Source organism: Micropterus salmoides, unplaced genomic scaffold, assembly GCF_014851395.1.
Source record: "Micropterus salmoides isolate LMB-PRFRI ecotype aquatic unplaced genomic scaffold, ASM1485139v1 Ms_hic_scaffold_15, whole genome shotgun sequence".
NCBI lineage: Eukaryota > Metazoa > Chordata > Actinopteri > Centrarchiformes > Centrarchidae > Micropterus > Micropterus salmoides.
This window is the reverse complement of record NW_024040596.1, coordinates 17513483-17657661: the sequence shown is the minus strand read 5'-3', so window position 1 is coordinate 17657661 and position 144179 is coordinate 17513483. Positions and strand designations below refer to the sequence as shown.

At 40.5% G+C, this 144179-nt stretch overlaps 3 protein-coding genes across 6 annotated transcripts; 1 reads left to right on the top strand and 2 right to left on the bottom strand.

Moving 5' to 3' along the window:
* Positions 1–24612: 24612 nt before the first annotated feature.
* tnfsf13b (TNF superfamily member 13b) lies at positions 24613–27930 on the bottom strand. 2 transcript variants are annotated; one of them, XM_038720726.1, is made up of 6 exons: positions 27371–27930; positions 27144–27258; positions 26435–26491; positions 26040–26140; positions 25585–25735; positions 24613–25351 (listed from the first exon to the last, which is right to left on the bottom strand). In XM_038720726.1, the coding sequence occupies exons 1-6, from the start codon at positions 27602–27604 to the stop codon at positions 25239–25241; spliced, it is 771 nt and encodes a 256-aa protein (XP_038576654.1). In that variant the 5' UTR covers positions 27605–27930; the 3' UTR covers positions 24613–25238. The 2 variants fall into 2 exon arrangements, with proteins under 2 accessions (XP_038576654.1, XP_038576653.1); XM_038720725.1 differs by having other exon boundaries at positions 26040–26164; positions 27371–27925.
* Positions 27931–28336: 406 nt separating this feature from the next.
* abhd13 (abhydrolase domain containing 13) lies at positions 28337–37026 on the bottom strand. Of its 3 annotated transcripts, none has more exons than XM_038720724.1 (2): positions 37008–37026; positions 28337–32902 (listed from the first exon to the last, which is right to left on the bottom strand). In XM_038720724.1, exon 2 carries the CDS (start codon positions 32866–32868, stop codon positions 31813–31815), a length of 1056 nt encoding a protein of 351 aa, XP_038576652.1. In that variant the 5' UTR covers positions 32869–32902; positions 37008–37026; the 3' UTR covers positions 28337–31812. The 3 variants fall into 3 exon arrangements, with proteins under 3 accessions (XP_038576652.1, XP_038576650.1, XP_038576651.1); XM_038720722.1 differs by lacking the exon at positions 37008–37026 and adding an exon at positions 34459–34677; XM_038720723.1 differs by lacking the exon at positions 37008–37026 and adding an exon at positions 33889–33907.
* Positions 37027–50790: 13764 nt separating this feature from the next.
* On the top strand, positions 50791–135729 carry LOC119904225 (transmembrane protein FAM155A). The gene is made up of 3 exons (XM_038720721.1): positions 50791–52124; positions 131870–132041; positions 134554–135729. Exons 1-3 carry the CDS (start codon positions 51405–51407, stop codon positions 134853–134855), a joined length of 1194 nt encoding a protein of 397 aa, XP_038576649.1. The 5' UTR covers positions 50791–51404; the 3' UTR covers positions 134856–135729.
* The last annotated feature ends 8450 nt before the right edge of the window (positions 135730–144179 follow it).

Genomic DNA, 144179 nt, shown 5'->3' with positions numbered 1-144179 from the left:
TTCTTGATTTGCAATGCAGCAACTCACAAGGGTGACAGGGATTGTTTGATCACATTCATCAGAAAATTGATGAATTACTTAAAATATAACTTCAAATACAGTTTTCTGTATGAGCGCACAGACCGCTGTGTGCATCTGTGAAATCTATTTATAATCTGGCTATCACCCTTTAGGATGGATTATATTGTAATCCAACCATTTTCCTCCAAAACCGCAGCTCATTCCAGGTTTAAACGGAACAGCAGGGATTACTATGTCATATTACTAATACTAGTTAATAACCTAGCAGCAATACTGGTCAATTCCAAGGTGGATTGTTGCCTAAAAGGGGAGGATTTAAATGCTTCTCTGCAATATTAGTTAATTAAGTTCTTAGGGATAAGAAACAACTGTCTACTTAAATACCCAGAAAAAGAAATAAAGCAACATTCATGCCACTGCCTTTCTTCTCCAGCTTCTCCAGCTACAGCTAAGCATGTCACACTGTTGGATCAATGCCATTATAAGGAAACACATTAAAAGCATTTGTGGAAAAACATGATGGACCATAGAAGGCCAGACGAAGGTAAGAATGGCATCCATGTAAAAACTAGTCACTGTCCATCTGTACAAAGGAGATATAGTTTTTCCTGTGTGGCTTATTGAACAGACAGGGCTCCGGAGTGACACATTTACACCCCTGACACACAGCAGGTGATGTCACCTTTTCTCAAGCAATACTTGTAAGGACTTATGAAATCACTTCATATTTTTTTCCAGATTCCATTTTAAGTTGTCCCAAATACTGTTTTCCCATTTAAATGTCTAAGATTTAAGGCCATTTTATCAGCAGACATAAAAAATGTAATCAGATGATGCAAATATTCATATAGAAATATTCAAATGTATGTGCAATTATTTATGGCGACAATTAACAATAACTGTATTGCAACAGTAGGACATCAAAATACTACAATACTATTTAATAGGAGATCATTCACAATGAATGCATATTGCATTACATGTATTGTGAAATGTCCTCTATTAAATAGATTATTACTTGACTACTGACAATTTACTCGCACAAATCTTCTGTAGGACAGCCTCCATATGTTTAAGCTCTGCTGCAGAAATGCTTCTTAGATGCTTCCAGTGGACTTCGACGCCGGGCTATGGACGCATCAAAACCATGGCAGTAGCTGGAGTCAGTGGATTCCTGGCGTTATGGTGGAGTCAAGAACACTGACCTTAACTGAGGCAAGTGAAGTCTGCAGTTCTTTGGATGTTGAAGTGGGGTTTTTTGTGACCTCTTGGATGAGTCGTTGATGCGCTCTTCGAGTAATTTTGGTCGGCCAGCCACTCCATGGGAAGGTTCACCACTGTTCCATGTTTTCGCCATTAGTGGATGAAGGCTCTCATTGTGGTTTGCTGGAGTCCCAACGCATTAGAAATGGCTTTATAACCTTTTCCAGACTGATAAATCTCAATTACTCTGTTTCTCATTTGTTTCCTGAATTTCTTTGGATCAACTGAAGTTCTTAATCTTGTTGTTGTTCTTCTTCTTTGGATGGCAGAAGGCAGACTAGACACTACATTTTGCTGCCATACTGTTTGTTACCAATGTTCCTTTGACAGTAATTTATATTTTTACATAGTCCAATACTGTACAGATATTCAATCAATTTCTTAATTAATGTTTCCCCAGCTGCTCCCAGGTCATTCAAAAACTTCCTTCCTTGAAGAGAGTAATTGTACCGTAATGTCATTTTCTTTTGTTAAAATGGATTTATAAAATTGGTATCAAATATTTTTTTCAGGAACTGGTAAAATCTTTGAACGACACCCAGCCCTACTTGCGTGAAATTACCATTGTTAATAAGAGCTTTATAATATTCCTTCCTTCTGAACCAAGACTTGTTTGTTTTCAGGGACACCAGGTGTGAAAAGATGATCAACTTTGTAACTGCCTGCCAATTATGTGTGCCAAACTAGTTGGTCATTCAGCTACAGTCATGCCATACATGCTTATACGTGCTTAGAGCAACAACATACACTCGCTGTTAGGGAGATCTCAAAACACACTTAAATGTGTGTATCTAATCTTCACCCTCACCTTAGAAGATTGCCACACAAAAGGACAATCAAGACAAAAAGGGTGAACTACAATTGAATGGTTGGTCAAGATTCCGTATAGCAAACAAATAGAGTAGTTCATCATAAATCTATGGGGGTAAATCAAAGTTAATATCATTGTAAATCCACAGACTAAGAGTCACAAATATATATTACACACAACAGAATGTGCAAATAGATTCCAATGCTGATATTAAAGTGAAAAGGAGCCGATTTATGTGCAGATATTTCGATTTTGAGAGTAGACCCCTTTACTGTATAAACTGCATTTAGAACAGGCCAATATTGAAAGCTGGTATGTATGTGGGCTATAAAACCTTTTCCTAAATGATTCATTTTAATAAAATAGATTACTGTCTCAAAAAGTGAACATGTAAACAATTCATGCCGTCTATGATACAGTGACCTGCTGCTGAATGCATCTAATATTAAATGACTTGCAGCTTTGAGATTTCATATTATTTTTCATATTTTCATAACTATAACCAGCGCCGCTCTGACTACAGCGTTTCACATCTACAACCTCACAAAAAGAGGAGCTACAGAAAGCAGGGTTATATACTTGTTCTGCTCACGTTTATTTACATGTCCGCTCTGACAGGCGGCTCGCAGATATATTTAGAAGAAGTCAGAAACTAGTTTAGTGACTCATTACCGTTAGCGCTCCTCCACTGATAAACATGCATTAGCTTTGTGGCTGATTTAGCAATGAGCAGCGTTAGCTGCTGTAACGTTACGTGATTTTAGAATATTTAGAAGTGATGAACTAGGGACAAAGGTGGACCGTTCGCTAGAACTGATACACTGTTTCAAAAATAAATGTACAACCACGTCAGTCAGCAGCGTAGTTTTAAACTCTACCGTAACATTAAACTGCTGTGAGTTGGGAGGAAGCCGGGAGAGTGCAGTGAAAAACGGGAGGGTTAGCAGGTCATGAATGTTTTCATGAGAGAAGAAGTGATTGTGGCTGTTTTTATTATAATTATTTAAGTCATGTAATTAACGTGACAAAAGACTGACTCGCCGCTAACACATCCCTCTGCGTGTTTATACATGCTGCAGGCTGGCTGCAGACTACGGTCAGCTGATTGTTTTCTTCTGTGGTTTTTGTGGTGAGGCAGTATAGTTAACAGCTGCAGCGCGCCCTCTGGTGGGCAAACTATGCAACACCCATGACATGAGTGAAGTATCTGAATCTGTGTTTCTTTTTTAATAGTCATATATCTGCGGTTATAAATGGCCAATGCCGATTAAATGCAATTAGCTCATATCGGCCGAAATCGGTCGGGCTCTAATTTTCACGTATTCGTTCCAACATAGATTGGCTGGACTTGATTTCTCTCATTTCACAGCTCAAGAGTCAACAACTGGAAGGAGGAGGGTGAGGGAAGGATAGTCGGTAGACTTCCATAGAACACTGGCGGACTGATTCGGCTCATTGGCACCGCTGACTATGGGGAGAAAGAAAAGCACATGATGGAATCATGAGGGAGGGGGAGTAAATTGAAAAATTGGTCAGAATAAGGACAGACAAATGAAATAAGTTAGTCTATGACAAAGGCAACGAGAGACAGAGTGTTAACAATTAATAACTTATGAGCCAGTTTCCCTCCTCTAACAAGTTCCGAATGCCTCAATTTCTGCCTATAATGACGTTTCAGCTTCTCTCTCTAAATCACCTCCCCGACTGCAAAATCCCTCAAACTGGAAGCATGTGCACCTTTCTCTCTGCCTTTGTCTATCCTCTACTACATACTCCCCTAGCTCCCAGCTCCAGGCAGCTGGCACAACGGGCAGCATGGGAAAAGAAAAGGATGGCTGCAAGCTTCAGCGAGAGACAATCAATAACCAGGCAAACAAAAGAGCAGCACTGTCCTCCTGCATGTGAGAAGCTCAGCACAGAGGTGGCGTCCTCCTGTTACCCTGTTCTGTTCTCAGCTGACTAAGAGTGAAAACCATGACTACTGCCTGACACACACTGTATTATTGACACACAGTGAGCTAACAGACCTATGCACAGATGGATCTACCTCCTAACCCACATCACCATTCTGCTTATGTTATCATGCTACGCTCACAGCTGCACAAATTCCAGTGCCAATGTTCCCTAAGATACCTGCTGTGGCCAAGTGTGCACAAACTGACACATGCTGTACTGTGCACACACTCCTGAACATGCACAATTATACTTAACCAACTGTTTATTCTTTCCTTGGCAAAGCCGAGACACTTGCCAAAGCAATGGAATGACACAAAACAGTTGATGGAGATAAGAAAGTTTGGAGAGAGTAGGAAGAGAAAGACTACACACACTTACTTATGAGTGTAATAATAATTAGGTTTGAGTGTAATCATTTAAAGAAAACATTATAGTACTATCTGTATCATTTGCAAATTGGGACAATTTTGAAATACAGACAACATTCTACATGAAATGAAATGTTCAGATGTATGCAGATATTCAACAGTTATTGACTGTGGATCTAGAAGTGGGATTACACAAGATGCTTCTTCTGGCAAAATAAAAAATGCCAGAGAAAGAATGTGAGAAAATCCAACGCGTTAAATAAAGAGTTCTCTCTCTCAATTTAATCTCAATACTTTGCAAGTTCTCCCATCTGGTTTCAAGTGTCATTTAACAAACACATTTCAAGGCAAACACAGCAAGCCCACAGACATTTGTGACATCAAAAATTGTTCAATTTCATGCAAGTTCAGTTTTATTTAGCAATCCTGCAGCCTACTGGAAAACAGACAAAGTCTTGCACAAACCACTGCAAAAAGAAAAACAATAAAGTACACAGAGAGAGTGGTGATAGAGTTAAAACAGAAGAGTGTCAAATTTTTATGGCCCTTTTCAACCAAACAGTCCCAGGAACTAACTTTTGCAAACTAACTTTTGTATATGCCCGCATTTTTACATCTGAACGGCTGAAAAGAGCAAAATTAAAAAGTGACAGATTTGTTTGAGCCACATTTTTGATCCAAGACTAGCCAACAGCAAAGAGTCAGTCATCATTCTTTATAATGACTGCATGATGTCTAAACTGATTTCAGAAAACTGCTGTGCAGACAGAAAGGCTAAACATCTGTCTGTGAAGAACTGAAAATCTGCTGAGCGTTTTTCAGTTATTTATTAAGCTTGTGCTTGACCAGTCGGCAACATAATAATAATTTACTGAGTCCACCCCAACAGTTCCTGTCCTGTAAATAAAAATACGGGAAAAGAATAAACAGCTCAAGAAGAATAGCCCATTAATATAAATAGAGCAAACACTGAAAGGTAGTTGAAAAACACACTATGCAATTGCTACACTTGTGACACACAGGACAGTGTAGGTGCCACTTTCATTTAAGCTCTGTATCTCTATGTCTCTGATCACTCTTCCTTTTCCTTGCATGCTGCACTTCTCACCTGAAAACTGTTACTGCTGCCACTGCAGGAGTTCATATAGTCATTTCTCAAGGTCCACCTCAATCCCAGCATCCACCTGTCTAAGTTCTTCTAAGACCATCACCACTCCCAAGCCTGCCTTGCAAGTTGCCTTGTTGTTTCAGGACACAGTGTAGTCTCCACTACATGAACACACAGGCTAACACAGAGATACAAGCACACATATCCCAGGAGTAGATTTTGATGAAACTTCCCGTGAAATAAGGGACCTCTATTTGCGGTATTTAACCCTAATTCACACACAGGTTAGCTGATAGAAATTACCAAAATGCAGATAAACCTCTGAAAGATCTTGTAAAACTCCATGAAGTGAAAAGGGCCATAACAGAAACAGGAAAATGTGAGCACGATCCATCCATTATCTATAACTGTCCATGATATATAACCGCTTATCCGTGCATGGAGGTGTACAATAGAGATTACAAATCAAAAAAAGAAGGAGAGACAGTGAGGCACTTCTCAGTTACATTTTTAATTAAGGGAAGTGTCCTTGTCAGTAGCCATGTTTCCATCTAATTGTCAAGCGAATTTTAAGCAAACGTTTGAAATGTCGCAAAAAAATAAAAAAGAAGAAAATGGGAATTAGACACATTTCCATCAACTGGTTTGGAGCAAATAAACTAGGCTACACAAAGCGTAGTTACATAAGTTGGCCTTACGCATGGCTGTAATAAACAAGAAACAGAGGTTGAAAACTGGAAAGAAAACCAGTCGCATGGACCTAAAGACCATGGATCTGAGAAAAATGGAAACAGCTGATCAGGCAGGCATGTGAAGTAAATGTTTGCTATATCAGAACTTATTCAGCAAAGGCGCTTCCATCTCCCATTTAGTGTATTAACTCTTTTTCAAAAAGACAAAAACCACATCAAGCGAAACTAAAAAAAAATTGTGAAACTGAGGAATTTTTTCGCAAAATTTTGGTGTTTCCATCTACCTTATCTAATGCAATACTCCAAAATGATAATAAAAAAGGTTGATGGAAACACAACTAATGAGTTAATATGCCATATTATGGCCATATCATTCTACAGCAATCATGATGCTCCGCAAAAAGTTGTTGCTTGTCATCTGAACGGTTGCTGTCATGGAGCACATACAGTAAATGAAAGTGGTTTGAAATAAACCATTATAATAAGTCTCTGTGTAACTCACAGTCACAAAACCCTCCACACAGTCTGTGTATGTGGGCATGTTTAAATATGAGAGTGTTTGTGTGCAGGTCCAGTCACCATATCCGATCATAGTTTTGCCTACCAGCTGACGCCACAAGGATGAGGGAATGACTGCATCCACAGGGGACACAAACTCATAAAAATAAGTACACACGTGAACTGACTTTGGCATGGTGTAGACACAATTCATCTTGTCGCTAAGTGACCTCCTTGAAATGCCTCCTTCTTTCCAATAGTGACGAGACAGGCACAGAGTGAACTGACAGATAAATAAAACTCAACTCGCTGTTTAACTGAATCACATAGCAAACGATGCAGTATCAGAGGGCCAGAGTGAAATGGCTTGGATTGGACTTTAGACAATTTACTATAACACAGAAAAGAACATTATGTTGTGTGGTGTTTCGCTACAGGGCAGTTCTGTTCTCAGAGCAGAGAGAAGCTGGAGTGGCTCTACACTACTGACCCACTTGTGTCCCCAACCATGCCATCCAAAGAGCTGGCAGAATCAGAGCCATTCACTTGGCCGTCTGAGCTTTTAAACTGACTTAAAAGACACCGCCAGCACTGCTTTACTGTCTGTACTGGAGCACTTTAACATCCACCCTGATTTCTCCTCACAGCAAATACAACCAGCCGACTAGTTTGCCTTCTGTATATGTACATGAAAAATATGCACACAATGACCCACAGCTACAGTAGTTTCCTACACCTAGAAAGAACATTCTTCCTCAGTTTCAGATGAAACTGTCTGAAATAGCCTCATGTATATTCATCTCCTGCCTATTCATAATTGATGCCCTGGGTCTATCAACAGCGCTGAGGCCCGGCAGATTTACCACTGGCATCTCACTGCTTCTAAAAAAGACACCTTCACAGTATCAACTGCTCCACTAAACTCTGCATTGCAATAACACCTTAATGTAGACTTGGGAACTAAAGTTTGAAGCAAATCAAATTGTGTCTAATTTTCCCCATTCACATACAAATAACATTTCTCCTGTTGTTTTTACTCAATTATTCAACATTTCTCAGCCATAAGCATGCAGGGAAATGTCTTCTCATGGTCTCTTATACTCATACGCATTTTGCTGCTTTGATTTCTGAATAAAACAGGATAGTCTGGTTAGGAACGGCAGCTATTGTCCCTAGAACCAAACAAACAGAACTGTTCATATACTGTATGCCTGTCTCAGGAATACAAAATATTAGACTGATTAAATTGTCCTTGGAGCTTGAATGCTCTGCTGGCTTTGATGGTAGTCACAAGGTCAAAAGCCACCCTAAATTCAACTCCACACTGCGACACAGGGTGCATTACAAAATATGTGCAGACCAGTTGATAGTCCTCGTAAGGATTATGATGTCCAAATCTAGCCTAAATACCGATCCTTTGATCCCAAATGTAATCTGTTTCCCCATTCAGTGTGCTGGCCAAATGGAAAAGACAATGAGCTAAGGATTCTGATTAGCTTTGCTTTGACCTGGAGGCCCTCCACTTCAACTCTGGCTGTTTGTCCCTCAGGGATCAATACAGGTCAACTTCATCATTAATCACACAGCCAGATGAATGGCGCAGGCTTTGCCAGCGAACTCGTAGCAGGGTGGTGTACTGCGAAGGAAAACCCCCATTTAATCAGAATAGCCAGGTTCACACTCTCGTCCCTATTAACGTGTTCTTTAGAGACTTTACCAGCTCCAAGGGTGCTGCTCAGTGGCTGACCCTGTGCTGTGATCTCCGTGTAGAGAGAAAGACAAGGGACTGGAAAATTATCACATAACTGAAAGCATCAGCACACCAAGTTGCTTGACAACAACACCAAGTTGCTTGACAACAACACCACCTCAAGAAGTGTATCCCTCTCTGACATAAACATAATCTCAACACATTCATATTCAAGTACAGCTCAAAAGTGTGAAAACCTATACATTGATTAGCATTATTCTTAAAGTGATATTTCAAAGCATACTGAAATCAATCTTGCACAATCAGCTGTTCATTCCCAGCCAGAAACGCACACATGCTTCCACACTAAACATCTCACAGTATATTTATACTGCACGACAACTGCACGGCACATCTGCCTTCCCTTTCATTCCCAGTGGCATGCCGGGAGCGCCACATGACATCCATGCACAGTAACACATGCGTCAAAGTCCCCACTCAATGTCTGTCTCACATGCTGCCAAGACCTGAAAGAGGTTATAAGAGCGAAAAATCACACCCGCTGTCATCTTCAAAATCAGCCTTCCCTCTAATGAGAAGGGAGGAAGAGAGAAAAAGCAGTGCCTTACCAGTGAGAGCCCGACCACAGGAGACACCAGGGTACGAAGGAGAGAGAGAAATGTGCGTGCCCGACGAAAACCCAATGAGAGCCGCCTCCCCGTGCTCCGCCACCAAATCAATTTCACACTCTCTCACCTCCCCGCCACTGTGATGTCACTCATTCATCCGTTTCCCTCGTAGTCATGGCAACTCCACCGCTTGGAGCGATTCATTCTTTTACATCTGTCTCTCTCTTTCTACGTCCCTCCCCCTCTCCAGACCCCAGTGAACCCAGCCCACTTACTCCATCTGAAGGGGGGTACAGTTACACCCAGCCCAGTCTCATAAGCATACACCCCTCTCTTCTCTACTATCACAGCCATGGAGCTGGTGTTACAAAACGAGGAAGGGGGTACAAAACACAAAAAGGGGGAGGCGCCTGGATTCACCTCATGTAGCACACACACCCTGAAGAGTTTGTGGTCAAATGGGCATACTTTTGTCAAGGCGGCCCACAAAGACAAAATGGGCAGAAAAAGACAACTTGCAGATAAGTGAGACAGGACAGAGCCTAAATAGGTGCGCCTGGAAATCTCTTGCTTAGATGTGAGCCAGCTGTCTCACTTGCACACAGACAAACATAAAAACACATATCAGAGCCTAAATGCTGATGCACAGATGTCTGTCTGTAACTCCCTAATCCACTTATACACACATAAGGTCTGCGTTTAGTATGAGGTAATGAATAGTTAATGACCACCACCACCATCATTACTAAGGTGTCCCTCTGCTAATAATCCCCAAGTTGACCTTGGAAAAGGGGGGGGGGTGTCTGGTCACTGACAGACAAATAAAACAAAGACACACACTTGCACACACCACCATGCTGTCTGAAGTAGCTCACTTTATCAAATTACAAACCGCCTGTTCGCCCAGTCTGCATCTCTTTTCCCAGCAAGCCCTCTCTTCACAACCTCCACAAGCTTAAGATGTTCATCACTGTCTCACTTTAACCATTTCACCCTGCACTCCTACCACTCACCACCCTGCTGTTTTCATATTTTAAATCTCCCTTCTGCATCTCCCCTCCTACCTACTTTCATCTTCACCTGCAGGACTGAGAGAGCCACTCAAAGGTAGTCAACCACATGGACGAAGAGAAGCAGATCAAAAATGGGAAAAGGGAGACCTATAAGGGTAAAAAATGAAAACATTGATTTGTAAAACAGTCACCAAAGAGGCCAGGTCTGGAGTGGGAGAAAAAACACAGAGTCAGAGATTATTAGTTATTTAAAAATTACAAAGTAAATCAAGAAGACTAACAAGAGAGAGAGAGAGAGAGAGAAGAGAAAAGACAGGGATCCTCTTGGTAGAGTTTTGCAATATAAAAATGTACAAACTGAGGTGCAAACTCTGTTTGGCTGCATTTTATCAGCGGTGCTGAAGTTAACATTTGTGTGAATTTGTGCCTGATCAGAAGTGTTTTCAGTTAACTTTGGTTTCCCTTGTCTTGGTCTCATCCACTTCTGTGTTTGTCAGACGGTCTGAAGAGCAAAAACACAGGCTAATGATGAGTTATTTTCATAATATAACTTTTTTCCTCAAACTATTCTTGACACAGATATGTAGGATAGATTTTGTATGTGCAGAAAGTTTTGAACAGAAAACCTACTGAAACAGAGAAGCTATTAAAGTCCAGGTGTTTAGAAATAAATTAAAATTAATTTATTTCTCATGTGATGTGAAAAGATGCCACAAGCACATTTAAAGAGGTTACTTTAGCAAACGTGTATTGACTCAGGATATTGAGAAAAGGTGACCCACTTAATGTGTCCCCACTGTTAACGCAAAACCTACACTTTTGCATTTCAACAACACAATTAACTTACTCCATAAATTCACTCCATAAAAACACTCTGGAATGACACACATGTCCTGGGTGGGGAAGATTCCCAGATACCTGGTTAGGTTTGGTTCTGACACCATGAACTATGTACAGGGAGAGATTGTCAAATAAATGCATGTCTAAATCTCTATAATACCTGAAAAACACATGTTGGCTAGCCAAACAACTTAGTCATCTTAGTCAATATAGTGGACATTATGGATTACTTACATGCTGTTAACAGTCAAAGATGGTTTGAGTGAGTGACTTCACTGTTGGCAGGGAGAGGCAGAGGTTCAACTTGCAGCTGCTCCCACCACTGACGATGATGCTGTCTATAAGCTAGATAGCTCCTTTATATCTGTGACGTTACTAAACTTGAAAATCACTTCACCACTACACAAGCCAATAACTTTTAACACGTTCAATCGTTACATTTTTTTCTGACCCTGTTGTTGTCCTGCGGTTTGCTTCCACTTCTCATAGTGGAGAAGAAAATAAACAGCATCTTGATGATGTAACGTTAGCGTTAGAATAGTTGTTATCTAATTAGCCAAGTGGTTAAATTAGCTGTTAACGTTGCCATACCTTGGTGACAGTACGCATTTTCTTTGGTGCTCTGGGGCGCTTTCTTGCTAGCAGCCTTCCTCCCTCAAATGTTTGAGTGAACACTCCTGTGGAGCTTACTAACGATATGCCCAATTTCAGCTTTTCTTTAACGTTACTTCCCTACATTGCTGCTGCATGCTAGCTTGCTCTCTCGCGCATGTCAGACAAAAGTGAACTGTTACCGTAAGTATGCCGTTACTGCACGAGTGAAGCGGTTGTATGAGCTAGGAGCAGTGTTGGGCAAGTTACTCAGAACTCGTTATATATTTCAAGTTCCTTATTACTGCTTAAAAAAGTAATATTATTACTTTACTTATTACTGGCTGATAAAAGTAACTAGTTACGGTACTATCAGCGGACATGAACAACAAAGTCCGGTCCCGCTGAGCTGTCGCACAGTCGTGGACTTACGTCAAGGATGGTGCGTTCAGTAACGAGTAACGCAGCGTTACTTACCTTAGTAACTAATATTACCGTTTTAGAAAAGTAATAAGTTATACTACTTAGTTACTGGGAAAAGTAATAGTATTACAATTACTGCCCAACACTAGCCAGGAGGAGACAGAGTTGACACAACTATTTGGGAGAGAGCTGTTGACTATAACTTAGAAAATGTTTCTATTAACCTACAGCACTTATCCCAGTTGGTTTCTGATTAATGTTGTAGTTGAGCTCTGCAACCCTGCTGACCTGCAATAGCCTGCATTGAACGAAAATGCCACTAAAACCTAAAATGTGTCTCAATGTCTCTTTGCTGTGCCAACAGTTTGTTTGTTTGTGTGTGTGTGTGTGTTTAATGAATTTACAGTACAGTTTAAGAGTTCTTTGTGTTGCTTTGACCTTCTTTTTTAACTTTTCCATTTGATGGCATTTGATGTTTTCCTTGCTATAATTTGATTACACATTTTTCAGCACTGATGAACACACACAACCAGAACAGGCTAATTAAACTAAACTATTAATTAATTTACTTAATTTACTTAATTGTCTTTTTTTACGTGGTATTGTTGAAACAGTTTTAGCAGCGCCGGGCTGCAACAGTAGGTCCTATTCACAATGAATAGCAGCAGTCTATCATTCTCCCAGCCTTTTGAGTTTGTATGTGTGAGCAGCTAGACTTATCTCACTTAACCTTGATTTAAAAACATTTTCTTACAGTTATCTACTCATCAGCACTGTGTTACAGTGAGGTATGTGTGTGGACGTGGCTCTTGACGAGATCAAGTCTGGAACAGGGTCAACTAGCAAATGTAAGAAGATGAATGGAGGTGGAAGATGGTGACAGCCTTACACAGAAAGAGAGGTAGGAGAGGTTGAGGGGTGAGTGTGTTTTAAATCTCAGAATTGAGGTCTTTCAGGGGCATGAAATTACCAGACCAGTGGTTCATATCACACAGACACACACATGCATGGAATGCACGCATACACCCGATGAGGGGACCTGTAATACAAAACCGAAGCAATTCCCTCCACAGTATGGTCTGAGATGTTGCTTTACCTTGAAATTATCCCTCTCTTCTGAACTCTTATCTGCACTGACAGAGATTTCCTCTTCACCGCTCACATTACCTTTGTGCCACCATCAGTCCAGCTGTGCTGTACGCGAGTCTCTATTTGCCTCATCATCATCATCATCATCCAGAGATTAGCATGATAGTAGGTGGAAGTGTATAAAAGCGTTGTCAAAGCGGGGGCATCATGCCCCATTAAACATTGACCTAATTTGATTAGGGTTGATGTGAGAGATGACATGTTTGAAATCAAGCACACAAACATCACAGCCAGACGTTATCTTTCATCTCAGCGTAAACTCCCCCCATGGCTTCTCTGATAGATCAAAGCAGTGTTTTTAAAGGGAATGCTTAACCGATCTTGTTCAAATCATTAGCATGGCTCGGCAGCTCTGCTCATACTCCGCACTCTAATATACACCGTCTAGCTGCAGGCAAGAGAACCTGGTAGTTGGACAAGTGTTTGTGTGCAAGAGGGAGGGTCCTGATGTGTGTGTATGTGTGTATTAGAGGCTTGGTGGTGATGCAGTAAGGAGGTTAGATTTCATGCATCTGCCCTCGTATACATTCCAGAAAGGAGAGAGAACCAGCTGCTTCATGAGCTACTCTCTGTCCCTCCTTTCTTCCCTCCCACCTCTTTCTGAGAAAGAACTTTACCATCTTCCCCTGTAACTATCCTTCCCTTGTCACATAATCTAGTCATTTCAGCTTCCACACCTACACATTAATTTACCTTTATTATACTCAAGTACACTAAAGTACCTGTACCTATGGAGTGCTCTTTTTCTTTCCAAAAGCACAAATTCCAGCACTGTTCATGCTATCTCAATTTCCACATAAAATACAGCCCTCCTATTCCATTTCAGGGTACATACAGGTGAGAAACTGTCCATGTTCACATACACACAAATGTAGTAGAAGCAAGTCCTGGCAAGCCCAGGCATTGACCCTGACATTGATGTCCCTTACTAACATGATGTCCAATAATAGTCCTGGAAGGGGAACAAAGTCTGAAAGGCAGCCTGTCAAATGCCACTGGCAGCAAGTCTGCATTAATATGAGGAAGTCTTCTATAGAAAGCTGATGTCACATGGGGAACAGCCGCACACTCCTCTGAGAAAGACTCCTATCATATAGGGCAGTGGTCGGAAATAGGCGGCCCGCAGGACAAAGCTGGACCGCCAGCAATAATATCTGGCCTGTGGCCAGATTACATAGTGGCTGGTGGTGAAACAGATGTCAGTCATGACAGCAAAATTCACTCACAAAATCACTTCCTCTTAAGTTGTTGAGCCTACAAAATAAAAGCGCAAGAACGTCTTTGCAGCAGTACGTACTTTATGTCGTGTTTAATTGAGAGCTTTTACATTGAAAAGTTCTGAAGGAAATTCAAGAGTCTCTGGCTTGCTTAACACACCTCTGAAAAAGCTGTCAGAAAACCTGAGATCGGATTCCCCATAATGAGAAACGCAGGAATTTCCTCTGCCTGGAGATACTGGGGAAATGAAAAAAAGCGTCCAAAGGTTGATGTGGACCAATCGCCAGGAGACACACACTCGACGATCTCTTTATAATCAATTTGTTGAAAAGGGAGAAAAATAATACTAGCAGCAAGTGGGGATTGGACACACAACCCTTCAAACGAGAGTCCAGTGCTGTACTGACTGAGCTTAACAGGTTCACATTAAATGACGGATTATAAATGATAAATTGACTATGTTGTGGCCCGCCATTTAATGACTTGAAAAAAATGTGGCCCGATGCCAGACTTATTTGCAGACTCCTGATATAGGGCTTGGTCAAGTTTTGTGTCAGCCTTTGCACCTGTTTAGTATTGAACCTATGCAGAATGCTCTGCTTTGATGACATTGTTTCATCAGATGGGGGAAAATCTCAGACCAAAGGTTTGGATAATATCATAGCCTGCTGGAACTGTTCCACTCCCAAATAACATGTTGCTGCTGCTGCTGCCAGCAGTGCTTCCCCACCATCTGTCATTAGCTTTACTGCTGTTTGAGTCGGCCAACTGCACAGTCCCTTGGGCATCACTTATAAGAATAGTCTGGGATTTCATCTTTATCTCTGGATCACTTTTTAACTCATGCAGACACCTGAGATATATAGGAAGATGAAATATGCCAATAAGAAACCCCCTGTTTATTTTAATTCTATTTATTCTATTTTCAGACTTTAACTCCATCTTAATAAGCTGATGATTTCCAGCATTGGACACAATTGACTGTCAAAAGACTCTTTGAAATAAATAATATATGTCAATCAACAGAAGAGACTCAAGACAATTTTGCTGTAATTTAATTTAAAAGTTGTGTAAAGCCTTTTGTGGCTCCAGAGGGACCTGTGAAAAATCTGATAAATTGCCTTAAGTGATGTCACCGGTTGGGTCTGAAGACTACAAGTTTATAAATTAAAAATCTAGGGGTGTTGAGTTAGAAAGTAGTGAACTTACCAGACCTCTGTACCCTGCTCCTCTCCTCATCTCTGCTTGAGGATAGTGGCTTGAGGCTACATTAACCGCTACTAGCAAACACACCTAGTTTGAGAACCAGACAAATCTGCGAGCTCATGTTTCATTCTTCCGACTTTGGTGTGTTCAGGAGCTTTAAGTCGTAATGTGACTAATGAAAATGTTTTTGTGTAGCGTCTGGGTTAATGCTTATAAATACCTAATCTAGGTCACTCTATCTGGACAGCAACTAATGGTTTCAACCTAATGACATATACAAATTACATGTGAGCAAAACATTTATATGCAATACATGAATTAATAAAAAGCATTTAGTTACGTCCGTCATGTTTTTGGGTAATATGACGTCAACTCAGAAATTCATGTACCAAAATTTTCAGTGACTTTCCCAGTTGTTTTTGTGGCTGGAGGGGGCATTCATGTGAATATTCCTAACTATTTTTTCTGATACCACAATGCACCAATGCAGGGTAACACATCAGAATGTCCATCCAAACTGTCGGTGGTCAAGTTACGTTGCTGGTAATGTAGGGCAGCAGGGTTTGACAAATAACAACAATGTGTGGAATAAAAAAAAGACCATATGTTTTATTTCAGCTACATCAGTTTTGATCCTTTTTTTTTAACTGTCTGACAATGTTAAAAGAGTGCAAAATCGACAGAGTACTGTTTTATTTAAGAGGGTTTGCTTATTTTTGCTTGGCTGTTGGTTGGACAAAATAACCAGTTTTACATTAAGATATCACATTTTTGGGCATTTATGTTTGATGTTATCGACTAAACTGAATGAATAAAAAAAAACTATGGCATCAATCAACATTAAAAATAATACACTCTTAAACACAGTGGCCTTCACTTCTATTCAAATGTATGCCTGTTTTAGATATTTTGATGAAATATCAAAATATCTAAAACAGGCATACTGTGACAGCTGTCTCAAGTTCACCAACTATAAATACCACATATTGGTGTGGTTTACAATTTACAGTAATCAGATTTGAGGGTGAAACAAATGTATGGCTTCCCCAGATGAACGGTAACCCCCTTAATCCCATCCCACCCCCACTTCTGACTGCACAGTCAGCTGTCTGTCTTCTGACGTCAGGCACATGAAATGCGATCAGGCTACTCAGTGTCGGTGTGTATGTATGCATGTGGGGTTTTTTTTCTTTGTGGGTCTGTCCATCAGAGGAGCTGAGAAACAAATCATGGTAACTGGCCAATCCCATCTAAGAATAGATCAGCTGGTGGACAGACCAAGGGTTAGACGTAAAAAATGTAGACAAGGGCTTTTGACCCACAAGAGGCCCACAGTTGGAGGTGTTAGTAAACAGGAATTCCTCACCAGTTTGACTTGACTGATCAGAAAGCAGAGAGAAATATTCCAGGTAGCAGGTGGTGGCTGTCTTTTCTAGTTTTTTTTTTCACTGAATTTTATGCTGTGTTGACTTTCACGACCACACCACGCTCCCTCACAGACCTGTGTGAACAAGCATTCCCCTCCTTAATCATGCATACAAGGTGTCATTTAAATCTTGCCAAAGCCACAGGGCCTCAGCATTGCAAAACAGCCGGTGGTCCCGCTTTACATGAGTGAAACAGGGCACCTCTGGAGCTTTGACAGCAGCAGATCCATCACAAAGTTTTCTTGCCTGGAAAGGTCTTTGCACAGCCGTCTTATTTGCCCTGTCCTCCTCCTTGCACTCTTCGTCATCATCCTCTATAGCTCGTAAATCAACCCATAATTATCAGGGAGGGTGGTGACTAAAGTCTTGAGACCATGTGGCTCAGCAGCTGACCACAGCACAGGGGACTAGGCTGAGTTCTGACAAAGAACAAGAGACTACAGCTTTCAGACATTAGCCTCTTGCCGGCTACACCCAGAGACCAACACAGCATAATCTAGCTGAACAGGAGGACAGATGGGTGTAGCACACACACACACACACACACACACACACACATTTTATTGAAAGGGGAGCTGTGACTGAAATGGCTGGTCTTCCTTGTACATCAGTACACCATGATGGATTTTTTAAACAGTGTTTAACAGTTACAACCCTGCATCATATCGTCCCAAGGGTTTAACACCATCAGGTTCAACACACGTGCTCACACACACTCCAACAAACTAACACATAGCCGTCAGCCCCCTGATGAGCCCATCTGTGAGCTCCTGTGAAACAAAAGCAGAGTTTTGTGGGGTGACACAGGCAGAGTTATGTTCTTGTTTGTTACTCAGCTACGTTCTGTCACACCAAATAGAAAAGGCTTTTCAGATTGTAAAATCGGTTCTCACTGTACACATAACACAACCACACGGCATTTGGGTGAAAGCCGCTCCAGGTCCCCTGAAACTGGGACAATTCCCAACTGACATTCAGCACCCCAAAAGGATTTCTGGAGTGTGCGTTTGTGTGTGCAGTGAACAAGCCAACAAACCTGTTTTGCCTTTTCTGTGCTGCCAGCCGGCACACATGGAACATCTCAGGGCAAACAACAGCATGCAAGATGGGGAAAAAAAGAGAAAGAAACAAAGGCCAGTCCACAGACAGTGAACAAAGACAGTGGCCATTTAAAAAGAAAAAATGTTATTTTCCTTGGAAAAGATTGGATTTATGTCACTCCCTGTGAGATGGTTGTTCAGTTATGCAAACACATTTATGCAAAGAATCAAGCATTCAAAATCACACTGAGAAGAAACTGCCAATGGTCAAACAGTGTGCGACTGGTGAACATAGAGAAACTTACACACATTCACATACAGCTAAACAACACTCACAGACAAATAGGAGACGAGTGGCACCCTACCTCACTGTGACATTCCCCCTGTAGTTCTTGATGCTTTCTTTCCAGCTAGGAAACAACATGCAGAGACTATCTGATCTCAGCTGCAAAGATCTGAAACAACTCAGAGAGAGAGAGAGAGAGGGAGAGAGAAAGAAATCAACTCCCAGCTCTCTCTACATCTACACCCATAGGCTAAAATCCTCCACTGACGTCCCATCAGAGGGTTAGAGAGAAAAGGAGAGAGGGGAGTGTGCCAGTTTGGGTGTATGAAGGGGGAGAAGATGAAAGGGGGAGAGAGCATGAGTCAGTGATAGAGAGAAAGAGAGATTTAGGAGTTTGTCAGTGAGTGATCATGTGTGTTTGTGAGAGAGAAAAACAGAGAGTGAGGTGGGAGTTTAAATCTCTAATTACAACTGCTTATCACAAGCCCATAAGCAGCTGGCAGGAATGAGTGACACAGGACCGTTGCGCCTGAATTGTATGTGTGTGCATGCTGTGGGTTAGTGTTCGGGGGGAAGAAACAAACACTCAAACAATGGACTGAAAGTGAAACAATATAATAAAAACAGGAGGACAAAAAAGCAGCACAGAGCAAGAGAACAACTACCCCTTTCCTGTCATCCCCTTAACTCCTTCCTTCACGACTCCTCTCTCCGTTTATGCTCATCTCTTGGTGCTCTTCTCCTGTGTTCTTCATCAGCATGACAAAGACTGAATGGTGCATAGACATAGACAGAGATTTATAGTATTAAAGTTATATATTATAGTTCATATCTGTCAGTTATTTCTTGCCCATTTTTTATTTTTAGGTTTTTCCTGTGGCACCATTGTGAGGTTGACATGCTTGGTTTTTAAGGAAACCTATAAACAGCTATTAGATGGACTCACTGCCATGATATTTTGTACAGAATTTGTGGTCCCCAGAGGATGAATCCAAATGCTGGTTATCCCCCGTGTGCCATCAGAAGGTCAAGGTCAAACTTTCAATGTGTGAACAAACACCAGCAGATGTTAGCACGCTAACATACTTAACTAAGATGGTGAACTTGGTAAACATACCTATACCTGCTTAGCATCAGCATTGTCAGATTGACATGAGCATGTTAGCATGCTGACATTAGCATTTAGCTCAAAGCACCATAATGTCTATGTCAAGTAACGTAACATGTTTCCAAAACCATATTTTCCCCATTTCTGCTACATTTTTGTCACTAAATTACTGGACATTAACAACATACCAACATGCATCACATGTGGTTAAATTAACAAAACACTAAGAAAAAAACAGCGGAACAATAAGGCCATTTTAGCACAACACAAAAACAGCCCTAGACAAATGTTGCTGGCTCTGTGGGTGTGTGTGTGAGCCAAAGCTCCATCTTGGAGCCATAAAGCAGAGTAGAGAGTGGGAGTCAGGATATTGAGAGAGGAAGGGGGGCAGAGTTGTGGCAAACCAAAATCCGTCCCTCCTCTCATCCATTTGATGTTTTTCCTTTCCTCTGTCATAGGCTGATGTCCTTCAGAGAAATGCCAGAGAAAAAGAAGAACCAAGATCTATCAAGATGAGCTTAAACAGAGGCAACTTTTAAATCTGCTCTTACTTTTCTTGCACAGATGCATATTGCAAGCCTGCCGTTTCATCATGGTTTGATTCCAGTCAGATGCAGAACCATATGAATTATAGATCAGCTTATATTCCAGTAGATCCTATGCAGTCAGGGGAGGAAAAAAACAAAACCACATCTAATTTTAACGCTGTTAAGAGCAAATAAACCTCTCATTCTGCTGGGTCAGTCACGTTTTTCAGCTCAAAAACAATTAGTGTCTTCTCAAGCTGAATCTGCAGCATGGCAAGCACGGTATGTGGTGTTCAGACTTAATAATAACGGATGGCCCAATCCAGTTTGTTGATAAACCAAATCCTCACTTAAATGAGAAATCCATGCAGTGCTGCTGCCAGTTCAGCTGCATGGCTCTGGATCAGCCTGATTACTTTGGACTGACTGTAGCAGATCAAAGTAATCCCCAAACATTAGAGAAGTACATACATGGAACAACCATGTAGTACACTGAAGTACAGTGAGACAATTTGTGCGCTGTACATTTTGAATGTATTTTGGGGAGGCAATGAAGGTGCGTGTATGCATATGTGTGTGTGTGTCTATATCTACTTGCAAACGCTGCCGTGTGTTTTGCAGGAACAGAACATGCTGGGTTTTATAATCAGGATGCAGGGATCACCTTTTGCCCCTGTCATCAGTCAGACCTGTGCGAGAGCTCCCAAACAGGGGCAGATGGGGACACAGAGACGCTAAGGTCCACATTTAACACAAGGGATGCAGTCTGAAAAATGGGAGAATAAAGGAGACAGACAGGGACTGATGGTTCCCCTGAATTTATACCTCTCTCTTACAAGCAAGCAAAATATTCTGTGATTTTAGGAAAAGATATTGTGTTGTTTTTGTCTTGCCTAGTTTTTAAAGAAGAGGTCTGAAGTCTTTACACTCAGATATTAGTGTGACAACTATTATATGTTTTTTGTCAACTCCAGCTAAAAAGTACATTTAAATTATATGTTAAATATTCAAATGCAAATTCTGCTTAAACTAGTACCAGAATGAAAACAAACAAAACTGAATCGTTGTAAATATTATGTTTGCCCCTTCTTTTTTTTGTTACAGTGATGTATGTCCGTCAGCTTTTCTGTATGTTCAGTACTTTGACTTTGTGTATTCGCAACGTGTGAGTGTGTGAACTGTACACAGTGCCAGCATGTGTACACAGCAGGGCTCATTTCCTGATTCGCCGGTCAGATGCTGGTTTCTCTTTTGAGGGCCGAGGCCCACAATGACATCAGCTTCCGCCAACACACCAGCCATCACCATGGCACCACACAAAGACATTTCTGGCCCCAGAGGGAGGGGGAGCATCATGCTTGACACATTTATAGGAGAGGTCTCTTCTACCCTCCTCCCTCTCCTTCGTCTTCTTTTTCTCTGGTGTTTGTACAGCCGCCTGCTCTGTTTACCAGACCATCAAAGAGCTTCTCAGACTTCCATGGCTGTAGTACGCCGGGCCTGGCCTGCTCTCTCGATCTGTTTTAGCCTCATAGCCTCTCTCTTCCCTTCCGCTTGCTCTTCCACTCATGGCTATTGCTATCCATTAAGTCTATTTGAAATCTTTCTTTCTTAGCCTTCTATTTTAGACTTTCTTCTTCCCTCCCCCTCTTCTGGGCTCTCTTCTTGTCAAATGGAGCCATGACTCCAAGGGTAAAATGCCTAGTGAAGAAGTGACCACCCACTGGGCTTTGTCTAACTCTTTGCCCCAACAGAAAGAAGGCCTGTGTGAGAGAGAGAGAGAGAGCGAAAGAGAGAGACAGAGCAGAAGAAACAGACAGGACGAAGTGTGGCAAGTGGGGAAGAACTCAATACAAAAATATTTAAATATCAATCTCTTCAAAAATGACATGTTAGAAAATATCTGGCTGAAAAATATCCCAAGATGTCTCTCTATCTGGGGAAATATAGGGGGAGATCTTGTTGTATTGTGATATGATGGGTGGGGGCTACTCTTTTACGCTGAATGAAATAACATCTTTTTAAAAGACAATGTAAATTTAAATAGGCTACTTTGATGAGGTTTCAGCCCTGAAATTAAACAAAATAACAAACTGTTTTTCAATTCTGTCACCATTTGAACATTTTAAATTATTGTTTATTCTTCAGTCATTATTTACAGTATATACGAATAAGCCAGTAGCATTATCAGAGAATGAGTCATTCATGTCCTTGTATTGAAATATGATATAACGTCTTCATTCTTTCAGACATCGTGGTCTTTTATTACTTTTTACACATCAATAAAAATCACACTATAGAAACATATTGGGGTGGGGGAGGATGTCCCTTGGGTATTCTGACCCAAACCACTACTCACATCTAGTGACAGATGCCCTTGTGATATTTTCAAATTTGCATAATTATCAGAAAGATTATTTATATTTGGTTCCAAACTATTGGAAATTTCCTTGTTGGATCACCAAAATGTTTTTTGTTGTCTGCATTTGTCAAAAAACACACAAAAGCTTTAAAACCAACAAAGAACCACTTGATCCCTGACTTCAAAATACAGTGGGTACGGAAAGTATTCAGACCCCTTTAAATTTTTCACTCTTCGTTTCATTGCAGCCATTTTCTCAAAATCAAAAAAGTTCATTTTATTTCTCAGTAATGTACACTCAGCACCCCATCTTGACAGAAAAAAACAGAAATGGAGAAATTTTTGCAAATTTATTAAAAAAGAAAAACTGAAATATCACATGGTCATAAGTATTCAGACCCTTTGCTCAGTATTTAGCAGAAGCACCCTTTTGATCTAATACAGCCATGAGTCGTTTTGGGAAAGATGCAACAAGTTTTTCACATCTGGATTTGGGTATCCTCTGCCATTCCTCCTTGCAGATCCTCTCCAGTTCTGTCAGGTTGGATGGTAAACGTTGGTGGACAGCCATTTTCAGGTCTCTCCAGAGATGCTCAATTGGGTTTAAGTCAGGGCTCTGGCTGGGCCATTCAAGAACAGCCACGGAGTTGTTGTGAAGCCACTCCTTCGTTATTTTAGCGGTGTGCTTAGGGTCATTGTCTTGTTGGAAGGTAAACCTTCGGCCCAGTCTGAGGTCCAGAGCACTCTGGAAAAGGTTTTCGTCCAGGATATCCCTGTACTTGGCCGCATTCATCTTTCCCTCGATTGCAACCAGTCGTCCTGTACCTGCAGCTGAAAAACACCCCCACAGCATGATGCTGCCACCACCGTGCTTCACTGTTGAGACTGTATTGGACAGGTGATGAGCAGTGCCTGGTTTTCTCCACACATACCGCTTAGAATTAAGGCCAAAAAGTTCTATCTTGGTCTCATCAGACCAGAGGATCTTATTTATCACCCTCTTGGAGTCCTTCAGGTGTTTTTTAGCAAACTCCATGCGGGCTTTCATGTGTCTTGCACTGAGGAGAGGCTTCCGTCGGGCCACTCTGCCATAAAGCCCCAACTGGTGGATTGCTGCAGTGATGGTTGACTTACTACAACTTTCTCCCATCTCCCGACTGCATCTCTGGAGCTCAGCCACAGTGACCTTTGGGTTCTTCTTTACCTCTCTCACCAAGGCTCTTCTCCCCCGATAGCTCAGTTTGGCCGGACGGCCAGCTCTAGGAAGGGTTCTGGTCGTCCCAAACGTCTTCCATTTGAGGATTATGGAGGCCACTGTGCTCTTAGGAACCTTAAGTGCAGCAGAAATTTTTTTGTAACCTTGGCCAGATCTGTGCCTTGCCACAATTCTGTCTCTGAGCTCTTCAGGCAGTTCCTTTGACCTCATGATTCTCATTTGCTCTGACATGCACTGTGAGCTGTAAGGTCTTATATATAGACAGGTGTGTGGCTTTCCTAATCAAGTCCAATCAGTATAATCAAACACAGCTGGACTCAAATGAAGGTGTAGAACCATCTCAAGGATGATCAGAAGAAATAGACAGCACCTGAGTTAAATATGAGTGTCACGGCAAAGGGTCTGAATACTTATGACCATGTGATATTTCAGTTTTTCTTTTTTAATAAATTTGCAAAAATTTCTCCATTTCTGTTTTTTTCTGTCAAGATGGGGTGCTGAGTGTACATTACTGAGAAATAAAAATGAACTTTTTTGATTTTTGGAAAATGGCTGTAATGAAACAAAGAGTGAAAAATTTAAAGGGGTCTGAATACTTTCCGTACCCACTGTATGTTGTTGTGCAAGCAAGTACAGTCTTTTTCTGTGTGTAGGCAACACAGACATCAATATCAACTACCGAACAAACCTCTGTATCCAGAAATGGGGAACTTCCAGCAGTGTGTTAGTTGTTTCTTCCCCAAATGCAGCCAGAAATATTGTTCACTGTATATTTTATTATTCAGTACATATTATCTATTCATTCATGAAATTTTGTATAAAGTCATGGAAGTCATGATAATCCATTGACTAAAATGTATCTGAACCCTGCCAGAGGTGTAACTGTCCCTCTGCCACTAATGTAACATAATATGAACTGAAGAATCATCCGCTGAGGTTATTTCACTGTTTCCTCCAGGGTCCTCAGGCATTAATCATTCATTGAGCAGCAGCTCCTTTGAATGTGCACGTCATGTGCCTATATAGTTTTGCCTCAATCTAAAAATAGGCTCCCTTACCTAATTTCCACTGTTCCTGCTCAACCTCAGCTCGATTCATTTCTCTGCTGCCAAGTTCTTCCTTCATGTGGCCAACAAAGGAACAACAACCTTCACCCAGATTCCAGATGACGTCATTTCTTGTGCAAGTTTCTTGTGTGTCACTTTATTGCATCTGAATTTTCTGTCAGACAGACATATATAGGTAAATGTGAAGGAAATTATGGCATACAAATGTTTATGTTCAAATATGTAAAATAATGAAAGCATATGAGAATAACTCAGTGGCACAGTAATTCTGCTGCTACAGGAGCAAAGATTATTGTATGATTTAACAGTATGAGAATTATTTCACACAAGAAACACACTTCTTACAAGTTGGACAAAGTTTCAGAAGAGTTTCACATATGTATTTGTGATTATTTAAAGAAAGAAAAACTACTTGATTATGACAGTTTCTCTATTCTAACATCTTGTCTTGATGAATGGTAGAAATGAACGTAATATGGCTGTAGCTATAAGATGCATTTATTTTTAAGAGTAAAGAAGACTTTGGTATCTACTCATAGTCCCCTTTATGTCCCTCAGGCTGAACAAGCTAGGAGTCACACAGTCAATCATTCAGCCAGCCCAACAATGGCTGCTTGCTGTATTCTTCTCACAACACCCAAGGTCAGGTGAGGTCACCAGAACTGTGCCTTGTTACACAGTTTGTTAGACAACAACGTCCCTCAGGGTCCAAAGTAAGGGTGACACACTTTAAGCCAGTTTGAAAGCGCCCAGGAAGGTGGAGTCTCCATCTAGAGACACGTTGGCTGTGGAACGAGGGATCAGCAACTCCAAGTGGTCCCCCAATTCCAGCTTCACAATACCTGAGGGATGCAAATGTACAGACTTTGAACGGCCATTTTCCCCAACCCATACCAAGCTACTGACACACACACACACACACACACACACACACACACACACACACAATCATACTCATACTCACACACATGCTTGAGAGCTTGAGTAAAGAGTTTAACATGTTCCTTGACCTCCCGTAACAGCTGTTTTTAAAAAGGGTGAACATAGCTAGACAGAGACAATAACAAAGCCTCACCTCCTGTGTAGCAGGTGTTGTAAGGGTGGTCAGTGTTCATGTTCTGGATGCAGCGGAACAGGAACACGTACTGAGGCTCATCTCCCACCACATTCTTCTTCCACCGGATCACAACGTGACCCATTGCAAAGGTGCTGTCCATGTAGTAGACCTGGGCATATCCAAAATACTGGGTTAAATCTGTGAGGTATAGCCCAGGTTTCGGTTTTACCATGTACAAATGTGGGTGGTGCAGCATTTGCTACTTCATTTATTGTGCACACATCATTTGCATGTTCTCTTCTTTATCTGACCTTTCTTCAAGGTCTGTTAAGAAACTGCATGCTTAGATCGATCACACCCTGTTTTCTGTGATGTATGCAGTGTTCCTCTCCTATGTAAAATCTGGTGATTGGCAAACAGACTAGCAGCGCGCTCCTGTGGAGGAATTATGAAATGACAACAAAAAGACCTACCTGACTGTAGACAAAGTAGAAGCCCTCCTCATTGACTAATATCCTGTCTCTAAATAACTCCAGGGCAGAGCCTCTCCTCAGCCCAGCCTGCCAAGGGATACCTATGTGCGGCATCGAGGAAATGTCTGATTCAAAAAATAAGAATATATCAGAAAACATGTCAAAGCTATAAAGCTAACATTCACCCTGTTTCGAGTAAGTTACTGGAGTCACTGCACAGATACATTTTAGCCAAAAATAGATTTTATTAATACTTATATTTACTAATGTAAACCTGTGAAGTCCAATCAGAAAATACAATTACATCGTAAAATGTAAATAAAACCTACATCAAATTCAAATAAAAACTATTATAAACCACCAAACTATCATAACCAAGGCCTGGCATCCTGTACCTTTCCTGAAGAGTTTCCTGGTAGTGTTTGCCAACAACTGCAGGCAAGGCTGAGAAACTGTGACAAAACATGAGAGAAATTTAGACCTAATGTTAAAACTGGTCTGCAGTTTTCTTACAATCTGCACATTGCTGTCTCTCTTTTTGCTTCGGCTCCTTTTCTTTCTCCTTTGTGGGTGAAACTCTGCACTCCGCAGCGGTCTACTGTAAATATTTCACCCTGGGTATTGTTAAATAGCTTGAGCTGATGGTGAGCACATTCGTGCTATTAGTTTTAAGAGTGAGCACTGACAGATGCTAGCATTACCTCACCACCTCAGACTTCTTATTTTTTTCATGTGGTTATCACCAAAGCTCATCATTCACACTTGGCTGTTGTCTGTTTTGAAGTGAACAATGAGTTTTTTTTTCTCGTCTGGATAAAGGGTGTAAGGATAGAGGGTGTTAACAGACCATAAAGCCCTCTGATAAATTAAACTGACTTACAACAATCATAATAATAATGAATGATTGATTAATGATAAAGGACTGATCACCACCTTAAGAACAAGAAATGTATTCAGTATACATTACTCAGCCTTTTTGCAACTGAACCGATAGATTTGTAAAACACAATCCTGCCCTGCAGGCAAACTAAAGAAACTAATAACTGTCTATCTTATACATAAACAACGAACTGTCAGGCTCAAGTGCAGCCTGCCATGTCTTACCCAATGCCTCTGTTACGGAGACCTGTCTTCTCTTCCTTATCAAGGGTAGAGCATGTTGAGACTCAGGCTGGTGCAAGGGCTCTTGGATGTTTCTCCTGCTACCAATATTCTCAGTCTGAACAGACAAAAATAAGTCCTTAGAAAAGCAATGCATGCTGGTAAAATGCTTGTATTTACAATCCTGCGCAGATGGAGTGTTTTGTGTAATGCCCTAAGGACTCTCTCACCTGGCTTGCCTGCTTGGCATCTTGTCCCTCTTCTCTCCTGCGACAGACCTCTGATTTGAGTCCCTCTACCTCAGCTCTGAGAGCCATCAGTTGGTACAGGGACAAAGCTGAAAGAGAGGAGGAGGTGACAGCAGCTAGCGTAAGCAGGAAAACTGGCCAGGACAGCCTCCCTTCACCTGCCCTTTGTCCAGTCCCAGGCTTCGCACCTGCCAAAACTGCCATCGTTGGGCCCATACAGTACAATATCCCCAGAGCTCACACTGACAGCATGACCAGTCTCAGGCCTCAACTACACTGCCTCTCTTCTGACACTTGTGGAAGGAATGGTGTATGTTTTCTTCTGTCATCAATGTTTTTCTCTAGTCTCCGGCTTTACTTTTCCTATCTAAAAACTTCCTTAACTCTTTCTTTTGTCCTTCAGTGGCCAGTTCCAGTTCAGTCTGGGGGACTACGCAGTATGAATGCAGTTAAAAAAAAGGCATAACAGCTTCCCCTCTGTAGTTCCTCTCAGCTAACCACACTCACAGCTTCCTGCCTGACCAGCGGCCTTGACAAATCTCTCGCCCATTTCTCTTCATCTTGCTCCTTCAAAGAGATAAAACACAAAATTCAGCTTCTCCACATTCTAACAAACAGCTCATGTGATCGAGTAGAAACAGGAAGGACAGTTTTGGCAGTGGGATAAGTGACAACCTGTTAGGGAAATGGGAGAGAGCTTTCAGACTAAGAAGGAGAAATAGACAGTATTAACAGACAACACCCTTAAATTTTAATTTGACAGCCAACATGTACTGAAAGAAGGAAGTGCAAAAAGTACTTGGAATGGCAACATAACATAACAAAACATACAAACAGTGATTCCCAGAATATAAAAAGTGAAGTTATGACAAGTTAAATGAAGATGAATTTGGAACTGTTTCATAAAAAAGCTTGTTTACAACAGAAAAATCAATCATGACAAGCACATTTAATGTATCAATTTATTGCATGTAACCGTACAGAAAATAGAAAGTGAAAATGTGTGTTTACAAAAGAAGTTAACATTGCTTCGAAATAGAAAAGAAACATTGATCTAAAATGGAAAATCCCTCAAACTGACTGCGCCATACTAAAGTTAAAGATGAATCATTCAGATGTGTGACTGTTCAGAGATCCCATCAATGTTTTGTGAGTGTGGAGTCACTTAAGTCATGGTAGATGTACAAAAACAACATCAACACTGTGCAGGTTCAAATGTGCGTAATCACATGCCAGATTGCACATACAAATTCCAATGATTTCAACTGCATTCATTCCCCTCTATTCACAAGCTTTTGTACAATACCACAATTATTTTCTTTATTAAAAAATGGACAGACATTCAGTGATTCCATATCTTTTCATCAACTGGATAAATTAATTGAACAACAATAATACATTTAGCTAGGACAAATCCCCCATTATTCTAGTTATTCATTTTGCTTTAAGCCAGCAACGAAAATAAATCAAGAGAATGACGAAAAGTTCCTGCATCTTTTCTTATATGAAGAGAGGATGCAATGCAAACCAACAGTGGAAGTGTGTAAAATAAAGTGTGACCCAGTAAATGAATGTAGAATGTACAAGGTTGAATTCAGATTGCACAATGTGCTCTGCAGACATATGTTGGCATAAAAATCATTAAGTTGAATGCATCTAACTCAGCTCGTGGATTTGGTATAATACAAAAATGTCTGAAACTCTTCTGTGCCACAAAATGGGAGAAAAGACGGTCTATACATTTCTTATAAAGCACACTTGTTTAACTGAGACCACAATTTACATTCAAAGTAGCCTTTAGGCCATAGTTGTAATCACATTGACACAAACAAATGTGGTCTTTTGATGTTTGTTAAATTTTGTGTAGCGTACTGTTTACAAACAATATCAAATATGGCTAAGGAGATCTGTATTAAAATGGCTTTGATACCACTGCAGTGCTGCATGCTGCATTTGGAAAGTAGGAGCAGATAAACAGTGTTTTAATCGCCAGGCTCTGCTCTACTCCCTGGAAGACGCGCAGGAAAGGTTAATTAGCTCATTAAAAGCCCTCCAAGTGAGTAAAGCAATGTTGTCACAAAAGCATGGGGTGAGGTGAGAACCTAGAATCATCCAATTAACAACTATGACGCTGATGATAATAGCTAACAGAAAAAAACCCACAACTTTTGATTAAACATGCTCACACGTTTTGCAAAACTATCTTTGTACAATACTCACATGCCCATATGTGTGTGTGATGAAAGAGTAAGTGTAAGCATTCCTCTGGTCTGCACTGGCCATTAAGAAATCCCTTCCTTGTGCAATTAGTATCCTCCAGTCCTCTTTCTGTGTAAACATTCATTCTAAAGTTCAGTTTAAGTTACTGTGAGGCTTCAGCTGTCTAAGTTAGATAAATAAAGTAAGTAACTTAAGCCTTTTACGCATGATGTCCACTACAGTGGACAGTAAGTTTTAGTACCATGTCCCAACCACCTCATGGCGCCCCCAAAGCATTTTCTACAATTCTATTTGATTATTATCTCTGTCATTTCAATATACTGCATCAAAAATTCAAAATAGGAGAGGGAAGTGGAGATGCACCAAGAACCTCAGCAATAACTGCACAAACATTTCATTCTCAGAAATCTAGAACAGTAAAACAACATATTTTTCAACTAAATAGGATGATAGAAATACTTTTAGCCATATTTAAATTCTGTTTTTTTTTTTTTTTTTACATTTTGTTCCGTGACTGAAAATACATCTGTCTACTCCAGTGGACATTATGTGCCAAAGAATATATTGCGCCTATGTATATTCCACCTTATGTTTGTTTTATTTAAAAAGATAATTTACACTTGAATAACTTTGCATATTCATACCATGTGCTTTTAGTAAATGTTTTAAAAACATTTCAAAATTAAATATATTGGGTAGTTTTTCACTTGTTTAAAAGAAAAAACAAACATTATAAAATGACTAATAATTTATCCATGAAATGCTTAAAAAAAACAACACACACACACGTGTGTGTATATATATATACACACACACACACACACACACACACACACAAAATATTCCTTGGAATTTACCACTGTATTTCCTTGTTGACCTAAGTGGAGGAATAGGAACACAAACAGGAAATCTTCTCTATAGACTTTACCTTAGAAAATACCCACTTAATTAATCTTACTCAGCCTGCTGACTGCTCATAATAGCTTCTGCTTAACCTTGAGTACGTGTGTATTTCCCCAATATCATCCAATGGATTAACATTAGAAAATGATCTCTTCACAGTGTGTATGAAAGGAGGATTGCAGTGACCAATAACTCTTTCAGTGTACACATGGGTATATGTATTCTAGTGTTGTACAAAGATAGACGTAAAGAAATCTGCACCCATGATTTAATAACAAACCACACACAGAGCAAATGCTCCTTACCAAACTACAGGAGGCAAAGTTGTTCAATAGCCAATGAGCCCATTTGAGAGTAGACTATCCTGTGTGTTTGTTGTGTTTTAACAGGACACAGAAATGGGGAGAAATATCTTCTAGCTTATCCCAATCGCACTGAAACAGAAGCGTTTTGACAGGAAATATCTCAAGAACTTATTTCTGACAGCCGGAAGTAACAACTGTGTCAACATTATAGTACCGACCACTTCATCTCAGCCAACACTTTCTTGTGACTGAATACAACAGTTTCAACAGCACACATTTTCTATGCTATTGTGCCAGACAAACTTTCAAGGGTATGAATAAATATTGATCAGTACAATGTCATATCATGCCAAGCTGCTGCAATATTTATATTCCTCACCAAAATGAGAGAGAGGACAAACACATCCTTATGCTCCAGGTATTGCTCAGAAGGCATTCACCTACATAACACCGAAATCTGAACAAAAAAGTGTATTAACAAAGATATATACACACACACAGCACAGGCTTCCATATTACTAGTCTCATTTTGAATATCTGAAGAAGTATAATTTGAATTCCAGTAGTAATCAGTTTTCACTCAAAAATTGTAGGTCTATGTCCTCATATGGTAATTAACTATAAACAATTGTTTGTGATTTTAATTAATTTCAGTAAACCCATTACGGCAATTGTTTTTGTGGTAATGACATGTCCTGCAGTGTGGGCATGTATGATCTGGCTTCATTCATTTAAGGTCATAAATACATGCATTCCTAGCTGCAACACAAAAGAACCCATGAGGGGATTGTTCCCTATTAAAACTTTGAAATAGTTCAATCAATCAACAAATGTTACATTTACACAAAAGGTATAAAGAGTGAAATAAAATAAAACCCCAGACAAAGCATCGAAAAAATTTACATTCTTTCCAAACATCAATAAAGTTCATTTAATCAATTTCCGTGACAGCTTTTACTTTCTCCAGCTCATAACCTGTAGTCAACAGTCCCTGGCTCAGATAATGGTGACGCTAGCGGAGGGCTGAGCACTCTCCTCATGGGCGTGGCTTTTCAGCAGGTCTTTCATGAACTGCTCCAAAGCAGCAAAGTAGCCCTGACACTGCCAAGTGTCGTTGTGTGTGCCCTCTGGAAAAATAGCCAGGCGTTTAGTCCGCGCAGGAGACAGCTCATACAGTTGTTTCATCATGACAGGTGGGATGAGCTGGTCCGACAGACCAGACACAAACAGAGAGGGCATGCGGCACAGCGCCACCTGCCGATAGGAGAGGAACTGATTCCTATAGCACCACAAGGGCAGCAGGCGCATGGGCAAGAAGGAAAAGAGTGTTGCTGCCATGTGTGGGATGCTGAGGAAGGTGTTTTCAACAATAATGGCCGCTACACGGTGAGGGTTGGCTGATGCCAAGCGCACAGCCACAGCACCCCCCAGTGAGCGGCCAAATAGCACCACCTTAGTCTTGTCCAGATCAGGACGGGTCATGACATAGTCCAGTGTGGCCTCGGCATCCAGGTACAGCCCATCCTCACTGGGCTCACCCTCACTCTTTCCATAGCCACGGTAGTCCAACAGCACCACATTAGCTTTCAGATTGACCAGCATCAGCAGGGCGTTTGGCACCCTGTGACCAATATTACCTGCATTACCATGGAAATAAAGGATGGTAGGTGGAGCAGAGGAAGTGGGGCTGCTTTGATTGCCAGGGGTGACACCAGGAGGCGTGTCCCCTCCTGTGTAGCGAAGCAGGATGAGGTTAAGCTTCACACCGTCCTTGGTGCGAATGTACACATTCTCGTGTGGGATTCCTGTTGGCATGGGAACATAAAGGCGAGAGGAGGAGGGCTGGTCAGGGAAGTAGAGGAGCACATCCTGAAATTTGTAGAGGATGCCAGCCACAGAGGCTAGGATAAGAGCTAGGAGAAAGAATCCCCCGTACAGGTGGAAGGTGAGGATGAGGGCCAAAAGGGAGACTCGACAAGCACCCCAGGACCAAGAGGCCAGAGTCAGGGTACAACGCTCCACTGCCCCCCACAGCCTCCAGGGCTTCTCCATTGCTTCACAAGAGCTGAGTCACACGACACACACTCTGCAAATACACAGACAACCAAAGAAAGTACAGGGGAGAGAGGGGAAAGTAGGTAAATATAAATGTAAATTATTATGGAAAGTATTTAGAAAAACAGTTTTAGTTAAAGCTGGCGTAGGCAACGTAGGAGAACTTGCAACAAATTCTTTTTAGAAAAGTTGTGAATCTGCAACAATTAAATATCTAGTATTTGTGTGATAGAAATGACTGATTATCACCACAAGATAATGTTCATCCAATCAGTGGATGCACTCAATAAAGGTTTGTGGAATGTTCTGCCTAGCTAACTACGGGTTAAATCAATCTGTGCTATTTTTTGTAGATTATATAAACCCTATTACAATACAATTTAATCAAATAGTAAAAGGTGTATATGGAAAACGTAAAAAATACTTGCTTTTAAGTTGAATGACTGAAAGTTTATTTAATAATTCTGAGTGTAACCCTTTAAAAATGAATGTAAACGTACTTTATTGAATCACCTCTGAAAATGTTTAACATATCTGATCAGATGCGAGGTTAATGGTTGTGTGGCACTTTCTTTACTGTCTCCCAAGGGGACTCGTTTTGAAAAAAAAAGCAAAAAATAATAAACATTTAATTAAGCAGTATGTCAATACATATTATACTTAGGCAAATGATTGCTTTAAAGCAAACGACCTTACACAATGACCATTAAAGGCTTTAAAGGTTTGACACCTAACAGCCATAAATTGATTAAATCAGTCATAACTTAATAAAAAGCCCTTTGTGTTGTTGATTCTGTCAATCAATCAAACCATTTAGCTACTGGGAACAGTACTGTCCATTTCCATCCTGTGTTCGGGGGAATACAAAATACAATCTGACTAGTGCCTAGTACAACTGCAATTTAATCATTCCCAACCAACGCTTCACAACACATCAAGCAGATGGAAGTGGTGGTCACGCCAGGTCCTGGATGGCCCAATCACAACACATTTTCCATATTTCCCTGCTGTACTTACACCTGATTAGGTGGATCGGGTGTGTTCAGCCAACTTCACCTAATCAGATGTGAGCAGAATGGAAACAGATGCAATGTTACTTGCAGCGGTGGAGCTCTACGCGACCAGGAATGAGCACTTAAGGGAGTAACGTTATATTACATTAACGTTAATGTTGCTGGGAACAAACTGAGGATACATGTACAAATTTTACAAGGTTGAAAAATGTCTTGACCCCACCCACAAGGAAAAGATCGTGACCACTGATGCTTGCCTGGTGAAAAGCACATAACGGTACTTTAGGAGTGCTCGGACAGTTAGCGTTAGCCTGCTAACGCTAACTAACATATAACGTTACGGGCAGCAATCACGACGCAACGTTTTTCTAAACTGTCAAAACAAGCTGTCAACCCAGAGACGGTGATACAACAAGTTTTAAAGTTACTGACCATAAAACCCGAACTAAACCATATTAAAATTAACGCTATAGTTAACTAGCCGCAGGTTAGCTCCGTAACATGCTAACCATCAAGCTATCATCCCACAGATGCTAGTGCCATCAGTAATGTTATAGCAGTCACAGATACTCACCCTTCTCTCATTTTTTAGCGCCTCAGCTGCGTGATTTATTTTGTTTTACTAAATAGTAACAGCTAGACAGCACTGATTGCCATCCCCCTCTGTAGCAGCTACGTAAATTACAGTTAAAGTTAACTGGAGGTGAGTAACTGTCAGCAAGAACCGGCTACACAGCCGGTTAGCATAGTAGCTTAGCCTTCATGACTTCCGTGTTAGGCTTGTTCAGCTCCAAGGTTCCTTCTTCTTCGTCTTCTTTTATCAGGTTTGACGACAGCCTGCATCCTTGGTGTTGCATTACTGCCATCTTCTGGAGTTACTCAACTCCTACAATGTCCGGTTCATCAGATGTTTACCATCAGTCCTCCTGTTTTCTTTAGGAAGATTACCAATATGTATGATCTTTGCTTTGCTGGTTTTAACCTTTTTTCCCCCATAATGTCCTTTCTCTCTGATATGTATTTTCTGCAAATGACAAGCATATGTTCTGCAGCTGTTGGTACCTGACAATGTTCACAAAGAAAAGTCGGATGCTTCCTTATAATGTGATGTTGCTGTTCAGATTACTGCGTCCTACTCTTAATCATGTCATTATTACCTCCTTTTTGTATTTCCTCTGTGATTTCACAATACCTAAACTACTTTAAATTGAGTGTAAATGTATTCTGCTTATCTCGCAGTGCCGTTGCCACTCTTTATTCATTTTCTTCCATACAGTTCCCTTTCTAAGTCTCTGTATTCTTTTTTAACAGTTTATCTGGCTAGTTTGTCCACTCTGTCATTACCCAGAATGCCCCTATGAGCAGGAACCCAAATGAATGTGAAACCACAGTGCCTTGTTTTATTACTCTTGAATGTACTGCCATTTTTTTGACAATTAGGCCTGCTAGATGCATCTGAATTAAGGCAGGACAGAGCAGAGACTGCATCGCTACAGGCTAGAGCTTTGTTTGGTTTGGTTTGCCCAACCCATGCTAAAGCTATCAAAATGGGGTACAACTCAACATTATTTGGGTTAGAGCATTGTGAAGAGTGTTTTCACTCTGTGAATAGGAACTGCAACTGCAACACTTGTATTATCTGTCAGCCTATTGGATCTTTCGATGCATTGGTAAAAACCTGCACATACTGTATATATTTATGTTCTTTGTAACTATAAAACACATTTACTAAATCCGCACTTTTATTTCTTGCCTTAATTTTAAGTATGTCTAAATGTACCAACAGAGTTTCTAGTAACCACACACGATCCTGGTCTGACTCTGTCCGTTGGTTTTGAGTGTTAGTTTTGAATTTGTGTTCTTGATACTTGTTTTCCTATCATGTTTGGAGTTTTTCTGTCACCTGTTGTGCTCCCACCCAGCTTGTTTGCCCCTGTATAAATGGTTGTCTGTTCTGTCAGTCTGTGTACGGTCATGTGTGGAGTGTTCTGCCTGGTTCTGTGCTGTTGTTTGGGCCTGATTTTCTGTGTTTTGTGGATTAAAACCCTTGCACCTTCAGTCCGCTCTCCAATGTCCTGCATTTGGGCTCAATCCTGCTGTTCACTTATCAGAACTCTGACACAGAGATTACAGACCATATCACAGTTGGACAAAACTCCTTTTCATATACTCCCAGGTCTCTTGCTGCTGCATCTACTGTCCAGGAGTGACTATCTCCATGACTTCTTAAATTCCTCCCAATAGTTGACTAGGAGCTAATTCCTGCATAAGCACAGTGGTACACACAGCTGCAGTTCATATCAGAATCAGAATCAGCTTTATTGCCAGGTATGCGTACACATAAGAGGAATTTGACTCTGGATTGTACAATGCTCATGATGTGCTTACTTGTACAATAATACAATAACACAATAATACAGTAGTCAAACACAGGCTACAGTATAGAGAACACGTATATACACACTATAAACAAAAACAAAATGGATAGACTGAGACAATAGTGCAGTAGTGCAATGAGCAGATTGCAAAGGATGCAGGAGTAAATTAATATTACCAGAATTGTTATTATTATTATTATGTACATGTTGGAGGTAGATGAGATATACCGGTGCACATACACATACAAGCATACATGTACACAACGTGATGGAGCATAGTGCAAAGGATGCTGGAATATTATGTGAAGGTGTCATGTACTTGAGGTAGGTGGATTTGGTATACATATTGCTCCATACATAATCTATGAGCCCAGGCCTGGATCACATCTAATCCTACAAGTGCAGTTTTTGATTGCAAATCCATAAACTACACTCCCATAGTCTAAGCCTAATCCAAATAGAGCAATATGTTTAAAGGAAGCAAGATGCAGTGGCCTGATATAAAGTTAGGCAATCACTATTGCACATGCTATTCGATTTTTGCCCACCAGGTGCTGCTCTTACAAAGAAAATAGTAGAAGTAAAGGTTAATCTTACAGGTTAAAAGTAAACTCCTAAATTTAAGTTAATGGGATGCTTTATGAATGATCAACACTGCCATGATATAGTGCACAAATAGACAGGCTACCTTAGCTATAACTCATTCATGACGTAAAGCCTAGACAGGAAGTAGTTATTTTCTTACTTGTGTTTTTGATGTTGAGATAGTCCTCCAAGAATCAGCACTGGCCTCAAAGCTAGATAAACGAGGGTCTCAAAGGTAAAGACGGTTGTAATCCTTTCACTTCCTAAAACATGATCCTAAAACAAAGTATAAATTGACATTTTTATAGTCTGCTGTAAAAATGTGTTGTTGTGTTTGAAGTGTTGGTGGAGTTAGAATTGACACATTTCACAATGTACTAAAGTGGGTCAAATTGTAGATGTGACAGCCATATACTCTGGGCTGCTGACAAGTAGGGTGCAGAGAGAAATGTCCTTGAATGAAATGTCCCCCGATGAAAGAACACCAAGGGCAGAAAGCATGTCAACCTGCACACAATGTTCATCTCAGTTCCTGTTTATCTGGAATAATGACATAGGCTCTGACAATTGCTTGTATAAGGTGAGGTCAACAAAACAAACAAAGGCAAGATAAATGAGTGCATACAATCAACAGTTTTATGATCTATGAAAATAATCTGAAGAAAATAAAAAAAACATAACATGGGGTATATGAAGCAAAAGGCTTCTTAAATAAACATTTGAATATTATTTGTTGATGTGTATCTCTTTTTCTAGGCTGAATTTAACATCTTGCTCACACTGTCACACTGTGACCTTGGAGGAGACCGACAGATCATGTCCAGACTAGCACAGCTGTTGGCCGCTCAGCTCTGTCCTTGAGGTTCGTTGATTTGATTCTGTGGAGTTGAAGTCAGCATCAAAAGCCAAGATGGAGCGTGCTTCTATACTGTCAATGATCAATGATGTGACCATTACTGTATGATAACTGCCCATATACTGTAGGTAGGTGGACAACTTGTTATCTCAACAGAAATATGTGGATAATGTTTATAGAGTGGATGTCCTGCAGTCAATCTACCAGGCAAATGTTAGGATTTGATATTCAGTTTAACTTGCACTGTTGTTTGTATCGCAACAAGGAGCAACGCAAAAAGGTGCTGGCAAATGTGCAGATGTTTAATCTTTTTCATTTTTTGTTCTTAAAACCATCACAGAGCTCCATTTTAGGTAAGAATCCACTCAGAAAACTGCGTTTAAAGGGAAAGGTGTTTCTTTGAACTAAATCATCCAGACTGAGGAGATGAGGGACTTTATTTTTTTCAACTTGAACAGATTGACTTTATGATTATGTCCATGTTGAAGCTCCATTCATTATTCAGGATGTTTTAAAATAAGGGAAAAGCTAATAACACAGGATCACAGTGCAGTGGCCTTTTCAAAAGCTGTAACCCTGCCTGGTAGGAGGTGCAGTGTCTTCAGACTCTATAGCCCACACACACATGCACACCTGTCTCTTTAGGTTATAGGGAGTGTTGCATTCTGATGGATTCAGCTTATAAGAGACTGGCAGCTGGCAAGTTCACTCTCTCTTTCCTACGACTCAATTACCTTTGACATGTCAGTCAAAACATCTATTACATACACACAGTCAAAGTCTCATACACACTTACACACGCACACTCTGTGGCTCCACTCTTGTATTGCCCCGACTCAATTACTTGAAATATAGAGCTCTAAACAGCTGGAGGGCCCGAGCTCAATAATACAAAGTCAGAGCTGCAACGGGGCTAGGAGTGAATGTGATGAGCTGGCAGGGAATATCATATCATCAGACCAAGGGACATGCTTATCCTTCACCTCACGCCATGCCCCCAATGGGCAAGCTATTGATACACATCGATTTTTCTGTCAGTCAGCATCTTTTATCACTGGTGCTGTGACTTTATGTCGTAATTGTTAAAAGTCTCTATCGTTGCATTTTGACTTTGTTTGTGAAAGGCGTAGTTGATCTCGTCACCATGAGTGATGCCTCTTTGATTTGCAAGTCACTGAATTACATGCACAAGGTGATAGATGTGGTGTCCATGGCTACAATGTAAATGTGTTGTCACCTTGGAGACAGAGCATTGCTTTGAGCCAGAGAGGACAGCTACACAATAGCAACGCTTCATTTTAAACCCAGAAGGGGGCAAATGCAGCCAGAAGTTACCTGTCAGTGCAGTACATCATTAAACCACCTGTTTTGTCCTTTCATGCTGATTTGTAATTAAAAAGGTAAGAGCTGCTGCAGTGCTAGTGTCATTCAACAAGGTTTAGTGAGATTGTACAGTGATGACCTAGTCAGCTAAGTGAAGTAGGCACGCCTACCTGGCATTGTGGGCATTCAGCAAAGAGTGCAGTATACACTATGCCTGCCAGAAGTAAATTGGGTGGAAATTGCTGTATGTCTCAGGCAGCAATTAGGAGGCCTCCTGTGGGCACGAGGCAGACATTTAATAAAGGCTACATTTCCCCCATTTCCCTTGCAAATAAACCTTATGTCATACCTGTGATGATATCTATCACCATCTAATTAACCTGCAGATATAGCTTTGTGCGTCCACATGTCTGTGAGTGTGTGCTCCCATGTGAATTTTGGAAAAAAGAACCAAAGCCCTTCAGTGAGGTAATAAAGGAGTAACAGCAATACAGGGGGTAATTACATATTGACAGGACATGGTTTCCTAATTGAATTGGATTTGAATGAGGTGCTAGGTTTTGTGTAAACATGAACTAACCTTTGCAGGACTTGTAACTCCTTCTTTTCACATTCCTCATTGTGTTTAATATACTCACCATGATAAGAGTGGTCACCACCTTCCCTAAAATGCTCCTATCATATCTGCTGCATCTTTAGAGTGTAATTGATATTATGTAAGGCGTCATTAATCTCCCGGTCTTTGCCCAACCTCCTCTGATGGTAGAGATAGATAATTAGCACATTTGCCCATTGTGCCAAAAATAAAGAAGAAAAGATGACTTTCAGAGAAGGCTTTCTTTGGCTCTACAGACACTTGAACAGCCTCCTCAGTGGTAACATCACTTGCCAGAGCTGCTAAATAAAGCGGTCTTCAAGTTGTTTTCCTCCTCAGTAAAAGTAAAAATGGCAGCATTTGTCTTTGACAATCTTTGATATTGCTGGCACAGTTAAGGTTAAAGGGATAGTTCGAAATATTTGGAAATTCTATCTTGCTGAGAGTTAATGCACAGTCATAAGACTGATACCACTGTTATGTGCATTAAGTATGAAGTTAAAACCAGGCGAAAACTAGCCTAGGTTAGCATGAACACTGGAAACAGGGGGCAACAGTCAGCTTGTTTCTCTCCAAAGTTCAAAAATATGGTCACCAGGATCAGCCTTTAACATGTTGTATCTCAGTTCTTTAATTCATACACAAACAGAATAACAAGTTGTGTTTTTAAGAGGAGTTTGCTGCATGTGCTGTCACTATTTCTTGTTGAACAGTGGTCAGGTGCAGTGACTTCATGGAGTCTCTGCTGGTTGCCTGGTAACTTTACGGTGATGACAAAACTCCAAGTCACTGTGTTGGGCCTCCATTCAGCAAGAAATAGTTACATAGTACATCAAACTATTTCTCTTCCACCACCACCACCATTATCATCATCATTGTCATTGCTACCATCATTATTAATCCCTGTTACTAATAATATTTTAACAGATACTATGTGCCCATCATCACGTCAGGAAAAACCATAACATGTTTCTCTGTGAAGGACATTTTCTTTTTCTGTGAAGGACATTTTCTTTTTGAAGGAGGTGCAACCATGAAAATAATGTCAGCAGCAGGCCCTGTTTGAAAAAAGAACAATATCAAGGGCATGCTGTAATTAAAATGTGTTCAATTTAGTCTGTGGAGACTTCGGCCTCTGCAGAGAAGTAGAACCCACTGTCCTTGAAAAATGCAGCCACATTGTCTGAGTGAAGTCAAGATTTTTCTAAAGGTGGGGTAAACTGTAGAATTTGAGTGCATATAGGGTCATGTTGGTAACCGACATCCACTTAAAGAGCAAATTCACTCAATTTAGAGAAAGCTCACTTTGTGAAGGTCAGTCAGACCAGTAATAAGTGATTGTTTCAGTCGTTTTGGGAGATCACTCCTGACTGAACTGATACCAGAGGACATGCAGACTCTGGTTGCCAGTAGAAACAGACAGGGTTGTGGTCCAGATGAAAGGTTACTGTTTTATCCTGTGGGGATGGAAAGGCCATCTTTCATTTCTCATTTAATAAATGTGTGTGTGTGTTTGTCCACACAATTGTGGGTTTGTATGGGTATGGGTATGTGAATGAGCAAAAATGGAAGGCTTAAAAAGAAAGAGTGAAGAACTCTTCTGCCAAATTTAGGTTTTAGACCTTGTGATGAACTAAAATGTGAAGCAGGGAGATATGGCCGGTCAACGGCGTTTTTATATTACAAAAGTTGACGGCTACGTTTAAAGATTTTAGAGCACTTACAAAATGGATCTGCATGTTTAAATTAAAGATTAAATTAAATATTGATTTATTCAAACTTATTCACACTGTAATAAAAGCTTATACACTCTATAGGAACGTTTCTGCACATGCACAGCAATAGAATAAGGGGTTCTTGGCCAATACACACACTGTCATTTACTAATGCACGGTGTCATTGCCTTGAAAGTAATGCTTCATGTGACACAAGTTGGGGAAAAGGGTAGTTATTCATCAGTGTGTGCCAGCAGGTCATGCTCTAAACAGTCCCAGCAGCAGTGGGTTGCAAATAAAGACTAATAGCTCAATACATCTACTAAAACAAAAACATTGCTTCGTAGGCACTACAGCCCTTTCCATCCAATTAAACTCTTGTTGCGAACACACTGGACTGACTGACGTATGCCACCATTCATACGTCCACCAAGTACACATCAAGTCACATAAGGTGGCAGATATAAAATCAGAGTTAATGGCCTGGCAGTAATTATAGCACAGCATGTGATTTTCAAAATGTGCCATATTTAACCATACTCACTCAACAGGCAGAAATGGTTGCATAAATGAGGCTGTGTGAGAGTGAGAGACAGAGAGGGAGGGAACAAGCATGATTAAGAGGAAGGACCAAGACATAAGTCCATGTAGTGATATGCGTATCCGTTGTCCTGTATCTCTCGCTTTTCAGTTATTTGACCCTGTAGTAAGTCAGTGTAATAGCCATTGTTCAGGGAGCCTTGTGATTTAAAGACAAGAGTTGCAACCTGTGGTTCTGGACAGTATTTCACAGCCTCCCCTCCTCATCATCCCCTCTTTATCTCCACATTTGGCTCTTAGTTGTTGTTCATTTCAAACTGTTTCTTTCTCTCTCTCTCTGTCATCTGTTCTCTCTTTCTGTTGCTCTCTCTCTTACACACACACACACACACACACACACACACACACACACACACACACACACACACACACACACACACACACACACTCCCAGGCACCTCCCGTCTTCACCCCTGAGGCCTACACAATAAGAGCTTAATGAAAAGGTACTTTACACTGGCGGCTGTGCACTGGGGAGATATCTTTAAATGTCACTGTTAATGGGTTGAATTAGCAGAGAGCAGGGTGTTCTGCATCTGTGTGTGAACGTGTACGTCCTGGTGACAGTGTACGATACTTGGATAAATGAGTTATAGTAGTTTTTTGTCCTACTCTGTGTGTGAGAGAGAGAGTGTGCGTGTGTGTGTTAGTTCACCACCCAGCAGTATACAGTGGCAGTTCATGCCGTTGATTTATGTTCCCCAGGCCTCGGTTCTCTGGACCCTGGCTTGATTGCAGTGTATCACTGCAGCTACAGCCATGACCCCACTGTGACCCCATAAATTAGCCCCGCTGCATGACAGGGGAGCTCGCAAAATCAGATGATGCCGATCTTCTTGAGCTGACTGATTTAACTATAGCCATAATTTCGGCATTTATTCTCCCCTACTCTCCTTCCTGTAAATCGAGTATCTCAATGGTGCAATGCATCACAGCTCCAGCGAGCCTAGAGGACCACGGTGAGAGGGATTGATGTTTTTCCATAGATCACTGCTGCAAGGTTCTGTTTAATGGTTACAGCAATGGTTTACATACTTGATATAAAGGTGTTAGAAAAATGAAGTCAGATCACTTTGCTGCTGTTTTATTATCTCACCTGATGAAACAGTGATACACTGAGGTGGAACACTGGGTTCCTTCAAACCCTGGTTTTACAGTAATACATAGTAGACAGAGCCAGTGCAGAATGTATCACTTTTGACCTTTTCCTGAACTTTACTCAGTCTGTGGCAGATATTTACAGAGCCTCACAGAGAGCCGCATGGCTGAAGTAGAGAGAGGGGGATAAGTGTCCAAGAGAGAAAAGAGGATGGTTATTTAGGAAGGAAGGAGGTCATAAGTGTGTTTGTGTGCTGTGACTTGTAGAGGTGGCAAGTTTCCGTCACATCAAAGCAGCTTTTAGGGAGCAGTTAGCAGAACTGCAAATAGGCGGACAACACAATTACCAGTGACACAATCTTTACATTTAACATGGTCCCAGGTTAAGTGAATTTATAGCGGTGCATCTAAAGAGCAACTTGTGCACAGTCGCTAATGGATGGCACTCCGCCTTTGATTGTCTCACTTAGATTTCAGATTGCCAGGAGAAGCACAGATGTGTGCTGTGATCAGAAGTAGAGCAAGCCACCACAGGGAGAGAGGGAGAGATTCACACGTGACTGGTAGACTGCAGAGTGTGTCTGCAAAGTCATCTGAGGTCGGCCAGTCTGTGTGATGAGACAGATGACGCAGAGTAAGGGCTTAGGCCGAGTACAGCTCACTGCCACACAGGCCTGGGCTCACACACAGAACACACCACCTTGCATACTAGATTAGATAGCGATTGAACCTTGGCTTTATTTGCAAACAAGACACCCACACAGAGAGTGTTGTGCAAGGAACCAAGCTACATGATAACAAGAGAATCTCTCTGAGATTGTGCTTGGGCGCAGAGGTGCTTTGAGCTAAATTCAAATGTCAACATGCTAATATGCTCACCATGACAATGCTAACATCAGCAGGTATAATGTTTATCTTTCTTTGTGTTAACATGCTAACATTTGCTGAAAACAAAGCACAGCTTTGAGACTGATGGAGTGTCATTAGCCTTGCAGATAAACATTTTGTTTTCTTGATTGTGTTAAATGAAAAGTCAGGGGATCAGCAAAGTTATGCTATCGATCCTGTGGGGAAACATGAAAGTGTAGTTGTGGAGACATTTTACACAAAACCACAAATGTGAACCTCTAGTGGCACTAGAGGCGATCACCAAAGTCTTTGGGAATCATTGCCTGGGAGCCATTAATGTCTGTTCAAAATTCTGGTCGGATTCATGTAGTAAATGTTAAGATAAGGATAAAAGTCTCAGGATCAATCATTAGGATTCATTTTCTGGGGACCATGAGTGTGTCTGTACAAAAATTAATCTCAATCCATGGAATATTATCATATAATATATATCTCTATTATATGTAGATATTTCAATCTGGATCAAAGTGATGGACCGACTGACAGCATATAGAGTTGCTAAGCTGGTCAAGTACCAAACAAGAAGCAATATGGCTGCCAAAAAACAGCACATTTATTTTGACATATTGTATCGGATCTAAGCAATTTCCACTGCAGATAACTTTGAACTTTTAACAATTACGCAGCAAGATAGTGATGACATGAGGGAGACAGACATTGAAGAGAAGAAATTGTTATGGACCAGTGTGATTAGCCCTGTGAGTTGTGCTTTAACCCAGTGGCAGGGACTGTTTGGTGATGTTCTAAGGCACAGCATAACAGAAGAGAGGAAAAGAGGGAAGGAGAGATGAGGCCGGGGGATTGGAGCAGAGCTACCCTGGCCTTTCTCCAGCCACATCCCAGGCACAGTCTGGGTAGTAGCTCTGTGTTTATTCCTGTTAACACACCGCTCCTACAGGATGAGAGGTGACTGGATCTCGGCACTGGATAGTGCTCATGTTCCATGTTAGCTGGGATTTGACTTCACTCCCAGTTCTTCAAAGGCTTCAATACGTAATTTTTCCTCCCCACTTTCCTGCTGGATCCAGGGGCAGACATATCCCTTTCATCAGGAGGTGCTTTTCTCTGACAGCACAGATTAGTGAGAGGCAAATGCATTTAGAAACGCCAGGCTCATTTTCCTTGCTCACACACTGAGCCTTTACCATGCTTTGCATTAATAAATCGTTCACCCAAGGTCTTCTATCTGTTGTCCCATTAAATTCAGCATATGAAATTTTTATGTAAGCGCACATCACACAAGGAATACTAAATTCAAGTGATACAGCTCTGTGCAGGTGCAGAAGAACAGCGACTTCATATTGGTTTGATCTCAGTAGAATTTAATGCAATGATAGAGGACCAGATATAGGACAATGAGATGAGGATGGATAAACAGATGAGGAATGAATAAAGTACTGTAGGTCCAGCTCAGGTTCGTGTTGACAGTAGGGATGCTTGGTGACAAAAACCTTTTGGCCTCAGCTCTCTCTGCTGGGGTGGGGAGCCTCAAGCTCATCCCCGGAGTTCCTGTAAATCCTGCCTTCTGCCGTTTACTCTGGGGCTACAGCTGATGTTACAGAGGCCTGTTCTGGAGGAGTGGAGGAAGCAGGCAAATGGTTTTGGTGCTTATCAAGACACTCCTTCAATTCAAGATCTCCTCAGAAATGTGTACATACTGTATCTCTGGTTTGATTTAACATGCTGCAGCAAATGAAATCACTTTGCCTAATCTTGTTTCTTACTTTGTGTAAAATTAAAAAATGTCAGACTGTATTGCAGAATCAATTAGACTAGGAGTCTACAGCCATGTTAGCCTACTGTAAGGTTCTTATTTGAGCTAACGTCGGCGTGCTTACATGCTCAAAATGACAATGCTAACATACAGATGTTAAGCAGGTATAAGGTTTATACCATGTTCACCATCTTTGTTTAGCTAATGCTAAGACTGCTAATTAGCAATAAATGCTGAGTATATCTGAGGCTTGTTGTTGAGACATTTCACTCACCGCATGTCAACCTCATGGTGCCCTACTGGGAGAAGTCAGTCAGTTGAGCAGACCTCAGAGTGAGGTTGCTATCCCTCAAAATCAATCACATTACCTGTGCACCAAACATGGAAACAACAGAATAATGCCATATCCTCCTCATCAATGCTTTACAAGTGTTATAATTATAAAAGGTGATTTATAGTTAAATGTTTGAGATAATTTCAAATTGTGTTCACAAATTGTGACACATTTCCTTTGAAGCTGGAGGCAGTGTGAACACAGAGATCCAGATTGCATGGTGGGAATATAGGCCAGGAACCCAGGATCATGGATATGGCAATAGACAGTGTCCTTGGGAGAGAGAGCTGTGTGGATAAACCGCTGAAGGATTCCTGGAACGGAAATGGGGTGAGTCAATCGATCAGGAGAGTAAAACCCTGAAGCGGAGCACAGGTAGTACTTGGTGGGGTGGGAGGTTGAAATGCATGATGGTATCTCCGTCATCGACTTTATCCCCCTTGATTCCAGCGACCAGTCTAAATGATGCACATTTATTTCACCAACAAATGTTAAGGCAAATCATGTCTACTTTACATCACTGCTGATGTTTTATGCAAAACCATGCTGAAATGTGTGTTTTTTACATAGATTTCTTTTTCATCTTTTAGCCAGCCATTATTTTCCATTCATTTCTGTATAATGGAAAATCAATTGGTGGATTTCCTTTGGTTGTGCAGTCCATCACAGTGAATAACAACTAGGCATTTGTTTTTGTCAAAGTTATATTATAGTTTGAGGCAGTGCACACTATTGAAATATTCCAGCAACAATGATAGAAAATATTCAAAAGAGACTTTGTTATGACTCTAATAGAATAAGACAATCACATTTTTAGAATATTCTTATTGATTTTCATAGCATAGAAGGATAAATGGCTACCAATGGAAAGAAAAACAATACATTAAGAAATCTGTATAGCATACTTTTGTCATCAGTGATATGTAGCTTAAACAAGGAAAAACACAGGTTTTTATACCTTTCTATTAAAGTTCCATACTTAGATTAACAACTGAACAAACTCAGTTTGCTGATTTTGACTTCGAGTTGATACGTTTTTGTCAAACTACTACTCTTAATGCCAACAATAAACTTTGCCGTTCAACACACTGGCACACACTCAGAGCAGCAGAATAACACATCACTGCAGATAGACAAAACAGACACGATCATAATCATGTATGTGCACCTGTATGTACACACTTCTAAACATACATATATTTATATTTGCAGGTGCATACACCATATTTGTTCTTGAGTTGGATAATGTACTAATCTTAGATCACACATCTCTTGTCAATTCGTAACATCCACTCAGGACAATATGCCAGGGCTGCGGGTGTTGTCTTCTCTGACCAATGAGAGAGGCTGCCACTCTGACGTCAGACAGATGAAAGCACAGAAGGAGAGTGAGACCGAGAGACAGAGGAAGACGGGGTGATGGTGAGCAAGAGCTTAAGGAAGAATCATTTCAAGAGACGTATAGGGTCAGCTGAGTGAGAGACAAACAGAGGGAAGGATAGAAAGAGATGGCGGCGGTATGAAAAGAGGAAAGAAAATGCTGACAGATTAGGAAAGGAAGGAAAGATGCATGTAAAGAGTGAACAAGAAATGGAAATTTACTTAAAGAGGTCCAGTTCCACGCTGACACAGCACGTAGGTTGTGAATTTGACACAAGTTGGTGAACGGCACAGTTGGATGATGTCACCTGTCTCTTGTCTTTCACTTTATTCCCCTCCTACTCTGATTGTCGGTGGGTCCAGTCTAGCAACCACCTCTCTCCTCCTTCCTGTCTCCCTCAATCAGGAATGCTGACAGGTGGGGAAACGCATTGCAAGGATGAGATAGTGAACATCAGGGTGCAAAAAGGTCTTGAAAAAGCAACAAATGCTCATGAAGTAATGTTTTTTAAAGAACCAACATTGTCAGCATTAGTGTTTTTGTCTGCTTGTATGACTCATGAAAAACAATAAAGAATTTGGTTACTTTTTGTAATTGTAATTGGATCAGAATCAGAACAGCTCCAAACAGAGTACTACTGAGGCAATGAACCCTCCACTGGGTTATTTTCGTTTTTAAATAGACATTTATAAATAGATGCTTAATCTGAAATAGACAAATGGACTTTCAAGTGCCTTTGACAAGCCAGACAGGACAATATTGGAAAGATAGATATAAAAATAGTTCTGATTTTTAATGGACTTTTGATTGCTTAAAAAACTTAAAATGAAAAAAAGAGGTGCAACTGCCCTCAACTGTGCAAATTACCTTTAATTTAGCACAAGGTACTGTGCCAGTACAATGAACTAATACAATCAATTACACACATGTATGTACAGTTGTTTCAGAGAGGACACACATGCACACACACCCGCCCACGCACACATGTTCCCCAGCATAGATAGTGGACGAGTCATGTCTGCCAGCCCTTACTGTGATGGCTCCAGATTTAAGGGCCAGCAATCTGCATTCTCTGGCTCTATCTCTCTATTCTGTCTCTTGCTCACTTTGCCCTCGTGCTACTTCTATCTCCTTTGCACACATACACACACACACACACACACACACAGATCCAAACACACAGGTAGGGAAGTGATAAGGGTGGTGTGAAACAGGCAACTCTGCTGTGCCAGACACACACTCCATATGATGTTGATTGGCCACCTCTCAGGAGCTGACATAAGTCAGGCGTTCAAGTCGAACCAATCAAATTGCAGATCTGGAAATGGTATTTCGAGACTCTTGGCCAAATCTGTAAATATCCATATGTCTACTAACAGAGCAGGGGGAGGCAGGCACACACACACACACACACACACACACACACACACACCCACACACAAACATTGCATATAGGGCCATACTGTAAGTCATGTGTTTGTTTTAAACAAACTGAACAAACACAACACAACTGATAAGATGAGATTCACTTACACACACACACACACACACACACACACACACACACACACACACACACACACACACACACACACACACACACACACACACACACACACACTCAACAGTTAGGGTCAAAGACAGCATGAAACTGAGCAACTACAGTTAAAGGCAGACTAGACAATCCCAGCCGAAGTAGGACATCTATCCCCGAGAGGCATGATCACAGCATCCTGCAGTGACATAATATGTGAGAGCAACGAGTGTTGAATGATGAGCATTCAAGCACGCCTAGCACTGACACAACAGATATTTGCCACAACACCATCGGCATTTTCAAATCCGGTTAAGGCTCCTACCAAAAATCAGGCCCTGTGTGCTGAACTTACAGTCACCACTGCGATCAGAGGTGAATCAGAGAACAAAAAACCGACTCTCCTTGTGTGAGCACCCGCTGACATTTGGTGATAAATCAGCAAATTATGCCATTGACAAGGCTTGTTCCTTCCACTCTGGACAACATAACAGAAATAGCCTGCATTACTGACTTTCTGATTTTTTTTTAGCTTAAACAACTCTGGAGTACATTCAGTGGAAGGTGCAATATCATTGACAAGAGTGACTAAACACATTTTTTATTGTGTTTGAGGGCAGTTTTATAAGCAAAACTCTGTGACAGGACACTGGGAGAACTTCCACACAGACAACAGTAAGTGGTGAGCTATCCATGGTGCTGAAATTCAGTGCTGTTCTCCCACAGAAATAAATTACACAATATATTCTCTGCACTATTCAATATGTTGTAGCATTTATATAAATATATATTTTGTTTTAGTTTTTTTGGCAGAGGGACACTGGCTACACTAAAACTAATTGGATTGGCATTTGATGAGCATTTCTTCACCTCAACAACAAATTGAAGAATAAGCTGCCTCCTGTCCTGCCTTAAGAACACATTAATCAGGTAATCATCTCTTGTCTTATCCTCAATATACAGGCCATTAACATTAAGCAACAATTTCTTTGGTAGCACTCCAAGCCATGCCTCTGACAATGATTAGTACCTTTAAGGATGAGGATAAATACTGTAATTTACTTTCAGCAACTACCACCTAACTCTCACTCCCTCTCTTTCTCTCTCTGTCACGCACGCACGCACATATACACACACGCGCGCGCGCTTGTTCCATTATCCCCGTTGGGACACCTCATTGACATGATGTATTCCTTAGCCACTTACCCTAACCATAAGACGAGTCCCCCTGGGTTAGTGTGCATTTAGGTTAAAGTCCCCACTGCTGGGACATGAGGATATAAAACACACACACACACACGCACACACACACACAAACATTGCATATAGGGCCATACTGTAAGTCATGTGTTTGTTTTAAACCCACTGAACAAACACAACACAACTGATAAGATGAGATTCACTTACAGGGAACACGTACGTGACCTTGTGCTTGTTCAGCTGCTTTCCCCTTGTTCAGAAGCTGAAACCTGACTATTTTCTAGACTTTTCAAAGCCTTAATTTCCCACATCTTCATTTCACCTCTGTCTCCTCTGGACATGAAAAAAAGCTATGTCATTTCAGCCTACATTCGTGTGTGAAATGGGCTGGATTACTGAATCTTGACTAGCCTGTAAGGAAACAGTGAGTATGATGTTTTAACTGCATTGTTGTTCTTGTGAATGGACTCGCGTCTTGCCTGCACCAAAAGCAAGATGTCGCCATAAGTGTATGTTTGTGCCCTGCCAAGACAATATTTGGCTACTATTACTCATGAAGTGCAGCGAGGACAGCCAAAACACCCTTTACCACCTTTATGTGTGTCTGTGCTCCCTCTCTCTCCATCCCTGTGTGTGTGTCTCCCCCTGTGTGTTTGCGTGTGTGTGTGCACATAGGTAATAAGCTGCTCCACCACTGCGCAACGATGGAGCTATCGCAACGATGGAGATGACGCAAACAGACCCAGCTCTCCGAAAAAGTGTTTCAAGACGAACATGGCGGCAACTTAACCGCGGTCCAAGATGACAATGGCCAACGGGAGAAAGGATTCTAGGCTTTCCGCCCAGGTACGGGACAGAGAAACCAGTCTGCATGAATCGAAAGGGCTCATTGCTCTCCTTTAAGTGAATCTGCAAACCGAACGGCGGCAGACGCGCAGCATCAGTACCAAGAGGCTCGCAACAGCTGGTCTCCCTGCGCCCCCGACGAGAGAACAAACCCGGGGGACGGACGATAGAAAGAGGGGGGCATGCGGTCAAAGAGGACGCCGTTTCCCCCCGGAGAGCCATGGAGAACCGGGATGCGGCAGCGCGAAGCTTAATCTGTGCGCGCGCGCTAATTGGATCGGAATAGCACCGATTGCTGCGGGCGCGATAGAGGAGCGCCCTGGACCGGCGGAGGCACGGCACCCCACCGTTACAGAGGAGAACCAACCGGAGTCCATCTCCCCCAAGTCAATGAGTATTGTGGCAGAGCAGCCCCCGCGGTGGAGTCGGCCAGGGCAGCACTTTCCTAAAATATGACCAGGGGTGCTTGGATGCGTCGGCAGCATGATGAAGGCTTAAAATACTGGTTTGCACCCCGAGAGAACGAGAAGCCATTTACCGAGTCGGAGCGGGCCCAGAGATGGCGACTGTCACTGGCCTCTCTGCTGTTCATCACCGTCCTGCTCTCTGATCACTTGTGGTTCTGCGCTGAGGCGAAACTAACGCGAACCCGAGACAAGCGGTCGGACGAGGGGCTTGCAATTACGGACATGGGCGAGTACCCAAACTCCCTCCACCGACACCATATCCCAACATCACCTGACCCCCACCGTCTCGCCAGAGAGCAAGATGTTATTTTTCTAGGGAATTCTACCAAACCTCTGTGGCGAATGGACACCTGTCACCCCGACAGCCTGTCCAAAGACTGCTTTACTTTCACGGACGCGAAGACCGTGTGCCTGGGCCTCTCCGGTGGAGGGGGAAAGGGGACACAGTTTGCGTACGTGAATCTGAGCGATTTGTACCTTTCTTTTTGTAATTCCTACTCACTTTTGGATTTGTTTTACGGGTTTACGAGTCCGGACGATTTGAATTGCACCCTGGATATGGCCATGGAGGGATGCAGCGAGTGTGTCCGGGCTTATCAGCGTCTTGACCAGCAGGCGGAGGAGAACTACCGGGAGTTTGAGCTGCTGGTTCAGAAATACGAGACGGATGCATACTCGGTTAGGACGTGCATGGAGGAATGCAAGGTAGGACTAACGAGGCCGGGTCGCGCACGCGCACGCACACATTTAAGGGGGTGGGTTCACAGTCGTCATAGCAACCGTTGGGCATATCTGTCAGTATACTGGTATTTATTTTTTAGACTCCAGGCAATCAGTGCCTTCACTGCATCATCCGGCCTGTCAGGGTGTGCACCAACACACAGTTACACCAAGTGAAACTGGCATGGGCTTCTCTTTACTCTGGCTCTCTAAGTCCAGTCTTTCTAGTCTACTCTAATATGGACTACCTGTGAACTGTAACTGTGGAAGTGACGTTTGACATTTGGAGTAAGACCCAGGCTTGCAACGCAGCTCTATGAGATGAGGGGAGAGAAGGCTGTTGAGTGTTGCTCATTTCAATATCGTTAATAGCACGCCAGTGATTTCTGCACCTAATCCAGGCTTTATATTGTCCCCAGTTTGCTTGTTGTTCTAATAACATGGCAGTCTTAGAGCACATATCTCAGGCTACCCAAACACACACACACACAGACAAATACACCACACACACACACACACACACACACACACACACACACACACACAAACAAACACTGCAATATAGAGCCATACTGTAAGATGTGTTTGTTTTAAACCCACTGATCAAAAACAACACAACTGATAAGATGGAGCCCACTTGCAGAGAACAGGTACATGATATTGTTAAACCTATAATCACAAACCTTGTGCTTGTGCAGAGGCTCTGTCTCCCTGTCAGCCATGCATCCTCCTGTGCTCACTCTCCATGGTGCTGAAACAAGGCCCTGCAAAAGCCCTTTCAGGAGGTCAGGGGGATATGCTTGTACTTATGCTAAGTAGTTAATAACTTATATCCATTCTTTTCAGTGGTCAGACAGTGAAGTATGTTTATATAGTCTAGTCAACTGTAACTGTGAACAAAGCGGACCACTACACTGCACGTTCTCTCATCTCTCCTAGCCTGTGAATTCCTGTTTGACTGGAAACACACAACAGATGGAAAATATGCAGTGTTTATGGTGCTTTCTTTAATTAACAGGATTGAGAATTGCTGGTATGAAAGGTATGGAAAGTATGGAATATGGTTATTGACACTAGGCTTGTGGAAGCATAACAGATTCGTGGTGTTAGTCTGGCTTGTATGTCTCTGATAGAGAGACAATACATGCATTGTTACATTGCATGTATTGTACAGTATAGCTTTATTTGTACTTGGCAGATGAACTTTTCACCCTTGCTGTAACGTGCTTTTTGTTTGATGCACCGTAGCTTGACCAAATTCTTTGGTCTAAACATTAAGGTTTTGAGGAATTGTTATGAAAGTTGTTATCAAAAGGTGTCCAAAGCTGCTTCACCACCACAACAGCACTATAACTCAGATCAGGGAGTTATCCTTGGAAAGCAGGAAATCTTCATTCAAAACTGACCTCATAATGATCCCGCAGCCCAAACTCATTTCAACAAGATGGATGATGGTCAGGGTGCTGGGCTGAGATTGCTGATAAACCGTGTGTACGTGTGTGTTTGAGTGAGTGAGGATGGATAATTAGTGGGAGGATATACTCAGGATAAACCTTAACAAGGAATCATGTGCTGTTTATATGTTTCATTATCATAAGTCATGTGTTATTGTTATGCCAGTTTGTCAGTGTGTGTATGCATATATGTATTTGCATAAATCTATTTCCTATGATTTGCATTTGCACTCCTACTCTTTGCTAATGTAATCAGACTCAGGCAGGACTTCAGCAGCCTTTTAGCCCCTTTATCCTGATCTGAATTGCTAATCTTCTTCAGTGTTCTTGTGACCTTTGTGAAAGCACAGCACCCCAGGCCTGCATCACAAACCGTTGCTCCTTGAAGAACCACTCTGCTGGACAGTAAAAAGACATTAGACGACTTGAAAAAATAATTAATGCTATTCACTCTTATCTGTCTTATTTATCTCATCTCCGACCTCTCCGCTCTTCTTCTTCTTCATCCACATTTTAAACAACTGCTCAATGCTTCTTTTCAAATGGTTTAAATGAAATGAAACTGTGACATCATGTGGTGTTACAGTTTCAGTTTGTTTTGTGTGTGCTGTTGATATGTGTTGTCAATGTTGTATACGGTTAGGGGATGGGAGAACTGATAAGTAGTGGGATTAAATAAATGAAAAATGTGAGGTAAGATTAAAAAGTGAATTTAAAGTAGGAAACAGAAAAGAACAACACACACACACACACACACACACACACACACACACACACACACACACACACACACACACACTGCACAGTAATAAGACATAACTAGCCTACTAATCTTCATGGACAGATGTAAATTGTGGATGTCATTATCATTCTAACCAGATAGTTTTCATCAGGATGGTACGTGGCACTGAGCCTGCCTTGTTTACTGTCAGATAATGATGTGTTACTACAGTTTGCCAGTTAGCTTAGCTGGAAAAAGAAAATCAAAATTCATCACAAAACAAGAAAGGCGCTCATATATTTGAGTATTTGGCTGGTGTAAGTGAAACAGATATTGGAGTCTCAAAAACAAACATCACATTTAGCAATGTTAACATAATCCTGGTCAATTTACAGACATTTGAGAGGCTGATGTGATGCAAATTGTTATATAGAGAATACATTTATATTTTGAGGTAGTAAGATGCAGTCGCTGAGCTGTATGTATATTACTGTCTGTTGGAGGTTGATGCAGGATCGGCTTCAGTGGTCAGACCTCCATCATGTGTGATATAAATGCAAAGAGAGGCTTGGCATTGCCACTTGACAAAAATGCTCAGAGGTACTTTCCTTACCTACACTGTCAATAACATGTTGGCCTAGGTTTGAGTGTTTTCCCTATTGCCATATGAACCGTTTATTTATAAAGGTTATAATACTGATCGGCTTTTATGTTATTGAAAGAACGCATCAGGTGATATCCTACATGCTTTCTTATGTTCAAAGGAATACGATGAAATGAGGATTTTTTAGATTCCACATCTTGCTGCCGTAAGTACTCATTAGTGCTTGAAACGTGTATTATTCCACGGCCAAAAACAGGACCCAACAAATGCACAATTTACTTTTGTATGAGTAATGTTTAATTAAAACTACAGTGCCCAGCTGTTATGGGAAATAACTTAGCCTTTAAAAAAAAATCACACTCTATATTCGTTAGATGTTTTTAAAATCGTACCTCTTCAGAAGGAACAAATGGACTCTGGGCGAGAGTCTCCACCCTGTCTGAGTGCCACTGATAGGGTGGAGAGGTTTCAGTATATATTGGCTATATCAGCAGTCGTAGACCATATCTACCACTAACTAATAACTTACTCTAAACGTAAACAAGATCATTTGATAGGCCACTTTCACTGAAGATATGATTATGACAATTATATGTGGGCTTAGCAAAAATGCACATGTAGATTGCTATGCTACATCCCTCCTATCTTGTTTTCTGATCTTCTGTTCTTACATTCTTGTGTTCTTTACCCATTTTGATATCTGTATGTACCTGTTTATATCACACGGACACACACACACACACACACACACAAACACACACACACACACACACACACACACACACACACACACACACACACACACACACACACACACACACACACACACACACACACACACAAACAAAGAGTCCCATGTGCAGTGTTTCCTGCAGGTCCAGATCTGAATGTCCCTTCCGGTGTAATTTAATTTGCACTCCCATAATTCTCTTCTTCTCTGGTGGCTGTGTCTCCAGGGCTCTATCTCAACATGTTGATCTCCGTTCTCCCTCTATCAGTCATTGTCTCTCGCTTACTTTCACATCCTTTGTCTTTCTCCCATCTGTGTCACAGGTCTGAGGAACCAACAATACATACACAAGAGTCCAGTATCCCCTTACCCCTCTTCCTCCTTCTTATAGACTTACTTTCCAACAGAGGCCTTGGTTTCTCGCTCCCTCCCTTTTTCTGGAAATATGTGGGTGTCGAGCTCTTTTTTCTGATGGAGTGATAGATACTGATCTAGGTTAAGGCCCTTTCCTTCCCTTCAATTACAGGCCTGTCCACACAGATCACACTTTGTGCTCCTTCACCAGCCTCTCTCTGGCCCTCTGCCTAGTCAATCACCTTTCTTCTCTATCACTCTCTATGTTTACAAGACTATTCATTTAGCTGTAAGGGTTTATGTTTTAACTTCACAGTGAGGATGGGCTGATTGTGTTTTCCATTAAATAAGGCAGTCCCTGCTGGAGTCTTATGCCAAAGCAAAATTCCCAGGATCCCCAGTAGGTAAAATTAGCATTAAAGCACCACAAGAATTAGAATGTAGAAGAATGTAGGAAGGAACAGGATAGAAATTCAGTAAGTAGAAACCCGAGCCTGCAGCCATGCTAGCGGCTCTGTCAGGCTTGAAGCGCAGAGGTGCCTCGAGCTAAATTCGAATGTCAGCATGCGGATGTTTAGGTATATGTTCACCATGGTCACCATCAAACGTTAGTGTGATAGCATGCTAACATGCAAGCTAGTTAGCACTAAAGGACAGGTGAGTCTGATGGTAATGGTATTCATTTTGCAGGTACTTCGTTGAAAAACCAAAGACAAATGATGGACTGATGATGGTGCTGGATGAAAAATGCATGAATTCATCTTTAGGGGGACATGAATATGTATCACATTTGATAGCAGCTTGTCTATTACCTGAGACTGAAAGATAATTCCTGACCTTGGAGACAGCAGTGGATACTAACAATCACCACAATGTCCATTAGTAGCTGTTCTGGCGCTTTCAATCATATTACATGTTCTTCCCCAGCAGATGGAGATTGTCCAGCTGTAGTGGAATTGTAGATGTTTAAATTTACATTTTTCTGTGCCCTTTGAGGACCCCGTGCCCATGTTGGCTTAAACATTAAGATTGTGTGTGTGTGTGTATATATATGTATATATATATATAAATGTGTGTGTGTGTGTGTAATAATAATACACATTCAGAGGTAGTAACACCATAAAAAAAACATACTGACTCAGCATATGTTTCTGTTTACACATTTTGCTACAAATGCATGTTGTGCAAAACTTTACATTTGCTGAAACATGCAGCTTCTTTTAATGTAAATTAATAGGCTTTCACACAGCACATAATGTACAGATTGTCTTGCTATCAACACAGACAGCATGGCCCAGCTGTGAGTCTTGCATTTTTCTCTCTCTCCCAAATTCAATTAGGGCCATGTTGCTTCTCTACACAGCTCAAATAGATCCAGGGAAACTCCCCTTCATATGAGCAGCCAGTGTTTGTTTCTCCCCAGGCAGGAGATAAGGGAATGCGTCTGTTCGAGAAGAACACAGCAGCACTCCCATGGAAACGCCTCCTCGTCGTCCTCCTCTATTCCCTGTCAGTGCAGCACAATGAAACTGTACAGCTCCCTCCTTTGCTGCCTTGGGCTTCAGCTCCAATCAGCATATCCACAGTTTTTTCTCTGCATATTTTTTCCTCCCTCTTTCCTCATTCCTTTCCCTCATTCAGTTAATATCTGGAGGAGTACTGTCCTGTTTTCCTGGTGCGTGGGTACTGTTTAGGTCAGCTGCAAAAGTCAAAGACAATATGCACGTGTGTGACTGTGTGCAAGAACAAGCTGCATGTATCCAGGCAATCACTATAGGCAATAGCCCAGCTCCACTCATAAGAGCTAAAATTGCAGTGAGTCTCGTTAATGCATCCCCTTCAATCAGATTTATGACACAAACAAATGATGACATTTACAAATACACACTTGCTATCTGTCTCTTCTCTCCTCTGTCTCACTGGTATGCTTATTGGAATGATTTGATGAGTGGGTGATGTGTTATGTTGGATTTTCTGTGACAAAGTTAAGGGAGAGAAGGAGAGAGCAGAAATGGTTGCTATTGATAATTGACTCCAAACAAAATGCATTATACACTTTAGGCAGAAAGTTGGCAACCTTCAGGCATCTAAGCTAATGATAATTTTAGGTGTTTAGCTTTATTAAATATCTATGAGATGGTCAGCATGTTCACGAGTATTCTACTGTGCAACAGATTTTGCACTTGTGTCCAGGATTCGGCTGCCACTTCAGTTTTATGCAGTGTTAGTTGGTGGTGAGAGGAAGATGACAGTTGGATTAACAAAAAAAAGTGAGGATCCTGGTTTTAATACACAAACCATCTGAGAGACACAAGTGCTACCATGACAGCCCAGACGTTTTCACATTTCTGGTCTCAAGTCCTCTTTTGTGTTGAGATGCACACATTAAATCAGTTCTTGTGCGTGAGCATGACATTGATCTGGAGAGTAAATTGTTTAGTTGAAAGGAATAGAAATTTGCTTTTCAGTGGAATAAGTCATTGATAAAAATTGTATCCATTTAAGTAGAACTTTATTGAAGCAGCTCTGTGGAAGCCATTTATAAAGCACAGAGTGCAAGTATGTGCTATTTAGACACTATTTTTAGAGTAATGTCTGTCAGCTGTTTGATGGTGCGGTTCATATTGGACAAGAAATGGAACAGCACATCACAGCTCATTTACTATCTCTCCTAGCAGTAAAGGCATTTGAATTACGAATGAATATGAAGACTTATGTGGCTCCACGGGGAGCCTAATCTGATAAAACACCTCGAGTGATGTCACTTGAGGCAACAGCGGTCAGGGCGGAGGACTTCAAGCGTGAAAATAAAATAAAAATCTGGAGTTAGAAAGAAGTGACCTTACCAGACCTCTGTAGCTGGCTCCTTCTCTCTTCTTGAGGCTAACAGCTTGAGGCTACATTAGCTGTTACTAGCATAACACAACCTCCAACCTAACTGTCTGCATTTATAGTTTTAGTTTCATTATGGGTAATAGGTGCCAGGTTTTGATAAGAAAAAAGAATGTGTGGAATAGAAAAGATGACATCTCTGGTTCTGCTATATTGGTTTTGCTGCTTTTTTAAAAAAACAGTCCATTATGAGTCTGACAGTGTTATAGGAGTGCAATTCAAAATCAACAAAGTACTTGTTTAATACTATGTGGTCTATCACGCAGAACATCCGCATCATTGGTGATTGAGCACAAGTTGGATAGATTAGGCAGATCTTTTTTTTCAATCGGGATCTGACGAATGTCTATGTGACTTCCTGTAAATAGTGTTGATGCTGCTGGACAACTTGGACAACTGTCCAAGTTGACTGTTGCTTTTTGTCACCTCCCCCGCTGTAGCCATCAGGCGAGAAGGAATTCATCTTAAACAAGCCTTTTTTATCAAATAGTTTATACTATTTTATCAAATATTTCCTGCATCTATGCATTCTTACATGCACGAATAGCAGGGTACTTTGTTCCCTTGAGCGTAACTTCTGAGGCAGCACTTCCTCTCAGGCTGTTTACAAATCCTATGTCATCTCAAGCCTAAACTTGACCATGTTTAACTTATAACCATTTGATTGGTCGATGTAGTTGGGGATGGTTAAGACTCATTGTTTTAATTTTATTTTTATGGATTTTTAAAGAAAATACTGGTGACCACCATTTATAATAAACTGATTGAGGTTAAGTAGGGAAATTAGTAAATTAGAAAAATTCTCCAGAACTGAGCTAAACACAGACCCCATTGAAACTTACCAACTTCGTGCATCTCTCATCAGATAGCTATTAGATATCAAAAAGTGTCATTGCAGACCCAAAAAAGCAAAAAGTAGTGCAAACAGATATTGAAAAGGTATTCCACTTCTCCAAGATGCAAAAGCAAAATACGGGGAGCCTACATTATTTTGACAAATTTAGGGGGAGCTATAAACAGTCCCAATTTTTGGTGCCACTTTTCTTCTTGTTTAAATTAATATTTTCCTGTATATTTAGGTCCCTGAAATAAATATTAGTCTAATAGTCATCCAAAGAAAATTATAGTCAATGACAGACTAAACTAATAGTGAAGCATTTGCCAACATGCATGTGTTTTATTCGCACATCATTTGATCATTTGTATCTAATGAACACAAAATGCTGTCTATTCTTATTATGGCCATGCATGTGTGAGGGAGCACTCACCGCATGTACCCTACATTGTATAGTATATTTTTGCATGTAGGCAGGTGCATTGTGTGCATTTGTACAGTACAGTAGGGCTCCCCAGAAAGCCACAGTGCAATTCGAGCAATACTTACTTCCTGTTGGCTGCTGAAATTACACTGAAATTAGCATGGATAGTGTGCTACCTAGTGTGGTGTATAACATATGTGCATTTGACCATTACAGTTTAACATAATGCTCTGCAGCTGGGGAGAGGGACAGTGAACCCTTAAGGGGAAGTAATGATTGATGGGTGTACAAAGAGTGAACCCTCCTATAGAATTTGACCCCTGACCCAGAGCTGGAGAGAGGCACAGTGGACCCAGTATTAGGGGGAGAAGAGATTAGTGTGTATGAAGGGACTGTACCCTTCTGTGGTGTCTAACAGATGGTTACACTTATTCCACAACACTGTGCCCTGATATGGTATTTAGCAGATGTCACGATCGTGGTGTGGAGGCAGGTTGGAGAACCCAAACGCAGGACACAGAGCGGAGCAGGTATGGTATAACGAAGGGTTTTACTTAACAAACAAAAGCGAGCACACTTACAGGTGAGTGGCTGAATAACAGAAATCCAAAAGTACAGGGAGACGAGACGAGACGAGACGAGACAAGCAAGGCTGGTTACAGGCACAGAGTACACACACGACAGACTGGGGGGGTAACATGAACAATGACCGGACAAGGACAAGACAGAAACACCAGGTATATATACACACAGGGACTAACGAGCAGGGCGGGAGCAACACAGGTGAAAGACATGAGACTAACGAGGCAGAGAGAGAGAGCAGAGGAAAACAGAGAGACTAGACATGACAAGCAGACTATATAACAGATACTGGACACTAGACAGGACAGAACCCAAAACTCAACATACCAAGGCAGATACCAAACTCAAAAGTAAACACAAAGGATGGCCAACCGGCAGAGCGTGACAGCAGAGACCTAAACATGTCCTATATAAGCTGTGTTCGATGTACAGAGAGACAGAGTGGTTATTGGGCTGGGTCACTCTCCAAGCTGCTGCAGAGCTTGTAATTGATGCCGAATTCTTTGATGTAATAAACTTTTATAATCAAGAACAGTGTCAAGCGGATTTCTTCTCAACACATCATCGCAGCATTATCGTTCGGACACCACACTAGCTAAGCTGCTAATGTTGCGACTACGCCACGAAAGTGCACAGTTTATTCTTCATCTGGTGTTTTTTAGCCAAACAACTTCAGGTGCATTACCAACACCCACTGGACTGAAGTATTACATGATTTGCATGTAGCCTGGGAAAACTTAGGACTGCAATCTGATTTGGAAGCTGACCAATGGTGGTGCATATGTCTACATAAACCAAAGTTTACTAAATTGCCTCAGTATTTTACCTGCATAAAATACACTTGAAATGGAAAAAAACCCAACAAGAACAAAACGAAACTGACAGCAGCAATAGTGAAGTGTACAGAGAAAGCTACAGTCTGAGCATCACTGGCAGAGAGACAAAAACCAGTCACAGTTCCCAGACTCTGGTGACATTCTCACATTACTGAGTCACCGTCATCATCAGCCGCTCACAGCATGTCCTGATTCAGAGAGAGCTGAGCCAAACAGTGAGAGAAGATAGACACACATAGAGGCTTTCTACAAACTCAAAAATACTGTACATACATGGCATACTGTAGCATAACCAACAACACCACACACGGGAGAGAGACGATCAGGTGACGGAATCAAACAGAAGAAGGGTGGAGGGGGAGAGTGAATGACAAATGAATGGTTAGATTACAAGGAAAACCCAGTGATGTGTGCAGCATGATGGGCTGTGTCAGATCCCCTGACTGTATACTGTATTTTCTCTGGGTTTTGTACAAACAATTCATTTGAGCACCTGGTCTACCAAATCCTTTCAATTTTAATGTTGTAATGTTGTTTAATGTTGCTAGTGTCTCTGTCAATGGATGAGAGTGTGTGCATTTGAGTGAGGGCATGTATATTTGCATGGCATAGTGGGATGTTGTAGTCGTTTCCATAGTTATTTGTCATTAACTCAGTAGGAAAAGTGAAAGGAGCCTTAAAGGAATAGTTTTGGGAAAGTCACATATCCACTTTCTTGATGAGAGTTGAGATGAGAATTTCGATACGCCTCTCCATTAAACATATGAAACTACAGCCCGGAGATAGTTAGCTTTGCTTAGCAAACAGACAGGTTTACATGTGGGGCTACAATTTGTCATTTTTATGCGTCAGTTTTTCTACTGGTTAAAGAAACATGAAATGACGTGTTAAATAGTGAGCTTTACAGGTGCTGGTAGGTGGATTTTGTTATCTTTAGACAAAGCCAGGCTAGTTGTTTTCTCTTGCTAAGCAAGGTTAACTGGCTGCTGGCGCAAGCTTCATATTTACCGTAGAGACACAAGAGTCATAGATGTCATTTACAGTGAGGACACTGGGGACATATCCCCATCACTTTTTGAAAGCATTTGTAAAACAAATTCAGAAAGATTGCTTGCAACAAGAAATGTTAAATGAAAATGCTATAAGAAAGGTTTATTTACACAACAAGAATTGAATAAGAATTGCAATGCAATGTAAATATAGAAGAAACAGATCTGCGTTGTCCAAAAAAGTTACCTAAGCTAAAAAAAACAAGCTACTGATTACTACATTATATTCCAGTATATTTTTATATTTTGAATTGCCACCTTCCACCTGAACTTTGTGTTTCCCTCTATAAATAAATACATTTCCACAATAAATTGGTGCAGAAAAGGTCTCCAGAATGCAGGAAATAAAGACCCCCCCAATTGTACATTTCATCAATTAATATTTATTCTTAATAGATTTAAAATATCTTCTTGTCTTGTTGTCTTGACCCCAAAATTGTGCATCATTACGTCTCATGGCCTAAGTGTTTCGTCAAACCCCTAACCTGATCCCTTATGTCCCCACCACTTTTCAACACAAAATGATGCACTTGACAAGAGTAGTATTGATCTTCTTATCTAACTGTCATCACATCATTTTTGCCTAAAAAAACCCTGAAATGATAAATCGATTATTATTATATATTATAATAGTTACCAAGTAATTTTTTAACTAATTGAAAAATCAATGAATTGTATCAGCTAGCTGTTACAATTTGAAATTCACTTGACAAGTGGTGACATTCAGAAATTAAAGCAGAGTTGTTGAGGTAGCTGTTCTTGTTTCTGGATTATAACTGTACAATTATTATATATAAGTGTGAAAAAAATGTGACTTTGCTTTGATGGATATTTTTAACTGACTGGTAGTTATATAAAGAAAGACAACAATATTGGATTGTTTCATGGCTGTTTCTAGGGCAGCACAATGGAAGCTTTCAGGGAAACAACCATTCATGTGTAATACGGACTTTTAAAAAGTTTTTTAGTAATTTCTCTTTCTCAGTGTCTGTGTGTGTGTGAGCACCTGTGTTTCTCCTGCCAAAGTGTTTTCCGGGTGAGGTGGGAAAACCTCCAAAATAGCATTTAGGCAAGATTACACTAAACGCCTCCATTCAAACTGATGCAAATGAGTTTGTGTTTTCCTCCTCACAGCCCTCATTATGAGGCCAAAGAGGCTGATTATTCACATCATTACTCCAGTGGCACCTAGCAACCACCTTGCCACTAAATAGCTTTTCCTGCTGCGTGATACAGGCTTAAAGAATGTGAGACTTACAGTACATTTGGTGGTCCAATCGAGGATTTTGTGAGTTGGCTGAAGCTAAGAAAGTAGTGTGCTCACCCCAACACCCCCTCCATTCTGACACAGTAATTTGATTGTGGGTGGTGCAGGGAGGGGCAGAGAGAGAGGGGTTATTGATGGGTAAAGACAGAACATGGAAAAGGAACAAAGCAAGACAGGGGAGGAATGGAGGAGAGCTTGACCTGATGATGAGGGTCTGATCGGCACCTCTTCGTAATCGTTTTCCTTTGCCATATGTGTGTATGTGTGCATGAAGTGGATGTATGGTGGAGGGGTTAGTGGGGTTTTTCACCTGCTGAAGTTTCCCTCTTTGTCTAAAACCCTTTTGTCCATTTGTCCTCAGTCCCCATCTGCCAGTTGTCAACTGCTGCTGTGTCACTCTTTCATCATCCTTTTACTCCATCTTATCCTTCATTCTTCTTTTTATTATTTTTCTTCCATCTTGTCTCTACCTGTAACTACCTGTATAACACAGATGCAGATGGTGCTTTGGTCTTGTCTTACTTTGTCTGTTTTGTTGCAGTTTTGCTTTACATCCCTGACTGATTCTCTGTAAATTATTCATCTTTCATTGACTTTTCAAAAGCACTGAGGAGGAACTGGAACAGTCCTCTCCTACACCCCTGTGACACTCTGATTTACTCAGCCTGTCAATCACTTCAAAGGCCCCGCGCATCAGTTCTATTTACAAATAAATAAAATTTAAAACCTGAAGGAAAAAACCTCTTTTGCCACAATAACCCTTCAAACCAGCAAAGCGCTGCTGCCGGGCTGAAACAGCCAATCACAAACATGCATGCATTATTATTATCCAGCTTCTCTCACGTGAATGCTGTAAAAATAAATGCCTGTGCCTCCTTAACAACTGAGCATTTGCATCATTGTCTGCGCATTGCCCTCACTTCATATGAACCGGCCTTTTCAAGGAAGCGCAATCTCTTATTAGTAGCGAAGGTGATGTGTTGCACTGTGTTAGGCAAATGGTGGTCACACCAGATGCTGACTGGTTTCCAGACCCCCCCCCCCAGATGCCCTCACAGATTTTGACAGATTTGTGAACAATATTTGAGAGAAATAGGCCTGTTGTGTACACAGACAAAGTCTTAGATCTTTGAGTTCAGCTCATGGTGAATGGGGGCAAAAACAAAAGTGTTGTGTTTATAATTTTGTTCAGTGTAGTTGTATAGTCCTGACATAAACACACAAAGGCATGTGCATGGCCCCACATTCACATGTAAAAGCATTTAAGCACACGCAAATACACATACACAGAAAGAAGGCAGGTGGCTTCATGCTTGCAGATCTTCTTATTGGTTTGTTTTACTGCAGGAACTTTGCCAGGCACACAGGAACATATTTAGGCCTTTCAACAGAAATGTAGTTCAAAGTTCAGATGACTTTCTGATAGCCAGAAACTCTTCAGGTTAAGTGTGCAGTACTGATTGTCATTCTCAGTTGCTGCTACAAAATATGTATACAGCATTCATTAGATGGTGGTGTCAATATAATGATTTGGGATGGGAACTTTTTTCTTATAGATGTTCAAATAACAGTTTTGACTTCCTGACTAAGAGAGAAAAATATTTCACTGTAGTTACATTCTAGCAGAAAGAAAAATCACTTGGAGAAAGACATCTTTATTTTTATTTTTTTAATCTCCCTTCCTAGCTCTGCACATCCCCTTCCAGGATATTTCAACAAACATTGGATGCACACAACAGTAAATAAAAAAGTACTCATGAATCATGTCTCTTAGCATACAAACATGTCACCTCAAGCAATGTTGGTGTTTCGTACTCTGCTTAATTGTTGCAGATGTCATTAAATATGTAGACAGTATGGATAAGCTTTACATGAAGTTGAGCTTTGATGTTGTCCAGACAGCCAATGTTTATGTGCCTTTGCTTTGCTCTAACCTGGAGGGCATTAATGTGTTTTGATGTAGATATCATCTCCCCTCTGTAACCCTACAGATTCTGACCTCTGTATTGACACTTTCTCCACACTGTCGTTTCTCTGTCCCCCTCTACCCATTTCCTTTTTGCATCCCTTCCATGCCTTTTTCCATTTTTATCAAGGTTGTTAGCCGTGACACAATCGCTGTCCCTGTTCATCACCTCCCCCTCCTCCTCTCCCTATCTTGCTCTATGTAGCCCTAATCCTCCTCTGCAGGCTCTTAGCTGGATAATGCTGTCTCCCATCCTTTCTCTTTATGTCGGGATTTACAGCAGTACCCCTTCATATCCCCCTTTTAGCACTCTTACGGTAGCTTCCACTGTTACAGGGCCGTGCTCTTTGGAGAGCATAAAATTCTGTTGCACAACAAAAGGAAATTCCCGAAGGCCGGTGAAGGTCTTTGAAAAACACCAACTAACTTGAGAGGGTTAAATATGATTAAAAAGTCTGTCGAATTTTCATGCATAAATTCTTCCACTGAAGAGAAATTTAAAATAGAAAGGTCAGGGAAAAACATTTGAAAAATGCAGACATTTTGATTCTAAACTGGCTTCGACACACTGTTGTCTGTTATAGTGCAGCACACAGCCACTTCCCTGAGCTTTTCTATGGGAACCTAGGGCTAAGGGCTTCCCGTTCATTTTCATCAGCCACCTCTTTAAATGTGATTGTCCTCACTCTCAGTTGGCAAATGATGTCCGGGCTACTCATTTTTCCTCAGTGTCCTCTTGTCTTTGGTTTCAGTTAGTTGTGGTATGTATTGCAGGACCTGAGTACAACGTGTCGTCATTTCTACACTATGATCCACTGTGTGTTTCCTCCTGTAGTAGGACAGGACGAAAAGGAGATGTGAATTTGATTTTCTCAATTTCCAACATTTAGGATTTAATGATTTGTTTTCACAGCAGTGTTGGTGGGATATGGGGGAAGGCATATTACTGTATATGTGACTGTGTGAGTGAGTAAGCGAAAAGAGACAGTGAGAGAGAACGAGGGCGACTTTCACAAACGGACTTATTGATTTCCCATTTGAAAACAGGGGTGAGGTTTCGGTCGGGAGAGATTGGGAGGTGGAGACGTCAAGGAAAAGGAGGACATGAGGTGGAAATAAAAGACAAAAAGAGAGGAGGGTGGGTCAGAGATCGACAACAGAACAATAATGGTGATGCTTGGAAAAAGATTGAGTTGTACACACATGTAGAAGGACAGTGGACAAACAAACAGGGGGAGGGCTGGTGATGGGGAGTATAGGAGCTTGACCTTACACAACAAAGGCAGACAGATGTGGGCATAGGAAATGATGGTGACTGATTAATAGGGGACGATGAGGGTCATATCCTGTACACAGGACAGCAGGACTGTTTGACAGAATTACTTTGCCTCTCTATTTCATCTCTTCCTCTGTCTCCATCAGTCCTCTATTCACCTGCCTAACCTACCATACCATCATTTCTGGCTTCCCACATGCTGTGTCAACTCAGACTCCTTCTCTGTCTCAGATTTACTGATGCTGATACAAAAACAGTATCTGCTGATTTTCAGTAACCATTTAATATCAACACTCTTTTTGTCTCAAAATGTAACACCTGTGAACCTGAATCTGTGTGGTTATGTGTAAGATAACAATGCTGTAACTACAGACCACTTGTTAAAGGGTCTATGTGTAGTATTTTTTACCGCTTGTGTGTGAAGGGGTTGTAACCTCACATAAAAACGATCCACTTGCTGGGTTTTTCCGTTTCCTCTGACAACCAGTATGTGAAGACTCTGGGTTGGATTTTTGGGAAATCCATTTGCTGTTACATGCATGCGCGCTCTCGATTCTCTCGCCTGCTGAATCTGTAACGTACACACAGCAACAACACCGCAGCTAACAACATGGAGTAGTTAAGACCATAAAACTACCGGCTCCCAGCAAAACATAGACTCCAACACAAACACCATGTAAGAAAAAAATAACAACAAAACAGTTTTATGTGCTGAAGCCCGTCCAGACAAAAAAGAATCAGATCAACTGTGGGTGAAAACACTGTCAACGTCAGAAAGGCTTGAATCACAGAGAGACCGCTTTGTTTTGAAACTGACAAAACTTGGCTTTCATCCTGTTGGACAGGTCAGCTAACACTACTGCACAGCATGTGAAATTTATTGTGATGCTGTGCTTTAGTTGGCTCAAGTTGGATAACTTTAACTCGCTGGCTAATGGCAATTAGGCAGGTTCATGAAATTTACTGTTTCCCAAACTCCCGCCTGCCATAGGTGCTGTTTACACACCTGTCACTTCTAGCATATGCAGTTTACAATGATAACGGTGGCTGATTTACCATTTGAAATTTGCTGTAAGTTTTGAAAAAATGGGTCATCGATTTCACACAGAAGTAAATGACAATTGAACTGATTTTGCCAGCCTAAATGGCAACTTTTGTCAGTTGTATCTACCTAACATAAGCTAATGCTTTTGTTAAAACTACATGAGCATGATGAAAACGGCATGTCCAGCTGACTTGATGATGATGTTGTTGTGAAAGCGTGTTAAATATGCACAGACGGGATAAAATGCTAACAAACTGAGGTCAAAGCTATATGTCTTGTGTAAAAAGTTAGCATCTCAATTTATGATCTGCAGAAGACATGGAATTGTCTACTAGTATGCCGTAGTATTATAGTACAGAATTATAAATAAAGTCTTAAAATCTTATTGGATCTAAAATAAACCTTGGGGAATTTTGATCTACAGAAAAACATCTGTAGACAAACAACAAAGTAGTTTGATTTATGCTGTAATGTTTGTCTCTTCAAACAGTATGCTTTACTGTTGCAAGAGAAAAGAATGTTAGGATGAGGAATAACCTCATAATGAGTAACACTATTGCAAGTTTGGCTGGAGGTGCTTGAGTGTAAACTTCCCCATATCAAAGAAAGACCAGGACTGAGCTGATATTGTTACTCTAAACTCTGATTTACTAGCCCCTGGAGGATATTCAAGTCCCGAATAGGTATTTTTGTAACAGAACTTGGAATCCCTTGATCCCTGATATACATAGCTTGCTTTTGGAAATAATGCTAGGTTACTACTATAGGTAGTAAGTTAGGAGCGGGGGATCAGGGCTGGTGTTGCACTCAGTGTCTTCTGTGTCCACACAGAAAAGGCTTCCCTCGGCACAAATACATAATTACAGCTTTTACATCTCTTCACCAAACCACTGTGCGTGGCTTTGTTTTTCCCCCCAGACCAAATCTGACATGCTAAAGAATGTAGCTCCTCTAGTTGCGGTTTGATCTGTGGTTGCTAAAAGTTCCTTGTTAATAAGATGTAACATCGGGCCTTATTTTCTGAGTCTTTTTCCTTTCTCAAATCAAGTTTGTATTGAATCCATGGCACATTTCAAAATGACTTTAATTAGTGCTGAACATGACCATTAGGAAAACTATATGGAGTAAATCTTAGTAATGTTAGCCAACTGCTGTTAAGTCATTGTCAACACTACCACTGCCAGGACCTTCCCATTAAAATGCATTTATAGTGAAACACATGCAAGAAGTGTATCAGTGGTCGCCTTATGTATATTAGCTTAGTGCTCGAAATTAATTATGTGGAATTGTTTTTAATCATAGCCGTAAATTGATCCAATAGTTCAAATTGGCACATCCCTACTCCTTCTCACTGCCTCCTCTTCCTTCTCTTCTCTGTACGTGTCTATCGATCTTGAAGCTACACGAACAGGAGCACAGTGCAACAGTAAAAAGAAGATCACAGGTGGCGCGCGTGATGCTTCGGCAATATTTTTCTTGTGAAACTACAACCCCATTTATGTTTAATTGTCGACATGTGTGAGTTTGATCTGGGCATGCATGTGGTGTGTAATGTGTGTTTGTGTCTGTATCACTGTGTTCCTGTGTGTTCTCGGGGCTCAGTGTAATCACAGCTCTAATCTGTCTGCCAGGAGTCTGTGTGTGGGTGACATTAAAGTTCTCATTAGCACTGTAACTCAGCACCAATGTCACTGTGAAGACACCAACGACACATCCACTGCAGCAAAATCTACCCACCATGTCTGTGTGTGTGTGTGTGTGTGTGAGAGAGAGAGACAGAGAGTTAAAGCTTCTTAAGTTAACAGATTGAATGATTTCTTGCACCCATTCTCCTCATTTTCTTGTCTTAGTCTTTGTTAATGTGCTGTCGATTTCATTACTCATGTAGGCAAAATTAGATAAAACAGTATGAGAGTGCTTCGTTTAATAACACGCACTATTAAAAAGTTGAGAAATAATAAGAAATGTCGTGTGATTTACCGGATGAGATGAATCATGTCTTGCTGCATCACATTTTCATTAAATAACTTAACAGTTCTCTTTATAGACACACTGTTTGATGTAGCTTATGCTGAAGTAAGGCGGGATGAATAAGAAAGAAGAGGTGGAAGGAAGGAATAGTTGGGAAGAAGGAAGAGACAGGTTGCCATAGTAACAGAAAACGGAATGCGATTGAGTGAAAGATGTGGTGTGGACCGTTTTACTGAGTGAAAACCACAACAATACATGATCTACCATTGCAGTCGTAACCACAGATCCTGGCTGTGCAGCTGTAGACATTTCCTATTTCCATTCCCATCCCTTGACCCACCTCTGAATGCTGTTTAAATACCGGTAAGCATGACTATGTGCGCTCTGCACCAAGTTAGTCTGAGTTGTTTGCAGCAAGCATATTAAGTAAAAGAACCAGAGCAAGTGAGAGAAGTGGGTCAGGGGAGGATATGGGCGTCTGCACTCAGGCCGGTTCTGTCTGATTTCACATGTCCCAGCTAATCAGCCTTACACTTAGCCTCCTTGCTTTCTCCAGAATGCTAACGCGCAAGCAAGCTACCCTACTAGTTGTTCTTGAGGGACATGCTAAGACAGCTAATCATCTCTGTTGTGCACCGAAAAAGTATGTCCTCCGGAGGATATTGTGGTATTTCAAGGCAATCCAGCATGGTCTTGCGACTGTGTAAGCGTGGCGCACTGGGAAACTGATTCACAGCTGGAGTGTTCGGATGTAGTTTTAGCATTTTAACGTACAGCCAGGTTTCTCTGTTGTTAGCTGCAGCTTTTATTTGAAACAGACTATAGATTTTGTTGTTCAGGATGGTTTTCCCCCGATTGAGCGGCAAAAAGTGAAAGCAAGAAAAGGTAGTAGAGGGAGTGATAGCAGATCCATCATACATGTCTCTTGTGTCCTTGGTGACGCAGATCTGTAGTTTTTCTGCAGTAGGAACAACAGAGAGGGAGAGCAAGAGACAGAGAGAAAGAGAGCACATTTCGAGGGTCAGGGGCTGAGACAAACACTGAGGCTCAGGGAGTGAACGTTCGGTACCTGCAGTGGGACTTGGTTGCTATAGTAGTTCATTTTTTTCTGGAGGAAATGGGGTCTCTGATTTGCATTATGCAGCATCCTAGCTGCAATGCCAGCTCTGCTGCAAAGTACAAAGTTGACAAATATGAGCTTTATTTTCAGTCGCTTGACTTGGTGTTGAAAAGGATGCATTTCTTATTTGGCCTTTGGGCTGAAACCATGTAGTTTTTGTTGTTGGTGGTTTGTGTATATGTGTGTTTAAAGCCCTGGGTTGCAGTTTTGGAATTGAGTTTTAGAGAGTTTAAATAATGAATGCAGAACACTAATATTTTCCTGTTGCAGAGGTAAATGAGGGAGCAAGCAGGTTCACTTAGTCAAGCAGAGTTAGCTTGATGACAACCAAAGTGTTTTTTTTACTACGCTCACATGCTGAGTGGCACTCTTGTTACAGCAGCATACCACTTCAGCTGCGCATACAGTTTCACTCAAGCATGCATGCTCACTTTTACTGCACGTACTTTCCCATGTTAGTAATTTCCTGTAGGCTAATTTTTAGATTTAATTGAACTTAAAAATTTGTCAGTTTTACTGCACAAAGGTAAACATTAGCTAAAAATACTGAATATACTGGATCTCTATGATATAATGTATTCAGAAAAACAAACAAAAAAGAACTCTGAACTAAAGAGGTGATCACTGCTGTGATCACAGAGATGCAAATATTGAAGCAGTGAGAAGAGCAGTCATGTACCTAGGATGTGATCTAACATGTGAAAGATAATTCTTTTTTAATGGATGTTTTTAGCACTAGTATCAGCGCTTGTTGATACTTGTTGTACTGTATTGAGTTGTAAGTAGTGATACATTAGGGAATAAATCCGCCCACCACTAAACTGTATTACTTACTTAATATTACCTGTTTAGTTAAACTGTCAATTTACATAACATACGTAGTTTTCTTGTGTTTGCATGTTTTAATGTTTGGTGGTGTTCTTCTTAATTTTGATTTGGTAAACCTCTTTTGGAACTTTGCCACCCTTGTAAAATCAAAATAGCAAATGTCATGAATGAGGATACAGTACCATTGGAACGTTTGTCAGTTTTCACTATTAAACATTGCACAGTAATCAGTCGCCTCACACACATTTTACTTTTTTATCGCATATTTATTACATTTATTTTGTGTGGGTTGATAAGTGTTTGGCATGGAGGGATAAGAGGTGTTGATGGGTGGGATGAAATAGGGGTGGAGCATGCAGGGATGAATTGAAGGCTGGATTGGAATCGAGTTATCATAGAAGATGTGTTATTCCCACATGAAAAAGGTGTTTTGTATTAAGTGTAGACAGAGTTCATTAAATGTATGCATTCTCTCTGCCTTTTTAAAATTTTAACCAGCCATCTTTAAGCAAATCCAGTCAGAGTGGTTCTATAAATGGACCACTGAAAACCTTTGCTTAATTAATAAAGGTTAATGCATTCAAGATGGAACACTCAATCCTGAATACAAGGGCATTTGGTTGAACATTCACTTTTAGTATGTTTGATATCAGTTTCATCAATATTTAATGTAGAAAATGAAGTAAAATATTCGGGCCTTTACCAAATCTATTCTTCAGAGGAATAAATCATTTTGTTCTTCTTCCTCGACCACTTTAGTAATACAAGGATGCACATCGAGAACATGTGAGATGTTTAATATCTAGATTCTTAATTTTCTCACTACAAACAGTGGAAAAGGGGAAAATATCTCTCTGATTAACAAACACTTTTTCTGCAGGAGGCTAAGTGCCCTGTGATTCTGTCAGTTGTGACTGGGCAATATCCCAATAAAAATTTGACATGGTCATATTTACCCAGTAAACCAGTTTGGGATCACACCACAGTCCTGTGTTGGAAGTGAATGTTTCTCACCACAGAGGAAACAAACATATCTTTAGGTCTGGAGCTGCAGTTAGAAGCAAAGTTTGGTAACTGGTGCATCAAGGAATGTTTGCATAAAATCATAAAACATAAAACAGCAACAATAGTGTCACAATATTTGTGGAAAACAGGCTTCAATGAGTATGAGGAATCCAGATGACTAAACAAAGATGACATGCTTATGCTTGAAGAATTGTTGTCCGTTGTGTCTTTCCTACACATTTAAAATTGCAACCATAATTTTGTGTGTGTAGTATTTCATTACAGTTGAAGTCTCTTTACTTCCATGACTACCTTATATAACCTACCTATTTACCTAATAAACACACTCACTGAATATAGCTTTTAGTGTAAGTTCAGGAGGGAAGAAAATTCTATTTTCCCTGGTTGTCCTGTGTCTCAGCTTCTCATGAAATGTCCAACAAACACACTGGGCATATGTTCAAAGGGCTATCCTACGTATCAACCAATGACCATCCAATCTGAAAGTTATTCAAACTACAGTACAATGGTAAATGGTGGACTTTGGACACCAACTGCCACCGATGTCAAAGCTCCATCTATGATTCCCCAAAGGGACGCCTCACTCTCTTTTATTTGTTTGTGCGTAATTTGGTTTGGAAAATGGTCATATTTTAGGTACTAACTGAATTTATTCATTCTTCCTGCGCTGCTCCATATATATACTGTAGCTTGTGTGTTTGTAAATTCAGTTTAACAGGGATTAAGTACCTGGTGGCCTAGCAACTATAGCAGAGCAATTGTCCTGTCAACCAGAAAGAAGCTACTATTGCAAAACATTTTCGAAAAGCTGCTCACCCAGGCTCAGTCCTTGTATTTTATGCAATTGAAGAAATCTCTGAACACGTAGAGGTGTTGATCTAAATTAGAGACTACTTAAACCGCAATGTAAATAGATTTTTTAAATATGAAAATACTACATTCAGTGGTGCTCAATGCTTCTTGTAATTGTATGAATTATATATATAGATTAATTAATTTAATTTGACACATGTGTGCATGCATATAGATAGATTTATTTTTATGTTAATTCCTTCCAGACCATATGCAACTGATTCATGAGTTTATGGAAAACACAGTTCTTCCCACCTTTCACCTGATTGGCCATTACTGTTTGTCTCATTGGCTATTGAAGTCTCAAGAATTACACAACAAACCATGATTCCTCCTCCTCAGTGGGAAAGATTGCAGACTTCCTGTTTGTGCATCTCTAAAGGGAAAGATGGGTGGGAGAAAGATGTGATTTCTTTGCCAGTTTGTTTTATCACAAATTTGACCACTGAACTTTTATTTTGCAGTCGGATGAGGTTTATTTCTACAGCAACTTTTTTTTTTTAACAAAACCAAAGGTAGCTAGCTAACAACACACATTTTGTGTGTGTATGTGTCTGTGATACACCTCTGGCTAAGACAGATTTTAAAAGTTAACCAAAAACAATTCTTTCTGTCTCCTTCTTACTTTTGTCTGTGTATGACATGAGTCATACAGAATGCGTACGCACAAAGCATATATTTCACTCAAGTTGAAACATTTGTGTCTTTGCCTCAATTTGCATTTCCTTGAGTGAACCCTCACTTGTCTCATTTTGTGTGGTGTCTTGGAAAACCCCAACATCGCTTTGTTTCGCTTTTCACTTCAGGTCACTTTGAGACTCCAACTATTAACTAACCATGAATTATGAGACAAAAACAACAATTGGGAATGAAATCTCATCATTGGGTGCTTTTGAGTGACGAGGGAAGGGAAAAAAATATAAAAGCCATTTTTTGCCTGGTGTGTCTAGATATAGGAGATATACAACAACCACCTAACAACCACGACTTTTGTCAAAAACTAGCAATACCAAATATTGCAACTATTATTATTAGATTTAAAGTCATACTAATCCACAGTATATGCAGAAATTTATGTGAAAGATGATATTAGAGCAGCTGTGGTTACATATCATACCTGCAGCTGCTGTAAGCCCCCCCCCCCCCTTAGCTGTCAAAGGTTTGCCCCAAAGTGCCTGTGTGTTTGTGTGTTTGTTTCTTTGCACACTCACAGACAGAGTAAGAGTCTATGTCAGCTGTGCACCTGTATATGCTATGTCCCGTGTCAGCGTGGCCTCTCTGAAGCCTGATTTTATCAACCTCTGGTGATGAAAGGATTTTCTCCTTTCCAGGTGTCCGTGGTAGAGGAAGAGAGGAGGAGGGAGGGGGAATGGTTTCTGCAAGTCCTCCACGGGCCTATTTCATGCTATTCTGAGTTGAGTTTCAAGTCTATGCATGGGTCTGTATCAAATCTTAAATCCCTTTGCATTTGTTATCATCCTTTTGTATAATCTCTCACACGACCAAGTGCCTTGAACAGTCACTATGAAGCACTTTGTGTTTAGCCAAAAAGCATTTCTTCCAACCTTTTAAAAATTGTAAATGACTGCCTGATTACAGTTTGGAACATATGGAACATGCACTAGGTCACCACATTATTAGGTACACCAAGCTGCAACTAGTGTAACTTCCCTACACTAAATCCCGTCTTCATGACCGTTATGATGTTCACTTTGTTGAAACTGTTTTAGAGAGGTTTTGAATCAACTTTATGGTCATTTTGGTGCATCTTTGTCATGATATTGGGTTTTATTGTGGTTTTATCCTGTTATTTTGTTAATGTCCATTTCTGCTTTCCTCATTGCCTCTGTGTTCTTGTTTAGGTTTTTTTAATTGAGCTTGGCTTCCTTTTTATTTTTTATTTAGATGCTTAAATTCTTGAGTATTGTCAGTAGATTTACGTCGTATTTGGTAATTTTGGTGTTTGTCTAGCTTTGTTTCCTGTTTGCCTTGATTGCTCATGTGTCTCACTAATTACCCCGACTGCTTGTGTGTGTGTGGGGTGTTTCCCAGTTTATATTGCCCTAAATTGTGTTAGTCTTAGTCTTAGTGTTGTAGTCATATGTTGAGTGTTCTGCCTAGTGCTCTGTTCTCCCTGTATTTCTGGGTTGTTCCCTTGTGTTTGGATTGCCGTGCCTATGTTGGACATCCTCTAAGTGACTTATCATTAAAATAACCTGCAAACTGATCCAGCCTTGTTTAGCGTCTGCATTTTGGGTCCACACCTCTGTTTCCCTGCCGTTGCTCGCAGCCTTCCTGACAGTACAATGCAACCAAAATATGGACCCAGCAGACACGATTTCTGATGAACTGGTGGACTTAGTTTGTGAGATGGTAGAGCTCAAGACCATGTGGAGGGGAGCTGACAGTGACAGTCAAAAGGAGGCAATTTTGCCGCTGGCTCGTAGAAGGTTTCTGTTAAACCATCGCTCAGAGAGACTCAGTACCTATTTGGGCAATTAGCTTTCTTGACACCCCTGCCCTTGCTCCTCTGCCTGCTAACAACCAGCTAGTCAGCTTCCACCAGCCTGCCAGTTTCCCAGCCTGCTAGTGCTCCAGCGGCTAGCCACATGCCTGATTCCCGGCCACCTGAGGGGTTTTGCCCTCGCCGTCGGCCTCCAGAGAGTTCCAGTTCTCGCCGTCGACCTCCTGCTTGGCCTCCAGAGAGTTTCCGCCCTTGCTGTTGGTCGTCCTGATGACCTCCTGATCTGCTCTGCAGGTTGGGTCAACCTCCGGGTTGCCCCTCCATACAGTTCTACCTCCCTGGTCTGCCTAGCCTGTTGGGTCGACCTCCCAAACTGTTCTGTCCCCCTGAAGTCTTATGCGCACCCTCTGCCCTGCCTTCGGGCCGCCTGCCTGAAGCCTCTGGTTCCCCTGCTCTGCATCTGCTAGAGTCTCCCTGTCTGGCACCATCGCCTCTGTTCTGCCCTGTCCACCCGCCTGTAATTCCCTGTTTCCCAAACTTTTCTTCATCCATCCATCCATCGTCAACCGCTTATCCTGTGTACAGGGTCGCGGGGGGCTGGAGCCAATCCCAGCTGACATCGGGCGAAGGGCGGGGTACACCTTATCCATAGCAGGTCCACACATAGACAAACAACCACTCACGCTCACACTCACACCTAAGGACAATTTAGGGTCACCAATTAGTCCAAGTGTATATTGCCCTCAGTTGTGTTCAGTCTTTGTTGCATTGTAGTTATATGTTGAGTTCTGCCTAATGTTCTGTTTTACTTGGATTTCTGGATTGTTCCCTTGTCTTTGGATTGCCGTGCCTTTATGTGGACATCCTGTAAGTGACTTATCATTAAAATAAACCTGCAAACTAATCCAGCCTTGTTTAGTGTCTGCATTTTGGGTCTACCTGTTTCCCTGCCGTTGCTCTCAGCCTTCCTGGCATTCTTGGCTGTAGTTTGTGTTCAAAGGGTTTGTTTAGTCAATCTTCATTGATGTAAATGGAGTGGAACAAATAGAAATGTCAAATCAATTATGATTGAAGTCAAAGAGCAGTGTTTAAATTGTATGCTGGGGTATAGTACACTTTTTTCTTTGTTGTATTTTTCAATATACAAGTGAGAAATCAATTTTAACCGAAGGAAAGTAAGCTGGGCAGCACTGAAACCACAATTTTCACAATGCAAAGTAAACAGTAAAGTTGGCCACCTTCCTGAGAAGTTGGAGGTGTGCAGACTGACCTGCAGCTCTTCATCTAACAGATAAAACAACTGATCAGCAGACAAAAAATGCATAATAATCCTGGAATCAATAACTTACAGCACCAATCACAGTTTCCAGGCCTTATCCTCAAATGATTCATTCTCTTGTTTCCCTTTTTATCCTTAGAAAACATGTATTTATCTTCCGTGACGTTGAATACATCTGGGCAAGCCAGGGAACAACACAGTACACAGTCTGTCTGCCACCTCTCAGGACACTGAGTTTATATTAGGTGACAAAGGCCCTGCTGAATATTTCAGTGATACTGCCTGGCTACTGGGAAGGATCATTCTTGAAATGAGAAAGCTGTGAGGAAGAAAAGGACCATATGTCACTGTGTAGTGCCTGAACATGCTGTTTGTCAATAAACACAAGTCTTTTTTCAGGGTGAATAGTGTGTATGTCACTGTTTACCTTTTCCTTTTCAATTTAGTACGAATAAGCCATGGGATGGCAGGTGTATTTGTAATTTACTATGAAGCTTACTATGAAGGCTTGACCTTAATGTTGTCATAAGGATAAATGTGTGTGCGAATCATTACGAATCCTTTAATGAGGGGTCTGCAGAAAAAAATCATAAAATCAGTTACATGTAATTCAAACAGTGTTTGATTGCTCCGACATGGTTCACAATGGGACTCAAGATGCAGGCAGCCAGTTGGCTGCTAACTTTCGCACTTGTTCCATGGAACAAAGCAAAGCTTACTATATACCAGTCGGTCTAGGTTCCAGTGCTCACCCATGGTCATGAGCTATGGGTAGCAACTGAAAGCGTAACATTGCAGATACAAGTAGCAGAAATGACTTTCCTCAGTAGGGTGGCTGGGCTCACCCTAAAGCTGATGAAACACAGAGCAACTTTTAGAGCAATCGTGCTGGGCAACGTTGCCGTCAATGGTAATGGGTAAAGATCACTATCGTAATCCGCTTCCCCCACCACTACGCCACCCGCCCTGCACCGCCGCTATCCGTTCAAAACATAGTCGAACTTGCCACCAGCAAGATTGCCCAGCAACATTGCTCAAAAAGTTGCCCCGTGTATCATCAGCTTTAGAGATGGAGTAAGGAGCTCAGACATCCAGAAGGAACTCTGTTTAGAGAAGCTGCTTCTTTGTGTCAAAAGGAGCCAGTTGAATTGTTTGGGCACCAAGCCTCCTGGCCAACTTCCTTTGTAGGTTTTCTGGGCTTGTCCAACTGGTAGGAGACTTTGTGCTGCTACCATCTCTCTCTGCCAAACCACTGTCACAAGAAGTACATTTTTGGACTGCGTGTGTTAACCTTCTTCTTTTGTGTCTGTGTGGCTAATAAGTGCTTTCCTTTGTGAGAGTCATGGCAGGAGGTAGGCAACTACTGCTCAGGCCGCCTCATCTCCCCTCACTGTGCACCCCCTGTTGGCTCAGCTGGTCTGGAAACCCACCTTAATATAGATCAGGCACCTGGGAGAACAGCATGGGGTCCTGGCCCTCTGGCCTGTTCCAGAGCTTTATTGATAGGCACCGAGCCGAGCTGCCAATATCACAGCTGCACATGGACCTAGTGGCTGTCGGTTACTGTGTGTTTGTGAATGTGTGAGCTCCTTTGTTTACTGTAAGTGTGTGTCTCTGTATTTTGGCACTTTTACTTTCTTGTTTTTATAGTTTTGTTTCCCATCTTAGTTTTGAAAGTCCTTTATTGACATGTAAGTAATGGTTTTGAACATCCAAACAGTCATGCCTGCATACACATGCATTTACACACAGACACACACACACTTACTTGTATAATGTGAGCTGAACATGGGATTGTCCTGCATTGGAAAGTAGCTCATTGTGAAGTAATGTCAATATAAGAAAGTGTCATTAGATTTTCTTTGCTCTGACTCCATCAGTTTTTCTTTGTATTGCTGCCTCTCATTTTAAAATGTCATGATTCATTCCATATAAATTATGACATTGTGATGTTTAATCAATATCATGTAAAATGAAACGTGGCATGTACGTGTACATTTTATATCTTTACCCAATTTTACAGAGGATTGACTTCATCTATACAGCATATAAGAACATGAAAAATCTGTGAAAAATGGGGGTAAAGAGGATGGGTAATGAGAAACACGGGGGGAAAAGTGTAGGAGGCAGACAGAATAGAAGGAGAATGAAGAGGTGGTTAATATTTCATTAGTTAATTAGAGACTGTGCTACGTTCTGAGCGAGAGTTCTGTAGCTCTAGGCTCCTGGGTGTCATTGTGGCCGGCCCAGTCATCACTTACTGTACTAGCCTATTTCCGATGGCCTCCACTTCACAACAAATACAGTACCGGGACAGGAGTAGTTCTTTTGCCACAAACCAAGTGAAAGTAGAAGCAGAAAGGTAAAGGAATGGTAAAAGTAAACGTTTTTGGAAGCAGTTTAATGTGCAATATACAGTCAGACAAAGATTGCGCAGAATAGTGTGGTGTTTTTTTGGCATATTTGTAGCCATAAGTGTCCTGTACACCAAGGTAAACTTGGAAAGAGTGGAATATGAAGTGATTCATGATTAAACATTGTCAGAGGACACGCTAGAGGGTGGTTACAGTCTGTTACCAGTCAAGGTCAGTCACATCAGCGCCTTTAAAAGCACCACCATGACTTAGCAAGGGAGAATAGAAAACTGTTATTCTGCAGGAGGTTCAGGGTCACAATGTGGACACACACACACACACACTCTGCTAGTCAGCTATGAATGTCCTACTCCAAGCTTTTTTAAAGTTGGGATGCACCAATCTGCTCCACAGCATTCCGTCATGTCCAGCTGCCAACAGACTTTTTAGTGCAACAACAATCCCTGTTGTCATGTTATCTGACATGAAAAACAGTACTGGTGAAATTCACACCCTTATTTACACACACTTTATGGAGAAAATCAAAAGGAAAAATAGAGCACTGTTATAGTACTGGTGCTCTGTATCAGCCAATACTGAGTGTGTGCAGTATCGGCAAAGGTATTGGATGATAAAAATTCTATCTTGCAATTTTAGCTGGATTCAGATTTCACCTTTATGTTACATTATAATTTAGTTTTTTACATTGAACTGCAGTTTTCAATACAGTAACCAATATGGATTTGCAAATTAACATTGTAATAAGCCACTTTGCATAGAATTCTAAAGTTTGCAGGCCCCTAACAGTACTATCCAAAAGGACACTGTGGCATATAAGATTTTATACAGTTGCATTAACTTAAAGTGTTGTTTTGAAATCCAAACAAAGTACCTCCACATCATGTAGTTCATTACAGCCAGGGCCATTCTGCATTGCAACTTGTGGCAATACTTTGCCAGAAAGAATTAAGCTAGCATAGCTGTTCTAGTCGGGTAACAATGAACTTTTGGATGTGAATATGGAGAGAAGGTTTGGAAACAGACACCTAAAGCTTTAAAAAGGAACTTTTAGGTGTTGCAGCAAGGTGCGATGAAGCAGGCAGGGTGATGCCTCGTCTTCAAAACCATCACAGAAACAATAGATCACATGTGAAGTACAACTGTGCTATGCACATGCTGGGTGTCGTTATTTGCAAAATCAATAATAATCTTTAATTAACATACAATAATTGGATTAAATTTGTTTTTTTACTGTATCTGAATGTGAGAGTGAAACAAGTATACTTGACATACATGTGTGGGTTGGGTGATTCGTGCGTGTTCCTCCACCTCAGTGTGACATAATTAGCACCAAACAGTTTTGTTCTATTTGCGGTACTCACCTGTTCACCTGGTCTGAGCAGGTAGGTGGCGCACAATGCAAAATACAGTCATACCTTACACTAGAAATGCACTGCACCACTGGATTGCCAATGAAACACCTGTTGTCCTGAAAGCAGTGGGAGGCGTAGGTTTCCGCAGAGAGAAACCATAGAAATGCCACGAGTTACCTCAGGCTTCTGGGGAGAAGCACTGAGAGAGAGAACAGTGAAAGTGTGTGTTCTGTGTTAGGTAGAGAGCGAGTAATGAGAGGAACATTCTGAGAAATAGATTTAGCTTTTGACACATGCTTGCTGAAAAAGACAGTAGAAACGTTTCGGTTGACCATTTGCCAATTCTTAATTAAGTCTCGTTGCTATTTCAGGCATAGATATTAAGACAGAGGTGAGGTGTCTTCTCGTATTAACAAGCATGTTATGATGTGAGAATGTCACTCTGCCTCCAAAAAAAGATACAATTGTCTCAATGATGAGTCATAGATTGTCACTTTCCTGGCCTCAGTTGATCTGTAATTGTATTACTTTGGCCTTGTCTTCTCTTTGTTCTGTATTTTGATTCTTGTTTCACCCTGTTTACGTGGTTATGGACTCTGTTCTGAGGTTTTGGTTTTGAATCAGCGTTCTAGTCCTGTTCCTGTCTTATTTTGAAATGGTCTGTGTTGGGTGTTTGGTTTTGGTTTGGGTCTGCATCATGTCAGTCTGTTTTGTCCGTGTACATGTATGTCCCCTGTGTATTTCAACAATCTGTTCGGGTGTTCGTCTTGAGTTTGTTCCTTTCTGTTTATGGTTTTGTCTGTGTGCTTTGTCAGCTTGGTCCGTGTCTGAGTGTCATGCTGTTTCCTGTTTAAGTTTGAAGTTGTCTGCGTCTGTTGTTTGCATCCAGCTTGTTCTCTGTTCTGTCTTGATAACACCTTATGTGCCTGTTCTTGCTGGATCATTGTAGTTTGTAATGCTCTGTGTTGTGTCTTTTCGTGTCGTGTCCTGCTTGTTCCCTGCCTTCATGTGGATTTGTGCCCCTTTTGGATTTTCTGTTGGATTACTTTGTTGTGTTTGGATTGTTTATTATTTTGGATTCAGTGGACTCAGCCACTCCTTGTAAGAGTGCTCACTTTTAGTTGCTAATAAATATCAAGAACTGTACCTGCTCTACTCCGAGTGTGTATGTTGTTCTAATAAATATTTCTGCAGGTGGTGGGTGTTTTGGTCCCCATATTTGTCTGAAAACCATTCTAATAATTATACACACACCCACATGCAAATGTAGGAATGCATATGAAAAGCTTTGTCTTGTTTCTAAACTCCCCTGTGCAATAACATTTTGTCAGTCCATGAATAAGGTTTTCCACAGAGAGCAGAGCAGAGAGAGACTGATGCACACGAGCTGTGGTTGATGCTTCATTGAGCTTATCAACCCAGAGGGGAACAGAAAACCTAATTCTCCAACTCTTCTCTTCTAACGACTAGACCAGAGAAAAGATGAAAGAGAGCAGGAATCAAGGTCTACATGTTAATTACAAGTGAATAAGATAAACCCAAGTGCATTGTGTGTGAGTGTGTGTGTGTGTGTGTGTGTACTCAATAATTAGCACAATTACTAGTAGAATTAGAGGTTTGAAGCCCAAGGAAGTCATTCATTCAAAATTAAAGTTCTCATTATAAAAGGACTTACATGTTGCAGCTTTGTTGCAGGTAATGCCTCATCATGGATTTATTCTTTAACCATGGTGTAAACATTTTTGTAAGTAGTACGCTTGTTTGAATCTAATAATACTGTTATTTTCAAAATGCATTTCATATTTTTTTCCAATATAAACTACAAATTCCCCAAATTGTGGTTAATTATAAGCTTATATATTGTACAACATTTGTCAATATTTTACACTTTACAGGTAACTTTTATAAAAATAATATTTTGGCATATTTGTTAAAACTGTCACTATATTCTGACAGTAGTACATGAGACAGATAATCTGGTTCCTCTGGCTCCTCCTACTGCTCCTAATGCAAGAATCCACTGTGCCTGAGTCAAAACAACCAATCAGAGCAAGGAGCTGTCTCCAATCCAGTGTCAATCACTGCTCTTCCACACAGCGCGCAGCCCCCCTCCTTGAGCATGCTCTCACTCAGTCTAGCTCAATATGTTCAGCGTGGCTTCAGAAGTTTTCCAAACACATTGTCTGAGAAACAACCACCAGCAAAGGTTATGGTAACCCTAGATAGAACCCTAGCACAGGCGGAGCCCTCTACTGGACTCTATATGTACTACCTCTTCCAATCACAAATGCACGCACTTGCCCACTATTGTGCATGTAGCCGACCAATAGGATGTCGCTACCGATATGTGTGTGACGTATAAATAGTAGTGTCCCTACTGCCCCAGCATCTGACCACCTCTTCAGCAGATGGTGTAGGAGCTGCCTGTGCTTATAGAACTAGGGTTACCATATCGCTACACCCAATAGTCACTGGATCCTCACTTTACAGATCCTAGGTTGCACTTTACGAGCAGGATCCCATGAAGGAGCCTGACATATCCAAGAGATAGAAACGCACAAACGGGCACAGTAAGGGCCAAGATGCCATTGTGCAGATTTCTTTGACATACACCCCGCTGAAAAGGGTCGTAGACACTTCCACACTTCAAGTGGAATGTGCATGCACTGCTGAGGGTGGGTCTGTTCCCGTCCATGTACAGGCTTGGGAGAGTCACTCACAGAGCCAGCTGGCCAGGCTCTTCTTGGACAGGGTTTTACTGACTGCACTATCACTGAAACAGACGAACAGCTGACCAGTGCGTCGAATGGTAGCTTTGTGCTCTACATAGGACGTTAGAGCACACACTGGACACAACAGATTCAATCTCACCTTCCTGTACCCTATGTGGGTTAGGGGGGCAGAAGGCATCCAGATTTATTGTCCTGGACCTGAACATGCTCCTTATGTTCTTAAGAACAAAGGAGGGGTTTTGTCTCAATCTGACTGCACTGTGGTCACAACGAAGCAGCGTACAGCTGGGTTGAACCGACAGGCACACAGCTCACTCACCTTAGCAGAGGTGAGACCTAGCAGCAAGGCTGTTTGAGAGATAGTATTTTCTATGAGGACTGCTCCAGGGGCTCATAAGATGCAGACCTTAGAGTCTCCCGCTCAAGCAGCTAGTCTACTGAGGTGAGGAGAAGAGACACGACACCGGTCGCTATCTTCTAACACCCTGCAGAAAGTGTATCACGAGTAGGTGGGTGAAGACTGTTCTGTCACCAAATCCCTAGTGACGGGAGAGACAGCTGCTGTGTACACCTTGATGGTTGAGTGTGACAGCCCCTTCTCCATCAGAGAAGTGAGCCCAGATCTGCTGAACCACAACGGGGTGAAGTCTCCACTCGCTCGGTTGGGCATGAGGTCAGCACCCCCCCTGTTCTCCAAGCCTGGGATGTGTAGGGCTTTCAAAGATAGCAGGTGTTCTGATACCCACGTTGTCCATTGGTTCCCCGTCAGTGCCAAAAGAGCCGGACTCCGCCCTGTCTGTTGATGTACAAGCTAGAGGAAACACACCACCACACTAGAAACACAACTTGGAGTGGATTGTGGGTGCGTGGTGTGTGTCCACACAACACTCACTGCTCTCCCCTGGCAGGTCCCTCCCCATCCGGTCAGAGACTCATCTATGAAGATATAGATGAAGACACCCTGCCGAGCAGCACCCTCGCTGCTGAGAATACCCCCAGAACCGCAGGGTGCTGCTGAGCGTGTTGGGGGTGCTCATTTTGTTCAAAGCCATGGCACTCGTATCAATAAGTGGCAAACAGGCATGATGAAAAACAGTGGGTAAAAGCTTTTGAGGGTGGTAGGTGTTAGATGTCACAGCTGCCTCTGAAGCCTTGGGCGCTCTGCCGTGGGCTACGAATCGCTGGAGGGGCATCTTTGAAAATACGATCTGAAACGAGAGAGGCCGGGCAACCGGTTCCTTCTCATGGGTTTGGTGGGCAGGACTTAGCAGAGTCATAGAGCATCAGAGAGAGAAGCAGATTTTGCATTATATGCTCAATTGATACCAACTGCTCCTTTAACAGAATCCAACAGTGTTCAAGTTTCCAGTGGGTGAATGACTTTCTATAACCTTCCATGACTTGAATTTGTGTGAGAGTAAGTGTCTGACTGGCCTCCAGCCATTTTCTGAGTTTGTTATGTGAATTTCCATGCATTTGATGTGAGCCTAAAGCATATCTGCAGTTAAAGAAAATGCATGGCATGGGTACTGTGAGAAGTTTGAGGGCATTATGTAACCGAGCCACCATACTGTTACAGTATCCGAGGCAACACTTTCATATGCATCACACCTTCAACATTTTAAACGGCTGCAACTGTATAAGCATGAGCCCCCTTTGCACTTCAAATGAATTTCCACTCAGATCTAGGCTGGCAAGTTTGCACTCTCTACCTGCAATGTTTCACTGAGCGGAGTTTTTTTCATGTTGGGAAATTAGCATTCTACAGTAGCTTTCGCCCTCACATCAGGGTGTTGTTGCTGCTGTTTTTAGCAGCTTTCACTCCTACACTCCTGGTTCTAGCCAGATATGACTCAGGACTACTAATTGTCTTCATGGTATGAAGGGACCCTCAGGGGTATCAGGAAATAACTCTGAGTGATAACTCACGTTCATACTTTTTATAGATCAGTCCTTTGCTTCCAGGTATTACATATGATCTACAGTATGTGTGTGAAAACTGTAGGTGTCTGTGTGCGCATGTGTGCAAATATCCTTGGATACACACTACTCTTCAATACACACAGTATGTCCACTGATCAAATGTCCCTAAAGATGTGATTAGATTTCCTTTATAGACCTGTGCATACCTTGTGTTTTTGTGTGTTTGTGTGTGTGTGTGTGTGGGATGGTTTCTGCTTTGGAACAGATAGTGACGACCTGGCAGTAGTGTTTTTGGCTGAGAAAAGACCCTCCATTGTACTCATTACTGATTACTGACTCCTGACTCCTGGCACACACACCCCAGCTATAGGCCAGGACAGCTCCACCCCATAATCACTATTATTGATTACTGATAATCCAGTTAGAAGAAGGAAAACTGCCTGTGTTTTGGCAATGAGGAGCAGGTGGCGTCAGTTAGACAAGATCTTTTTACAGAGCTGCTGAGGTACTGTATTTTAAAACCCCTTTAAACTACAGAATATTATATGTGTATTTTCCGCTACCCTATATTTTGACTGTTACTGTATGCACCACATCATCAAAGCAAATTCCTTGTATGTGAAAGCCAACCTGTTTCTGATTCTGACTTCCAACACTTGTTAGTTGTATGCTGTACCTCCCTCTAATAACCCTAACATTGGCAGTTATGCAGTTATGCAATTAAAATTTGTATGTGAGATCACTCTTCCCTCTTTGTGTTGAAGTATAGAGGAAAAAAACCCTTCACAGTAATTATCAGACCATCAGTGTAATTTTTTTATCTTTCATTAAAATTAAATAAAAGTTAGTTTAGTTTAGAGTCTGATAGAATGCTACACACCATCCATCCATCCATCCATCGTCAACCACTTATCCTGCGTACAGGGTCATGATGCTACACACTATGGGAGCAAATATGAAGTAAAACCTAACATCTTTTTTATTGTTGTTTTTGCAACAGGATTGTAGGATTGTAGGTAGAATATAGTGAGAAAATTTCTCAGGATCTAGGTAGTTAGAAAAGGTGATGAGCGTCATCCACACTCGCAGTTGTCATTACTTTAAGGTGCCCTGTAGCGTTTTCTTGTAAACAAAGAAAACTTATGTTTAAATACAGTGTTACATTTCCTTCCTCATAAAACATTTGCAAAAAAAAACATTAAAACAATGTTTGTTACTGTACTTCCATCCTTCTTCTTCTTCTTCTTCTTCTTCTTCTGATACAAACAAATTGGGTACCCATTTGCAAAGACAGTCTTACTTGTGGTCAAAAAATGAGGACACAAATATAAACAATCATTCAACCGCAAAATAAGTTTTAATAACTGTCAACACTCATCTTCTTTGATATCATTACGCTACTTTCCTGCTCACCTCTCATTTCCAGCAGCATGACCACGACCTCTCACTCACCAGAAGTCAGGTATAGCATGGGTATTCCAGCTCTAGCTGTTGTAGTCCACATTTAAATAGATCCAATAGGGAACATTTACGCCACAGGGTTAAGGTTAGGCACAGAGATGCCACAGAGACCTATGTATGAAGTCTTTACTTTAACTGATAGATCAAGCCAGCAATGTTACAGATTCTATGTCTGAGTTGATAATGGGTTTAATTCTTTGTGAGAGTGCCGGAGACCCTGCAGTATTGAAGGCCATCTATTTGCAGTTCAGCAGCCTTTGATAAAGAAATATAAGATTTAGCAGCAGTTTGATACTGTGTGTTTTCCGAGTGCTGAAGAGAATCAGATAAAAAGACATAAATGAGTTTTTGAGAGAGAGAAGAGAAGAAAAGGAGAAGGGAAACAGAAAAGATGCAAAAGGAGAGAGGATGGATATGTTAAGAAAAACAGCTTCAGTTAATCTGCCGAGGTGGAAGCAAAGAGAAATGGAGAGATGCGCTGTAGGTGTGAGGCTAAACTGACTAAGGCATTAGCAAACAGATGTTTTTGAGTTTTTTTTTATCATCATCAGAAAAAAGTAAAATAAATAAATAAAAAAGGAAGCTGTTCTTCACATACTATATTCTGTATTCTAGCATTCAGGTAATGGGAAATGTAAATAAACCACAGTACAAAAACATGATAAATGAATAGGCTAAATGCTTTTAAATTTCCTCAAATTTTTATTTTGCTTATACAGATTCTTTGAGATGCATTCTTGGTAATGGTTAAAAATATGAGGAAGAGGCATCTACTGCGTTGGCATAATCCTGGACATCAACTCCCACACTCTCTGCATCTCCACAGCATGGAGCATCCACTGTCTGTCAACACTCTAATGGGAGGCAAACCAAACACAGAGGGAAAGGGACAAGAATATACACAAACTGCACAGAGATAAATGGATATTGGGCCAATGTTTCACAGATTATTGGACATACACAGAGTATTGGACATACAATGGATCATGTTTCAGACAATCTGCATTGGACAGCTGGAGTGGACTTTTCCTTGTGTCACATTTCAACATTATTGGTTCAGTGCTAAAAGGCTGTCTCACTTGTAATGTGCTTATAAATGCTGCAGCTGGGTCACAGGAGGAGGGCAGGACTGAATACAAGATAATTGTATTTACTGCAATGCACACATGGGGTCAATAATAAGAGTGAATGATGCTGGTGCATTGTGCAGTTAGCAGTGTACAGTGCTGCAGGGCCGGCTCATGTCCTTCCTGTTCTCTGAATATGGGGTCCCATTGGAGTCTGACGGCAGAGATGGCAGTTGAGTGGGCTCTGGATTGATGTTCTCCTAAAGCAAAGCACTGCAGAGGCCTGACCCCCCTTCTTCACTCACCTGCATTGCACCAGTTATTTCTCACCTCCAACTTAACATCTCCTCCTGTCCCACAGATTCAGTGGTCCTCCCTCCTCCCTCTCTCTGTCCCTCCATCTCTCTCTCAGTAAACACTGCAGGATTTTATTCACATGTGCTCAGGTGTGGCCTGACTTCGGGGCAAACAAAAGCTCAAAATCCCCCTGTTAGCGGTGATTCTAAAATACAGATATCTACCGTGAGGGAAATAATGGCACTTTTCCACTGCAGGGGTGTTACGTTCCTCCGGATGGTAAATCCAGGGGCTTAACGACCTGGAACACGGAACTTCCCAAAAATGTATGGATCTGAAAGGGTTCTGCCTTGTTTTTCCACTGTGTCTTCATTAAAAAGAGGACACTGCTTTGGATCAGCCACAAAAATTTACTGGTGTTAATGGTGTTAACAACAAGTGAAGTTTAATATATACAGCAAACGGTATTTGAGAAGCTACTTTGTCATTAGAGCAACTGGGGTATCTGTTTATGGTGCAGCCAAAGAAAACCCACATTGCAATATTTAATACTGTCATGATTGTGGTCACTGCTAATCTCAAACTGCATTTCCTGTGACTGTTTCACTATAAAAATGCCTTTAATTAATGTAAACTAGCGTCCACAGTTCAGTTTGCATTAACAGTAACTTAATACACCTGTATTAAAGTAAGTAGGATAGGAAAGTGAGCAGTAAACAGTAGGGCTGATGCCCATTAGAAAGGTTTGATGTTATATTATTGATGCTACCTCAGCTGTACTGGGACATAGGGCTGGGTATCGTTCAAAGATTTTCGATAATACGATACCTCGACTTCGATACCGGTTCCTGAACGATACTTTTTTCGATACCAATTTTATTCTCAACAAATGGAGAACCATTCTTGTTTGTATAAAGTAACTTAATTATCACATTATTATCATTAATAGTTTATTTTAATAGTTGTTCCTTTGAAAAATGCTACTGCTTGTCAAAACCAACACATATTTTCATATTTTATACTCGGTCAATAAAAGAGCTTTGATTTGATTGAGAAAACAGCGACGCTGCCACCAAGCTACTGAGAAATGTAGTTAAACTAGTAACGGTGCTACTTGTAGCGACGCTACTGCCCAACAATGATCCTACGGTGGGCATGTGGAAGCAGGCTCGGTGGCAGTAGGGCGCTGAGACGATGACTTCACCGGCTCTGTCTTGTTGCAGCAAAGACGGAGCAACTTTCTGCTATTAAGTTTATTGCATGCACAGTCAAGGGCTTCACCAGGTTTGTTGTGTCGCTGCTCTTGGCAGCAATTATCTTACGTCGCAAATATTGCATTGCGCGCTGTTGAATCAAGCCACACTTTTGATTTTCTCCACGTCTTTTACATCCATGAGCCATCAATAGTGTGTAACCGGCGTGAACTACTGTTTACATCACTTTAGATGTGGGCACATCAAGAATGCTGTATGCTTATTGGCTCATTGGCGTTAACAAGAACCTTTAGGTATCGAACTTTGGTACTGAAAGACAAGGCATTTTCTGATACTCTATGGTATTGAGGCAATTCGGTCGGTGCCTAAAAAGTATTGATATATATACCCAGCCCTACTGGGACATGTTAAAGGTACAATGTGTAGTTCTTGACCACATGCTCCAAACAAACAGGGGGCAGAGTTTCACCTCTGCCTCCTCTTTAGCACTGCTACTCTTTAAGCAATTCTGCACCTCTGCTCTTTTCAAACCACATGTAGAGCGTATTTTATAATAACCGCATTAACCTTAACTCTAACTATTTAGCTTTTTATGTCTTTGTGGATTAGCGGGGTATCACTTCTTCTGCAACAATTAAGTTAAAATGACCATCGCCTTGCGTGATGATCTGCAGGGAGGGGCTTCTCTCCGTGCCTGTGTGTGTCTCCTCCTCTCTGTCACTGTTTAGACACAACTGACAAATAAGTACGTAATTTTTAAAAACACAGTGACAAAGAACAGCGATACTATTTCTAATAGTTATAGTTGATGGGCACATTGTGATATTTTATCATGTGTGGGGAGGAAATCTGAGGAACAGAGAAATAAAAAGCATTGGCAAGCATGGGATGCAAATTTCATCCTTTATTAGAATCAGGTAATTTTTTTCATATATAATATATCATTTATAGTAGATTATCAGTGTGTTTTCTTGCCAGATTTGCTTGCGGCTATACCTACATGGGCTCGCTCTGTCTGAACAGCTCAAGTGGTTAACATGAGCGCTGAAAGGAAGCGGGCAGCACTTCGCGACACTTCCGCCTCCTGTGTGTCCCCGGACAACAACGATATATCATCCAGTCTGCCCAGTCAGAGACAGGGAAGTTCAAGTGGTGGCAGGAAACAAAAAAGTAGAGGTAGCGGAGGAACGAGAGGTCAGGGAGCGCAAGGGAGAGCAGCTTGTGAAGCAGCATTGATTGACAGACCCTCGGGGCAGCTCTACTTCTTCATCCTCACATGTTGGACTGAAGGCAGACTGCGGGCTACATTGACTCACTATCACATCTAGAAACACAAGTGGTATAATGACACAAGACGGGCTGGGGCTAACGGGTTAGCATGCTAACTTCTGTAGTTATTTCAACTTGAATTTAGCATTATGTCACCTCCTGAGCAGTGATGAAAATGTAGTTCAAGGAGGGAATTCCCAAAACAGAACCAATGACAAGGGCTAAACGTTAAGTTGTTGTGGAAATGGCCCACAAAATCAAATAGGTGCATCACCCTCTTTTGTCAAGCAGAACAATTTGACAACATGACCTTGCCCCTTGTAGCAACACTGAAGCCACGATGTATACAGTTTTGTTCAGCCTCCTCTGCAACACAAGGACTGGGCCAAGAGAAACCTTTCTTTTCCTAATCCTCTCCAAACTTCACTCAGATTGCAGGAAGCTCCAGTTGTATGGCTGCTTCTGTTTGCACACACATTTGCTTTCTCGGTATTCAAATTCTGTATTTAACTTGGCACATGTAAACACCATATTGTGTTTACAATATGCAGGGTAAGCCTTTATCTCAAATATCAAAAAACTGAATATGCTAGCTGGGAAATGCTGAGTCTACCACATGACCAGCAAATGTTTATTGAGTTTGGTGGACAGTGAAAGTAATTCAGGGTCTTAGCCTTTTCCTGGAGTGGGGCTAAGTGGGACTGGCAAGACTGTGCTCTCCTCAGCTACTGAACCATGACAGGCTACTGACCACTGTTTAAGAGCTCTGCCTAGAGGAACAGGACCCAGCTTTACACCATCAACCCCAGGATTAAAGGGCTAAAGGGAAGAAAAGCAGGAAGACCTGGATGTGTCTTTGTGCGTGTCTGTGTAACTACAGTATATGTGACTGATCATGATAGTAGAATGTGTCTACAGCATTTGGTGGGCCCACTGTAAATCAGGCCACTTATTTTCCCTGTCGCTATGGCAATGACTTCCTGATCCACTCTGGGCTGATTTAATAGTCCTGGGGGACCTCTAAACACACGCCATTATGCTCTCTGGGCTCATCTCACCAGGCTTTGGCTGTCGTAAATTAAATCAGTTACCAGTTAGAGCACCCGTGTGCACTTGGGTGAGTATGTGTTTGTATGCGTACTTATCAGTGTGTGTGTTTATTTTCTAAAGCAATTCAATCAAGCCAGTCTTAGAGTGTTAAAAATGTTTTAAATTTCAATTCAAGCGTCATTGGGATCTGTTTTCCATTGCTCACTTCCAACAAATGAAATTTCCTTCCTTTGATAGAAAAACTCAATTTTCTTTTAATTTAGATTTAAATTAAGTATTTAATTTATATAAACATTTAATCAAATATCTCTGGTGAATTTCAAAGAGTCGCTTAAAGTGCCGGCCCCACTGAGAATCTGTCTCAGCTGAAGTTAACGAGAGATGCAAAATAGTCAAAAGCGTAGTTAACCAACTAAAGTAGTTGATTAAGGACATGATAGACTAAAGGCAAATACAAAAGCAATATTGGTGCTTGATTGTGTGATATTATTCATATTGGTCTGTTTCTGATGGAGCTGTAATTTCTTCTCACACAGTTACATTCTCACCTGGAAACTGCCCAATACAACCACTGTCTTGTGTGTGTGTGTATGTGTGTGTGTGTGTGTGTGAGAGAGAGAGAGAGGCCAACAGATAAGACTATGGTGATAATTTGGACTTTAGGTACATGCTAGAATATTAGCCAGAAGACCTTAAATCTACAATAACATATTTTATGGCCACTTGCGGGCAGTAGAAAAAAGCTGTGTACACAACACTAATGACAAACTTGTTAACAAACAGTTACCTAGTTACACATCCAGCAGACAGAGAGCAACATTCATTTGGAGTTTCTGGCCACCTGCAAATGAAAGTTGTTTTAGTTCTGGATTGGTCTTCACCAAACGTCGCTATTTGCATCTATAGTGTTCCACTATATTCACCAGCTAGTCGCTGACTTTGTCTGTTTGTCATTTGGTGCTGTGTACAGTAATATTTTTAGAGCTTTTTTGCTGCTTGCTGTGGCCGAAAACAAGGCTTTGAGAGTGAAGAGAAGGAACCAAAACAGTAATGTTGCCGGCCATAAAACCAAAAGAATAAGCTGAAAGACGTGATAAAGCTCTGTAGAGATGAATGGACCTGTAGAATCATGTGAAAATGATCTGTCGGTTTGGTTTTACAACACGGTCAATGCATATATTTTGAGTAAAGGAATGAGTGGATATCAGTCAAATAGCAATATTAGCTATCTTCTGTCATGCTGCACGTATAAAAAGGTGAAATGATATCTAACATGTGGGCCTTAACCATGGCCCAGAAAAAAAAAAAAATCCAAACCACTGTCCCAATCTGCAGCCATAGAAACATGGTGTGAAAATAAATGTTTTATGTCAACACACAAACATGGGTCTGTTTTCCTCTCTCGCTCTCTCCCCACTGAAGACACACACACACACACAAACACACGAGGGGGGATGAGATAATGATATAGTGCATTTGTTTGGGTTCAGTTTGTTAACTGTTATTAAAAGAGATTGCAGTACAAGAATCAAGACTGATCTAAGAGGAGATTGCTAGAAAGACTATGACCAGAATTAAATATCTGTCTCCGTGTGTGTACTTGTGTGGGACCATATTATCAGATAAGCTAACACTTTTTGCCCGTTGCTTGAACATGTTTTGCAAAACTTGGCTCATAGTGTCAAAACTCTACACACAAGCAAATAAGACACAACACTGGGAAATAAACCATTCACATCTATGTCAAATTGAACCTCTGCTATCAAAACCTAACAATCCTTTGTCAAATTGTCACTCTGATGAAAAAATGATACCCACTTGCATCATATGAATACACTTTCAGATCAGCAGCAACACACTAGTCTACCTTATATAAAACACTGCAGTCTTTTGTTTTCACTGTTTTTATTCAGTTCCACAGAGGGCATGTTTTCACAACAACCAAAAAATGAAATACTCAATTCAAAATCATTACATTACAGTAGTATATTTTACAGTACAGTAAATTCAGTTAAATCAAAAATAAAACAAAAAATACACTACTGTAAACACAGAAAAACATATGGATTTTATGGATCCTCTGTTGGGGTCTGTCCACAGGATCTCATTAACATCACAAGCAATGTCTTCTCTTGCTAAGCATCGGGTAAAAAATATCCCCTTGTGTGCCGAATCCATACCTGGATTGACCTCAACTCGATGTCAAAGAGGCATACGTGCATCTGGTTGGTGGTCATGTATGCAATCTCCAAGCAGAAAAAAATTCCTATATAGGATTTAGAAATAGCGAGTATGGGGGCAAGTACACAACTTCAAATTGATCATGGTTGGTGAACCAGATCTAGACCAGAGCAGCCCGATGGAAACTAACATTATCCCAGACAACAACAAACCTGGGCTGCTCTGGTCCCTCCTGTACAACTGCATCATGAAGTGCATCTAGAAATGTGATTATGTGTTGCGCATAGTCCTCATAGAACATTTGCAATGCTGATTACTTGGATATTTTGAAACCTGAACCCTGGCTAAGAACTGATAAATTGTTTCCTGCTGTTAGTTCTTCTTTAGATGTTTCACCAGTCTTCTTCTTCTTTAATGGCTTGTATACACCACACCTTTTCTGCCCTCTGTGGTGGACAGAAATAAATATCTTTACACCATGCATGCTAGCAGAGCAATATATTTATAAATATTTAGAATTCATATAAAGCAGGGGTGGTCAACTGTATCTCATGGAAAGCCAAGAGTCTGCAGGTTTTCATTTAAACCAAAAACTCCACTCACTGATTGGCAGTGTTTCAAATAGAGGGAAAAATACTTGTCGATTTAGAATCATCTGCTGAGGTGGAATGAAAAAACACAGGCTGTTAGCTCTTTGTGGCACATGGCTGGCTTCGTCTGAAGAGCATAAAGAAGAGATATAATTGGGAATGTATTCTGTGAATCTGTTCACTCTTCAGATGTAAGATTGTTGTTTTTTGTTAGGACGGGGCCAAGTGAAACCTTTCTTTTCCTAATCCTCTCCAAACTTCACTCAGATTGCAGGAAGCTCTAGTCGTATGACTGCTTCTGTTTGCACATACATTTGCTTTCTCGGTATTCAAATTCTGTATTTAACTTGGCACATGTAAACACCATATTGTGTTTACAATATGCGGGTAAGCCTTTATCTCAAATATCAAAAAACTGAATATGCTAGCTGGGAAATGCTGAGTCTACCACATGACCAGCAAATGTTTATTGAGTTCGGTGGACAGTGAAAGTAAATCAGGAGGAAGCATTTTGAAATTTAAATTTTTAAACCTGCGATAACTGATTAACGATAGCAAACATTTGTCAGTTTATCAGCTTATTTATACATCCAGGAATTAAATTACATCATCATTACTTCTGAGTTATCTTTCTTACCACATGATTAATGTAAGTCCAATATTGTTTGTCTTTAAGCTCTGTTTTTAGTCCAACTCTTGAGGGAAATATCTGGCCCTTTAGCTAATAAATGCTCCAATGTGTTCACCAGCTAGTTGCTTTCAGTGTCTGTCTGCTGTTTGGTGCTGAGCAGGTAGTGTACAGTGGGTTTTTAGAGCTTTTACACTGAAAATGACAGCAGTAAGAGTGGACCAAAACAATTAAGTTGCACACTGGAGGGCTAAACAATGAGCTTAAACTCACTATCGTGCTTTGCAAAGGTGAGGGGAGCTGCATATTCAGGAAATTTCTCTGTAGATTCAACGCAATGAAAGATCCCTTTCATATATTGTTTTCACGTCAGTTTATACATTGTCATTATTAACATATTGCTCATAGCTGCTTTTGAAAAAAAGCTCTAATCTGTGTTTTTCAAACCCCCTTTTGTAGTGTTGTCAATAGTGCATTATACCCCTATACCTGTGTTGTGTAAACTTGTTATAATATACTGCACTGACAATGTGAAGTGATATTACTCCACAACACTTGGTTTTACAGAGCTGTTTGGCCTGTTACGTAATACATACACCAGCTACTTTGTGAATGATCAAAACTATGCTTGCTATGTTATGGGTTGATTTGAACTCATTTTTATATTAGTGAACAATAAAACAGAAATACATATTTTGTTTATTTATGTCTATGTTTAGTCTCCAAGGATAATATAATACAGTCTAATAGATTAACTGAAAAGTGTAACCATGGAAAACATTGTTGTTGGTGGAACTAGGTCTGTGGTTGCCATGGAAACCGCTCTATTCATGCTGGGTGATGTATGACTGCTTCCTGTTCGCTCTCCCCTTGGACATTTCAACCTAATCGCCTGGAAACAGGCCAAATATGAAAATATGAAGCAAGTTTGGCAACATTCACAACTTTAAAACCACAACAAATGTAACATATGTATACTTCTTTCGTTCCTGCAACTGTGGAGAGCATTACACGTGTGAATCTGGAGTAGTTGTAGTTGTGTTGCTCTGCCTCTGACTGTGTAGTTGTAGAAAGAGTTTCTCTTGGCTCCAGCTGACTCACTTTGCTTCATAAAGGCGGACCGATGTCTTCTTCAGTGCTCACAGTATTTGACCAACAGCTGTGGGCTCTTAGTTCCAAAGGGGATCTGTCTGTCCCTGTAGACATATTTGACACATATACACACACACACATCCACATACGCACACCCTTCCTGCATGCGTCCGGTGCATCAGCTCCGTCTCCCTTCAAGGGAAATGAGAGCAATAGCCTCAGGGCATTACAAGGTGGCTAGAAAGACCTTTCAGCATACCTTAAGCTCCTTGAAAGACAACATGCTAGTATGACTTCATTAGCGAACATACAGGATTTAAAAGGAATAATTCACCCTTAACATTATAACACTGTTAAATACACAGCTATTGGCCAAGTTTCCCCCTTCAAGTCATTGGACCATTCTGTTGTTTGCCGGATTCTCATGCATAACTGGCACTTGTGTAGACTGGAAACTGACTAAAGACTAAAGACAGTAATACTGTAGCTGTAGGTGGTAATTTAGATCATTAATGAATTGGCTGCTTTTAATGTTTTTAGTCAACAAGGTAATCAGGTGGTTTGCAGATAATACCTAATGTCTTTTGGGTTATGCTTTACAGTTAAACAGCCGTTTGGGTGTGTGTGTGCAGACACAGAGCAAGCAGGGTAGCAGTCATTTACAATACATTCATTTGGCAGAGGTTTTTGTTCAAAGCGACTCAAAAATTGGAAGTGAAACCTCCCAAATAAACAACTAAAGGTGTGTTCAGAGACCTGCGGTACAAGTCCATAGAGCTTTTTTGTTACTGTCACCCTATCTACAGGAGAGTTTAAGTGAAGCGTGTGTTCTATTAATCTGATTTATGAAAAGTCAGTGTCAGTTTTTGGTGTTAATTGTAGTAGGGCTGAAACAATGAGTAAATCAGTTGATTAATCAGTTTGTGGATTGACAATTAATTAACAACTATTTTAGTAATCTCTTAGTCATCATAATCTCCTAAATGTATTAATTTAAATTTAGATTTTGAAGCACAAATGCACAAATATCAAACATTTGCTTCTTAATTGGGAGAAGTTGATGCTTTTCTCTGATTTATGACTTTGTAAATGGAATATCTTTGTGTTTTGGACTGCTAACAGGAAGTACAAGGTAAAAAAGCCACCATGTCCATATTTACTGCTTTACATCAGTTAATAGATAAAATAATCGACATATTAATTCATAATGAAAATTATCTTCAGTTGTAGCCTGAAATTATAATAAGGACTTTTTTCTAGACTTTATCTTGAATCTGCATCAAGCTTCAACAGGGACAAACCCATCATAAACGAGTGATAAGTAAGTGATACTTATCTTTCTGCTGACAGCTGCCTCGGAGGACACATTAACAAGACATACTGTGTTTTAAATAAGGGCCTTGACCTTCACTCGGTCTGGACTGGCAACCAGCGTTGTTGTTCACTCACCAAAACAGAAACCCTTGTATAGTAGGAGGCAAGTCTGTATTATGAATGCCTTGTTAACAGATGAAGTCCATCAATTGTTATTTGTCATTACTGTACAGTAATGATATCAAGCTCATTTCACTGAGTCACACACAGCAAAGTGGAACAAGTTTACCAATTCCGTTTAGAGGTTACTGAAAGTTGTTCTGGGAAACGAAAGTACAGCAGTAGAGCTACATGAGGCATGCATGACAAAAAAATAAATTAGACCACATAATTTGAAATTAACTTTTGAGCATAACTAATTGATGCTATTTGTAATTTTCCTCTGTGACGTGTCGCCTTTGGTCACCCTCTCTTGCTCTAACATCTGACCTTTTCCCATGAGGCTGCACTCCAATCACAGAAAAACAGGAAGAACATTGCCTCTGACAGCAGGCGTTACGAGTAGCCTCATGGGAAATGTAGTGCTGGCAATCTAAAGTGGGGTATGAGTCACCATCTGTCTCCCTCACTCAGTCATAACACAAGCGCTGCACATGCGTTTTGATGTACATGTGTGTTTGTCTGTATTAATTATGATTATGTTTACTGTTTTTTTTCTCTATTAATGTCAATTTGAATCTATACATGTTTGATGATGTGGACATTGTGGGTTGACCTTACTGATACTCTTGCAAGAGTCTCGGATGCCACTCCATCTTGCGTTTGCAGGTGATTTCAGGAAGGTCTGCATGTCTGGGAAGTGCTGGTAGAAGTTGATGTACACACAGAGAGGATATGCTGCTGCACACACACACACACACACACACACACACACACACACACACACACACACACACACATACACACACACACACACACCACCTCAAGGCTAAGACTGTCTTACTGTGCCTCTACTTGGCACCATGTTTAGGTATTCCAGGCAACACTCACGGGGTATATTGACATTCCTGTCTCATTGCCTGCTCCATTGTGCATTCTGTGAGCGCTAAACCCCCACCCCTCCCCTTCTGTCTTTCACTGTGTCTCTCTCTCACTTTACAGGGCATCAGACTTATTATCCCCACTCACCCTCTTTGGAGCACAGCAAGACAACGCATACATCTAAACAGGCAGAGACAAACATGCAAACACACACATACACAAAAACATGTACACAGATAATATCTGAAAGAAACATGGATTTAGTGACTCTATTTATGTGACCAGTTCACTGATTTGTCAGTAGGCTACGTCAGTTAATCATGAGGTCAGTCTCTCCTTCAACAAAACTGAAGGCAGGGTTTGGTGTCACCACTAAATGTCTTCCCATCAGTCTCAGTTGTGCTTTGACCTAATGCTAAATGAAAATGCTAACATGCTGATGATAAGCAGGTGTAATGTTTACCATGTTAGCATACTAACATTTGATAATTAGGATTAAACACAAAGCACAGCTCAGGCTGACTGGAAAGCCATCATGACATGATGGGGACTTGGCAAATATCATGGCAATCCAACAAATAGTTCTTGAGATATTTCAGTCTGGACCTACCAACTGACCAGCCTTTAGCTTGGCTAAATGTTTGGCCATATTCTCACAGTAGCTTTGTTTACTTTGATCCGAAATTATGATTTTGTTTAGGCAAAGTTCTTTAGTGAGTGTCATTAAACAAGAATGCCCTTGAGAGGGTTGGCTTATTTTGTTAAACAACAAAAAGCCTTTATATTATCTTTACACTTGTAAGGTGCAGAAAAGATTTCAGTGGCTGGCTGTGATTTTGTTTTTACACTGAGGATTCAATTCCATGTATGGTGGGTAAAATCTGTTGTAGCTTTACAGGATTTAGTTTCTTTATTTATTCACCTTTCGAAAAAATAATGGAACAGGTGGCACAATAATCTTTGTGACTGAGAGGCATCTATTGCTCAGAAGGTTTCAAATTGCTATCAATACCTAGTAGGATTACTACAGTATATCCTATATACTGTGTGGTATTACCACAGTAACCTTGGTTTACCTTTCATCAGTGTTGCAAAACTCTGATTTAGAGGACTAGACGCTTTGTCATATAAATTAGTTGACCCTAAACCTCTAATAACAAACACCACCAACATAAGTTCTAGCTTTGATGTGAATGGGTTGTGAGCCATTTTTTAGAGACAACTGGCATTTGTTTTGGAACATAAGCTGTGTATGTTTGACCCAACAAGTTCTCCAAATTCAATGACAAAATATGTAGTTTGTTCATGTTCTCATAGAAGTGCTTTCTGATCTGACTCTATGGTTAAGATTTGTTTTAGGCTACGCAACAACCTGGTGAGGTTTAGAGAAAGATCATGGTGTGGGTTAAAAACACTACTTTTGCTTTCTGCAATTGGTGTTTCCCACAGCTTTTCCCTGTTGTCCCCACCCTCCATCCCCCTTTCCCCCTTCTCTTGCAGGTGTTGTCCTTTCTCTGTGCTGTCTGTTTGTGCCCCCCCATCCCCGTGTCTGCCCCCCTGTCCGGCCCGGTGACAAATCAATACATAATTAAATAAATAATAAAACAGACAAAGGAGTATTTTAATACTCTCTTGTTAAAGTAAAATCTGTCTGGCACAATATGGTATCCAGGTCATTATACTCTATACCAGGCTGCTGGGCAGGACAGGTTTAAAAAAAAAAAAATAAAAAAAAATAAAAATAAAAAATAGTATGTTGCTGTGCTTAAATTAGTGGGGCCCACCACGCTGTTTCCCCTGTCAGGGTTGGATATCCCTATTAACAGGTGTATCCATTTTCCTTGCTCTGAGCTTCTTCAGCATGCTGACTTGCAGTAAACTCTTATTTGCAAATCATGTAACTTTTATAGTTTTAGGTAGTTTGAGAAGCAGTTATTTCAAACTTCAAACAAACCTAGCAAGAAGACTTCTGTCGCTCAGTGTCATAACCGGACGTCAGAATAATTTCAATGAAAATGCCTATGATAATGTTATTATTTCACACACAAATACAAAAGTACACATCTCTTAGCTGAGACATAGTTTCTAACAGTACAGACATTGTAACTGACGAGAAGTGGCTTCAGGAGTACCTGAATGGGTGCACAATATCTAAGAAGGCATGGTTAGGGCAAATTCTTGATCATACTAATTCCACCTTAACAGCAAACTTCTCACAGTCTGTGACACACTCCATAGAGGCTCAAGGAGAGGGTGGGTTTATTAACTGATCCAAAGTCTTAAATGGGACTAGGGTTGTGTTGATGAGCAGCATGGGGGGGGGGGGGGTCTTTCTCGTCAGGGGAGGTTTCTGCTGTCTGCAGGCCAGTGAGACTACCAGGTCAGTGGCGTTTCCAGGCTCTTGAAAAATTGGGGGCTTAGCCCAGCCCAGAAATCTTTCATGTTTTCACCCCCCACCACCCTTTGCCGCCTACCCAAAGTACATCTATAAAGCAACAGTAAATCACCCCCACACATAGTAACTCTAACTGTCTCATTCTCTGATAATAATTAACACTGATAATATTAAGTCAGGGGGTCTGGGAAAAATTTTGGCTCTAAAAACTTAATTTCCTGCATTCTGGTGAATTTTATTGAGGAAATGTTTGAGGTGACAATTCAAAATAAAATTAAACAAATAGTGTAATATAATGCAGTAAGGCTCTCGGGCATTCTGTATTGGTGTCAGATATGTTTCTCCTGTAAAAAAAAAAAAAAAAAAAAAGGAAAAGCAACAAAAAACAAACAAAAAATAAAATTAAATTAAAAAAATTAAAAAAATAAAAACACTACTTTGTGAGTAAGACCTTCAGCTGCGGGCTTTGTCACTTGAACATAAACATATATTATTTTGGGGAACTTACTGAAATAACCAATGCAGTTCTTCTTCTTGGTTCGTTTGGCTGGGGATGAGGAGCTGCTGTCACTCTGTTTAAACGTGATCACTTGGCCATGCAAAACATCAAAGCAATGACACCTTATGAACAAATTTGTTGCTAAAATCAAGACAAAGGATTTTTCAGTTTCAGTAAGAAGAAAGCACATGCATGGTGCTAATTTAGATCTCAGGATCTCAAGTGATACTGCAGTGCATACTCACAGTCTGTGTAGCTGACTCCAACAATGAAACCAGGGCACAGTGACAGACCAAGACACAAAGCAACAGAAGAACTCCTTGAACACTTGATTAAATAATGGTCCAGGGACTATGATTTCTGTGTTTGCATGTCTACATCTCAGACAAGCAGTAGTGGCTCATCTACTTCTTGTTCATGTCATTGCTTCAATTGCTGTAAGGGAAGAGACAAATAAAAAGGTAAATACATTCCTCTTTCAACACAGGAATGGATCATTTAAAACAATGTCTTAATTGTGCATTTTGTCTGCAGAGAATAGTATGTGAAATAAGGGTAATAAGGACAAACAAAACTGAAAAAATAGACATATATAAATAAAATGAAAATGTGAATTGGAAAGGACTAAAACACACCTAGTTTGCACACACACACACACACACACACACACACACACACACACACACACACAAACACGCACATTTGAAAACAGCAGGAGCTGGAAGCAATGGAGCTTACTCGCATCAGGCTGGCCTGTGATGTTGGTTTGTTTATGTGTGCCAGGGGAGTGATAACCTGCTACTGTAGCTAACATTTCTAAACAACTCCAGCAGCAGCTCATACTGAGAAAATGAATGAGCAGATTTCACCTGAGTTTCTTTGGCGGACAGAAGTCTTTGAGGCAGCTGGTCTCTTTGTCAGCTAAAAACACCCATGGGTTTATTTATTTTGACCATGCTACATCCTTATCCTCCTTTCATCCACATCATACCTCTCAACAGTCTCAACTGTTGGTGAGGAGACATCTAGTGTTTTCTTTTGAATTGTTTTAACGTACAGCAATATCACTTCTGGATACCCCTCCATTCACTACTTGTTTGTAGAACTGAATTAAGAATTGAGCAACTAGAAATACTATTTGAGGTGTGCTCCTGATATCCAAAGTAGCGTAAATCAAGAACTTCTTACTTCGAAATTCAAAATTGTTTTATTTATTTTTTCTTTACTTTTTATGTTTACCTCAAAAGAAGGGGTCAGAAATTACAAAAAAAAACTAAACAAAACAAAACCAACAAGTTAAACCTTGACTTTCTCTGTAGGGAATAAGGATACTAAAGATACTGTTGGAGGTCTTGATGAAACAAATCTGAACCAAATAAACAGGTATTTATATTTAAGTTTGCAAAAACACACACAACCCCCCCTCCCCCCATTCCCCCAACATGCACACACACACACACACTAAACTACATTAAGCAATTCAGCATTGATCAGAACCCTAGAGAGTGGACCTCTTAGCTCCTTTATTAAAATTTGATACAGGCAAGGAGACAGGGGTGGACTGGTAATCTGGCATACCGGGAAAATGCCTGGTATGCCAATGCACCTATGGGTTTGGTACAACGTAAATTATTTATTTATGTAGCTGCCCTGAGAGCAGGGACAGCGGCCCATTGGTTCATTTTCTATACTGACACTAGGCTGGTCCAATCACATCTCTTACTAGCTTCCCCTCTGCTCTCTGTTTTTTGTGTTGCGTGCCCAAAAAAATGAACCTTCAGACGGATGCTGCCAAATGTGCGATAATAACCGATAAGTTTGCCACTGGGGCTGCAGTAGCTTCAACATCAGCTGCAGTACCCTACGTAGTGCAGACACAGGCACTTGAAGGAATAAAGGTGAGCCTTGGGCACTGCCAGGCAGAGGAGGAGGCAGAGGAGGAGGCATTTGTCAGCGAAGCAGAGTGACAGAGTCACTGTGACAGGTCCGTGGGAGAGAGAGAGCAGGAGGAGAGTGGAGGTGAAGCAGTAAGCATGGAGTAGCTCAACCTGTAGGGAGGGAGCAGTGAGGGAGGTGTCATTTACTCTGGGAACACCACTTTTTGAGAGCATTTGTTAAAAGTTTTCTGAAAAATAGCAACAAGAAATGTTAAATAACAAATGTATGCGTTTAATGCTCATAGTCTTCTGGGGGAGGACCCCCAGACCCCACTTTTCAATATTTCATCAATGAATTTTCTTCTAAATACTATTAGAATATCTTCTTGTCTTGTTCTCGTGACCCCAATATTGTGCATTGTCAGTTCTCGTGTGCTAAGTGTTTCGTCACACAGCTAATCTGAGCCTTAAATGTCCCCACCACTATTCAGGACAAAGTGACGCCATTTGTAAGCCATGCCATCATGACAATGATGATGATTAGTTGAACTGCAATGATGGTATATTGGTGAGGAGTGTCTGACAGATTGTTGTGGGCCTTTGGACCAAAAATACCAGGGCCAATTGTTTGCCGCACTCCAGCCCTGCCAGGAGAGCACTGGGGCGCTCATCTTTACTTAGCATATTAAGGCAGGAACCTTTCCTTCAAGGCTTAGAGGCAGAATCCACTTATGGGAGGTTTGTGGCTACTGCATTCGCATGTTGATGACATTTAGTTGAGCAAGGAGTCGGGGGACCTTATTTAGATGATGGAGACATTAAGACATGGCTGTAAGCAAGCAGACCGAAGTCATAACATCAGACCGAATAATGTGGAGAAGTGAATCCCCAAGGGACATGCTTGTTTGCTCTCTTATCATAGATATTTGTCATCACTGCATCTTTTACAAAGGTACTCCCAGGGATAAGCTCTAATTAGAGGAAAATAACTCCATACCAGTGCCTGCTGTATATTTTCTTTAAAGTTGATAGAGGGCTTTTTTACCCTGCTTATATTGAAAAATATTCTTCCCTGTGTATTCTGCCAGACGAGTAAAGCTGAACATAGATTGAAAGAGTTTGAGGGATTGGAAACACCTTTAATGATTTGTTAAATATCAAATTTTAAAATTTTCCATGGTGAAAATCACAATGATTCCGAGGATGAGATGTGATGTCATTGTGGAGTGAAAGCCTGCTGGTGTTTATGCCCCAGCATGCTGTTCTGCAGTCCTGCAGGTCAGAACTGCCAGGCTGACAGACAGCGGTGGTGGTGGGGAGCCAATCACGTACAGATGACACAATCCGCTGTGATGCCACAAAGCTGGCACTGACACAGACCGACGAGGAGGCAGGCAATACACATCTTGGCATTTCTGTGTTATGTAACTGTTGTACACTGTGGAACATTTAAGGCCATGCTGCACCTGAGGCAGCAGATGCACGTGTTTTCAAACACCCTAAATGGTTTCGGTGGCCGAATGAGCAATGAAAGTATCATGTCACGTGTTACATGAAAGCATGGCGTACAGCAACATAAAGTATTCTACGTATTATAGTCCTGCATGATTTTCCCTCAGATCTCCAAAATTTCAATCACAGATCTGATCAGTACGTTTGTGACACTGAAATTACAAAGATACAAATGAAGCAAAGCAGACCTTCACTCGTCAAGAGGGATGAGAGTATTATGCACTTGTTGAAATGCAGTATTGTGTACAAAATCTAGCCAAGCCTCCTAGCTTTAATCATGAAAGTAAACCGTCATTGCTCTGCTCACTCTTCTGCTACATGCCCGCTGCCACACCGCTCACCTGAAAGCTATGCTGCTGCTGGCTGCTACTGCTGCCTCTGCCGTCCTTCCTGTTAATACATTTGAATTTTGAAAAGCTCCACAACCACATCCGCATATGAACAACGTACAGAGTACTTATCTGCACTTCAATCTAGTCACCAAGTATGAAAAACAGATAACAGAACAGACCATTAAACATTATTTTGTTCCTGCACACCACAAGGTTGAAACGCAGGTGACAGCACTGCTGACGTTTCTAATCTCCTGTCTGCAGTGCACCATATTTAAAATGATATATTTAAGAGTCTTACTTTGGATCAGTTTCATAAATTCAAATCAGTTAATTCCTGGGCAAAATGGCAAGCTGTTTATGAACCAGTTCAGATGAGTACAAGCAGACGTAATATAGACGTATTGGAATTGTCAAAGCCAGATTGTCAAAAGCAGTTGCCTGGCAAGGTCAACTCTGCTGTGATTGAATTTAAAATTATGTCAGTATGGTAGAGTAAGGGACTACATTTTTTATTAGTTAATTGTGTCTCCATTGTTTATGAGCAAAAAGCTTAAACTAGCTGAATGTGAAACGGTTCAGAGTCTTTACTGATAATTACCGTCCACAAAATAACATGGCTAAACAGCAAGAAGGCTGTAACCTACATACACGCAACACTTACTACAAGATCAGTCAACACAGGTTGCACTTTCAGAACTGACTGGCCTTTCCTGGCTTTTCAATATGGTATTAGTTATATGGATGATACAAATCCTCTTAATTAATTTTAAAACAATATAGAATGGCCATAATAAAAAGGGGCCCTCTGGTTCCATCTGACCTACACACTCAAAACAAGTGACTACGAGTTACACCACATGGACAGAAGCAGACACTGCATTCAAGATCTGAGCTCACAAACTATATGCTTTCAAAACATGACATGTCCAAACATTTGTGGAGGAGTCTTTACTCTGACATTTTCACTGGCAAAAATAATTATGGTGGGAAAAAGGCTAATACATTGTAATAAAGTTACACTGCATGGCAGCAGCTTTAAAAAAAGATTAGTGTAGTCATGCTGTTTGCTATGACCTTCTCTAAAAGTGGCCTTGCCTTGCATAAGTTCATGGTGATGAAGGATCCCATGAGGGCATTTAGCCTGTGTCCAAAATAAATATGTTCAGATGTATCGGAGAGAAGTCAGTCTCTTCTGGTTCATTGGGCAGCTAAAGATTTTCAATAGAGAATCACAAGATTCCTTGCTCTCTAATGCTGCACCTTCATATATCAGAATCTTTGCAGACAGGAAATGTACAGAATATGAGGCACAGACAGATAGTCCAGTGATAATTACCATTACTTAATTTATCACTATAATTCATTGATCAATAATGAGAAATATCTCTTCTTTTTATTTTACTGCAAGTAAGAATTACATTTACAGTATTTTATTTGTTATTTTAAATGGCATATTAAAACAATTTCTGCGATGGACTGGCGACCTGTCCAGGGTGTATCCCGCCTTTCGCCTGATATAAGCTGGGATTGGCTCCAGCCCCCCGCAACCCTGTACGCAGGATAAGCGGTTGACGATGGATGGATATTAAAACAATTTATTTCCCACACCCAGGAGTAAAAGTAAAAATGTACAAACTGGGTTATAGGCTACAGTCCATTAGGTAAGGAGTGTGCCTGACACTACCTGATTACTGTTCACTGTATATTGTTCTTGCATTTTTTTTGTTATGGTTGGGTTTATAGGTCCTGACCTGTAACATTCATATAACTATTTTTAAGATAATCTTCTCCCTTTGTTCTACTATATTTTATACACTCATTGTTCACTGTTATCTGTCATGCCATGTGTAACTCTTAGATTATGGCCATTGTTTGGATGAACCTGAGGAATGAGTGTTAGAACTCTTGCCAGGTAGTTAAGGAAAAACCTGAAGATTTGCCAAGCATAGACGCAGGAAAACTAGGGAAAGGACCACAGCACAGGACAGCAGGCAGAACAGATTCAGTTTATCAGTGTTTATTAACAATCCAACAAAGGTGGGTAACAGGCTTATGTGGTTAATGAGGCAGGCCAGAGTCAAAAACAAATGAACAGTCTGAAATACAAACCGATCCACAGGAGAGCAGGCAAGTAATCTAAATACAAAAAAGGCAAAAAGATAATCCAGACACGTGGGAAACATGAGAGAGAACGCTCAACAAGTGACCAAGATGTAATGACAATGGACAAACACTGATTTAAATATACAAGACAGATGTCAAGACACTGGTGGAAACAATAAGGGCGGAGCAAATATTCAAACAAGCAGTAAAACCAGAGATAGGAAGTGAAGTGAACAGAAACAAGATGGGAGGAATATAACAAAGTAAAACAGGAAACACAGAATAATGAATTAATTAATCTAAAAACACAGTGTGGTAAGACACAAAGACAGGAAGTGAAGTAAATAATGACACATAAGAAATGGTTCAACCAAATAAAACAGGAAATACAAAACACTAAAACCCCAAACTATAACAAAGATACCGCAGTTGTGCTCCTCTTCATTTATTTGACAGTGAGAGTGATTTCAATGCAAGAAAAAACTGAAATGAAAAAAAGTAATTTAAAAATTGGCCATTATATTTGTTTTAATCTTTGTATTTGTGTTATCTTGTGTTGGATTCTGTAAGTACAAAATGCATAGATTTAGTAAGTAAGTACTTCTAATCAGCTAACTGTACTATGGTAATAAAACCATGTGGCTTGGTCGTTACTTGAGCCTCAACTGAACAAAACTAAGTTTCCGCGTGTTCACCTCAATGAGCATGAGACCTATTTCTCATCCAGCAACTTCACAGTTTTGAATGCAATTGATTCAATGTAATGATTAACTGATTTTTTACAAATTACCTTTAAGTAAAATATCCAATAAAATCACTTATTTATGATAATTTACATGAACTATTAAACAAAATACAGACTTATTGCTTAGTGGTTATTTATCAAACAAAAGCATATATAAACGTAACTTGGTTCCCACACTTAGCATCTTTTCCCTGGTTGATGGAATGCAGTAGACAAAGGTGTCCTCAAACTGTGGCCACTGCCCACATTATAGAGTCATCACTAAGAAAGCAAAGAGCTCACAGCAGTGCAGGAGTCCCTGTGTCCCCCTAATGACAACACAAAACCTCACATGAGCTCTTGTGGCACGTACAGGCTTTTTATTCATGTATGTGCACGAGCGCATGTGTATGTACACCCTTTTGTGGATAGTACTGTATGTGGGGGAGGAAGAGGAGGTGTCAAGCACACAGTGGTATCCAGGAAAAGATTGTTCTGTTCTTGTAGATATGTGGGAGGACACTGTGGAGTGGGGTCATCTGGGACCATGGATACTAGCAATGAAAGAATTACTTACTCTATTTTCAATTTCAATGTAAATGTTGGGAATGTGAGCTCCTAGAAGAGTGCAGAGAAACCTGGAGAGAGTTGGCTAAGTATGTGTGTACAGGCATGCTTAGAGGCCTGAGTATATTACCTATGATTGGTTGTTGTCAGTAAAGATCTCCAAGGGCAGGAGCGGATGGGATCATTACAGCTACAAGAGAATGACCTGAAGAAGGTCAGCACACTCGTTGTGCCAACACCAACATGTGCAGCTTTGTCACATTTTCAAAATCTGTTGATTACTGTTCATTCATAATGTCACAGTAGCTGTGTCTACATGTCCAGCCTATGCAGCCTGTCCAGTGAGGACACACAATATGTACGCTCTTGAATGTCTGCCCCGCTTTCATAAATTCCTAGGAGTCACTCTTACAGACTCATTTACATAATGGAATAGAACAGATTCATTGGGGATTGTGACTCTGCTGAAATATGCTCCAAATTTTCAGTTTCATAAAACACATTGTCGTGGCTCAGCAAGCTGTGTCTCCATGCTCAGATTCTGCTCTGCCAAACAGAATATATCATAACAATGCCACTCCTTTATTTGTGGGATTGTAAGGAGTAGCAAATTAGAGGGTGCGAAAGAGCAAAGGCAACATGAGAGAACATGAAGTAGATGAAAAATGGAAATTAAAGTTTTTTTACTGAAAATGGGAAAAGACAGCAGAGAAATAGTCAAGGTCAGGAAAAAAAGAAATACATAAATGGTAGGTGAGTGCAACACTGGGAGATTAATGGAATAAGAATTGGAATACAATTTATAATTGTGCCAAATGCACAGACTTTCCACAGATGGTTTATCTCACTGGGATAATTTGGAACAGTACAGTGAACATAGGTTGCACACCGTTGTGGCTAAACTTCATTCATGATTTCTTAGTTATTAAAGAGGTGGTATTATGCTTTTTGGCTTTTTCCCTCTCCTTTATTTAGTTAGATACCTTTTTTGTGCATGTAATGGGTTTGCAAAGTGAAAAAGCCCAAAGTCCAGCCCAAAGGGAGTTCCCACCTCCTACAGAAAACACTGCTCTTAATCACTGACTTAATCCCCTAGCAACTAGTACGACACGCCCTCAAAAACACCGGTGGAAAAACACACAATGCCGCAGCACACAGTAACAAGATGTCCGCCTGCTGCCTCTCCTCTCCCTTCCAAACACTAGCTACCCTCCAGGCAGTCAATGGACATAAAGTTGTTACTGTGATGTAGAGACAGAGCTCAGTTAAAACTTTATGGATGAAAGATGCTTTTGTTACAGATTAATTACTCACCACTCTGAAACTCTTGCTCCTGTCCATGTTGCTAAGCTGGTAAGGGAAACATATAGAGCTGAACTGAAGCCGTGTTCACCGGCTTTTCAGGGCCCTCCCTACTCTGCATCTGATTGGCTAGTAGTCTTTAACTAGGAACTGCGCATGTGCAACTCCCAACAAGGATCTTTTAGAAGTGAGATGCATCACTCCAAAGCTTAAACGGAGCATTCAACACAGGGTGAAAAGAGGAGCTGCAGCAATGTGCAGTATGACAAAAAATATGGTGTTTTTTGAAAATGAAATCATATAAACTTGTTCTGGTACAACCCCTAAATAAAATAATGAACCTAAAAATGAGCATAATATGACCACTTTAAGGATTTTTCTATATGTCTTCTGCATAATTGTATGCACCTTTCTTTGAAATTCAGCCAGACATATTTTGTTTCTTTGAAAACATTGGGTTCTTGACTTGATTGTAAAAATCAAGCTAGTTTATTTGACCACATTTTGTCAACTCAAATGCATGCAGTGATTGTCCCACTGTCAGTGTAGCTGAACACTGTGTGCATTGAAGAAAAGAAGGCAGACACATACTGTAAATAATTCAATCGAGTCTATATTGTTCCTATTGTCAACAATTGCAAGTAGTATTTCCTGTGTAGCCAAAGCCTGGTATAGTTTATTCTTCTGGGCCATATAACCAAAAATCTAAAACATATTTTCATTACCAAGAGGGTGGGCAGTGCAGTTTATTTTCGGTCAATTATACATACCTCAACTATTTACTCCTGTTTGAGTAACATTTCCTAAAAATAACAGTGCCTTTCTTGAAAATGAAAGTATATACATTATTTGGACCCATACTTAAAGATGTATGTCTTCAATAAAGATGAATGGGCTTGGGGCTTAAAGCCACAGATACAGTAAGTCAGAAAGCATTGAAAGACGGGCTAATGCATTGTTGGTTTTGTTTTTTTCATGGGATTAGTTAACAATAATCGAAACACACTGCCACTATTATCCATCCATCCATCCATCCATCCATCCATCCATCCATCCATCGTCAACCGCTTATCCTGGGTACAGACTCGCGCCACTATTATCCTTTACAGCTAATTCTGAAATGAATATGTGACCTGACTTGTGATACTACAGCTCAGCACTAACCCCTATTCTTAGAAGATTTATGTGAAAGGGCCCTGAGCTCTAATGTCCAGCTAACCAGACGTTGAACTGCAGGGAGATATAAGTTATCAATTATTGATGTGAGATATGAGTTATCCATTATTGCTGTGCATAGAAAAGAGTACTTTTATTAGTGAAAATGTTCCTCATTAAGCAAGCCCTCCACAAGTGGGTGACAGTGATTTGTGCTGAAGAGGACACATACACTTGATGAGGCCGAAGTGTAGTATTAGCCTTTGTTACATGGGCCGCATGTTTGCAAGTGGAGCAGAGTGCACCAAGAGTTCCTGTGTTCTCTCCTCCTCACAATGGAGGCAGCAGAGTGGAAAATCTCTGGATTATGAAGAGCCTGAGCCAGGGACATGCACACATGCACACACACCGCTACACACATGCTCCACTCACCCCATTTACGTAAAACTCTGTGCACCTGCGCTATAAACACAACATAATGAACATGGGTATTTCAGGTATTGCAGTGTTACTATTATGGGAAACTGCTGCTGCCCCTAAGCATCACTCCTCCCCTCTGATCTCCTCTCATCCTCTCATATATAAACTCCCCTAAGCAGTGGTTAGCTGGGCCCCGAGGCTAGCTCTCTTCCAGCCAGTGACGCTATTAATGTCACGTTTAGTCAAATAAGAAAACAGAAATCAAGGGAGTGGGCCCAGTGAAAGACAACGACGCAGCACAGGTTCTGATTAACATTTTTTTAATAATAATAAAACAAAAGCTCTACAGGTTTACAGCAAGGTGAAGGCAGGCAAGGGTCCAAAACAGGCAAGCAGTCCACACAGGCAAACAACTCCAAAATGGAGCAGGCAATAATCCAAATCCATAAGAAATCCGACAAATCAGGCAGAAAGTCAAAAACACTGTAGAAGGTGCTTGACATGAAGATGAAGATAACCTGGCAACAGACAAGGGAAGCACACAGACTATATACAGTCTGTGTGCTTCCTAAGTGAGGGGGGATAACTAGACACAGGTGAAATTAATTAGGACAGGACAGACAATCAAACAGGCAGCAAAGCACACAAAGAAAGCAAGTAAAGTACACAAGACCATGCATATGCACCATTGATTATATGAGATGACAGGCGAGGTGGTTTTGAGTAGACCCTTGAGTTGCAATAAGCCAGCAGGTAATAGCAACCATGTTCCTACACAGCCTCTTTGGGATATATAGCTTAGATTAATGGACCTGCCATTGCTTGGTCTGTACATAAAGTCCACATTCACCTGAGAAACATATATTGAATTTCAGTGCTTCATTTCTATTTTCCAGCTGATAAGCTAAAAAACCTCAAGCATTTGTCAAATGTTTTTGTTTATCATTGTAAAATTTCCTGCTTATGTGTGGAAGCAGATAATCAGCACTTTTTTATTGAGACTAAATTTTTGTTGCTGTTTGAAAAATCATATATTGCCCTACTTTTGTTTACCTTTATATCACAAAATTTTTTTATTCAAATATGTTTTTCCCCCCCTGAAACTAGGCATGTGCCTTTGGTTACTGTTGCTGTCTGTCAGTCTTTCAACTCTACCTTTGCAAAAATGCAGTTTACAATGATAGCTGTGGCAAATTTACCACTCAAAATATGTGTTTTTTGTCTTTGAAATAATGGGTCCTTGAATTCAGACAAAATGATTTTAAGTTTCAGAGGTTGAATTGATTTTGGAGGCAGAGATGACTACAGTAATGCTAACATAGTTTAGTTTTGAAGTTGTAGCTAACTAGTTGAAAACACAGTCTCTAGCTGACTTTTTAATGTTCCTAGCTGACTCAGATGAAAAGGAGAACCAACTGTCATATGTATGTGATGGCTATATTATGTCAGCGCTGTGTAATGAAGCAAAAAGACCACAGGCTAAAGCTTAATGGTCCCATGTAAAGAGTATCTTCACCAGGTGATGATCCATGTAGTAGACATGGAAATTAACAAGCAACATTTTTCATGTATTGCAGAGTAGAACTTGTTAGTCTGAGTAGCTACAGTATTAAGAAATTTTGTTGTGTAGAAATCACTGAAATACCTAAACTTACCTTACTTGGACAAGCAATACAAAGGTTAGATATATGTTTTGTTGTATTTTCAAAAAATAAGTTTCGCTTTTACATGAGAAAAGACTTTGAAGACTAACTGATGAGTTTGGCAAAATCATCTTGGGTAAACTTCTTCTAATCAAATACAGAGCAGGACAGAGTTGCTAATGTTATTCTAAAGTCTGATATAGTAGCATCTGGGAGAGTTGTTGGTTCCCACACAGAGGATGTGCCAGTTTTTCCAGTGCCACTGTAACTGCACAAAAATGTAGTTAGCTAATGACATGCTAATTCTTGGCCTTGGAAGTGTTGCTAAGTTACTAATGTACAGTAGGTAGCTGACCTAGTCACCCAGCCACGCTAACATTAAGAGTTTGCATTACAGCTGATAAAAACTGTGTTTATTCCATTCCTTACAACTTCGCTGTTGTATTTTTGTTTTTGGAAAGGTGATAAAAAACCCACAACCATATAAACTCTTTAAATGCTGAGTATCGGCCATCGGACACCCCTCCAACATCTTAAAAAATCCAAAGCTTGACAAGCCTACTGTGCCTAGATACTGTTACTCAGCTATGATCGACCAACCACTGTTTGGTTGAGGGCTTTAGCAAACGGCCAGTTACTTTGGGTAATTCTAATATGTTGGCTTTTCATTTATAGTTGTTTGTGCATTCAAGGTTTTCTTGTTAGAGCAACACTGTTTTCTACCTAGTTTGACATGTTTATTGTGGCCATGGATACACATAAGAGTATGCATTTGGGTGCATATCTTCTAGGACTTTGAATGTTTAACTCAATCAAAATAATATTCACCAAGCTACCATTATAATTCAGCATAAACTTGATGGTTTTCCCGGCAGTAGGCCTACCAGCAGTGTGGGGGCTGATGTGTTCCGCTCTCCTCTGCTTGCACAAACTCATTCTCTCCATGATACAGAGCTGCAGATTATACTGGCAGCAGCAATCAGATTAATAAGTAAACAAGCTAGTAATTGTCCTCAATAAAATATTCAAATGATACGGCTGTTTACTAAAAGGATGCTCATCCTGGAATTTCAAGCCTTAACCACCCATGATGATATGACATGTCATTACAAGTACTATCTCTTTCTCTTTCTCTGTCTCCCTCTCTTGTACCTCATCCCCCCTTTGCATACAAGTGCACTCCAAGGCTGTCTGTGTATCATGCATGTACTTTCCCTTCAGTTGTGTTTTAAAATAATGTACTGCTGAATACAAACTTAATGCTGATTAAATGTAAATACCAAGTGTGCTTTGCAAACTATAGTGTCATCTCTGTGGTTCCACTGAAACATACATCTACATATATGCCACTGCATGCATTACATATCGGTGTTAATCTTTTCATCTTGCAGTGTATGTGAGTGCCCATGTATACTTGTGTGCCTCTGTGATCTTGCTTTTTGTCTAAGGCGCAGCATTGCAGAGCACAAGCTGCATACTAACCCAATCATTAAGACATAAATGAGAACATCAGAATCTATCTGCAGTCTCGCACACAGCAGTCCCGAGAGAGAGGCAGAGGGAAGGAGGGAGGGAGAGAAGAGGGGGGGAGGGATGACCAATTTATCTTCAGTCTCTCCTTCCTCCTCTTCTAATGTTTGCATCTCCCCATTTCGCTCTTGCTCTCCCACTTCTTTTCTTTCTCTGACAGATAGACGCACAGGGCCGGAATGTGGCCTGGTTGAATATATCAGACTTTCTGCTTGTAGTTTTTAGTCTAATTGGGAGCTGCAAAGGGGCTGTATCTCAGGCATGGCCCAGACGATGTGACCCCATCGGATTCCACCATTCCTTTCTAATTTTGTCCTGCATTTCGATCACTGCCAATCCTGGCCCACTTTCCCGTCCATATGTGTGATGAAAAGATAACATCAGAGACAACATGAAAAGACGGAAAGCTATGATAGAAAGGGAGTTGGGTAAAAATGGAAGAGATGAAGAGATACCTGTGTGCTATAGTGCTGTTGTTAGAAGGAGTCAAAAATATAGTCTCTGTGTACATAGTCAATATACTGTATATGTGTTTTGGATGAGGTTGAATGTGTAAAAGAGAAGGGATCAGTGATCTTTGAGCAAATGCCACACTGTAACCAGAGAAACCAGTAAAGATGAGAACGTGAAGGAAGGAAGGCAGAGTGACAGGAGAAGATATGCTGAGAGAGTGAGGGGGTTGTGACTTAGGTTAATGATTCATTGAGGTCAAAACAGGCACTCCTGACCTCTCTGGCTATATGGAGACCCTGCACTGCTGGGAAGGAATCCCATAGGGACTGTGGTATCTTCCTCTTGATTGAAACGTTTTTTTTTTCTTCTCATCAATGCAATGCTTTGTATGCACCAGGTAATATAGTGTTTCAAACTGCAATAGCTGCAGAACCGAGAGTTCCACATATCTGTGTGTGCATGTGCATATATACAGTAAATACAACATAGACCAGTGCCCTTGACTTTGCTCCTTCTTTGTGGGATAATTTGAAATTAATCTTATATGAAGCATAGCTGACAAAGCATGTTTTGTTGACCTGAGCTGTTCCAAAAATACCCCAAATGAACGCTTGTTGATGTGTTTAAGGACTGTCATTGCTGGACTTGTCCTCTGTCTCACATCTACAGCCTCATAGTATAGTGAAACATTGGTTAGAAGAGAAGCTTCCCAAACAGCTGTCTTACGGCAGCTTCTCCTTCTACCTTTGATCAGGAAATGTTTCACCTAAACTGTCATACGCACGTCCTCATAGCCTCCATGTAGAAAGCAGCGCCGACTGACTAAACTTACAAAGCATTTCAAGTGTGTATATTAAGGCTGGTGTGCCAAATATATCAACCTCTATGTGGATACAAAAGTAAATGTTGGTGTATGCTAAAAATTTGAATGTGTATACATAAAAATGTGTGTTTGTATGCACAGTCATTCCAAATTATGAAACCATGCTTCTGCTGTATTTATGTGTTGTTCCACTTTCAAAATGTGTAGCTCAACAACCAATGGCCGCTCCTGCAATTAAATATTAATGATTGTCGACACACCCCTTTTTAAATAGGCAAAAGGCGCAACCAATGCTGTGCACCGTAGTAACATATTATGTGAGGGGTGGGATTGATAGCTATCAAATGATATCGTGCATTCATGGTTAATTGTCTTTTGTTATTACTACCGCTTATAATTAGGGACTGTTTTTAAGGTCACACTCAACTCAATAGCACCTCCATCACAATTCAATCCCACATTGATGAATTGCCCTTCACAGGTTTGTCCACGGGGTTTGTCACGTAACAAAGATGCTAAAGATTTCCAGAGATTCCATAGTTTTTGTGAGAGACCATCACATCTGCTCTGCCCCATCTTCACATTTGCACATGGATGACATTTTCAATGGGAAAATATGTTTGTTATCAAGTGCATGGATACATCATGTTGATGGTTGATTAGATGTTAACTTGAATGACACACATTTAAACGGATTGAATTCAATAAAATGAGTGGTGTTGAAAGCAGTATCAAATTAAGTGCAGCAAGTAGTTTAGGGAATCAGTGGCATGTAAAATTGTACCAAATCAACTTAAATTTCTTGTTAATAAGTAAATGTCAGGCTGATAAAAAATAATCATAAAATGATTTGGCAATTTCATTTGAACACTATTAAATCATATAATTTTGTAAATTAGTTCCAACACTTCAGTATTTAATTTAATTGTGTTTAATTTGATGCAACATTTAATAATAATATAATTGATTCAATTTCAGTCAATCTAACCATTTAACTTGCTGGCTTATTAGTTGATTTCTTAACTTTTGTTACCTCGATGGTCCAAGTCTGAGGACACATGGGTAGTCAAATTTATCTCCAAATGTTTTTACTTCAACTACGGTATGTTTTGATGATTTAATTCAAACATATTTACTAGAAATTAGGTTATAAATTAAGTGGATTTTTTGATTTCTGATGTCAGATTTTAGTCTAACTTGTAGACTGAATGTCACCAAAAAACACTCAATTTACTAACATTGTTATAATGACATAAGAGACTCCTTTTAATATAATGGAGTCCAGTACAACACCACCGTCAGCCACAACCTCAAAAACGACCACTGAGTTAGGTAAATTAATAGTTCTGTGACACAGTGTCAACAAAAGCTGTGGCCTCCACATTGTGTGTGTGTGTGTGATGTACTTTAGCAGCAAGTCTTCACAGCTGACTGTGGCTGGACCAGTCCGGACAAGAACTCCATTATTAATACCTCCTCAGCTCTGGTAGCTGTTCATCTGATAATTAAACAGCTGATTGTGCTGATTTTCTGCTGTGTACCAAGAGATTGTGCATGTACATGTGTGCGTGTGTTTTTAAGTACTTGTGTGCAGTAAAGATGTTCACAAACATCACAATTTGTTTTTGTATCTCACATGTTCCAGGCTTCATGATGACAGCGCCTTATTTGTATTCATGTTAAACCAAATCTACTCCACTCAGTGCATAACACAGTTCATCCGATCATAAAAACAGTTTTTCAGGACATTATATGCAATACTGTGTGTTCCACTTACACTAAGTTTCACTAATATTGTTTATTAACATTGGATATGTAAATATACAATTCACACAGTAACTACATTTCCTCCAAAACATATAGGGCAAAAACATTTAGTATATAGTATATTAAGGTAATGTCTAGGAGACAGGGTTGTCAGTGTGACATAAGATTCTATAGAAAGCAATAGAAGAAAGAAATACAAAACAATATTAGGATTTATTATTTGTTATTAAATTGATTTCTGTCAGGGTTATCCTATTTTATTTTATAATTTGGGATACTGGGTGAGAGGGTGTCTTTTTAAGGTCACATTAGTAAAGGGGGGATGGGAATGAAGACAATAGCCATAAAGATACACAGTTTCTTGAATAGATACATACACAAGAATACAACACAATGCAGAAATTGGACCGTCTCACTTACACTACGATGCAGCGCAGCAGCTCTGGGATGAAATGAAGGATGAAATTATAATATGTTTCAACTTTGAAAAGAAAAAGGTTGACAGTTAAATCTTAAACTGATCACAAAATCACAACATAAAAGTATTAATTGCTGAAGGGAGTTCAGATATAGATCAGATAATTGGGCACAAACAACAAATGTTTTTTTACACACACACTAACATTGGCTGACTTTAAAGATTTCCACTGACAGATATGAAGTGATAATGCAGTAATTTTTTTTCTAACAATGTAATCCATTGTAATCAATTGTAGTCTTTTCAGCTCCTTTAATCACAGTCACAGAGCAGTGAGATGACATGGTAAAGAGGTGGAACATGATTGGTCCAGCTGTGAACATTCGGGGCACCGCTGGGTGCTTTGCAGGTAGAACGTTAGACAGCAGAAGTTTCCAAACTTCTCCAATAAGAGATTGATTTTGTCTATATATAATTGTGAAAATGGGGGCAATAATCACGAGAGTGAAAAGAGATGTTTCCTCAGCAAGAACTTTTACTCTAATGAGATTCTTGTCCAAAAATTAACAGTTTATACAATTTTACAGCAAAATGTTTAGGTGTAGAGAATGCACACACTTCTTTCACTGACACAGCATTTACCTGAGACATACCGGTAATCTATAGTAACAACGAAAACTGAAGTCCTATGAGACTAACATATTGCAACAAAATGTAGATTAGTAGACACAGTAATTAAGCATACAAAGTAATCAGTCATTGAATAGCAAGTAAATAGCTTAGTGTATAAACAGCCAACGGTTTCCTCACAAGTTAGCAGAACTACTTTATCAAAGTGCATGAAACATCTCAACAGTAGTGCAAAATATACCACAATGAGCGTACATGGGTATTCACAGTTGACACAAAATGGCGACGCACGCTGCACGGCCACGGGTTGGTCAGTGCTCTTTAGCAGGGAGTTAGCTAACACACACACTTTACTACACTCTTACTCAAAATGTCTTACATACTTGAAATCTCTTTGACATGTTAATGGAATATTACAATCATGCTAACTCTGTTTAACAACATGAAAATGGGGAGTAATATTCACTAGAGTGAAAAGCGATGTTTCCTCAGCGAGAAATTTTACTCTAATGAGGAAAATACGGCGACATCCCCAGGCATGTGGGCGGAGACGGAGAGTGTCAGCCGGATTCTAGTTCAAGATCACCTCGTAGATCGTAAATGAACACTTTTTAACCGCAATTTACAAAATCATGAACAAAATAAACAATGTAAGATAAACGTATGACGTATTCTGACTATATTACCCAATTTTATGGTTTTAGGCAATTCTTATGAATTTCCATCCATCCATCCATCCATCGTCAACCGCTTATCCTGGGCCACACATAGACAGACAACCACTCACGCTCACAGTCACACCTAAGGACAATTTAGAGAAACCAAATAACCTAGCCTGCAGGTCTTTGTATGGTGGGACCTGGAGAGAACCCACGCAGACACGGGGAGAACATGCAAACTCCACACAGAAAGGCCGGGGCAAACGGGGTTTGAACCCACGGCCTTCTTGCTGTGAGGCATCGCTTTTTAAACATCAGCACACATTTCAACATCACAGACCATGAATTTACCATATTCAGTTATCTTATGTTCAGGTTATTAATATGTTCTATTTTAACTTGTCACATAATTTACAGTGGACATTGACAGTGCGTATCTTTAACAGAGGAATAGCAAGAACATCCTGTAAGTCTTGTGGACGTTTGATTACCTCTTTATGTTCCTCCACCTCTTCATCTCTGTTTCCCATGGATCTTACCTTTACATTAGCGTCTTATTGAAGATGCAGCTCTTTCCCTGCTGTATTGCTTTGAAGAAAGCTTTGATTCCCTCCCCAACCAAATGCAGAGATAAACTTCAATGACACCCTTTGAAGATTCCTCCCTCCTTTGTCTTTCATTCCTGTGCCTGATGAAAATGGATGGGTTCATCTGAGGGAAGTTACAAACGGAAAGGTTTTGGGAATGTGCATGCATGTTTGTATATGTGTCAAATAGAATATATTAGTGCTGGGCAACGATAAAAATTTTTTATCGCGATTAATCGCATAGTTATGCGCAAAATTGAATAATAAATTCTATAGTAGTGTATTGCACACTTTTAATTTAAATGTACTGCTATATACACTAAAAGTGCAATAACATCATGTGGTGTGCAAACACTATAAACAAATATGGTGCTTTTTACAAGCAGTATTCCCTTTACACAGTAGCAATAAATTATTTTTTGTAAATCTCAACTTAAACATTAATGTAATCAATCAAATATAAAACCAAAGCCATTTACCAAAGTCCAGAGCCATGATCATAACATCATAACAGGCACCTTCTGAGCCACAGGTTAACATACTGTATATAAATCTGTTTTCTTGTTTTTTTTCTGAGCAGGTATCAGCAGAAACATTTTTCTCTAGCTTAAACAGTCTATGTTCAGTAGCAAGTGTCCCTGTTAGAGTGAGGTGAAGCTGTTTGAGTTTCCAGAATCTCTTACTGTTTACTAAATAGGACATCAACAGGAGGAAATTCGCATGGCAGAGCATCCCCGCAAAACTAGATGAAGGCCTATAAGGTAAAGTTATGTAGCCTATAATTTCTACTTAAGTTAAATAGGCTACAGCTATGTAACGCACAGAAGCCGTTTCCATGGATGCTTTCCATAGAGCGCCTGCCGTTTACTTGTGGAGCGCTTGTCTCCCTGTCTGTTCTGGTCACCGGAGCAAAGTTTAGTTGATCGCTTGTCTTGCTTTGGTTTATCGACTACTTCCACACGCTGCATCCAGTGTAGTCTGCCGAAGCCTCCCTCCACTGTTTGTTTGGGTGGGTGATTTGCAGGCTGATTAACATCTCACCCCTCCTGTGACCCATGGTTTGACTGTATGTGTATTCAGAGCCAGTGAGCGCCAGACTTTCAAAATAATAATATATTAGGCCTAATAATAACTGCGTTAATGTGCGATAAAATTATTGTCGGCTTTAATTAATTATAACGTGCCCAGCCCTAGTATATATGCATTTTTTTTTATCAGTTAACTGCAGTGTGGATTACTCATCTCTAAATTTTCGATGCTTACACACTGTCCCATTTGATTTATGTGCCTTTAAAACAAAAAGGCATTCAACTGAGAAACTAGGAGGCCAATTTAGGACATGAGCTCAATTTCAAGTGATCCCCCCTAAGAGGCTCCACGGGGCCTGACATGGCTGGCCTGGCTGGGTCAGCGACACCTGTGGGAGGAAAACTCTCTAATAACAAGCTACTGACAACTGTAGGTTATTAATACTGTAAAGACTTGCTGACAACTGTGTCCCTCATCGTCGATCTCTATCTCTTTCTTTTATTCACTTTTGTTCTAATATGCCTGTGTGTTTGTGTGTGCACTTGCTTTGCCTTTAAAAGAGACAGAAACAGAGCAAGCTAGAGAAATAGCACAGCAAATATGGAAAGACAGCACAGTGTGTGTCTGAAGGTGAGTGTGAATATCTGTTATGTGTCTGCTGGCAACCTTGCGCCAGCCCCCCCTTCCAGGCCATTTTTCATCCAACTGCTGCAGTACATGCTGCAGAGGGAGACAAGGGTGGTGGAGTGGAGGTGAGGTGGCATGGGTAGCAGCAGGAGAGATAGCAATTCCGTAAAGAGAAAGGGATCTTGCTCTAATACTGTTCGGTTAGGGTGAACAGTTGTATGTTGCTGAGATTACTTGCATTAGTTAACAGGTTTGCATGGCTGGGGATGTAGAAATGGGACCCCACAGAAGCAGAGAGAGTTGATAACTGAGCTGCAGGTACATGCACATGCATACTAGCACGGCCTGGTAGAGCTAACCGCAGGCTGCATGATTGCAGTGGGTGTTGATATATCACTCTCGCTCACATCTTGCTGATAATTATCTTCGTCAAATTAATTATCAGTTTAAGTGTCAGCATGACAGTGCCGATGAATTACATCCAGATAACCTTGATTAATCAACAAAATTAGTGTTTGGTCAAATGTTTTGTGCATATGTATGTGCTCCCCATAGAAAATGTCCTCTTTTCTTCTTCATCCATCTCCACCCTCACATCCATAATTTTTCATCACTGGCACTCTCGCTGTCTCTGTCTCTGAGGATTTTTTCCTCTTATCTTCTCAGTCTGAAAGTGAAGCGCTCTGTCTACAGTAGGTGGAATCAGCATGTGGTACAGCTGAGCTGTGGATGTAAACAAGCCAAGATACAGTAGTGCAACATCCATGTGCTTCTATTAATGTTTTTCTTACTTTCTTTTATTTATTTACTCTTTCCTGCTTGACCGGACAGTCTACTGTTCACTTCATGCAAAATGAGATACCTGGGTCAGAAATTATCTTTATTTTTTATTATGGTCTTTGTCACTCCGTTTTGTTTTCCAAACTGTAAAATACACCATATAAAACTTACAGAGCTTTATAACATCGTTCATCTAATTGTTTTGGTTTTTCAGCCCGCAGCACTTATCGCTGGTTCACACTAATCACTCTCATTAGTGTTTTCAGACCCAGTATTTGAGTTAAATACTAACATCAGCATGGAAACATGCTCACAATTACAATGCTACCATGTTGATGTTTAGCAGGTAAAATGTTTACAATGTTCACCATCTTGGTTTAGCATGTTAGCATGCTAACAAATTGAAGGGATCACCAAAGTGGTCATGCTGAGGCGGCAGGAAATTCAAAATGCCACCATATTTCATGGCAATACATTTAACAGTTGTTGTGTCACCTGGGCTAGAGGAAAAGTCTCAGGATCACAAAAATCATTTGGATTCATTCTCTGTCTTCATGAATGTCTGTATGCAATTTCATCAAGAACAAATCACTCAGGTGTGCCATTACCATTTCCCGACTTACACTAAAAGACACTGTTCAAAAGCCACACTAGTTGTCTCACGTAATGTTTATAAATATGTTTGATCAGAGCTGGGTTATAACTTTATCAAGTGGTCCAAACAGAATGACATCCTGACAGCAGGACCTGAAATGGATCGTCTCAAATGCTCAGAGGGCAGCGCAGAGCACCACCTGACACACACTCTTGTAGGCAGTGAACACCTCCTGCATGGAGGAAACTTTTTTTCATTATTAATTCACACACTGCCATGGCTGTATCTTTCGTTCATTTATTTTTCATGTAACCCTGTACAGCTGCTATTTTTCGATTCAGCTCTCATAATGCTTATTGTATTTTTCCTTTTCACTGACAATCACACTACATTGAAACATGGCCTGTCAAACGTCTCAGCACAACAGTCTGGTGAACTTTGTGCTGTCAGAAGTCTGAGGTTGTTCTATTTTTACGCACACTTCCCTCTCTGTTCAGCTATTTGATTTGGGTGCGTTCTCATTTTAATAATATCCCTCAGTATAATACTGGATGCCCTTGACGTGTGGTAATTACATTAGCATGGCTTTTGTTTGTCAAATGAGCAGCCCATACTAAAATACATGACGTGTTTTTTTTTTTACGTGTCTGTGTGTGCTTGCTGTATGCACAAATGTCTTTGTTATGTCTCTTATGTGTCCACACAGTCATTCCGTTACAGTCAAATGTTACACGAATGTAATTGAATAGGTGCCTCTCAGGGAGTTGCATGAATTCTTTCTGAGTCACTTCACTTTCAATCAATGCATTGTGTTGTGGATTCAGTCTGCCGGCAGCCTTGCTAGTCCTTTTGTTTTTACATTCTCATTGGCTCCTCTAACAATCATGGCTGTTTGCCTTATTATAACATGTCCGTCTTGTTGTTTAGATCATTAGTTATGTTACACTTTCCCATCTTTACTTGTGTTGACACAGTTTGTATGCTTGCTGGCGCCCCAGGCTAGTGAATATACATGCATGCATTTTTTCACTGTACACACAAGGAAAGATAAATACATCACAGCAAATTAAATGTTACATTCTGAGATTAGCAGGGTAGTTCTGCAAAGATACTGAACAGATTATACGTGCACTTTCCTTGCAGAGAACAATGGTCTGTTTTTGCTTTGTGTTTGAGTTCATGGTTGATTACATTTATTGACTTACCGACATGTTTAACCTTGTACACTCATTTGTTTGCATATGTGAACGTGGATGTTGTTTTTCCAGATTATATTTGGTGAAACCTTTGCTATTCGACCCTTTAGCCCCAGCTTGTAGAGGAACTCCCATGGGGCATTGCTGCTGCCGCTGCTGTAGGAATTTTGCCTGCTGGCTCCTACTAAAGAAAAGCCTCTATTTGACTTGTTACATCTGCAACTGCCTTAGTGTCACTGTTTGAATGGACTGCTCATTGACAGTATACAATGAATATGGTCCATTCATTTGCTTAAATAAAAAAAAAATTAAGCTTGAAATGTATCTCTTTCTTTAATTTAAAAAAAAAAACATTTTAAAATTGGCAGAAAAATCCGAAGACACTTATATCCAAAAGCATTCTCTATAACCATTTCTATTTCCTTTTACATTTTCTTTCTTTTAAGGTTTTCTTAGCTGTGCTTGCTGACCATAAAGTACTTTTTGCAGCGACCTAACAACATCTGAACCCCCCCCCCCCGAAAACCAAAAGAAAATTATATCAATGTGTTTTCCGGAGACAATGAGGCTGAACTTGATTTCCTTCTGTTGTTCTACTCCCATGCCCCAGTCTGACAGAACTTAAAAGTATGCTAATACTAGGCTATTGCGTGGTCCATTATTAAAGCAGAGGATCATTTAAACAAACAGAGCAGAAAAGTGGATAAAAGAAAAGAGGATAGCCTAAACGCAGTGAAGTAATGAATGGATATGGTAGTTGTAATTGACAAGGCGACCCATGAGACTCTGCATGTGTTTATGTGTGTCAGTGCCTCTCCGTGGTGCTGCTGTATTGTATTTCGTGTTGAAGAGGAATGAGTTGCAGTAATCTGGTGTGTTGCTACCAGCATCCTCAGCCTCAGTCAGCAGTTTAGCCACAACCACAAGTCCAGATAAAACATTAAAGACGAGGCACTGACAAGGCAGGGCCATCTGGGGCCACTTAAAACCAATACCACAGGGCAGGGTAAGGCCTTCCATCAATTACAATCTTATTAGCCTAATCGTTATGAAATAATCAAATCCAGGAGACAGCTGAGTCTCAACTCTGCAGATCTCCAGCAGGCAAGCAAACCAGTGGAGAGAATGGGGTGTTCCAAAATATTGTGGCATCATATTTTGCAAATTTAAAAATTATATGCATTGTATAGCTCAAGATTGGATTGTAGTACCAGCTAAATATTTTCACTTGGCTTATTTTCAAATTTCAAAAATCAAACTTTAATCTGGCTTTGAGCAGTCTTACCTAATCTTTTGGCCCCAAGCAATGAATAAGTTACCCGACTGACTTTTGCTGTGACACCAAGACACAAACTCTGCGCGTGATTGCTCAGATCTCAGATCAGACAGACACATTCCCTCTCTTATTGTCTGATTTGTCTCTTTATACAGTCCACTGTGTCTGTATATTCATGGAGTCATACAACTCAGACAACCTAAAATTTTCACTCAAGCTGTTATTGTTATTTTCAACTTTAGCAAATGTATTTTCACCTGAATTCGCAGTGCCTTAGGACATTCGCATCTATTCTATTGTCTCTATTCTATCTTCTTTCCACTGATTTTGATCAATCATTTGTGTTATGCAAATACATTGCAACTGAACTGAAGCATTTGCTGTGGAAATTGTGATTTGTGGCCAACTAAGACCCTATGAGAATGTTCAGCCTAAAGTCCAACTAAGTTTATGCATTTGTTCTTTACCTCCATGAGGACCTTATTCATCACATACAGTATATTCATTTACCTATATATATTCATTTGACACTTCGATACATAGCAATGTACATTTCCCACCACATACACATGTATGGAAAGCACTATGAGACAACCCGCTCTTCTATATGATCTGTGTATTATCTTCATTTTGCACTTAAATCTGACATAAAACAATGAGAATGGTAAAACTGAAAATGCCTATAAAGAATAAACAACTACTGCTTATGGCAACTTATTTACCTTTTTAGCGGTCATATTGTGCTCATTTTCAGGTTCATAATTTTATTTAGGGGTTGTACCAGAACAGGTTATCTGGTTTTATTTTTAAGAAACACCATGTCTTTTGTCATACTGCACATTGCTCCAGCTCCTCTTTTCACCCTGTGTTGAACGCTCCTTTTTTAGCTATGGAGTGATGCATCTCACCTCTACAAGATCTTTGTTTGCAGTTGCACATGTGCAGTGCCTACTTAAGGGCTACTAGGCAATCAGAAGCAAAGCAGGGCGGTCCCAAAAACGGCTTCGGTTCAGCTGTATAAGTTCCCCTTACCAGCTTAGCAACATGGACTGGAATGATCATCACCTCCTGTGTAGATGTTGCACATTAAAAGTATTTGAGCAACTCAACTGGCATAGTCCCTCCCTTTCCTGATATGAGTTTAATGTGAACAATCTGCAGGAATTGTTCCGTTGACAGCGAATTCTTAAGAGTGAAAGCAGAGGAGATTGTAACTGGTTAGTGAATGAGACAGTGGTTCTGTTAAAGAGAAACTCAAAGACACAGAGCAGTGAGTGAGTATAACACAACCATGTTGTACTGACGTGTGTTATCAAATGTCAAGAATGGTGAACATGACGGTTGTTGTGCTCATTTAACCTGCCCAGGGACTGCAGATGAAAATTTGCCTTTCAGGCAAATCACATACATATTATATATTTACATTGCATTGATGTTATTTATGGTGGGCTGTCCTTGATAAATAATTTATTAAAATAAATCATTACTGTTGTGGAAATATACATTGTCCTGAATATGACTGGCCAACGGGTTTAATTTAGCAGGTTTTTCATGTGTGCTTCTATCTGAGAATTTACTGTAAAAGCATCACTAGCAAATCAGACCTTGGGGCCTGTATTGTGAGACTGTATCACAGTCGCATTGTCACTGGGAAAGATGACACAATGACACGAGTTAAGACAGCAAAAGGGATTCGAATGGGAGATGTAAAAGGAAGTGAAAGGTGACAGAAAAGGGAGAATAAAAATTTGAGAGTCAGCTGGCTGACCTCTAACTCACTGAGTCAGTGATTGAGGAGAAAGCAGTATTTTACTCTCTCCCCAAAGGGGTTGAGAGAACACACCAGACTGGAAAAAGTTATATAACAGAGAGAAAGAGTCCATCATACTACTATCTTTATCATGACGCTTCTCTCCCTTTCTGAGATTTGAGAGCAGGACGATAAACTACTACTCATGAGTCTACAGTAGACTGATGGTTGAGGGAGTGGAGATCTCGTATGCAGCAACAGCAGCGTCAGCAGTGGGCTTCACTAACTGGGACTGCATGCAGAAGGACATGACTGTGTGACAAAGGCCAAAAAGAGCTGTGGTTCCTATACCACATCTGTTGTACATCTGTTGACTAGCAGGCTCCTAGGGCACATTTGCCTTTTTTTGTTCCATCCGTGACAATAGGTGTCACCTAGATCTAACCTATTTTAGTTCTTTGTCCTTGTAAACAAACATTCCTAAACATTAACTTGAATTTTGACATAAGGAAATAGGAAAAGGATGAGAAAATGTTTGTCACTTGTATTAGACCTTTTCTCCTAGGCTCAATTCAAAGCTAAGTGGCCGCTTCAGGTGATGTTTAAACATAATCTCTTCAGTTTTGATTGTATTGATTATTCAGCTTTTGATTGTTTGATTCATGTCAACATAAGTGCAATTGACCAGACCGACCTTGACTAACATTGCTTTCTGAGAATCTGCTGAGTGTGGGAAATGTCTGATAAACACCAACAGACACTACTTCACACTTATTGCTGATGGCATTGTTAGTGTAATGTGATATGTTGCTGAATTCTGCTCAGTTTGTCTTAATCTCCCCATACTGACAGCGACAGGATGAGCAGTTGTCCAAACACTGGGAACAGCAGGACATGAAACGGAAAATGTGTTGCACAAGCAAAATGCACAAGACAACCACAGTATTAATCTAATGTGTACAAAGATGTGACATTATGTCACATGGTCACACTTGCATTTGACATTTACACAGTGACAGATTAGAGAGAAGGTCAGTGCGTGTGTGTGTGTGTGTCCTCAGGAATCAACCTTATATTTGACTTGAAATCAAATTATTAGCGCACAGCGATTTCCTGTACAGTATCGGTGAATGTGTGCAGAATGTCTGTATGTGCACGTGGCCACCCATGCATATGCCTCTCAGTCTACAATATACTGCACAAGACAGATAACTCAACCCAGCAGTTACTATGTTATTTTGAAGCAATATTTATATTATCATATAATGATATGGTACATTTCAGATCCTATAAAATTACCAGACAATAGGTACTATTGACTTGAAGTTCTCCTTGTTATTCCAGCAGTATTTTAACCCACAGTAATAAAGCCACTACTCCAATTGTGAATTGTTTGTGAAGATGAATCGAAAGATATAGTTTAGCTATAAGATAAGACTAAAGTTTCCTTATGCATTGCATTTTCCCCCCTCATCTGAATCACAATTTGCATACTTTTGTCTTTTTATATGTAGTAAAATGAAACACAAACTAATGCCAATGCCATGTTACAGAGCAATCAAGGAAAAATGACAAACTTTAGGGCTTTAACTATGCCTTATATAATAATGCAAAAGGAAAATGATAGCTCTTCCATTGTGCAAAAATGTTTTAATAATAAGCCCATCAATAATGCTGACATATCATTATCATTATGATCATTAGCTCTTTTGTCCCAGACATAGCCTATAATGTGTGTTATTCACCCTTTAGGATTAGAGTAATTCATTTTCATTTTTCATATTCATTTTGTGCCCTCAATATTTTTTCTTGTCCTCACCTGCTTTACATTGCTCAGATCTTGGCTGGATGGCAACCATCTACACCTCCAGTTCAACTCCAGTTCAACTAATAGTTCTGTAATTTCCTCTAAGCAGAGGCAGTGGCTTTCTTGCTACTGGTTTATTTGAATACTTCTCTCCAAATCCATCATAAAAACTAAACACACAATGTTGATGAGAAAATATAGAGACCATGTTAGCTTAACATAAAGAATAACATGCAGATCATGTGGAATACTGTTAATAAAAATACAGTTAAAAATACAGACAAACAAAACAAAATACCATACTACATTGGCTGCATGCTATAAAAAAGGGAAGTCTTTGAGTCTTCAGAGGTTTCTATATAACCGCTCACATCCAGGTCTGTTGTGACCAGCATTAAACCAGTCACCTGAACTTATTAAAAATGCCTTTGCTTTCTGCTTGCTAGCCTGTGTTGCTATACTTTGATCTGAGACTTCAAAATAATAGTATTATTACTTGTCCTAAATTAAATAATGTACTAATAACAAAGGCAATGTGTATTGTGTATTATTATATATATAATGCAAATACAATCAATCAATGGTTTGGTGCACTGCTAGCTCATAGCAGGTGCTAGATTGCCTCGCTGTTGTTGGAGTGTTTGACAGGAAATACCTGTTAATTGCTGCAGGTGATATTACTGCACAATGATGCGACCACCTTATCGCATGAGAAAAGGAAAATAAGGTGCTAAGTGAGTCATTTGACTCAACTTGTGCACTTGTAGAGTTGAGAAAATGGGAGATTAAAAAATTTCCACAAACATTTACGTTACATAATATAGTCCTAGTTTTGGCCATATACTGTATGTTTGGGCTAATCTCATATACATAATAAAATTAATAATTTGCATGTTTCCCTGCTGTGTTCACAAGCAGCTGTGATGTAAACAAATCCTAACAGCTTCAGGTACACTTAGAGTGTTATATTCTGTTGATATTGTATTAAAAGAGCTGTCAATTTGGTCGTGATAAGCCATCCAATTCTGTAGTGATGGTGCTACACTTGTTTTCATTTAGATTCCAAAGTGTGCCTTGTAAAGTATAATACTTGTGATTTTCAATACATCTAACACATTTAATAAAACTGTTTTCAGCAATAGCAAGTCCGTGTATTTGCACACTGTATATGCCTCTCTTTGCATGGTTAAAATTATGTATCCTCTTAAATGGAGTGTGGGAAATTTCACCCATTGTTGATGTTGTTCATTTTTGATGACAATTCAGAGGTTGCTTTTTTCTGTTGTGTTTCTGACAAAGTGGCTGGCCAAAGCGTGTTTGCTGCTTTGCTTATAATGGCAATTTTTCCAAAAAGTAAAGCTCCAATTAGTTTTTTTTTAACTGAAGTATTTGTGAAAAAAACTACAGTTTGTTTGATAAAATTTAAAAAAGAACTAAAGGCCCACTTACTAGATTTTTCCAGATCTTTTAACCACATCTCATTGTCTCTCTCAGCAGATAGAGTTTACCTAGTTGTCAGACAACCTTTGTTTGATTCTCTGGATCTTAATTGATTATTACTGATGTAAATGTAGATTTAGTTGTTGTCTAATGTTGGTCCCTGTATTAATGTGAGAGTGATAACAGTATATTTGTTATGATCTTCTGATGTTGGGGTACAACTATGTTTACATTAGGATTTACAGCATAGATGGTGACTTTAAATGCTTGCAAAACAAGTTGAAGGTCCTCTTGTGCATTACATTTCACTCAGGCTGTTTCATAAAACATGTGCTGTATATTCCATTTGTGGATCACTGCATATAAAACAGGAGTTACTTGAAATGCAGCCGCCGTACACAGTGATACTCAGTTGTTCTGAAAAGGATGTTGGGTAATACTGTGTATTTACTGACAAGGTGATGACTGCCTAGTAAACATTGGTTATCAGGAACACCAGGATATCGGCTCAGTGTATGAATGAACAGTTGTAGAGGTCATGGACAATGCACATACATGTGTGAGTGTGCATGTGTGTATGCGAATCACCCAACGCCATCCTCCCTAACTCATCAATATCCTCTCTCTGTACTCCCTCTCCCCTGCCCTCACCTCTCTGTCTCCCACCTAGATGGTTTATAAGCCCTGGCTGTGTTCTCAGTACTTCCAGACCACCCAGATGCACTGCAGTAAGCGAATCCCTTGTGGTCAGTACTGCCTGGAGGTGCAGCAGCGGTGCCCCTTTGTCCTGCCCGACAATGATGATCTCATTCATGGAGGCAGCCCCAGTTTTATATGCACAGGTACAACAACATTATCATACAGTTTATGCATTGTTCTGTTTGTTTTATCTTCCATTGTTTTTTCCCTTTAACCTTATTATAAAGTTTAACATCAGCACAGTTTTTGCAGTTGCCCAGTGTATCTTTAGTACTCAACCAGTAGTTGAGCAGTTGGGTCAAAGAGGCTTATAGACTATTTAGGGGATAAAGCAGCATTCGAAGCTATGAGTAACAAGCTTGTCTAACCTCTACTGCTTGTGCTCATCCTGTGTACTGTCGAACATTACTTAACTACTGTACTCGCTGTATAATGTGCGAACAGATAGTGAGCACAAACAGAGCGTAATGTCTTGCTCAATGATACTTCAATAGGACACACAATCTGTGGTGGACACACAGTGAACACTTGTGACTTTACAGTTTCAGGATGTTCTGTCAAATCACCAGACTAACAGGGTGATACAACATAACAACAAATTGTTTCCAATTACTCACAGCACTAAGAGGCAGCTGCACAAGGGAGCGCTGTCGCAGTAAGTCTGTGTCTGTGCTGAACATTATAGGCCTATATGTAGTCATTGGGTCAGGACACACACACACACACACACACACACACACACACACACACACACACACACACACACACACACACACACACACACACACACATCTTAATCCTAAATAAATGCTAAACTTTGTCAGGACCATAGTTTTGTCTCCACATACACCAAAGGTGAGTCCCATGCAGTCTAACTGTGTGAGCAGATTTTTGTCATCACATGTGGATGCTGCCCTCTGGTGGTCAGGTTACATTCATGTACAGTGTGACAGAAGATATTGAAAGTAGTGTTTGTGTTTTTGATTTGTGTGTTTTCCTATTAATCATTTGTATGTATGTATTTATGAAGAATACTAAAGAATCTTGTCAGTCTTTAAAAATAAAAGGATACGGCTGGCAATATATTGTTGCTATTATCAACAAGTCTTATGAAAAGACCAAGACCAACAATGTGTAAGTCCGTCTCTAAACAGTTGATTTTCACACAGTGGGTTCACATAATGTTTAATATTTCTCAAAACAGCTTAAATACACATTTGCTGCACTCGTAAGTACTTTGAGGCAACAGAATGTGGGACTGAGTCAAAATGAACTACAGTGCCCCATGTTCATCATAATGAAGGAAAATGACATCCAGTGCAACAGTGTGGCTAAATGATGTGTTTTCAATAGTTTTTGGTCAATGGAGGTCTGTGGCACAGAGAAATAAGCTATATCAGGCTTTGGCTACACAGAAAATATTTGTTATTTGGATGACTTTATTGGTTTTGGTCTTTTCATGGGCTTTGCTGATGGTAAGAAAAAAATAGAATATCACCAAAGTTTTTAGACATGTGTTATCCAGTTATGTTGTCCAGATCTTGGCAATCAATTCTAAATGTACAGTCTGCTCTGTGAACACAGCTAATATACTGAGCAAGGATAATAAAGCATTTCTGTACATATGAGTAAGTAAGTGAGATTACAGCGGCTATTGCAACTCTTCAGGTTGTGTCATTTGCTTCTGCATATAGTGTGCATGTGTGTATTTTGTAAATAACTCTGCAAACATGGTCGCTCTAAATGCAGATTTGTCAGAAACTTACTAATTACATGGTTCCTCTTGTCACAGTTAAGCTGTTTGGAGTCTAAACTGTGCTGAATGGGAACACTCTTCTTCAAAGTTCTCCTGACATTAGCATGCATATGGGCTGTGATAACCCCCCTTTGCTTACAGTGTCAGTGGAGAGAATGTCAGAAAGCTGAAAGCTGATTTCAGCCCTTGTGTCAATGCTGTACATCTTGTTACATACTGCTTTTGTCACTAAATTGCATGAATTTTTTAGTATGTACAGTATGGTACTGTACAGTCTCCATACATTAAATGCACTCCTATACTGTATCTGTATGCTTAGTTGCAAAGGCAAGGCTAATCATAGTAATTCAATTAGGCTGCTGCAGCATAGAAAAGAGACATTTGGTACAAAACTACTAAAACTACAAAAATTGGCCAACAATATTTACTTTATTTTTAACATTGTGATGACGTGATATGATATTAATGGAAATATTGGCTGTACAGCTAGTGTTAACCCTTTTCCCTGTTTTCTATATTTTTGTGTGTTTCTTTTATGCTGTGCATGTGTTGTCAAATTGATTAATATGTCTCTTAATCTTCTTGTGTTTTTTCCATTTGCATGTGTTTTCTTACATTGCAGTGCAGTGAACTCTCTTGGTGCTTTTTCAACTTTAATTTAGATTTGAGAATGATAAATTTTACAGGAAATCACTCCTGCGTTATTGTCTTTTTATATCTTTTCATTTTCAAAACAGTGCCTTTGGGGGAAGCTGGACTTTTTTTTGACAGGAAGCAAGTACAGGATTTATAAAAATAAAATGCTACATGCAGCATCTCTAAGACAACATGTGAGCTGTGAGCTAACTGTTTATATCTCCACCACCACCTCCACCCCCTCCCCCCAAAACAACCCCCAGGGCTGCTGGAGGACTATCCATCAGGTGTAGACCCGGATGCAGAGTGCTGTGACGTGCGGTGGGACTTGAAAGTGGACAACCGTTCCCGGGGGACCCTGAAAAGAACTCACCCGCCATGCCAGCACCGTACCTCCCTCAGCTCCTCGGCAGCCTGCAGACTGTGTAACAGCCGGCTCAAACTCTGCCTGCTGGTCCTTGTCCTCCTACATACTGTTGCCAGCCTCACTGCATCCCACAATGCAACAGGACTGGGCCTCCCCGCCATCACGCCTCTGGAGGAGAGCCCTGCCAATGAGGAGTGATACAGCTGCCAGGAGGAGGTGAGGGTGTTGGGGTGGGGGATTCCCTCACCATGGCAACCAATGTGGAAAAATACAGCCACACTTGTGCGAATGGCTGGAGCTGTGTGCCTGTGGACATTCTGCAACACTTGCCGGCAAATGGAAAATGTGGAACGCTTTGAGAAAAAAGACACACAAATCAATCAAAACAAATCAATAAGCAAACAAACAGACATACTAGGGGACTCAACCAGTTCCTTACATAGAAAGGGGACAATGCCACAGCCTTTGTTGAGTGGGAAGGTCGGCTTCCTCATGGCTGAGTTTCTCTCACTACGCTTTTTTACACTGTGTTCCAATTATTGGTTTGTGTTGCACTGGCTGACTATGGAATAACACAATCATATTCTCTTTCTAATGTTCATCCTTTGTGTTTTTTTCTGGGTCTCTCATACATGAAGAAAATGTGCTCTCTAAATAAGACAGATAAAGTGTAAAAAAAAAAATTAGCTGCAAGGTTGTGTGTGATGGTTTCTGTTTCTAGATTTACTGTGTGTGCGAGCATGCGTGAGTGTGTGTGTGCTTGTATGCATGTCTTTACACATGTGTGTATGTGTGCGTATGAGAGGATGAGTGTGTGTTGTTGACATGTGCCCTAAAAGCCTACCTAACAGGTGATGATGTTTTTATGGAGGCCCCCTCCGATGTCACTAAGCTCTGCCATGCTGGTTTGATGGCCACAATCCCATTAAAACTTCACTGGGGTTTGAATGTGGTTCTGATGTCTATAATAAGCACTGTGTTTAACACAGGTTTATGGTTTTCCCTCACTTTGTTTTGTGAGATAATATTTCTGTAATCAGCATCAGTAAATTGCTAACACCTGGCTAAAACATCACATACAGTTTTATTGCACAGTGAGAGTTTATTATGAATATTTCTCTGGTACAATCACTTTTAGTTTTTACATCAAATCCAGTGGTTTAGAAAATCTGTCTGATAACTTGTTTATAATATATGCCTTATCATCTGACCTTTTGGTTTTCTTGCCATGTTGGACTTCATTGTAGCAATGTTGATGTGTTGCCAGACCAAAGGAGCTACTTTGTTGAGTGAAATTTTATTATAACCAATGAACCATACTACAAAAGACCCAAGCAGAATGATCCTTTAAGCTTTCATCTAACCCTACGATTGGACTTTTACACAGAAGAAGAAGTTTACAATAATTCAAAAAATGTTTGAAAAATTTTTTTAGCTGCCATCTGGTTTCCCTGACAAGTCTGCATATTATATGTTGTAGGATCATGGTTGAAAGATGCTATCCTAACTAAGCGTTAGGATTATCACTCCTCATGTTTTGAATGGAGATGAACAGATGACAAGGCAGAAGTGCATGATTTAGTAAACATACTGACATAAGCAAAATTAGGAGGGTCAAAGAATCTTGACATTGGTGTTGGTGATAGTTTGGTTTATTACCTTAATAATGCTAGTTAATGAGATCTTCTGTGTTTGTTTACAGAGTTCGCCACTTGTTAGCAACTTAATTAGTGCACAGGAAGCTACGAAAAAACCCACAGACAGGATAATTTTATCTCACAGAACAAAACATGAAACTGTGTTAAGCTTGTCTTAACCAAAGATGTTATCCCAGGCATTTTACCAAAACCCCATTCGGATTCTGGTCACTTCTCAGCAACATTGCTCAGCAAAGTTAACTGACATCAGGATTTTACCACTGGATCAACGTTATTCACTGTTGTTCCAGACAAAGAAGATTTTGTGATGTTAGATTTTAAAGGTACTATCCAGTCCAAATAATGTCTGCAACATAAACATGACGGTTACTCATGAGCCTTGGTTTTTTCCCTTCTCTCTGGTTTTCATTAATAATCAAATGTGACCAGCAGTTCAAGTGTAAATCATTTTACCCTATTATGACCACTTGAAACTCAATTTGCTGTTTGCCCTCAAACCAATACTGAGGTCTACATCGGTGGTGTAATTTAAACTGCAAGCCTTTGATGACTGGATGTTACCTTTAAGGCCTTTTAATAACTGTCAAACTGTAAGTTCCTTGCAGTTACGACGAAGACGTCAATGTCTCGCTATGAAAGGAAGCAATCTACCTGCAGCAGCTTGAAGGAAAGGACTGCTAATAGGTATATTACACTATGACCCTGCTCCCTGGCCATACAATACATATACAATTACATTCTACATCAACATAGAAGCAATTTGTTCAAAATTGTCATATTCTTTCTGTTGAACCAAAGTGCGTAACCTATTTTCATGAACTGCATGTGGAGGCGCTCTGCAAGGTTATGGCAGCCTCTTCTGTTGATTGTCCTTAGCCCCACTTCAGCTCCATATCTGATCCCGAATCAGCTCCTGTAGCATGCCCACTGTCTTGAACTTTTCTCTCCTCAAAACATCAGATTCATGTCTCATTAAGTAAAGGGCTTATTAAGATATACAATACAAACATTATCATCAGCACAGTCAGACACACTTAACAAACACATGCGAATTGTTAGCAGACAAAGGGTAAATACACGGCTCATTTCCTGTTTCTTTTCTAACTCGTACGCCTGCAGTACAGAGGCATTCCACTGGCTGTTACTGGAGAGCAGGAACCGAAACAAATCCAGAGAGAGGAGCGTGTCATTGTTTATGTAAGCACTAATGGCATAACCTGATTCTCGTCTAAGTCAGCTGACACATTTTATTTTATAAATGTTGACCAGTGTGTGAACAGACGGAAAGGTGTGACCTTAAGGGCTGACTTATTCTATAGTTTCTAGATTTTCTTTTGTCTCTTCCATGAACAAGGCTGTGAGATCAGGTATTTGAAGATAAACAACTGTTGTTAAATGCATTTTGTTTCCACACTGAAGTATGTTGGTTATTTAAATGAGATGTCCAATCCAATATCTGATGTCAAGAATTTTATTATACAGCTTATATGAGGATTTAAAACCATCTTTATTCACACCATGTCTATATAACCAGCCTGTTTGGCTTATTTTGACACGTATGCTGTTTAGACCCTGACCATTTCTGCTTCCATGAAATACATAACTGCTCATTGTCATTCAGCACAGCACACCCATGCCCATCTTGGATGACCGCATTCAGTGATAGAAAAATGCTGCTATTCTATTTGCCACCAGTAGATGGAGATATTTTTATTCTTTTATATTGCTATTGCTGCTGAAGATTTACCACACAAGGACTGTCATATACATAGGAATCAGAAAGCGTGAGCTGATGGAAATGATGGGCCTATGGGTAAAAGTGTGCTTGTGTGTGTGTCTGTGTGTGTGTGTGTTTGCATATGTGCATATGCAGAGATGTGTGTTTGTGTGTTTGTGTAACGTTGCTAATTGCCGTGCGTTCTCTGGAGAGCTCATTAGTGTTACCATGACCTTGGGGCCTGCAGGACAGGTGTGGCAAACCACCACACAGGGACCTGCTACATTAGCTGTCTCATTATTCACTGCAGCCCTAAAGCTGCTGTAGTATGAAACCACTTTACATTGTGTAATAACATGTGTAAGTGCCCCAAGTCCCAAAACAGACTAGGGTAGGGGTAGATCTATGTTATCCCTGCACCCGTCTCATTGAATAAACCCTTGTCTGAAATGAGATTTCAGAAGGTCAGGGAGAATGAAGTTGACAATGACCTGAAACTGGTGCCAAAGCACACCTTGATTTGAGTCAAAGAAATCCATTTGATATCAGATTTGACACGCTGCTTTTCATGATCAAACATAATGGGAAACAAGAAGAACACAGGGTCTGTCAGTGTCATAGAAATGTGCCATGTTAGCAAAATACTGATTGCAACTCATAAGCTTCACACACCCCTCACCCTAAACACATGTAAGGGATCTCTTGAAGACATACATGTGGTTTCATTCTTCCTGTCATGTCAGCGGCCATGCTGTGATGATGTGAACAGCCATCACGAACCAACTGTTGGACGTGTGTTCAAAAGTCATGCAGAGGCAATGCATCCTCACTGTGGTTGCGTGTGTGTGAATGCTGTGCGCATGTGTTGTCCTTCATGCCCCTTCAGTCATGTTTGCACCAAGGATGGACATTTTTGTGTGCAAGGTTTCTTCCAAACACTAATAGAATTAGATCTGACTGATGTAAATCTCTGATTTGACTTTTATTGGTAATGCAGGCATGCACACAACAGTTACTCTGCTGTGATAATTTTACTTTTTGTGTGTTTTGGTTTGTCAATTTTTTACTGCATTATACTGAGAAGAAATTGTGTAGGGTCTTATTGTTTCAGTCTAGATCTCCCGACAGTGGTCTGTAGCAGTCGTAGGTTATGGTCTGTCACATTCCACAACACACCAACCTACAAAAACTAAATTTGTGTTTTACCCCTGCACTTCTAGACTATGTATACCACTTGCCCCTGACTCCCTGTGCACCCACCACCAAATGGTATGTACACAAATATTGCCCTCTTTCACTCCCTCTCAGCCTCTCTCTGTTTTCACAATAGTTCCGTTCTCTATCCTGTGGATCTATGCAGAAGCCCATTCCTTTTTTGGTTGTAAATACGTTCCCTAGTATGCTGAACAATGTATGTCTTTGCGTCCAGTTTTCCTTGTGTATTTTGAGTTGATGTCAAGTTGTCACTTTCTTCTTGTACTTCTTCTTCTAATCCTTTTTTTAATTTTTATTTTGAGCGTCTGAAATCATTGATGTGGTACGGTTAACCAATAGACTTGTCCTCAGCTTCGCAACCTTATTGTGAAAGGTTGTGGTTCTGTGTGTGTGAAAGTGAAAGATTTATGATTATAGAAATGAAAAAGGTTCAAAGTCATATAGAAGTATCATTGCGGTTATGATTATTATGATTACTATTATACTACCAGTATATTGTAATATTATAGATGCATTAGTTCAAGTAACTTCTTTAATTTTTTTACAAACAACTTTGATGAAATGATTTATAAAACAGTCTCACAAGTCATGATCTTTTCGAAAACTATGAAAACTACTGCTACAATAATTAAAATTGTGTTCTGATGAAAATAAATACAGACATATAATCTGTTCCTCTTTTGTGTTTTTGTATGATGTGACATTGTTCAAAAACAATAATGTCTCAGCAATTGACAACCGCTTCTTATCCCTAATGATGCACTCTGCTGGTGGACACCAAAGGTAATGTATGTTGCTAACGCACAAGAGGAAAGTACAAATCTTTTAAAAAGTGGATAGATATGTGGGTTAGGGGTTAGGGCACCGTGACACATCCACCAATGTGTCCCTGAGCAAGACACTCAACCCACAGTTGCTTCAGAGGTGTGCGACATCTGACATTTATAGCTTTGTATAGAAACGTCAGCTAACATATAAAGAAAAAGTTGACATGTTTCACTGTTAAATCATTACATAGTTTATACTTTAGTTAACTTAAAACGTATTATTCATTTAGATTTTTAACCTGAAAATGGTATTATGCTCATTTTCAGGTTAAAAATCTTATTTAGGGGTTGTACCAGAACAGGTGTACATGGTTTAATTTTCAAAAAACACCATATTTTTGTCATACTGCACATTGCTGCAGCTCCTCTTTTCACCCTGTGTGTTGAAGGCTTCATTTTAGCTATGGAGTGATACATCTTGCCTATACATAATTTTAGTTGCACATGCACAGTTCCTAGTTAAGGACCACTAGTCAATCAGAAGCAGAGTAGGGCAGGCCCTGAGAAGCCGGTAAACACGGCTTCAGTTCAGCTGTATAAGTTCCCCTTGCCAGCTTAGCAACATGGACTGGAGCAAGAGTTTCAGAGTGGTGAGTTATTAATCTGTAACAAAAGTGTCTTTCATCCCTAAAGTTTTAACTGAGCTCTGTCTCTACATCACAATAACAGCTTTATGTCCATTGACTGCCTGGGGGGTAGCTAGTGTTTGGAAACGAAAGGAGAGGTGTGTTTTGCAGCTCAGTGTTTTTCCACCGGTGTGTTTGAGGGAGTGTCGGATTAGACGCTTGGTGAGCGTTATATGACGTGTGTGTCGTCACAGAGATGAAAGGGAGATGGCTGGACTGCAAACAAGTTGTTTTCAGGCAGTTCAGAGCAGTGTTATCTGTGGGAGATGGGCTTTTTCACATTGCACATTGCAAACCAATTACATGCACAAAAAAGATATATAACTCAATAAAAGAGAGGGAAAAAGCCAAAAAGCATAATACCACCTCTTTAACATTTTATTCACAATTTGCTTCTCAGTGTTGGAAGCAAAATGTTTTGCAGAGGCCATGAAATCCTGACTTTAATAAATAATACAAAGAATTTTATTCAACTTTATTCATTTAGTCAACTGTCAAACTCTGGACTTTCACCCAGGAGACTGCTGTTCGTGTTTTGTGTGAAACCAAAAGTCAATGCTGACTTGCCAACGTCACTTACTTATTTTAAAGGGACTATATGTAGTTTTCAACGGCCCTTAGGGGTATGGTTTTTAGATTGCAACCAGGTGTGTGTTCGTACACGTGCTCGAACTCATGACAAACTCACAAAACATGCTGGAAACTCAGGTAATCATATTTAGGGTGTTTTTACTCACTTTTTGTCTATCAAGTGATGTTATTCTTCTCTCCTACAGCGTCCATCACAGTTACATGCACATGAAGCAGTGGCAGATCCGTGCTAACGTTAGCTGGCTGCCCCTGCTTTGCACCAATACATGCTAGTATGAACAAATCGCTCCACATTTGCTTTGTACCGTTACCATAATTTGTTGCAGGCTAAAATCTACACTTTGGCATAACGCCTGTGGTACACAGGATAGTAATATGGGTCGCGTTAGCTGGTGAAGTATTGTGGAAAGCTATACCACTATAGTATTTTTGCACCGGAAAACGCAACTGCTCTGCGTCATCAACGTTATCTAACTTGAGCAAAGTAAAGTGCAACATCATTTCACATGCTTTGCAGTAATGTTAGTTTACCTGTCCAATAGGAGGAAAGCTAACTCTGTGTCGGTTTTGTCAGTTTCAAAGCAAAGCAGAGGTCTCTCCATGACATTAATTTGATTCTTGTTTGGTCTAATGCCATATAATTTATATCCTTACGTGGAGTTTATGTTGGAGCTTGTTTGAGTTTGTGTTGGGGTCTGTGTTGTGTTGGGAGCCGGTCGTTTTGTGGTGTTATTTCACTCAATTAGCTGCAATGCTGTCGCTGTAGTAGACAAGAGGCTCGGGAGGACGCATACAAAAAATTCCTTCACATAAGAAGCAGAAGAGTGGCGAGAGTGAGAAAAAAAGGCATGTGGTTCATTTCTATGTGAGGTTACAGTCTGTAAACAAATAGGCAGTAAAAAAGTGATTTAATTGAAAAACTGCATATAGCCCCTTTAACCAACCAAAGTTTTGGTGCCCATGTCAAAACCAAAGCCAGTAAAACCCAATGATCTTTGTTTCCAATGAAGGCTAACACTAGTGACATCACAAGGAAAATGAGTTAGATCTTTTACCTAAGTAAGCAATACCACAGTGTAGAAATACTCATGTTTTGAAAACTGTGTAAAAGTACAAATGTATTGTAATAATAAATTAGTCATTTGGCCAAATTTCTTCAAGCTGTTACGTGGTGTGCCAGAACAAAGTCAAATTATTTCAAATCCTTGTCTCGCGTGCACGCTTAACTCAGTCGGCACTGTGCGGGACTCCCGTTAGGAAAGTTGAAAGATCGATTACAACTAACTGCGGATATTTTTTTTCTCCCTTGTTAAACAAATTGATTAAGGACACTTTTGCTCACAATAAAGCATGTGCTGCAGTGTGTATTTGCCTCCCGGCGTTTGATCCAGATTCAAAAACCTATGGACACTTATTGTCATTTCCCTGAGAAAATTCAGGGGAATCCAATGACACATTTACTGACGGCTTTTTCAGAGGTGTGTCAAGAAAGCCAGAGTCTCTTGTGAATGTCCTTCAGAAGGAGGACAAAATATGTCGTATATGAGATAGCAGAGAGTTATCAGTCAAGAAATTAGGTTTGTTTAGATAGATTTATTAAGAAATTAGATTTACTTAATTATTCAGTAAAACCATATATTATTGTGAATATTATTGTTACTTTTTCATTAAACAGCCACATCAAGAAATTAATTGCTACATGATGTGTCATACTGTAATGTAATCATACATTTTGTTACATCTTGGGAGGAATGGATGTGATGACAAAACCCACTCTGTATAACAATTTGTCCATTGTCGGCTACTGTAGAAACATGGCGACACAATATGGTGACCTCCATGTAAGGGGGGGACCCACAGTTGTGTAGGTAGAAATGACTCATTCTAAGGTAATAAAAACATAACAGTTTATTATGTAAGGTCTTTACACACCACTGAAAATATAGTTAAATAAATATTATATTGCATTTCTGTCAATAGATCTTCAGAAATATTACACACTGGACCTTTAAGTGTATTGCTCAGGGACACGTGTCACAGTGGGAATCAAACCCAGGTCTCCCAGACGAAAGGCATGTGTCTCATCCACTGCAACATCACCATCCTGTTAGCATCAAAACATACTTGAAGTGGCAAAAATAAAGAATGACCCATTTCAAATAAATGTATTATCGTATTATAATCATTGACGCATTACTATTTACTTCACTTTAATGTTGCAGCTGGTAAAGGTGGGAATAATTTAATGAATTTATATACTGTTGTATAGAAGTGAAAGTATAAAGTAGCAGAATATGGAAATTCTCAAGTAAAGCACAAGTACCTCACAACTTTACTGGTAAGTACAGTACTTGAATAAATGCACTTAATTATTTTTCACCACTGGTTGTATCTATCAACGGAGAAAGGCTGTTGCACAGAAACAGCATGTGGTTCCACTTAAAACCATTAGATGGCAGTATCAGCATGTTAGAAGGCCTGAGTGCTGGCATAAATCCAAGTGCACAAAAATAGACCATGAAAAAAACATGTAGACAGCCTAACCGCAGGGATCATGAAAGAATGCTATATGGGCCTTTATTAACTCAGTTTTGGGCTGAACTAAGTTTATCTTCCCATCAGCAGAGGGATTTATATAATATCCACTGGTTGGATTAAATATATACATACCACACTTTTTAATTAAATATATACCATCACTCAGAAATGAGGGTTAAGCCAGAGGGCTAGATATATCTTCCAATCATATATTATGAAACTGCTGACCAACACCCGCTGAGGCCAGTTGAGCCAAACACACTCACGTATCAATATTTAATGTAGCCGCACATACATTTATTCAGCTGTTTATTGAGCATCACTGACATTATGGAGGCAGTCAACAACTC

Excerpts from the sequence above, each read along its gene's own strand:
- tnfsf13b (XM_038720725.1), bottom strand. The coding sequence starts at position 27,604 with ATGGGCCCAACGATGGCAGTTTTGGCAGGTGCGAAGCCTGGGACTGGA. Across the intron at positions 27,259-27,370 it reads ATGCCAAGCAGGCAAGCCAG|ACTGAGAATATTGGTAGCAG; the intron begins GTGAGAGAGTCC and ends TTGTCTGTTCAG. Across the intron at positions 25,352-25,584 it reads CAACACCTGCTACACAGGAG|GTATTGTGAAGCTGGAATTG; the intron begins GTGAGGCTTTGT and ends TGCATCCCTCAG.
- abhd13 (XM_038720724.1), bottom strand. The coding sequence starts at position 32,868 with ATGGAGAAGCCCTGGAGGCTGTGGGGGGCAGTGGAGCGTTGTACCCTG.
- LOC119904225 (XM_038720721.1), top strand. The coding sequence starts at position 51,405 with ATGACCAGGGGTGCTTGGATGCGTCGGCAGCATGATGAAGGCTTAAAA. Across the intron at positions 52,125-131,869 it reads CGTGCATGGAGGAATGCAAG|ATGGTTTATAAGCCCTGGCT; the intron begins GTAGGACTAACG and ends TCTCCCACCTAG. Across the intron at positions 132,042-134,553 it reads CCCCAGTTTTATATGCACAG|GGCTGCTGGAGGACTATCCA; the intron begins GTACAACAACAT and ends AACAACCCCCAG.